This window comes from Callorhinchus milii, unplaced genomic scaffold, assembly GCF_018977255.1.
Source record: "Callorhinchus milii isolate IMCB2004 unplaced genomic scaffold, IMCB_Cmil_1.0 Scaffold20, whole genome shotgun sequence".
Lineage (NCBI taxonomy): Eukaryota > Metazoa > Chordata > Chondrichthyes > Chimaeriformes > Callorhinchidae > Callorhinchus > Callorhinchus milii.
This window is the reverse complement of record NW_024704761.1, coordinates 205007-349185: the sequence shown is the minus strand read 5'-3', so window position 1 is coordinate 349185 and position 144179 is coordinate 205007. Positions and strand designations below refer to the sequence as shown.

General features: G+C 43.1%; 2 protein-coding genes across 7 annotated transcripts in view; one reads left to right on the top strand and one right to left on the bottom strand.

Annotated features, from left to right (window-relative positions):
• LOC103175703 (dynein axonemal heavy chain 9) overlaps window positions 1–28171 on the top strand; it is an 89113-nt gene extending 60942 nt beyond the window's left edge. For all 5 annotated transcript variants that reach the window (XM_042342289.1, XM_042342285.1, XM_042342288.1 and 2 more), the window contains exons 56-69: window positions 1877–2041; window positions 2834–2974; window positions 3386–3556; window positions 6636–6758; window positions 11086–11279; window positions 11565–11713; window positions 13206–13333; window positions 16582–16809; window positions 17487–17678; window positions 19123–19314; window positions 21434–21604; window positions 23117–23299; window positions 24151–24540; window positions 27693–28171. In XM_042342289.1, the coding sequence (XP_042198223.1) occupies window positions 1877–2041; window positions 2834–2974; window positions 3386–3556; window positions 6636–6758; window positions 11086–11279; window positions 11565–11713; window positions 13206–13333; window positions 16582–16809; window positions 17487–17678; window positions 19123–19314; window positions 21434–21604; window positions 23117–23299; window positions 24151–24540; window positions 27693–27920 (2655 nt within the window). In that variant the 3' untranslated portion in view covers window positions 27921–28171. The remainder of the gene's footprint in view (window positions 1–1876; window positions 2042–2833; window positions 2975–3385; window positions 3557–6635; window positions 6759–11085; window positions 11280–11564; window positions 11714–13205; window positions 13334–16581; window positions 16810–17486; window positions 17679–19122; window positions 19315–21433; window positions 21605–23116; window positions 23300–24150; window positions 24541–27692) is intronic.
• A 12475-nt stretch (window positions 28172–40646) lies between these two features.
• LOC103175702 (protein shisa-6) lies at window positions 40647–133129 on the bottom strand. 2 transcript variants are annotated; one of them, XM_007888871.2, is made up of 6 exons: window positions 132382–133129; window positions 121271–121428; window positions 110423–110533; window positions 58907–59032; window positions 42703–42828; window positions 40647–41674 (listed from the first exon to the last, which is right to left on the bottom strand). In XM_007888871.2, exons 1-6 carry the CDS (start codon window positions 132945–132947, stop codon window positions 41079–41081), a joined length of 1683 nt encoding a protein of 560 aa, XP_007887062.1. In that variant the 5' UTR covers window positions 132948–133129; the 3' UTR covers window positions 40647–41078. The 2 variants fall into 2 exon arrangements, with proteins under 2 accessions (XP_007887062.1, XP_007887064.1); XM_007888873.2 differs by lacking the exon at window positions 58907–59032.
• Between the last annotated feature and the right edge of the window lie 11050 nt (window positions 133130–144179).

The following is a 144179-nucleotide window of genomic DNA, read 5'->3' as shown; positions in this document are numbered from 1 at the left end:
TTGAAAATGACCAATTTATTATTGTTCTGTTTTGGAGGGATTATTATTAGGAGTGTGTCTGACACATGTGGAAACCCATCACCAGGCTTGAGAGTATCCAAACCAAACTGAGAATTCCCTGCATCCCACCTCACATGGAATCCCAGAGATAGATTGTTGAAATGGCACGCGCTCTCTTGCTCTCTCTCTCTCTGGAGGGATGCCCCCTGCTTACCTCAGAGCCTTCTTCACCTAAACTTCTCTACACTCTATTCACTGGTGCAGCAGAGCTAATCTTCTGAGTTTTGGATTAAATAATTCTGTCAGAGGGATGTTAACACTGCTTCAAACTTGACATGGATGTGAATGATGCTTCCTTTGCTGCCAGAACATACCGTTCATCGAGCTTCATAAATTCCACTTTTTTATGTTAACGATGTTGAAAAAATTGTTTTTCTAATTCCCTTAATTATTGCAGTCAAACACAACTAATTACTGTCATATATCAATGTATTCTCCCTGCTGTTATAATGGTTCAAAATTCATGAATAAACAGCTTACCCTTTGCTGCAATACGTACATTTTAATTGATCCAGTTCCTACCAATACATTATTATCACGGGGAGGTGAGACACAGAGCGGGTGGGTGGAATGTGGAATTTTTTTGCTGCAGTGTCAGTGTTCCTCAGGCAGCGCCATCAATCGTTGCAAAAGGGAATTGGATAGATGCTTCCAAATGAGAAATATTAAAGGGTATGGAGTGTGGGCGGGTGACAAACTGAGATCATATGAGGTGGTCTACGTGAATAAAAACTCAAATTAGCTTCAGCCACTCTGGGTTAGTGAGGAGAACATCAGTCAAGTATCCTTTCCTCCAAGGGGCCCCATGGAACCATCAAAGAGAGAAAAAAATGAGCTAAACATCTTCAGGAAAAGAGAGGAGACATTTTGAGGAGACAATGTGCTAGTGGATGGACGTTGGGGGTGGGCAGGAGGAGGTAGGGAGATGAGTAAATAGAAACTAATTGCCATTTCACATTATTTGCTTCTGGGAATTGGGAACTCTTATTTCAAAAGAATTCTTGAAACTTTATCAAAGTTCTGATCTCTAGGCAACACTTCGCACATCCGAGTTCTGTAACCCAGTGCATGGGAGAGGAGAATAAAACCTATGTTGCTCTGCATTTGGCCTGTGTTCATTAAAAAGGAGGCGTAAAGCTGGTGTGAGCCGGTTGCCTTCATCTAAATCACTTAACTCCCTGCCCACTGGGTAGGTCGGAGTCTGAAGTGAAGAAGCTTCTAGATGTGCTTGATGTTTCCAACAATCCATTGCTTTAATGATCATTATTCCAAGCAATGTCACAACTGACCCAGTTCCCACTGAGGAAGCCAATCTTTAATCTTGTGTCTCAGCCCAGCGCCAATTCAGAGCTTAACGAGATTCCACGCCACCTTGTTTTGGGTTACTAGGAGCTGGCTTGTGGAAGCGGGTTACAGCAACGTGAGTTTAGATAAACAAGCAATGTCCAAATCCTCTCTTTCATCTCCCTCACTTAGAGCAACAACAACAACTGCCATCAACTTTCGCTTCTGTCTGATTTAATCTGCCCAATGTTGGTCGAGGTGTAAATCAATGCAAGTTCCCTCCCCCCCCCACCCCCAGTGCTCCTCCACTAGTGGATATGAATAATATATTATTGATCCCTCTCTAATTAACAAAGTCATCATAATTCCTCACTCTGTAATTGCTCTTATCTACTAATTAGGTCACAAGAGTGAGATGGCCCCCTGCTATCACCAAGTGGAGTGCATCAAGTAACCTGAATTATTTTCCCTTGCACTTGTCGCTAATGTTCTTGAACTATTATTGGAGTCTCTCTGTGGTATTCCTTCACAGTCCAACCTCACAAAGCAGCAGAATGGCTTCAAAATCACCTTGAAAACCTTGGAGGACAACCTGCTCTCCCGCCTCTCCTCTGCCTCTGGAAACTTCCTCGGAGACACGGCCTTGGTGGAGAACCTGGAGACCACCAAACGCACGGCGGCGGAGATCGAGGAGAAGGTGAGGTCCTCACACTGCGAGGGACGTAGCATTTCTCTACGAGCCCTGGCAGCAGAGTTGCTTCTCGGCTGATAGATTTATAAATGATTGATGAACAGAAAAGGGGAAATTATTAATTTTGGATCTGTTTGAAACAGTGGTAGAAGCACAATTTTAAAGGAGCTAAGATAACACCATTAGTTGGCTTTGTCTTCCTGGCAGTGTCGTATCTCTATTCCTCAGAGCTCAGCCTGGCAAGCTGCCCAGTTATGAGTCCGGATGAACACAGGGATTAGACTTGCTCAACTGTGGCCAAAAGGCCAAGCTTTGAATATGTATGACCTAGTTAACTCTGAGTTGCAAATGACCTTTCAAGTATTAACAGGACAGCTCTGTGTTGTTATAATCTCTCCGAGAGGAACATGGATGCAAATTGGAACAAGGAGCACTTTTGTCTTGTGGACGTGGAAAAACATTCATATAATTTACATTGAACAATTCTGTGCCCAATTTTGATGCAAGTTTCCTTCCCCTGCAAACCACAACAATACTGTCAGAGAAGCCAAGGCAACAAGACAATAGGCCACATAATCGAGGTTGTTTAGCACCAGATTGTTTGAAAGGGAATTGAGGAGGTGTTTGTGGAGGAATAATATTGAAGCCTTCGGGGAAAGAGAAGTGGAGGAAAGTAGAGCAAGGAATTAGGTTTGAGTTCCTCGTTCCAGTGACGACTCAATGCCCCTAGTGGCCTCCTTATTGTGATGGAATGTATATGATCTTATACTTTGATCGTCCAAATCCCTCTCGAAACAGGTGAAAGAAGCCAAAGTAACGGAGATTAAGATCAACGAGGCACGAGAGCATTATCGGGCGGCTGCTGGCAGAGGATCTTTATTGTACTTCATAATGAACGACCTGAGTAAAATCAACCCAATGTACCAGTTCTCTTTGAAGGTACGCAGATTTGCACCTGTTCCCTGTTAGCAGATGAATTGCTCCAATTGATAAACTTTTTAAAAAAACAAATGTCTTGGATTTCCCACTACCTGTCATTCCCAATACTGCCTCCAAATCGTTCCATCAAACGCCAAGGTTCAGATGTCAAAACCTTTGTGTTGAAAGAGCAATAAATATAAAACTCATACCTTCGGGGCGTGATCAAAGAATCTGTCCCAAAGGATTCCCAGCTTCTGCGCTTCATGTTTTCCCCCCAAAAAAGGCAACTTTTGAAATTAAATTACAAGGGATGGGAGGACGGAATCTAATTTGGGGTTTGACATGTTTATGGGGAAGGAAGTTCTAACTGTTGATGTATTGTCCAATAACATAATTTGCTGATAAATTCCTGTGCTGTTCCCCCTCCAGGCTTTCAGTGTTGTGTTCCAAATGTCTGTTTCAAAGGCAACAGCTGATGAGAACCTGAAGCAGCGAGTGGACAATTTGATCGACAGCCTCACCTTCTCTGTCTTCCAGTACACCATCAGGGGGCTGTTTGAATGTGATAAGCTCACCTACACTGCCCAGCTTGCCTTCCAGGTAAGTGAGGCTGCTCTGCCAGTCTTACACTTCAGGATAGACACTGACGAGGAAGTATGTCTTTAACCAGAGGGAACAGGTTGGTGAGAGTGTGAGATGGTGGAAGTGAGCGGGTGGTTGACAGATACATAACAGCAAAATAATAATCGTTACATTTGATACAGCGCCTATCACATTGGGAGGATGTCTCAAAGCCCTTCACAGGCTTTACCGTAAAGTGTAGTGATTATATTTTGTAGGTGGAGGTGGCAGCCAATTTGCACAAAGCAACTTCCCACAAACTTCCCACAAACAGCCATGGTGTGAGTGACCAATTTTATTTGAGGGATTGTTGGCCAGGACAGTGGGAGAGAGAAATTGCCTTCACTTTTCAAATGCTGTTGTGGGCTCTTTAAATTCCACCTGAGCAGGCAGATGGACCTGGGTTTAACGTCTCATCTGATGGATCTCACCCCCAACACCTGGTAGAGGGTTAGCACAGACTCTGTGTTGGTAGAGGGTTAGCATAGACTCTGTGTCTGGGATCTGTGTCTGGGCAGGCGAGGAGTGGGGAGGAGAGTCCGTAACCCGGGGTGGATGGGAGGATTTCCCGTTTTTTAATAGCAAAGGATGGCTGATGGTAAACAAAGAAATGAAACTGTTTTAGTTCAACCAACTTTGGCCCACTCATGAAAATAAACAGGATATAATAGGAGACATAAAACTGTTCCAAAAGTTGTCCTTCAATGACCATTCAGCTAATTTATATTCAGCATAAACAGCCCAGTTTATGCTGAATTTGCATCAATCATTCTTACCTTGGGAAACATGCAGAACCGTTGATCTATAAAACCACGTTCCACAACATCATCCGTTTGCCGCAATCTCCCTGGTGCTGACAGTCGCCCAGTGCCACCCAGATCTGAGGGCCAGTGGGTGAGATCAGTGTGAAGGCTCTGATTGCATCAGCCTGGCTCAGTTGTTAGAACTCTTGCCTGTGGGTTAGAAGGTTCTGTGTGCGAACTCTATAGGCTGACACTTCACTGTCGTGCTGGGAAGTTCTGTGTTGTTGGAGAGCCAGGCCTTCAGATGAGACATTAAACTGAGGTGATGGCTGCCTGTTCACATTAAAGATAAATATAATCCTTGCGTTTGATATCACGCGTATAATATTGAATGTCTTTAAGCATTTTGCAAAGATTCTGTGAAGTATGGTGACTGCGTATTTGAAGGCACAGAATCCAATGACATTACAGTGTTTGGATAGAGAAGAGATTGGCTCCTGATGTCCTAGCCCACAATCCTCCAGCTAACATGGTCTGCAATGTAGGATCATCTCAAAGAGCTTCAGTGCAGTGCTGGGGCTGACAGAATTGTTGGAGAGGTCATCCATCAGCTGAGACGTAAAACCAAGGTCATGTCTGCTTGTTCACATTAAAGATAAATAATAATAATTCTTGCATTTCAAGCACTTTGAGATATTTCAACATTATATCAAATAGAAGGATTAAGACGTGAAAGGTTATATAAATGTAAATTGGTATTATTGCAGACTTGTAAGGATTATTATTATGGCACTAGAGCGCTCTTATTGAATGTAGCTGAGAATATTTTATAAAATTGCTTGAAAAGTTTAGAGCTTATGTTCTACAAATAGAGCACTCCACCTATCAGACATCATCAAATGTTCAACGCTATTAAATCTTAAACTGCTCCTCTTCCACAGTTGATACTTTTGCCCAAGTTGACCTTCAGAAATATTAGAAGCCTTTAATTCAGCAAAGTTATAATACGTTTTGTACTCGGGGTGGGGGGCGGGGGGGAGGAAATCAGCTGCAAACTGGACTCATTTTAAGTGAAACAGTTTTGCACTACAATGGGAAGATGCTAGGGAGGGGATTGTGGAAGGATGAGATCAAATGAGTTGAAGGGCATTCTTCATCCGAACCTGCCTTGTGATGTTCACTGGCATTGTGCGGTTAGATACATGGAGACGTTTTTAAGCATTTTGGTTAAGTACGTTCTTGGAATGCACGAAAGGAAGCCTCGGCTTGTCTCAGCTTCTAAGCAAGTGGAACGCCTTGATGGCAGCGCTGAATAACATGGAGGCACAGACACCTTCTATTGTCCCGAGCACGTCCATCATTCCCTTTCAATATCACGACTACCCCTAAAAGGCTGTCCGCCTGCTTTTAACACAGAAATTCTTCCTGAATCAAAACGTGCCTCTTTAGCGCTACTTTGGTTGGGTTTTACAAGGCTTCCTTGAAAACAGATGCTCCCTTAGAACATCTACCCTCTATTTATTGTGCAGAGATTCTGAATTATTCGTTGCTTAAAACAGAAGCAGGCTGCAAGGAGACAAACGACAGAACAATTCCGGTAAAAGTGGAGTTTCCCATTGCACTGACCCACATACCTACCAGGTCTTTCTTGTCAGGTTTTGCCCAAACTCCCCAAGTATCATCAATCTACATTTTCGGTCTCTTTTTTATTTTAGCCAACGAGACTTGAAACCGTCTCTAACGCTCAGTAAGCGCTGACAAGGGTTTGAGGCGAGCTTTTTCTCTGCGATTGCATTGTTTATTCTGAATGCTCTGGTTTGGTTTCGGAGTGTTGGTGAAAGTAGGTAGTCACTGAGCCCAGTTGACCAGAGCACAAGCAGCTTATTCCACCATGGGCTTCACCGCTAAAATAAGCAAATGCCCGAAGCTGCCTTGAAAAAATCCTTAAAAGATTTTTGCAACATTAAAGCATAAGATGAATGTCATTTGTTTTGACATTCCTAATTGTATTATGTTTCTGTGACTCCATGGCCTAGCCCTCCAACTCCAACCCACTGCACCAGTGTGCTAGGAAGACGGGCTTGAATGACTGAAGGGGCGGAGAAGGTTAGGATGGGATCTAAGGGAAGTTTTCACTATTCTGAAAGGTTCTAGCGCTCCGGGATGCTACCCCATGTGAAGGGCTCTATATAAATGCAAGTTGTTGTTGTGTTGTAGTAGTGGGAGATTGGTTTCTGTTTTAATGGACATTTCATGGAGAAAGAGGCATGTGTGTACACTGATTCCTCTCTCTCTATCTCACTTCCACTTCACAGATTCTTCTGATCAACAAAGAAATTAACCTAAAGGAGTTAGACTTCCTCCTTCGCTACCCGGCCCAGCCTGGCTTCTGCAGTCCTGTCGACTTCCTCTCCAACCAGTCCTGGGGGGGTGTCAAGGTATATCTTTGCTATAATCAGTGAGAATCACCATTCTTGTCAGCCGATATCTGGCTCTCTCCTCTCCCCTCGTCCCTCTCACCCACTGCACTTTGCTCGTTTGTTGGAATTATTGTGGTGAAAATCAGGTTCCCTCACATGCTGAACAATTTCCTAATTCATCTCCTGTCTCTCATATTCTGATGGGAACTCCTTGGGTGGGGGGGGAAGAAAACAATCTTGAACATAATTGTTTGTAGTCGTGTGACTTTGTGGTATGACAACAATCAGGTGTTCTGCGTCGGTTCAACTAATGTAGTCGCTGGCTTCCTCCTGTAACTACAATGTGCATCATTCTATGCCACGATTTGAAATGAGTGGGAGTTCCTCTCTCGTGGTGTCTTGGTCAACAATCGCCTGATAGAATTGGTCATTCACTTCATAACTGTTTGTGGGATATTGCTGTGCGCAAATCATCCTCAGAATTTGCCAAGAAACTACACAATGGCTATACTTCACTGTAAATGCTGTGAAACACTTTGAGACATCTGAACGATGTGATAAGGCACTACCTCAAATGCAAAGATTATTATTTGTCCAACCTGTACGTTAGATACCTTGAGTTTTGCACTGATAGCACTGATAGTACTGGAGTACTGTAGCTGTGTGATGGAGCTGTGTGCTGGAGTACTGGAGCTGTGTGCTGGAGTACTGGAGCTGTGTGCTGGAGTACTGGAGCTGTGTGCTGGAGTACTGGAGCTGTGTGCTGGAGTACTGGAGCTGTGTGCTGGAGTACTGGAGCTGTGTGCTGGAGTATTGGAGCTGTGTGCTGGAGCTGTGTACTGGAGTACTGGAACTGTGTGATGGAGCTGTGTGCTGGAGTACTGGAGCTGTGTGCTGGAGTACTGGAGCTGTGTGCTGGAGTACTGGAGGACTAAGCTGACAGGGACTAGGTATTTTGACAATGATCTATATGAGCAACTGACAGGTGTTTAGTTTCCTAAGAGATAGAGCATTAGCACCAAACAGCTGCTCAGTGCCATCCCCGTGCCTTCCTGCACAAGAAAGTGATGCCAATAGCTATTTATCTTTGACCAATTTTTCCTTGTTTATTGGCTTCCTGTTATCCAAGTGGTGAAGAGTTATGGAAGCTGTCAGCTCAACACAAGCATAAGCAGCAATGTGAGGTCATGTTCTGAGCATCTTTGGTGAGTGTGTGTGGGTACGTGTGGGTGCGTGTGGGTGTGAGTGGGTCCGTGTGGGTGGGTGTGAGTGCGTGTGGATGGGTGTGAGTGAGTGTGGGTGGGTGGGGGTGGGTACATGTGAGTGCTTGTGGGTGGGCGTGAGTGCGTGTAGGTGCATGTGAGTGCGTGTGGTTGCATGTGGGCGGGTGTGCGTGTGGGTGCGTGTGAATGTGTGTGGGTGCATGTGAGTGCATGTGGGTGGGTGTGTGTGCGTGCGTGTGCTTTCTTCTATGAATGCTTGCCATTCCTTTGCCTCTTATCTCTACTCTAGTGTGTCTCACTCCTGGCTAAATGGGGCACAGCCTAAACCTCGTGATGTGTTTGGTCCCAAAATCTGTGCAAGATAACTGTGCTGACCTCTCAGTGGGTGCTCAGGCTTGGCCATGGGTTTTCATGTGTCAGATATTGCTTTGGGTTCCAATCCTGAATCATGCGTAAAGTTGGGTATTGGGCCAAAGTGTGTTATGTGCATTGGGAGGACTAATTGCCAGTGATCTATGGAGCACATCCTCAACACTTTGCTGATGCTCCTTTGCCGAATCCATCAGAGGTGCAGTGACAATGTACAGCCACAGCCATCGCCTCCCAGTAATTAATCTGTTAGTGCACATTTTCATATTTTTGAAGATCCTTTTAACTAAGGACATCAGTCACAGCCTTCTCATCTCCCAGAGACCATTAAAAGACCGTAACACGAAAGCTTTGCATCTGATATTCCAGCCCTGTCTCGCAGCGGGCGATAGCGCAAACTCTGTCATTTACATTAATTGAATTGCTTTCAATAGTTTGGTGGGGGGTGGGGGGGGGGGCGAGATTACTGTGCATGAAAGATATTAGTTATTTGGAAAGGGAATGTTGAATTCTCGGGGAGATGATTCACTTCTGCAATCCTAGGGAAATCAGACGTGGTTGCCTGGGACCCAAGTGGTGCAACTGTGCTGAGAAAGCAGTTGCTGAGGTCTCTGGGGTTCCATAGGTTTCTGGGATCCCTTTAATGTGAGTATAAAATGCAACTGAATTTTACTTTAGATGAATAAATGGAAAGGAGCCAATTAATATTTGCTGGTGACTGGGAAAAGTTTTGTTGCTGAATGTACAGGCGGAGACCACCTCTCCCCCCCACCCCCCCCCCCCCCACCTCCCGTCTGCACTATATATAAACCTGTGAAGCCCTGACTAGATTCTAACCATCACCTTCAACTCCAACGTGACCTAAGCTGCCTGACTGAGCTGCGCTGGATGGTTTTCAAGCAGCCAGGGGGGATAGCTCTCCAGTGTATCAGTGCTTGTTGTGAGGAAGAGATTAAGTCCCAAGCGAGGCTCCTGACTCCCCCTCCTCACCCGCTGTTTAACCTCAGGCAGTGAGGAATTCATTGCAATAATTCCCTCATTTATCTGGCTGTGTGAAATTATGCATCTGACGGCTAAATGGGCTGGACACCCACACCGCACATCAGTGATAGATAATAGAAACCTGTTCCCGTGCCCCTGATAAATCTTCAGTAATGGGCACATGGGTGGGAGTTACAAGACAATCCACTCTGTTTCGATGTTGTATGTATAACCCATTAACATTCCCAGAACGAACTCCATTTCTGGCTCTAATTCCTCCCTTTGATTTACGTTACCAGGAAGTTATAAATTCCTGGGTAGGGACTCGAGGCCTGCGAGGGAGGTTTACAGTGACAAACACGCAGGCAATCAACACACTTTCTGTTTTAATGTTGCACTTATCAGGAAGGTGAATTGATACTTATAGGGGATTATAATAATAATCATCCTTGCATTTAATATAGCGCCTCAACACATCATTGCGACGTCTCAAAGCACTTCACAGGATATATACTCTAAAGTGTAGTGGCTGTATATTTTGATCTCAACACCACTCAATCAAAAAAAAGTAGTTCAATTTTTGTAAAGTGGGGTATACACACACATAGAAGCATGTGCTGAGAAGTTTATCCTTTGTCATTATGTACATTTTTAACTGAATTGAAAGTCTCACCAAGGGTTGGTGTGGGGGTGGGGATGAGCAGAGGAGTAGAGTAGGAGAAGACAAAAAGTTTGCAGAATCCTAATACTCAGCAAAATGATTTGTCTTCATTTAACCACAAGCCTGGAGCACTTAGTCTTCTGAATAGTTTTTTTTCTGTACAATGATTTGTTTTGTAGAGCAGCTTCAGTAGGAAGGGGATTAACCTCAGTCACCATTCTTGCTGAGACGATGTAGATCAACACAGAAACACGGCTGGAACAGAAAGGAATATCTCAGCTATAGTTCATCGCGTGTATGTCGTTGATCTCCTTAAGTGGCTCTGAAAGACTTAATTCACAAGTGCGATTCCCAATTCAGCCATGGAAACAGGAACAACATTTCCATCTACCTCTCCGCCCTGCAATTCTGCCTTTCACAACACATTCCATTGTCTGGCTGTTTATTGTAATGGTTTCTGATAGCATTAAGTGCTTTTGTGAAATGCATTTGTGTTCTCCTGTATTTTTACCATCTGACGACTAATATCCCTACATGGTAGTGTTTTATATTTGTAGTCTCTATTTCAGCCTTGATTTTTTTGTTGAAAAGTGTACTGTCTACTCTGGTTGGTTTTAATCTGCCATCCCGCTGTGCTGGTGAGAGATGAACCCATTACACGTACTGTGGGGGTAAAAATGGTGAAATGGTGAAAGCACAGATTTGCAACCAGCGTGCAGTGAAGTGGAGTCCCTTAGTTTAGTGGTTAGAGCACTCGCCTCGCAAGCAAAAGGATCCGGATTCGATTCCCGAGCGGGATAAAACCTGAGATAAGTTTCCTTACTCCACGTGCCTCTGTTTACCTGGCAGTAAGAAGGAACCTGGTTGTTAGTCGATTCGCTGATCACTTTCCGGGAGGAATAATCCGTTTTTTTTAATTATAAATAATTTGGTCACTCAATCCACAACTGTTTGTGGGAGCCCGATGTCTACAACTGCCCACAAAATATTCAGTCAATTCACTTTACAGTATATTCTGTGAAGTGCTTTGAGATGGCCCATGGCAGGATAAGGCTCTGTATCAAGTGCAAGGATTATTATTATTATAATGTGATGTCTGACTCTTTGATAGGCGCTGGCATCCATGGAGGAGTTTCGTAACCTGGATCGTGACGTGGAGGGATCTGCCAAACGGTGGAAGAAATTTGTGGAATCAGAGTGTCCGGAGAAAGAGACATTTCCTCAGGAGTGGAAGAGCAAGTCTGCACTTCAGCAGCTGTGTATGATGAGAGCCCTTCGACCTGATCGCATGACCTACGCCATACGGTAAGAACAGCGAGAAGGGGCTGTAATTATTTAGAGTGTTGCAATATTACTTCTGTCTATAATAATATAAGTAGACTAATAACACTCTGCAGCCATAGTCTGTCAGTGAGAGATGGAGTCAATCTTGATTTGAGAGACAATATTTATTGTGTTGTATTTCCTTCGTGCCCTGAAAGACTGTCCATTACAATGTAATCACTGGGTTGCTGCCAAATGATCATGTTTAACTGACGCAGACCATCTGCACGATTTAAAGTGGTGACAAAACCCTCTGTCCTTTCGCAGAGATTTTGTCGAGGAGAAGCTGGGGAGCAAATACGTTGTGGGGCGGTCGTTGGACTTTGCGGTTTCCTTTGAGGAATCGGGACCCGCCACACCCATGTTCTTCATCCTTTCCCCTGGTGTCGATCCCCTGAAGGACGTGGAGAAACACGGTAACGTTTATCTTTATCTTCAATAACGTTCAAGTCGAACGGGAAAAATTTCCCTAATTGTCCATTAGAAATGCAATGCTCATCAGAGAGAGCGAGACTGAACATTGAGTGAGAATCCCAGTCCAGCCAAGTGCAACATTCCCATATATGGAAGCTGATAAACCCAAGGTAGTTAACCACAGCATCTCTGGTTTACAGGTGAAAGGCAACAAGTTTCTATAAGTGTTTCCAAATTGTACTTGATTACCTCTGTTGTGCTAAAGGATAATTAATGTTGTGCTCGCTCAACTGATCATGTTTTATACTCCACAAACCTGTGGGTTCGCAGTTCCATCAATTCTGCTGTGAAGCAAATTGCGTAGTTTTCACATGGAGCTAAATCCGGCCCAAGTGGAGACTAACAGTCACTGAGACTCGGTTAGTAAACTCGTGGCCAATAGCTGATAACATTTCTATTGGTTTTATACAGCCTCGGCTGTCTGCCATCTGAGGACTGTCATTGTTCTCTCCCTGACCTTTAGTGCAGATGAAACTGTGTGTCTGGTTGTGTGTGTGGGGGGGGGGGGGGGGGTTGTGTGTGTGTGTGGGGGGGTGGTTGTGTGTGTGTGTGTCTGGTTGTGTGTGTGGTGGGGGTGTGTGTGTGTGTGTGTGTCTGGTTGTGTGTAGGGGGTTGTGTGTGTGTGGAGGGTTGTGTGTGTGTGTGTGGGGAGGGGGGTGCGGATGGAGCGGTGAGGGTTTGGGGCAGAGATATGTGAAAAGATCAATTTGCATCTTGGCATCAGATCCTGATTTTACTAACGATGGGTTTGGGGGAGGCCATCTCTTCTCTGAACGTTCTAATTTGTAGCTTTAATCCATTCTCCTCCTACCCCACCCTCCCTGCCCTCCACCCCTCCTGATCCCAATTCCCAGCTCAGGTCCAAATCCCTCACTGCCGAGCGCCTTGGGACGTCCTCCCGACGTGAAAGGCGCTGTGCAATGTGATACGTTGCCAGAGGCACTGGAACCTCGCCTCTCCAATGGTTGTGCACAGACAGCATTGGACCCTTAAGACGATAAAATTCACAGAGTATCTTTCCACTTAATGGGTTGTGTGATTTTAGCTCAAAGTTCCAGCAAGACTGGCTTTCTGGATGTGTTCACGGATTAAGTCAGAAAGTAATGAATTTAAAAGACCAATTCAGTTCCATAAAGCCGAGTTTAGCGGCAGGTAACATGGCTAAAGGCAATGTGAAGATTAAACTCCTTGTCAGGGCTACGTGAGCAATAATATATTAATGTGGATTGAGCCTGATAATCTAATAAAAATATATTGCACATTTACCTTTTGTTGATTATTTCGGATCAAATTGAAAGAAAGGCCAACGTAGAATTTCATCTGATATTATTTGCAGCCATAAATGTTGATTCATCGCTTTTTGCGGAAGGGAATTGGACTATAATTCCGTTTGTCTTGATGTCGGATGCTCATGACTGTGTGCTTTCCCCTAAGGCAAAAAGCTGGGTTACACATTCGATCGAGGAAACTTCTACAATGTGTCTCTAGGGCAAGGCCAGGAGGTGGTCGCTGAACAAGCGCTCGATCTGGCTGCTAAAGAAGGTCATTGGGTGATTCTGCAGGTATGTACACGCCAGCAATCTGCTTCACTCAAAGCTTATTACTGGCCATGATACCAGTCAGCCTCTCGGCTGAGGTTTGGATGTAACATCAGTGAAGACTAATGACTGGACCGCGGGATTTCAACAACAATAAGAACAAATTGCATTTATCCAGTGCCTTTCACATCAGAAAAACATCTGAAGAATCCATGATTGCTTGTGGAACGCTGCTGTGCGCAATTGGCTCTCGCGTCTTGCCCACAAAATATACAGTCAATTCACTTTACAGTCTATCCTGTGAAGCGCTTTGAGATGTCTCAACCACATGATAAGGCGCTGTATCAAATGCAAGGATTATTATTATTATCTGTGCAGTTTATTGAGGCAAATGGACCTTGATCACTTTGAGCACAGCTCAACTGAGAGATACGCTTGACTCCACAGACCAATGGAAGTTAATCTCCTCTCTGTGAACGCCACAAGCTTGGTGCCAGTGTGTCACAGCAGAATTTCCAACCATTGGTGTTTCCATGACTTAATATTCCCATCCCAGAGCTTCAGGGTGAAGTAATAAAAATCTTGCAAGATTTTATCTTTGAATGAAGTACTGTCCTGGGGCTGGCCACCCAGCTGATTAGGTTGGGTTTGGTTTGTTCTCTCGGTCCCTCCGTCGCTGTTAAGGTATTAGAATTTGCGAAATCCTTGGGGCCACTCAGCGTTAAATGTATTTGCTCACCACAATATTAACTTAAACCTGAAAAACAACCGCTAAATTATTAATGTTCCAAACCACAAAAGATGACATTCCCTTTGAAGGTAGACTGTTCAGCCGTGACCAGCACAGCAGTGGCCATTATTCCGGCACATTGAAAGCCGATCGGAAGCTTTTAAAACTGAGATTAAGAACAAAAATCCTGTATGTTTCTCACCTAACCCAGTGTGAGTCCTTTCCAGTAGGAAGCTTTTCCATTCATCGCCTGAAAATGCCACTTCAATTATTTCACGATCAACTTAATTTATTCCATGAATGGATTTAATTTTCATGCATCACCGCATCACTGGCTTCCGTGGTTATAATAAATTAAATAACAACCAGCTTCCAGTTCAGCGATGGGTGTTAATCATCTTTTTTCAGTGCCGTTCAAGTAGCCTGTTCGGCATCACTGAGCCATTTAAATGATTTTTGCATCAGAAAAATAGGGCTATTCTCTACCCGCTCTGCACCTCGCCAACTATGGCCTGTCGCTTTCCCAAGACTGTGAAGGTCACAGAGCTGATTTTTTTTATTTCTTGCTCTGCGTCTCTCTCCTCAAGAGAAGGTTAAGCTGTTGTTTAACTGTAATGGGTCTCTCAGGCTTGTGCACTCGTCTATTCATTTTACCCTCAGCATTTTGTACAATCAATCGATGGGTGGTTTGAAAAATATTCTACAATTTGCTCAGAGTCTGTGATTTGTGTCAGCATCCAGTCATTGATTGGGTTCAGTGGGGCACTCGCTCCTGAGAGGAGAGATCTGACAGTTAGAAAGGAAGTGAAGCTGCAATGTTATGAATAGATAAACAGCTCGCAGATTGGCCTTGTGCACTTTGAATAAACCCGTTGACCGTGACAGGAAACGAAGACGAGAGATGGCGTATCTCTGCCTATCGACTGACTCCGCTTAAAATCTTAGGAAAATAGGGACAGAATAAGAGGTGATTTGAAACTGTTTAAGAAGATAAAGGAGTAAGCCGGGCCCCAGAGGAAGTATGTGGAGGAGGGCAATGAGGCTAATCCCTGGTGTTAGAGGGATGGCAGTTTTCCTGAGCAATGGCTTTCGGATTCGATATGCCAACAGGACGAGGTTATAATAAACATGTTATAATAATAATGATAATACTTGCATTTGATATAGCACCTCAGCACGTCATTGAGACGTATCAAAGCGCTTCACAAGAATATATTGTAAAGTGGAGTGACTGTGTATTTTGTGGGCGAAACGCGGCAGCCAATTGCACACAGCAGTGTCCCCACAAACAGTGGTGGAGTCAGTGACCAGATTTCTAGTTTACTTTTTTGGGGTTGCAAAAGTCACTTTTAAAGTGGAGGTTTTACTGTGCGGTCTGGCCAGACTCTCAGTAACAGTTCAATAGTCAGGTTTTATTGACTGATCTTCCACCCCTAAGAACTGATTTTCAGCAGTCGTTTGGTCCGTGATTCAATAGGAAAGGAAAACAGTGATGACGCCGGTTGTTGTAACATCAGGTGGGACTGCATCAATCATTCGTCTCCATCTTCATGCTTGGAAGAGTTAACTGGAATCATTAACGAGCAGAGCTGGCTGCTTGGTCAAGGCCCGGTAATTAGACACCAGTACTCAAAGGGTTAATCTCCTGCGTTAATGTCAAGCTGTTTCTGTAAAGGTATTGGTGCAAATATCACTTATTAGCTGGTAAATACCTTGTCCCATTTGTGTGAGGCAGCATCACTCATGGGGAAATTGACAATTCAAATGTTGATTGATGGAATAAGTGTAGAGTCATACACTAGTCTGTCGGGTCTCAGCGATGCCTGAAGGTATCATGTCTGTAGCTGTCATTTTATGATCCATCAATTGCAGAGAAACACTGGGTCACTTACATAAAGCTTCAACTTCATTCTGCACATTTGACCTGAACTAGAAGCATCGTTGCACATTTGTTCCCATTAGGTAGATCCAAGCACAAAGCATCCACCAATTATCCATAGCGTTTCTTAAAGTTGGGCTTTGTTGAAAACAATGGTCAAGTCACCTGCAGAAAGCTGTGTGAGTTTGGTCCCAGCACCAACACGGGAGCTCTCACTTGTCCATTTTACGTTCAGTATCTGGCATCACACGCCTGCGTTGAAGCTTCTCAGTTCCAATCACGATAATCCCTGTGTTTGATGACAACACTTACAACCTGGAGAATGTGTCTCACTCAGAGAGCTTCACAAAATGTTTCCATGAAGTGTAGCGATTGTCTACTTATTAAAAAATGTAAATAATAAATAATTTGGTCACTCAATCCACGCTTGTTTTTGGGAACGCTGGTGTGAGCAATTGGCTGCCACATTTCGCCCACAAAATATACAGTCAATTCACTTTACAGTGTATTCTGTGAGGCGCTTTCAGACGTCTTGAAGATGTGATAAGGTGCTGTGTCAAATGCAAGGATTATTATTGTTATTATTTAGCGTGAGTCAGAAAACCTTCCATGTTGCTAAGTACTGTGTTGATTTGTAATGTTGTTGATGTTTATTATGTGCAGAATATTCACCTAGTGGCCAAATGGCTGAGTACGTTGGAGAGGAAGTTGGAGCAGGACAGTGACGGGAGCCACCAGAACTTCCGGGTCTTCATCAGTGCGGAGCCGGCCAGCTCAGCTGAAAGCCACATCATCCCTCAGGGCATCTTGGAAAACTCCATCAAAATCACCAATGAACCTCCGACAGGAATGCACGCAAACCTACACAAGGCTCTGGATAACTTCAACCAGGTATTGGGTGGTGTCCTGCCAGCTCCCTAGTACGGTGTAGCACTGCAGGTACCCAAATGGGCACAGGTCTGCTTCATGTACCCCGCTCGTATCATTCTGTGAAGCGCTTTGAGACGTCCAGAAGATGTAAAAAATGCAATATCAAATTTGAGTATTATTATTATTGTTATTATTATTATTGGAATACTGGGAACCCATGATGACAACAGGGATTTGTTTCCATCAGAACCAATGACTAAGCTTGCGTTCTTCAGCCTTGAAAAGCCTGTCTTAGAAGGAACCTTATCAGTGTATATAAAATGCTAAAGGCAACAGTGAAAATAAATGGTTTCAGATACAGCAAACCAGGCAGGGTAGGAGGAGCACAGGTTCAGAACGTTAGGACAGACACCTAAGAGTATTTTACACAGAAAGTAATGAACACAGCAAAAAGGTTACCAGAAAGGGTTGTTCAGTCCAAGATATTTCAGAAACAACTTGATGCTGTAATGGGATTATGGTGAGGTCAGTACTGTTGAACGAAGAGATCGAAGGGGCCAAAGGTTCTTCTTCCTCTCTCTATACGGAACCTGAAGGATGTAAGTCACTGTGAGAAGTTAAAGCCTCAATGAAGAAGAAAGTTTTCTTGATGACTGATGGAAACCCTGTAAAATGCCTTACCCTTTGACACTCTGCAGGACACGTTGGAGATGTGTGCCCGGGAGAATGAATTCAAGAGCATCCTCTTCGCTCTCTGCTATTTTCACGCGGTTGTGGCTGAGAGACGCAAGTTTGGGCCTCAAGGTTGGAACCGATCCTACCCCTTCAACACTGGGGACCTGACCATCTCTGTCTACGTTCTCTATAACTACCTGGAGGCCAATGCAAAGGTAATTAAACCTGAAGGTTAATAAGTCAATCAGATTGAAGGTCTCTCTCTCTGCTCTCTGTCGCACGACCAAGAGAGGTTGAACTGATGAGCGGGACATTGCTGTGGAGGGGTGGAGCAGGTGGGACAACAACAAAACACAAATAACATTTGTATAGCACCTTTCACGTCAGGAGGACATCCCAAGGCCCTGAAACCCAAGGGATGACATGTATCCAGGTGAGGTGGCCTAAATGGTATGGATGGTATAAGAGCAACTCAGTTGTAATTTTCTCTGAAAAGTTTGGCAATAAAGAAGCACAATTTATGTCTCAACCATTACTGGAGTTCAGGAAAAACCTTTATTTTTATATAGAGTGAGGACATGAACCTTCCTCTATTGCCTTTTGTTCTGCAAATAGTGTCTGATTTTGGCTGTCGCTGACCCTAACATAGCCTCCAGACTACACTAGACTACGGTTACGCACAGCTCTTTTTCAATCGAGTGCATTAAATCAACTGCTCACTGCCGGAGGGAAAGGAATTGCAGCACTTTTCATATTGCATTTGTAGCCGAGTTCAGCAATAACGGCACATCGGATGAAATCTGCTGGAATGTTCACAATTCACAGAGAAATCAAGCCTGCTATGTTATGCTCCGAGGTAGAAACGTAACCCTGCAATTGAGAGATAAACACCATTCTGCATGAATGCATTAGAAGATTGAACAAATGGTTTCATTACGACTTAACCTGTTTCAATTTCCCACCACCACTCCCTCTCTTCCCTCCATGACTGAGGATCCCTGTTAAGACCTAAACCAGGAGTAAAGAGCTGCTTACAAAATAATAATCCCACAAACTTCCTTCTTAAACCAGAAATGGTGGATCATTTATTTGCCTTCATTCCTTGTCAGGCCTTTTCACGGGTTGAATTTGTATGAAATCCTATTTTAAATTGCCTGTGAGATTGTGTGAGAAGGAATGTTAAACAAAATTAGATCACTGCAGGGACTTTATCCTGTCTAAAGCGATATATAAATCCCAGAGTTACAACCGTGAATGAATGAACATGGACCATGTGCCTGCCTCATTCAGGGCTCCTAGTCGGCAAAAGCTGATCATCTGGTCACCTGAAAGTCTCTGGGAGATTGCAGAGTCATGTAGTGTGTTGGTTAGCGTGCTCGCCTCGCAAGTGAGAAGACGCTCAATTCACTTTACAGTAAAATTGTGTGAAGCGCTTTGAGATGTCTCAAAGACACGATAAGGCGTTGTATCAAATGCAAGGATTATTATTATATTATTGTTGGCCAGGCCATTAGGAGATATTGTATTCTCTTGTTCAATCGTGCCGTGGGATCTTTAACGCGCAGTCACTACACTTTATTGGGAGTGGCATTTCAATGCAACAAGGTGATATAAAATCACAAGTTTTTCTTTATTACCGACATACTGTTGTCATTTCAGGTCCCCTATGACGACTTGCGCTATCTGTTTGGCGAGATTATGTACGGAGGACACATCACAGACGACTGGGACAGAAGGCTCTGCAGAACCTACTTGGAGGAGTTCATTAAGTCAGAGATAATGGAAGGGGAACTGTTACTTGCGCCTGGATTTCCTCTTCCAACTAACTTAGACTACAATGCGTACCACCAGGTAAGCAGTGATGCCAGGACACTTGCTTGTTAATGTAGATTTGTTCTTCCCGAACACTACTTGGCAAATCGTTCAAGTAGATTAGGTGGAAAAATATGAAAAGTTTAGAAGGAAAAATCTATTGATGGATTCCACTTGGTGAGGCGAATGCTCTAACCACTAACCCTACAGGATTCCATATAATCCAGCTCTGAGTGAGAGTTTTATAATCCACGCGCTCTCCATTCAACAGAAATAGAATCTATGATTACGATTGTGTGATAATTGCAAATTTATGCAAATGCAGTGAAAATTGGAGTCCATCTTTTCTATGCATTTTTTTGTGGCTAGTTTTACAGTAAAAGTGATACAAGCTTCCTACACTGTGTAGCCACATCATCAACCTGTTGGGTGTTTAATCCGGGTGACATAAGATTTAGAAGAAGACAATGCATTAAGTGTTTTATTGTTTTAAAAGTCTGGTTTCCCCGTCTTCTCTCTGTTAAATTGCTTCAACTCCAAATGATTATCTCCGTCAGACGAATGATCTGGAGGATGGGCTTCAGTCACTGACCACTGCAATAACTGGCTGATGATGGAATCTCTTCCCCTCTCCCTCTCACTCCCCTGTCTCTTCTTCTATCACTCATTTCCCTGCCCCTCTATTGCTCTACACCTCCATCAGTCTCTCCTCTAACACTCTCTTCCCTCTACCCCTCTCTCCTGTACCCTTCTATCACTCTGTCTCCTCAACCCTGCTATCAGTTTCTCTCCAGCCCACTATCACGCTCTCTACTCTCTTTACTCTTCCCTCTCCCATCTCTCTCCTTTACCTCCTCTTCCTATTCCTCCGACTGTCCTGCTCACATCCTCCCCAGTGACCTGAGAGTTGCAAGATACCGAGATCCATCAAACTGATAACTAAACATCTTTCTTGTTATATGTTTCTAATGGGATCTTTACCGACCAGCAGTGGGAGTTTTGTGGTCCTCACTGGGGCCTCTCAGAACAGTGGGTTAACAGGAATGTTCAACAATCAGAGACCTCTCCAGGTGCTCCTTTATAATAATAATAATATAATAATATTATATAGGTGCTCCTTTGGCAGAACCTCACAAAACAAACTGGGAGTTAATAAGCACATATCTGCAAATCAAACTAATTTGTTTGCTCGTTCACCAGAGCATCTTAATTCTTTGTGTTGTATAAATTTGTTTAAAAATCATAAAGATTTGCTTTTTCATAGATATGTTAATGCAGCACTCAATATCTTAAATGAATTAAATGTTTGTGGCTGAACTGAATGGTTGCTGATTCGATGAGTCTCTATTTCCATAGACTTTCATTTGGTGCTTTTGTTGTTTAACCTCATCAGTTTATGGAAATATTAACTCGTCTCCTCTAGTCCACATAAAATCTCCTCAACAGATGGTTTCTCTCTGGAGGATTTGTCAATCACTAAATGTTGTCAAGAGGAAAACAAGCTTCACACACATTCTTCCCACTTTCAGAGATGTCAAGGCAACAGATCAAGAGGTTCAGGAATACAAAGGGCAATTTTGGGAAAGTGGATTCGGGTGGTTTGCCAGCTGATTGACTTCCTATGGGAATGGAACATGCATGAGTGCATCATCTGGCCCTAATAATAATATAATAATAATAATAATCCCTGCATTTGATGTAACATCTTATCATATCTTTGACACCTCTCAAAGCGCTTCACAGGATTTATTGTGAAGTTGATGTCCCTTCAGCGCCTGGGGCCATATTCCCAAAGTGAAAAGCGCTGTATAAATGCAGTTCATTTATGTTGTTGTTGTCGCTCTAACTTTATATGAAAGAAACATTATCATCCAGAGGGCTATAGGAATATGCAACGCTTCACCACAAGTGACTATTGAGACTGAGACCATAAGCACTTCAAAAGGAATTGTATAAACAATTGAGGACTAAAGTTAAAGGGAGCAGGGAATTGGGATTAGAGTAATCAGCTCTAAGGGAGGAGTTTACATCAGCCGAGGCTCAGTGACCTCTTTCTGTGCTGTAACTAACTTACTCATTGGGAATCACATGGCTCCCAGTGGAGCCTTGATTTGATTGATGGCATTGTTTACTGTATTTCCGTGTTGTCCTTTGTCAGTATATTGATGATGGGCTTCCCCCTGAGTCTCCGTACCTCTACGGTCTACATCCCAATGCTGAGATTGGCTTCCTGACCCTGACCTCGGAGAAGCTGTTCCGCACTGTGCTGGAGATGCAGCCCAGGGACAGCAGTGGCGGAGAGGGAGCAGGAAGCACCCGAGAGGAAAAGGTAACCAGGAAACATCGTTATAATACAATTGTGAAATTCAGACTCTACTCCATACTCATCATCCACGTTCATCTTTAGAGAATATCCCTCCTCCCATCTTTCCACCAAAGCATCACATGAGGAATGGCCACTTACGTGTTATCCTGCCTCAGATGGTCACAATGTTAGGGTTAGAAGGTTGTGGGTTTGAACCCCATGTCAGGGCTTTGGGCTCACAGCCGAGGCTGGTACTCAACTGCAACGCTGGGAACACTGCAGTGTCAGAGGGGCTATACTTTGGATGAAAGAGTAAACCAAGGTCCCATCTGGTTGTTTAGGTAGATGGTAAAGATCCCATGGCACTATTTGGAAAGAGAAGACTTTCTCCTGGCCAACAGTTTGTTGTAGAACCATTCCCCAAGGGAAGGAAACAGTCAGAACTTCAATGGAGTGTAGAAAATTGGCAGAAAAAGAAACCGAAAAATGATATTGCTCACACATGGTTGATAGAGTTAATCCTTAATATCTTCATGTCACTGTGTTCACGATGCCAGCCTTTGAAGATATATTGAGCCTAACAAAACGGGTTATGTTTCTCCTGGTGAAATTGCTATGCTCAATGAACTGCACTTTATCCCGCAAAGGACTTAATATTTATGTGCAAAGCTGGTGACCTCTGAACCTTTTCATTGAAGCAAACCAAGTCCCAGTGGGCATCTGTAATCCCACCAGGCGAAGGCTAATGTGTATAAATCACATTCACCTTCAGTAAATTCTAGAGGGACATGGTACCCACGGGGAGGGAGGGCAAATGTAGCCTCTTGTAAAGTATCAATAAAGCCAATGGTACAGTTGATCACCAGGCGGCACAAACACCACTGAGTGTCGCGCCTGGTACCTTTGGGGTTGGCGGCCATCATGGCAATGCTGCTGGGGGCCCACATACCAAAGGCTGAGCCCGTGTCACACTGGCCAGGAGGAACATTGAGAGATCTCTCTGCTGAGCTCACAGTCAAACCCCAATTTAGGAGGAATTCTCCGATCTGCCACAGTGAATCTTCTTTGAAGAAATGACAGCTGGAACTCTCTCTGACTGCAGTCCTACAAAGGGGATAGTTAGTGACATAGGGCCAACCCAAGTTATTCAGTTTAGTTCCCGCATAAACTGAATATTACTTCTGATGATGTGACATCAGGTAACCCAATAACCCAATTCCTGCCCATTTCCGTCTTCCTCTCCATACGCAGTTAGTGTGCGATGCTTTCCCATTTTATAGCCTGCCCTTCAAAAGCTGCAGCTAACGTTCATTGTTAAAGACACCTGACTTATAGCTTGCACTTGTTCTCGAACTTCCCATTAATACTGTTGTCACAGCTCATCACCAGAGGTAGAGTAGAAAGTGTATCAGCTTCAGAGCCGTAAATCTCTTCAGTCACAAAGGAGCCAGAGTTCTGTCCCATTTTTCAGGCAGCTGTCAGGGATCTGCAGTGTGGGCTCCTCACAGCTCAACTCTCTGTCCTTTTGGCCTCCAGGTGAAGGCTGTGTTGGACGAGATAATGGAGAAGTTGCCTGAGGAGTTTAACATCCCTGAGTTGATGAGCAAAGTGGAGGAGCGCACACCGTACATTGTGGTGGCTTTCCAAGAGTGCGAGCGAATGAATGCCCTGACTTTAGAGATTAACCGTTCGCTTAAGGAACTGGATTTGGGCTTGAAGGTATGGTTACATGGACTAAAATAAGCTGTTTGATGGTTGAGAACAATGATCCGTATCCGTAGGGACTGAGAATTGGATTGGCTGGAGGGCAACCACAGAGTATGGTTATATTGAGGTATTAATTACTGTTTGGATAATTAATTATAATTAATGGTTTTCTTACTGAAGAAGAACTAATGGGGAGGACTATATAGTGCAGAGGCTGACGTGAGGAATGAGGTTTGGCCATCTTAACTGGAATGTTGCCCAGAAGGCTGCCTTGTGATGTAAAGTGTGTCTCACTCAGTGAAGCACTCACAAAAACCCTGCTCTAACCAAATTTGACCTTGAACAGAATTCCCAAGGGCAGTGAGACTTGTCCTTATTTTCTCAAGCGCTTTTTCAACTCCAATATCTTTCATTCCACTAAGACCTAGTTCCGGGAAACCTGGAGTGTTTTGAAAACTGACACATATTCATCAATTAATGTTGTTGGTGTGACAGGGACAGAGGAATAAACCCTGTCACTGCTTTCTACTGTTTTTGGCACTCAACCTCAGTGTAAAGGAGCACATTGTTGTGACTCAGTAAAAGGGTGCCACAATCAAGGGAGCTCAGTGCTAATTGAGTACCAGTATAGAGCTGGGTGATAGAGAGAAGGAAGGGGAGTCTGGAGAAGATGGATGTGAAAAGGCAGAACTTCCTTACCCAAATAAAGCTTTCTTTTTATTGTTAAAACTGCTGTGCAAGTTTTATTTTCCAAGCACGACCCACGCCCTCCTACAGTTGGGTTTTGCTGTCCGAGTTCTAGTTCGACGATAATTGAATCAAACGCTAATGTGCGGCTAAATATCTGTTCACTTCTCCTCTAGGGGGAGCTGACGATGACTAGCGATATGGAGAGCCTACAGAACTCCATCTTCTTCGATCAAGTACCAGATTCTTGGACCAAACAGGCTTATCCCTCGATGGCCGGACTATCAGCCTGGTTTGTTGACCTCCTGTGTCGTATTAAAGAGCTGGAAGCCTGGACGGCTGACTTTGCCCTCCCCTCCGCAGTATGGCTGGCCGGCTTCTTCAACCCCCAGTCCTTCCTCACAGCCATCATGCAGGCCATGGCCAGGAAGAACGAATGGCCCTTAGACAAGATGTGCCTTCAGTGTGACGTTACAAAGAAAAACCGTGAGGATTTCAGTAGCCCACCGCGGGAAGGAGCCTATGTACATGGGCTGTACATGGAGGGGGCTCGCTGGGACACTCAGGTAACGGAGTCATGGATTGACTGACCAAATTGTTTTACTGGTTAGCCCGGGGTCTTGAAAGGGGCTGGTGCCCGCTGAGCAGAGGGAGCAGCCAGGCTTGTAGGGTTTGAGGACGTCACAGAGGTAGGATGGGGCAAGACCACAGAGAGACTTAAAAGGTTAGGACGAGGATCTTGAACTCGTTCCACTGGTGGAAGGGGAGCTGGGGAAGGATGGGTCTGATAGGGTTGCGGAGCCCATCACTGTTGGGGTATAATTTTGCAGTATTTCTTCATTGATTTATTTATTTATAGGAAACGTGTTTCTTTGTGACATTCTTGATGTTTTAGAAATTATCACAGAACCATAGAATCATAGAATTATGCAGCACAGAAGGAGCCATTCAGCCCATCATGTCTGTGTCGGCTCTTTGAAAAGAGCTTCCAAATCAATCCCACTCCCCCGCTCTCTCCACATAGCCCTGCAAACTTGTGCCCTCCCCAAATTAAATAACACAATAAACACTTTTTGGATAAATCTGTTAACCAACATTGCAAAATAGCCACCTCCCATCCCACCATTGTCTGATTGAAAGCAATCCTGGCCAAGTGTCCAATATTTTTTTGGTGAACCATTTCAGTTGTATTCTGCTCAGTATGGATTGACAGGGCTCTGGATGGGAATGCACTGCATATTCAGTTATTTAGCTGGATATTGATATAGCAATAAGTCTCCTTTAATCCACTGTCGCTTTGTGCCGGCAGTCAGGTTAAATATTCATGTGGTTTGATGTTAAATATTCATGTGATTTTTGCATTTTGTTTTAATATATAAATCAAAGTTAGCACGGTGAAACTTTTTTTCACAAAAAACGACTGCAAATTATTATAATAAGAATAAGAATCTTTACATTAGATACCAGTGTCTTTTACGTCAGGAGGACATCCCAAAGCGCTTCACAGGATGTATTGTAAAGTGTAGCAGTGACGGTGTGTTTTCTAGGGGAAACGCTTCCAAAATAAATATTCTTAACTCCCTAGAAAATCAATCATTCCACATCGAGTACTTACTACTTATGCACTTGGGTTGAATGTATAAACCAGGGTGGCTGGTAATTGGTTGACCAGGAGCTCTGTTGCCTTGTGTATTGGTGTGTCAATGTCCAGCCAATATCTTTCTTTTCTTTTGTTGTAGGATATAGATGCCGTCCGGCGTGGAGGGCGCTATATGAATCCAAGTTGTTGTTGTTGTATTTAGGAGCCTGGAATAGGAGCATCCTGTCTGCCTTTAAATGTGTGGGTTTTTTTCTCTGTGAAGAGCTGCTAACAGAGAGGGCAGACATCAGGTTAAGGTCTTGCTAGATGTTTGAGGATTGCCATCTATAATAATAATAATAATCCTTGCATTTGATATAGCGCTTTTCATATTGGAAGGACGTCCCAAAGCACTTCACAGAACACACTGTAAAGTGAATTGACTGTATATTTGTGGGCGAACGCGGCAGCCAATTACACATAGCAATGTCCCACAAACAGTCGTAGATTGAAAATGACCAATTTATTATTGTTTTTGGTTTTGAAGGGATTATTATTAGGCTCTGTGTGGAGTAAGGAAACTTGCCCGAGGTTTCGCCCTCTGCCTGGAATTGAACTCAGGTCTCTCGCTTGCAAAGCGTGTGCTCTAACCACTGAGCTACAGGACTGGTGTCACATATAGGATAGAGAAATGTCCCTCACTGTGCCAGTATTACTGATACACGACATGATGAAGAGTTCAGTTTCCCAGGATTGTAGGATATTGCTAGCTAATGCAGTACAACAGCGCTTTGTACCTTTTGACTTCGCAATCTCAAGCACTTCCACAAGGGATCAAAATCTCAACCTTGTATTTGTACTTTCCAGTTTCTGTTGTATAAATATTGTAGCTGTGATGGCTGCCTTTCTCCACTACCCACTCACAGCAGCTTACATTCCAACAAGTGGATCATCTGACTCGAGCACTCAAAGGATTTTATATAGCATTGTTTGCACAATCTTTTAGTGCTCAGATCCTTAGTGCTATAGGACAAGAAGCAGAAATGTCATTACTCTTGCTGACCTGACAAATTTTCCCGAGTTTGTTCTGCCCTTCGACCTTAATTCAGGTGCAAAGGCAGCCAGCAGTTGTTCAAATTTCCTTTCTTTACAGATTCTGCATTCCATCAAGTTTCCCCGGAAGAGTACTGTAATGTAATTAGACATAATCTAATCACCAGTCTGAAACGATTTCTGTACCTTTTTAATAGGATCTATTGATCTCACTGAGCTAAATTAAGTGCATGGATTTTTTTTTGATTGAAATTTTGGTTCCTAGTTGAATTGTTTCAAATTCAGAGGTGGAACATTATAAGCATTTGGATATTGGGGACAAATTGATCAATGCTGCTTGTGTGCTGTACACTTGTGGTGAGTGTACCGTGTAACCAGTTATAGATGTGCCATATATCTTTTAAACATGGTTATAAACTCTGCCTCTACAGCTTTCTGAGGCAGTGCAGTTCCATATTGTCTACGTATGAAGAAATGCTTCCTGACCTCAATTCCAACCGCCCTCGTGTCTCAGTTTAAATTCTCCATCCTGCCCTCAACCCTACCCGTGATCCTCTTTGCCTCTGCAGGTGGAAGGTGCCCTGACCATGTGTAATGGAGAATTGTATTGTTCACAGATTCTATTCAACCTCCCACGGCATTGAATGTTTAGGGTGGCTTTTGTGTTGGAAATGAGGAATAAGTATTAATCTTGACATTTGGTCTAGCGTCTTTCAAGTCTGGAGGATGTCCCAAAGTGCTTCACAGGAAATCCTGTGAGGCGCTTCACTGGAAATTTCATGTGCAGGTGGGAGGCATGGAATTCTCAGCTTGGTTTGGATATGATTAAGCAATAAAAGGGTTTCCGTATGTGTCAGACACTCGGCTGTCCAAATAAAAATAAAGTGGAGTGATTGTGTTTTGTGGGCGAACAAGGACTTGTCAATCGAGCATTTCATTATAAGAACCAGTGCAACATTCTATTCTACTGAAGGAATTGAGCCGCACATTTAGTTTATTTGTTGCTGAATTTCTAGTTCAGAGCATAAAACCTGCTGGCTTGGATAAGTCTCTTTATTGAGCTCTCGTCTTCTCTCCCTTCCCAAGGTCGGCATTATCACCGATTCTCGTCTGAAGGAACTGACTCCGGCGATGCCAGTCATCTTCATCAAAGCTATTCCCGTGGACAAGCAGGACACACGGAACATGTACCCCTGCCCTGTTTACAAGACACCTCAACGGGGCCCGACCTATGTCTGGACGTTCAATCTGAAGACCAAGGAGAGATCTGCCAAGTGGGTCCTAGCAGGAGTGGCGATGCTCCTGCAGATCTGAAGACTAACAAAAAAAAAAGCATTTTCACATTGTTAATGTACTAACTGGTGACATTATTGTTGACGTTGGGAACAAAACAAAGCACTTTATTTGCAAAGCAACATATTTTAAGGGCGATAGTGTTTTGCTATCTGAACAAACTTTTCAATAGGTGTAAAGGTTTGCAATTAAGTGAGGAAAAGAAATGCAAAACTTTTGTTGTATTGCATTTTGATCTTCTAACTTTTCTTAATAAAGAGCTACAAGTTCGACTTGTAATGAGCCTCGATACGATGCTGTACCTGCATATTTTAATCACTCAGCGAGTTTTGAGTTGGCTTAATGAGAGTCAGGGCACAGTCCTCCGAGGATTGCGAGCTCAAGGCTTCCTGCATGACATCAGGCTTGCTTGGTGGTTCTTTTCTGTCTCTTACCTCAGCCTGGCTGGCAGCATGTGTGTGAAGGGGAGGCATAAATGAAGCACATATAAAGTTTTTAATAAGTAAGCTGTAACTGGAAGGCTTGAGAATGTAGGGCCAGATTAAAAGCGTTACATAATTCTCTGATGAAGGATTGAGTGACCAAATTATTAATATTATTTTTTTAAGGGATTATTACCCTCAGAAAGCGATCCGCCAATCAACTATCAACCGGGCTCCTACTTACTCCGCGATAAACAGAGGCGTGTAGAGTAAGGAAACTTGCCCAACATTTCACCCTGCCCTGGAATCGGATTCCCAGGTCCGATCGCTTGCGAGGCGAATGCTGTAACCAATATGCCACAGAACTGTCAGGTGAGGGAAAAGTGCTGTATTGAGCTTTCTTATTGCTTTAGGAGGGTTATGAAAAGCATCCACAAGACTATTACCAACTCCTTCCCTCGGGGATTTGTTCCAAACACTTGAGCATTGGAGACTGAGATAAAAACCAGTCGGAAAACGAGAAAATTGGTTAGCTGAATTAAGAGATAAAAGGAATCTGAAGAGCTGGATTTTTCCCATCAGTGCACTAAAGCTGCACCACACGTGATTGGGCAGAAGATCTTTGTAAAGGTAGATTAGCAACCGAAAACCTTTGAATCGCAACTGCATCTGAAGTGGAGAATTACAATCTAACCCTTCAGAAACATTTTACCCACAAAATATACAGTCAATTGACTTTACCGTATATTCTGTGAAGCGCTTTGAGAAGTCTTGAAGATGTGGAAGGGCGCTATATCAAATGCAAGGATTATTATTATTAATAAAACAATTGGAAGCATGAGTTCACCCGTAGCCGCTCAGGAATCAAGTCTGTTTATATAAAAATTACTTATAATTTCACAAAGTGACATCAGTGATTTGGGGGATGAAAATGTGATATTTGGAACCGGGAATCACAAATGCAGCGTTAATTAAGGAGTTGGAGTTAGTGTGACACATTCCCAGTTACCAGTAGGAGTCACTGTTTGCCACTTCCTGTTGCAAATGTAGGGGAGGAATTCTAACTGGGTCTGGAGGTCAACGCTATTTTCTTAACATTTCAACGTGTGCGGAATTTGGCAAATTGTTGAATTCAGTCTTAACTTCGAAGCCGTCTTTCTTTAGTTATTATAGAAACCCAGAGGGCATCAAACTAAGATGGTCAGTAAATGAGCAAATGGGGAGGGAGGTTAGGAGAAATGTTTTGACATATGGAATAGTTAGGATATGCTTAAAGTAGAATCCATATTGGGAACTAGAAAATACCTTAAAAGGAGTCAACTTCAAGGGTCTGGGGTAAGGACAGGAAAATGGAACTGAAAGGATAGCTCTGAAAGGAGACGGCTCAGTCTCCTGAGATTTGTGAAGGCAGGTTTGATTGTAGCCCTTGAAATCTTTAACAAACTCTCGAAAAGCCAGGTGGAGCCTCGGTTTAACATCTCATGCCAAGGACGGCACTTCCAACCGTACAGCACAAGCTCAGCACTGGAGTGACAACATAGACTACACGAGTTCTGAGTCTGAATGAGTTCTGAGTCTCAACGTGTGGCTTGAACCCAGAATTGTATGACTCCGAGGTGAGAGCGCTACCAGCTGAGCCAGGCTGACACCCAATGATGAGTCGAACAGCTTTCTTCTTGTGCCGTAAGGTTGTAAAAGCAGGCTCAGAATTTTAAGAGTTTACTAAATCTACACACTTTGAAATGCTAACAAAATAGTCAATCTCAATGCAGGTGGATTTTCTACTCCACAGAGATTTGAGCCCCCGTTGTTCGTCTGAATGTCTGTGGACTGTGACAAGTGGTAGTCCGAGTGAGCCACCCCGAGACTGAAATGGATAATTATTCAGAACAAAATTGCATTCATTCAGCTGCAGCACTGACATTTCACTGCGCGGCTGCAGGCTTCCCTGCGGCACGAGTCAAGATGTGATTTATTCAATTTGCGATGACGCCTGGGACTTAATGCAAACACGGTATCAATGGGTCATGTGGCTGACACCGCTCAACATTGATCACACCGGCCCTCGCTGGGATTTGTGTACCGAGTAAATACTGATAACGGTAACATTTCACTCATTGGCGTATTCTGTAATTACATCTGGCTTTGTGACAGCCAGCAACTGCCCCAATACCTTGTTATCATTTCAACCATTTGTGTCTTAAGATAAATTTATAACGACTTGTTTCCCTTCTGCCCCGAGTGTTGAGAGGAAACATGTTACTAAGTTGGGTGCCGGAGCAATGAATGGCATTCTGCCAAATGCTCCCATCGTAATGCCTCTGCCTCTTCTCTCTTTCATAGGAATGCGAGGAGGCCATTCAGCTCCTTCAGCCTGTTCTGACATTCTATGTGATCATGGCTTATCTTTTTAAAGCGCTGGAGAGCTGGCCCATTAAAATTACACTTAAAATTAAACCTTGAAACAAGAATTCCACTATCTTGGCACGCTGAGCCACAGGAGTGCTGTATATAAATGATTGAATTTCTTCCAGGAGCTAATTTAATATGACATAAGCCTTGGTTTTGCTGTTGACAATAGAGCTATTTGTTCTGCATCAGAATTCGCAACCCAGCCTCGGAGTTACCTTCAGCCAATTATTCCCTTAATTACACTGGACTGGTGTGTCTGCACCTTCACAGTACACCACAGGCAGAAAGTGAACTCATTTCTACTCTGTTTATCACTTACACAAACTGACAGCTGAAGCTGTTCACCCTTTGTAGTTTTTTACCAATGTTTTTTCACCCTCGTTAATATATTAATATACCCCAGCGAGCGCATGATGCTCTTTACAAAATGTTAATTCAGATGTTGCTTGTTTCTTGTTGTGCCCCATCGTAACCTTTGAATCCCGTCATGTCAAGGCGAGGGAGGCAAATCAGGCACCTGACAGAGAGAGAGCCTAACATAAAAGGATCTGTGCTTCGTCTGATACAGACATGCTGTCATATCTCTTCAGCTATTCCCATTCCGATGTGGCTTGCAGGATGCTTGTCCTTATGAACCATGAGCGACTCAGAACAACAGGCTAATTAGTTGGTGTTGCTGCCTTCAGCGTCTCTTGAAGGCTTCCAGCTATCCCATATCAGAATGCGTCTGACAAACCAGCGTGTTGGAAGCAAATTACAGCCAAACCATAATCCTACTGATATTGCTGGGCCTTCTCCCCTTTAATTAGCCCTCTCCCATCCTGGGAGCACATGTCTCCTTGACCTGCTCTTGAGGTGGACAATACTATCAGGTAAATAAATAAATAGAAGTTATTTCTACTGATGAGGAGTCAGTAACTTGAGCCAATAAAAAAAGTGCGGCCACAATGTTTCCACTATAAACCACCTCAGTTACACACATGTCCACACACACACACACACACACAGTGACTGACACACTGAGCAATAATAATCCTTGCATTTGATATAGCACCTTATCGCGTCTTTGAGATGTCTCAAAGCGCTTCACAGACTAGAATATAAAATAAAAGGATTATTATTATAAAGTGAGATGGATGTGAAGCAATGTCCTTGCTTTGCAGGTTTGATGGACCGAAAGGCCTCCTTATGTGCTGTAGATTTCTATGTTTGTACCTTCCTCCTCCTGCACCCCAACACCCCCCCACCCTCCTCTCACCTGCCTCTACCCTGCAATATGTTTGTGTTATGGATCCCTAAGGGTATAGAGGGTGCTATAGCGCAGTATTGGAATGGATGGGCTTATGCTTACGCCTGCAGTATTTAAACAAAACTCATTTCTCTACAAGTCAGTGAATTGCTTTAAAGCTGAGATTTATGTGAGCAGACCCGCAGCCGGCCTCCTTTGGCAGCAGTAAATTATGGAGCTGCCCCTTTTCTTTCTTTCTCATTCTCTCGTTTTCCTTTCACCATCACAATAATAAACCTTTCTGTCAGGGCTGAGCCAAACCGACCCTCCGTTGGCAAGAGAAGAGATTACATAAACAAAACACAGTGGCAGCATTCTGCATGTCTAGTTTTATAAGATAAGCTTATTGATCCCGCCAACCCGGGAGTTAGTTATTGAGCTGGTGATCACCAATGCAATCTTTGTGCTGAGACCGGGCTGGCGTTCACCACCAGAGGCATCTTCTGGAGCTGCATAAAGTCAAGGCAAAGGGAATGTTGCTCACACAACAGATCACCGCTCGTTAAGCCACACCCAGTCCCCCGAGCACTTGAGTTTCACAAATCTAGGTCAGTGTTGATTCTGTGTCAGATCGCTGCAGTCTTTTTGAATTTCTGTTTTTTGTCAGCATTTTCTTCAGCCTCTTTAATCACAGCAGCTATTTTATCCCCTCGCACGTTGCCTTTTTTTTTAAAGTGTGTGTGTGCATGTTCCTCCCATTCTCTGCCAGAGGCTTGAGGGCCGAATGGCCTCCTTCTGCGCTGTAGATTCCGATGCTTGTCCTCATTGTATTAAAAATAATATTCCTTGTATTACATATAGCACCTTATCACGTCATTAAGACATCTCAAAGCGCTTCACGGAATATACTGTAAACTGAACTCATTGTATAGTTTATGGGGGAAATACGGCAGCCAATTGCACACAGCAGCGTCTCACAAACAGCCATGGATTGAGTGATCAGTTTTTTTTAAGGGTTTATTATCCCGGGAAAGCGATCCGCCAATCGACTAACAACCGGGTTCCTATTTACTGTTAGGTAAACAGAAGTGTGTGCAGTAAGGAAACTGGCCCAAGGCTTCGCCCTCTCCGTGAATCAAACCAGGGTCCTCTCACTTGTGAAGTGAATGCTCTAACCAATACGCCACAAGACTCCTGCCCTTTTCCTCCTCCTTGCAATATTTTTTAATGGATCCTCTTGCCCTGGTCCATCGGCACCCACCCACTCAGTTTTTGGCGAGAAAGCTGGGAGCAGAGTGAGTGAATGTCAAAAATATACAGTATATTCTGTGAAGCACTTTGAGATATCTCAAAGACATGATAAGGTACTAATCAAATGTAAGGATTATTATTATTATAGCAACCAGAAGTACCAGCCAGGGCAGTAAAATAAATAATACAGGGATAATTCAGTTGAAATGATTTCATTTTGCTGCATTATTGGAAGAGAGAGAGACGGTTGTTAAAGAGATGGCAATTATGTATTGTTCCCTAGTAATGATCCGAATGCAGTACTTAGAAAATATAATGTATACTAATCACATAATTACTCTTCAGAACCCCGAATAAAAATTAACCTTCTTATCTTCTCTTGTGAATTTTAATATTCTGCTTACGGTATTTCACAATTAACCCGGGTTGCTTTTTTTTTAAATGCTGAACCTATCTCTTTTCAACTCATCATGAACTTTAGTTGATGGGCTTCCATCTCATTAGTGATGCAGGTGGGATGTCATGAGCTACCAATAATTCTTACTTGGTTTCTCCTTTCTTTCTCTCTCGCTGCCGCCCCTCCTTTTTTTCCCCTTGACCTTCTAGAAGATATCTGCTTGGGCTGCATAAACTAACGGACGGAGTGAAGGAGATTAAAAGGCTGTAATTCAATCCCCTGCGAAATGCCATGGTTCGTAAACCATTCAGTTTGGTTTACGAGGCCGTCAGAGCCCAAGCTTAATTTCAGCTCAGCCAAATACATCCAGGCCATCATTTGTTATTCATTTCTAACATGCTGATGATCTCTAAGCCACAAACAAGACTCACAGAGGAAAATGGGAACCTCTTATTATCAACCGTTAATATCAACGCGAATTATGCTGTATTTTATTAATGCCAGCGCTTTGGTTAAGGGGTTAAAGGGTAGCCCACTCTTGGGACAGGCTTGCAATGCCAAGATGCAAGGATCATTGAGTCACAGTTTAAAGGACCACAAGGTCCCATCACTCCTGTGACTGACACTAGTGCTTTGATGTTAGCTGAAAATCTGCTTATGTTTGTCAGCTGTGGAACTCCAGTGTTAATGGATGACTTATCGCACCTGATCCACTCAGCTTTCTGATCACAGCTTGAAAAAAACTCAGCCAATCAATGACTCACCTTTCGTAAGTCATCCATTAACACTGGAACTGGCCATCTATTCATACGATTGACAGCCGGTAAACACACACACACACACGGGTCAGGACTTGAGCTAATAATATTGGCTGACTCTCTAGTGCAGTAATGAGTGAGGGTTGAATTATCGGAGGTATTATTCTTTGGAGAAAATATCTGCTTGTTCCACAATACTAGAAGCAGGATTTTAGAGGAGCAGGAAGTTTCTCCTGATATCCTCACCAATATTCCTCCCTCATTGAAATTCACAACCAAAACAAACTGAATTTCTCGTTCACCTGGTGACAATGTGTGGGATGTTGCTGGCGTAGATCCTTTGTTTGCCCATCTAACAAAATACACCACTCTTCGAAGCAACACGTTGTCTGTGAAGCGCTCTGAGATGTTTGAGTCTGTGATGAGTCACTGGGTAAAACACAAGTACTTAATTTCCTCAAACCTATTGGCACCTTGAGGTGAGGCACAGACCTGATGGGAAAGCATCACACGAGGCATTTACATTTTGTCAGCTCGTGTTCTCGTGCACTAAAGATTTACTGCCTCTGAGACAAGCCGGTAGTTCAGTTCTTTTTACTGTTTACCCCAGTAAACCCGATGTCAATTATTCACTTTAAACAGGTCGATTGAAGTATTGAGGACTTCAAAATGAAGACAAATATCTGTGTTCTGCTATTGCCTTGTTATTACACAATACAACTCACAAATTTAATAGATCTCATTCATCAATGGTGGAGAGTTCTGTATTGGTGGCAAATGCTGGGACAGGCAAGATCCCACTAGTAACTCCTGTATTGAGTGTAAGTTTCCTTACTCTACACGTCTCTGTTTACCCTGCAGTAAATAGAAACCCAGTTGTTAGTCGATTGGCAGATCACTTTTCCAGGGTTAATGATCCCTTCAAAAAAAATAATAATTTGTTCACTCAATCCATGACTGTTTGTGGGACACTGCTGTGTGCAATTGGCTGCCATGTTTTTCCTACAATATATACACTCAATTCAGTTTACAGTATATCCTGTGAAGCGGTTTGAGATGTCTTGAAGACCTGATGAGGCACTGTGTCAAATACAACGACTATTATTAGGAGACATCGCTGGAAATGACAGGGTAGGATTCATCGAGCTGAATGAAGCATTATTAATTATTAACCACCGCCAGTTTCATTTGTTTAAATTGGTTTAATTTTTTTTTCTGAATCCATAAGTAATTGTAACTGACAAAGTGAAAAAAACGTCCTTGGGGGACTGTTAAGTTTTTTTACTAAACTTGTTACAGTTTTGTATACAGTACATATAGGATGTGCTTTTACAGGGTAAGTAGTACGGCAATTAAATTACAGAGAAACAGTCAAATACTGCTTATCTTAAAGCTTATTCAACTTGAAACCAATATTCTGTGCAAAGTAACGGTTACAAAGATACATTGTCATGTATACTACCATAAACATTTAATCCATAAAGACCTAAGACACAAAATCATCACCTCTCTCTTAGCAAATACGTTCCCCCCCCACACCCCCACCCCCACACCCCCCCCCCACCCCATATACTAAAGTAAAAATGTTTATAGTAACAATACGTCTCATAGCCTGTTAAGTACTAGCTACAAAACGTCTCTAATCTGTAATCATTATTAATCAAGGTAATAAGCTATTACACTGCATCTAGTTTTGAAGCTTAGGTCAAAACTTTCTGGGATATAAAACTTCACCCAAGTTTATATATGGTGAAAGGCTGAATGGTTGCTACTCGTCCTACACTGAATGGCCTGCAGATAAATGAGATAAACTAGAGGAGCAGACCTCACAGGTAGTTGGATTCGTATTAATAATAAGTAGAATTAACATAAACTGATACAGGTTTCTGAGATGACAACAATCACAGTTTCCATCAAATGAAGCCACATAAAGGTCCAAGACTTGACAGAACACCTATGTGTGTGTGTCTTCTGTGTTTAAAGCTATACCCAGTGATGGCACCTGTCTTCAGCCCATTTCTTGTGTTGAAGTGAGATCACGCCCCCATTGCACCACAATGTATGATTCTCTATGAATAACCAACGTGTCCTGTTGATTCTCAAACTACATTGCAACACTATGCAACACGTACACTTGTTCTTTTACCTTGATCTGTGTCATTCCCATTGCTTTCCCCTCCTCCCCAAACCAGGGATCTTGACGATTTAATTCAACGAGCATTTTGTAAATTTTATCAACGAGCATTTTGTAAATGAAAAAGATTCATGGACAGTTTACGATTATGTTGCAGTTATGACTCCTACCGGCTTCATAATGCAACACTTAGCATCTGTTGCAAACCCCTCAGCAATGAATTGTCATGACTTGGCTGTTCAACATTGCTTCCCAGTCACTTACCATTCTATCCCTGTGAGCACTGTTGTCTTCCACGGTTAACCTGCAGCACTTTCTGTTGATATCTAGACTGTACATAGTAATGCCAGTGGAAAATTATGCTTAATCTAATTTCAAACTGTGTACATATATCCTCTGTATAACTCTACAACATTGCCAAATATCCCATTCTTCCCCTTCTCCTTCACCTCCTCCTCCTATTCCATAAATTATCACCATAGGGAGAGGGGGAAAAAATATTTAATAATGTTACTACATGGAGGGTACAATGTACATTTACTTTCCACACCTGACTGACTGTTAAAAGCAGAATTCACAGTGATGTTTGAAAGAGAATTGGATAAATACTTCAGGAAATGTATTGAAGGGTTTGGGGAAATAGCAGGGGACTGAGATTAGAGTAGATAGCTATGAGGGAGAGTGAGCAGTAGCACAGACACAATGGGGTGAATGGTCTTCCATACTGTACAGTTTCCGATTTCTGTAATGAATATAAATCTTTACAGTCAAGTCAAATGTTTCTTGCCGAGATGAGAAGCGTTTTCTAATTCCGGGTTTTTCAACTAGTGAATGTATTTCTGAATGCATTACAATCCACAGTCTCGGACAAAAAACTAGCTGTCTACCATGATGAGATACACATGTTCGTCTGCTGTATTTGGACTCAATCGGTGTTAGCACAGCTTCTAGTGGACTACACTTGGCAACTCGTACTCAAGGCTCAATTCATTTAACTTGGGGAGGCACCTTCACCACTTTACAAAAACAAACATAGATATCATGCCATTGGTTCCAGAGACATTTCTGGTCAATGAGCTGCCATCTGAGAACATGGTGAGAAACACTGGATAACTACAATTTTTTTTTAGCACTTTCAAATTAACGCTTGTATGTAAGCAGTCCATTATACTCAAACCACACCACAAATTGCTAAATCTCTATCTTACCTTCTTAAACGCAATCACTCACATCACCTCTCTACAACCCCTGCTCTGTCAACTCCATGTTCTGATAGCCCCCCCCCCCTCTAGGCTTTGAACCATTCTGTCCAGAGTTCCCACTACATCACTGTAACATTGTTAAATATACCATTCTTAAAGAGTTAAGTCAAACCTACTCTTGTGCTTCAATCAATAAAATACATTGGGTGCCAAGCATTACCTTTACTCAGTTAGTTACTATCCTATTTACATATCTAGAAAGAGCATTACCATGACATATCAATTTCAACTTTCCAAATTTTTTTTCCTCTCTGCCTTTCTCTCTTTCTCCACCAACTCCATTCTGGTTTCTTCTGCAAACATTCAATTCTAATTAATTCCAACAACATGGGTTAAGACTTTGACTTCTTAACTGACCTGATCTGAAGCAGACAGCAAAAGGACCATAAATTCATGCAACACAGGCACTGGCATTGGTTCAAAATCAATCGTATAAATTGCCCTGGGACTGACCAATTCTTTGGGGCGTTTTTTAAGATATTTTTTGTGTTTGGGTCTTCCAACTCAATGTAGTCATTAAAGCAAAGAGCTTAATTCAGTTTACTGTGAAGGGTGGGGAGGGGTGAGGGAAAATAGTAACTTCTCTGCAGATTTGCTTCACATGAAGAGGAAATGGGTCAAAGGAATTGACTTTTTTAATGAAATAAACCCATATTTTATTCTGCTCGCTTCCTCACTTAATTTTGTTTTAAAGCCTGGCCCACGGTTCTGTACACATTTGCCATCAAGACAATTTCTGCATTGGTTGATAAGAGGTTTACTTACCTCTTAAATTATTTGGCCTTGTTTTTTCCAAGGACATTACGGTGCATTGCTCTGCAGAGCTTTATCTCGCAACTTGCTGGAACTCATTTATTGAAGACCTGAGTTTAGTGTAAACTGGGATCGGAACCCACCTAATGGAATCCACAGGTGTAAGCATTTGGCTCTGATCATCCTTTGCTAATTTTACGTTCAACGATCGCAAGAGAAGCCATATCTGAAGAAAGCCCTTCAGCCCATTTGATCTCACTTTGCCGAATGCCCACCTTCCTGTCTTTCCATTGACATCATCAAGCTGTTTGTTGCTTCAATGAATCCAGTTTTTCTTTATGGTCCCAGATCCAATCGCAAGTCTCTGCTCCAAGCAAAATTGGCCTCAAATAGCTCAGCTGTGAGATCTGTTGCCCTCCAGACATGGCATTGAGAAGGAAGCATGAAATGATGAACGCAAACACTTGTTTCAGAGTCCGCTGACAAGAACAGCCTTCAACCAATCTGAAAACATAGACCTCTATAGCTTTGAAAAATGTATAGGCTTTAAAAATTACGAATGACTTCAAATAATATTAGGACAGGAAAAGGCCACTTCATGTCCATCTGACCAGTCCACAATTTCCAATCCTACCGCACCATGCCAATAACATACTGTCAGCACTGAAGAACTTGATAACTAACAGTATCAGTAACGGAGATAAATATATTGAATGGTTAGTTACCATTCAATAGACTGTTTAGCACAAAGGTTCCAATGTTACCAAATGCACTGAAACAATCCACCACAATTGCATTCCAGGAGTCCGCAATGTAACCTTGTGTAAAAGACTTCAGACTTCACTAGTCCCCGAGACACCGTGGCTCGAGTCTCTTCGACCTATGTATATCGTGCCCCACAAGCAACCATCTGAAGGATTATCTACAATTTGCACAATTAAACACATAATTTCCACTACTTCCACTTGGCGGGTCCAACAACTACATCTTGGTAAGGGTTAAGCTGCCTCATTACTGTTGATTGATCAAAACTTTCCACCTCCATAACCCTTGAACTCCCTTTCTATCCATACTGCCTGCCCAAAATTCAGTATTGGCTTTCGCCAGTGATGAAGTCACCTTCATTGACCAGCCTGACTTGGTGTAGTGGCAGCTCAGTAAATCCAGTGCTTTCGCCAGAGTCCACACTTCTATAAAAATCATTGCTAATGTGCTGAAGCAAGAAAAACATGAAGATTGGAGAAGAAATGGAATCTTGAGAGAAAGAATGAATGCACTGAGAAGAGATCAGGTTAAAAAGAAAAGTGTTAAAACCTCATTGGGAAATAATGGAATGAGACAAGAAAACATGCCAGAAATAAAAGAATCAAAAGGAAGATAAGAGAGATTTTTAAAAAATGCACAAAACTCACACTGAAATCAAACTTATCTTGCTTCTAGATCATTCCAGTATTTGTTATTCTTCTGAAAATGTAAGTGAGATGCCAGGCAAGCTTTCCAAAGTTTTTTTTAAATCTACCAAACTTAGATGAGTAGATTGTTTTGTTTGTCTTCTGTTTCATTCATTTCACTCCCCAAGTCTAGAAACTTGCTCAGTCTGTGGGTGGGGGTGACCAGTCATTTCATTCCTCACATGATCTGGCGCTTTGCACCATGTTAAAAGCAAACTGAGGATCAATGAATGCAAAGTAAAAATGAGCAGCCCTTTCGTGTTCCATAATCAATCTAGCCATCGTCCATTGGAACGGAACCGAGTTCCTACTGTTCTCTCCTTCACACCATCCGCCAAATGTCATTCTCTTGAGAATAATTCTCAAATATATTACCACTATTACGATGATATTACTCATCCCTCTCATGATGAGGACATCCCCAACCAAACGCCCTACCTCCTGAAGTGGTGACATCCCAGGTCAGGAATTCTGGAACATCATTAGTTACCGTCTTGTAACTCGCAGGACTAAAGGAATCTAGAGGTACCATGGAAATGCTTAAGCTGTAAATAGTTTATCCATGAACTCCTACACTTCCTATTAATATATTATTCAGGCCGTTGGAAAATGGAAATCCTCAACAGACTATGTTTTAAATATGTAAAGTAAAACGCAAGCATTTTGGTGAGTAAAACACCAAATTTGTCTATCTACAAAATTAATAACCAGGAATTTCCACTAAATATCTATCTACTCCAAAACGTGCTACGAGTTGGTTAGATCTTTGACCACTGACTTTATAATTTTTAAGCCCTTTAATACCATGTCAGGTCGCATGGCTTCCTTTGACAGAAACTGTCACGTCACTTGGATGAGATTGCTGGGGTCCATTGTTCTCATCCACCAACTAAAATGGGAACCTTTAGATGAGATGGGAAGTAACGCTGAATGTCTCTGAAGAGACTAAAGCCTGGTATGATACACCATTTTGCTTGGATGAACGAATGCGCTTTCGTTTTTTTTATAAGAAATTAGGGCACAAGTAATTAGTGCGGCTTCACAACGCCTCGCCTCTGGGCAAACCTTCCACACTCTCTCATCGTGAAATCGGCAATGCACACTATTAAGATCAAACAGTTACTTCTGTTTTGCTGGCTGTGCGGTAGTTATGGTGGTGTCCTGGGATATAGTGGAGCTGTTCAACTGTGTTGTGCCGTCTCGAAGCAAAGGCATGTCGCTTGGCAACGATGTGATTTGTTTGATTCGCCTGATTGGGATTCAAGGTATTGTACAAATTGTTTGAGGCACTGGGATGCGAGTGCATTTTTGTCATCTTATAACGGTCTAAGACTGGTGTGGATACAAAGACATCTGTGTGTGATTGGGACAAGGCTCTGGACATGGCCTTCTCTCGGAACAGGGTGCGTTTCAAGGACATGACCTTATCCGGGGAGAGGAGGGGATCTTGCGACTGAAGGCGTTCGGCTGACAAGAGCTGCTCTTCGGACAGATTTCTTTCGTAAGCCATGATGCACTGCTGAGCCACCTCTCTCTCCGGGGACAGGACTCTGTCCTGGGACATGGCCCTGACAGGCCGGCGAGGTCTGTCTCTGTAGTTACTTTGTTCTGGGTTCATTTTCATCACGTGCAGAGGCAGAGTTCCCCTGGCCGCCAAGTCTGGCAGGTGTCTCTTCTTCATGTAGTATTCATCAATCTCTTTCTCGCCTGTGAAAGCACAGAAAATACATTCGCAATGAGCTTCAGCTCCCAATTTTACACACGAGAGGGGGTTGGATCGTAGTGTTACTTGGGGTAATTTGACACCAGTGGAGTCGGATGTAGTGATACGCATAATGTGCATGACCTTACAACAACAACAAATAACAAAATGACTCTTGGATAGCGCCTTTTACGCTGGGAAGACTTTAGTTAGTTTAGAGACTTGCCTCAACTGCACACATCAGTCATTTATCTGCAATTTAAAATAGAATTATGCAAACAATATTCACATGGGTACATGTAGCGATGAGTGTGTTGGATTGCGGGGAGGATGGGCTGACGTTCCTGCTGATAAACACTGACAGAATTATCCCCTCAGAGACCAGGTATCAAGGAAACAGACAGCCGGAGCTGACTGGCATCAGTTGAATAACTGCCTGTCCCACACTGCATAAATCTTTCTTGCCCAGTTGTAGGTGTCTCTAGTGTCTCTTGACCTTGAGGCTACATACTGTTTGGTGCCACATTCTATGCTTTTGTGTGAAGCAGTTTTACTGGGGGCTGGTCTCGATTTACTGTATGTATCGTATCTGAGCTTCGCACCGCCCTCGCTCACAGTCTAGGGGTGGATTGGAATTCTCTCGTTTGTACTCCCACCTGACCTGGTTACTTCCCTGTTCTAAAGTTTCCTGATCAACTCCCATTCGCTCCGCCCCACGTTCACCCACCAAATTACCTTGGACGTCTAATCCCTTCTAAACACTTGTCCTGTGGACCTGCCATTGGTGGCCTCCCTACGTTCCACCTTTCTCACTGCTGACTCTGCAAATATGCTTTTAAATGTTGCCTTAAATGAAAGGCTGTATATGAGTGCATTGCATTGGGGTTCAAGCTGGCACTGTGTTAATCTATCAGTGCTTTGGGTGAGGGGATAACCTGTGGTAGCTAAGAGGTCCAGAATATGACGGGGGAACAATAACATTAATGGATTGCTGTAAGACACCTACTTAATCTTTTTAGTGAAGAATACTTGCTTAAGTCAGACTTGACTGCAGACTCGTACGATGGCGGGAGATGGGATAGGCTCTGGTAGGATCTTGAGAAAGAAAGATCGTAGGGCTCCGTCGCGGATGTAAGGATGCTGTTCATCCGTGGTTTTTCTGCGGGAATAGAATGGAATCAGATAAGAACGATCGAGGTTAGATTCCGATTTGTCGGCCGCTTTACAAAACCATTCCCGAGACATTAAACCCCAATAAACAAAAGCCGTGGGGCCTGTTTGCTGCACCTTTCACAGCTACGGAGTAATCCAGAATTTTGGAGAGCGGATTCAGTCATTAGGCAGAACAGTTTTCCATTATACAGACTTGGTTATCGATCCTTTCTTCATGGAAAGTGGTATTCCCTGTTACACTCATTTATCTTAAACAATTCACTGCTTGTGTAGCACAGCTAGTAAATTCTGTACCTGAAAGAGAAGCCTGATTTACACTGACTGCCCAGGGCTTTGGGACATCATCCTGACATGAAAGGACCTATACAAATGTAAGTTTGTGTGAGGCCATTTACATCAGGAGGATGTCCCACTTCATCTTTGTAAAGCGTTTTGAAATCTTTCATGTGAAAGGCTCCGGATAACTACAATTTGCTCTTGTTAATAATAATATTAATTTGATATAGCGCCTTATCAGGTCTCCTCAGAGGAGACGATTGTGAATCTTTGTTACTTTTCTCCACAACATCCAACATTCCACAACCCATCATTGAGTTCACAAGATCGCGTCAGATGAAGAGGACCTTTTGGCCCCATTGGCCCATTTTATCTCATCCTTCCATAATACTCACCCTCCCGTCTTGCCATCACAGCGTTGAGCTGTTTTTTTAAACAAGTCCAGTGTCCTGCCCTCAACCACCTTCCTGGCAAAGTTCAGAATGTTACATAATGTTCTTGTGTGAGCGTGTGAGCGAAGCCCTCGCTCACAATTACTCTGCTGTGTTCTTGGTACCTCAGGTAGTTGAGTTCATGAAGTGTGTACATGTACAAACCATTTTGAGTTCCTCAGTGAAAATCTAATCAACTCCAAAAACTGATTTGCGCAATATCGGTAAAACAGTTCTCCCAGATATAAATAACAAGTGAAATCTGAATTGAAAATTAAGTGATATAGCTTCTGTTTGGCAGGAGGGTTGAGGGAATTAATGGGGTGCCGGGATGATTAAATATTGAATTGTTTAATCAAAATGCTGAGGGTGTTCAGGTGTTCAGAATCCATCAATATAGAACTAGATTTCAGGAATGCAAATTCAGCTTTGTTTTTGCCCAAACCGAATGAACAAATTTAAATGCAAGATAAAAAGCATGCATGATAATACTAATATTAACATAACAAATGTGTGAATAGTGCTTAACCACTAGACTGTAAATGAGTACTGTACTGACGATGGTCAGTTTTCCCCCACGTCTAAGAGCAGAGAGCCCAGAGTGAACTACGTCCAAAGTGAGACAAGGCCAGAGTGAGAAGGAATTGGGTAAGAGTGGGAATTGCTGTGGGAACTGCTATTGTAAGTGTTCAAATGTGGTGCTACTAAAAACTGTTAAAACTGTTGATACCACTGGTAGATTGGTCTTGTGGTGAAACTCTACAGGGAGCAGCTGTAACTAATTAGAGTTAGACTTAACCAATAACAAGCAACATACTGATTAATCACTTGATTAGGTGTTAATTCTAAATTACTGCTGACCAATTGGAAACTGGTTGCATCCAGAGTGTATATAAAGGGGAAAGCTGCGAGCGCCTCACTTGAGCAGAGAGACCAGAGTGAGCTACGTCCGGAGTGAGGTGAGAATTGGGTGCAGAGGGGGAAGTATATCTTCTAAACAACTATAAGACAGGGATAAATAGAGTGAGAGGAGAGAATGACCTGGCAGGTGATGTGTGAGGAATGTGGTATGTGGGAGTTGATGGAGGGTGCCCTGAGACTGGGTAACTTCATCTGCAGCAAATGTCTGCAACTGAGGAAGATCCAGCTCAGAATAGCTGAGCTGGAGTCTCAGGTGGAGACACTGTGCAGCATTAGAGTTTCATCCTGCAGCCAGACACTCCCATGAGTCCCTGGGATCATTCTGTTGCCAGCCATGGACAGGACTGGGTGATGGTCAGACAGTTGTGTAAGAGGACCTGAAAGAGAGGGGCAGAGGAACCCCAGGCTTTAACCCTGTCCAACAGGTATGAATTACTTACAACCTGTGTGGAAAAGGAAGTCTGTGAGGAAGATGGGCAAACTTACCCCAACACCTCTATACAGGAGGCCACACTGGGAATAGTCAGAAAGAATATAGTGGTGATTGGGGATGAGAGAGTCAGGAAGACTGACACACTTTTCTGCAGCGGTAGCAAGGAGACAAGAAGACTCTATAATAATAATAATAATAATCCTTGCATTTGATATAGCGCTTTTCACGTCAGGAGGACGTCCCAAAGCGCTTCACAGAACACACTGTAAAGTGAATTGACTGTATATTTGTGGGTGAACGCGGCAGCCAATTGCGCACAGCAATGTCCCACAAACAGTCGTAGATTGAAAATGACCAATTTAATTATTGTTTTTTGGAGGGATTATTATTAGGCTCTGTGTGGAGTAAGGAAACTTGCCCAAGGTTTCGCCCTCTGCCTGGAATTGAACTCAGGTCTCTCACTTGCAAAGCGAGTGCTCTAACCACTGAGCTACAGGACTCCACAGGACTCTGTTGCCTTCCTGGGGCCAGGGTAAAGGACATCACTTCTGGGCTAGAGAAAAATTTGAAGCAGGAGGGAGTGATTCCAATAGTTAAGATTCACATAGGGACCAATGATGTAGGTAGGACAGGTAGGGATGAGTTGAGGAGCAAGTTCTGGGAATTGGGAGTTAAGATAAAGATTAGAAAATTGAAGGTGTTAATATTGGGATTATTACCTGAGCCGGGGGCAAATTGGTACAGGAAAAAAAATTAAAGAGCTGAATACCTGGCTAAAAGTATGGTGCGGAGGGCAGAGGTTTCACTTTATAGGCCACTGGCACCAGTATTGGGGAGCCAGGAGCTATTCCAAAGGAATGGACTCCACCTAAACAGGGCTGGAACAAATGTCCTGGCAACATGAATAAATAGGGAGGTAGAAAGGGCTTTAAACTACTAAGGGGGGGGTGTAAATTCAATCACATGTAATCCTTTACAATTAAAATTAGGACCGATGAAAGTGGGAGAGCAGATTAACCAGGGAGATGAGGAAAGGGTGTCAAACGGGGAAAGGAAGCCCAGGGATAGGGTACTGGTGAGTAGGACTAATAGCCTGAAGTCAGAATTAAAGGCGCTATATCTGAATGCACGAAGCATTCGAAACAAGATAAATGAGTTAAATGCACAAATAGAAACAAATGGGTATGATCTGGAAGCCGTCACTGAGACACGGTTACAGGGAGATCAAGGGTGAGAGCTAAATATTCCAGGGTACGTGGTGTATAGGAAAGATAGGCAATGTGGTAAACGAGGGGGTGGCCCTGCTAATAAAGGATGGGATAAAAACAGTAGAGAGGAAAGATTTTAAATCAGAAAAGCAGGAAGTAGTCAGTATGGGTAGAGGCATGTAACAAGAAGGGGCAGAAAACTCCAGTGGGAGTAGTTTATAGACCCCCAAACAGCAGTCACAGTATCTCTCAAGGTATAAATCAGGAAATTAGCAGAGCATGTAGCAAAGGAAAAACATTAATTGTGGGTGATTTTAATCTGCACATAGATTGGGACAACCAAATTGGGAAAAGTATGATAGAGAAAGTTTATAGAATGTATTTGGGATAATTATCTGGATCAGTTTGCTGAGGAGTCCAACCAGGGAACAGGCCATATTAGACCTTGTTTTGTGTAATGAAGCAGAGCTGATCAGGAAACTGGAAATTAAGGCTCCTCTTGGGCAAAGTGATCATAATATGATGGAATTTAGCATTAAGTTAGAGAGAGAAGTAGTTAAGTCTGAAGCAAAGGTTTTAAATTTAAGAAGAGCCAATTTTGCTGGTATGAGAGAGGATTTAGCCAAAATAAACCGGGAAATTAGACTTAAGGATTTGACAGTAGACCAGCAATGGCAGACGTTTAAGGAGTGCAAAATTCCCAGCGAGCACGTATTCCTTTAAGGAATAAGAATGCCACGGGAAAGGTGGCCCAACCGTGGCTAACTAGAGCAGTCAGGGACAGTATAAAGTTAAAGGAAGAAGCCTATAAAACAGCTAAGATGAGTAGTAAACCCGAGGATTGGGAGAACTTTAGGGATCAACAAAGGAGAACCAAAAAAGTGATTAAGAGGGAGAAAATGGAATATGAGGGCAAACTAGCGAAGAACATAAAGACAGACTGCAAGAGTTTTTATAAATATATGAAGAGGAAGAGGCTGTCAAAGGTAAATGTGGGTTCACTACAGGCAGAGACGGGGGAATTACAGTAGGGGACAAAGACATGGCAGAGTCATTAAACAAGTACTTTGCTACTGTCTTCACCTTAGAAGACACTGAAAACCTACCAAGAATAGAGGGGAACCAAGAAGACAATGTTAGTGAGCAACTTGGAGGAATTAATATTAGTAAAGAAATGGTTTTAGGTAAATTATCAGGTCTTAAAACTGATAAATCCCTGGACCTGATGGCCTACATCCTCGGGTTTTAAAAGAGGTGGCTACTGAGATAGTGGATGGCTTGTCTTTGATCTTCCAAAATTCTCTGGATTCTGGAACGGTTCCCATTGATTGGAAGATTGCAAACGTGACACCACTATTTAAGAGGGTGGGAGAGAAAAGATGGAGAACTACAGACCAGTTAGTCTGACTTCAGTGGTAGGGAAAATTCTTGAGTCCTTAATTAAGGATGTCGTTATGGGATTCCTGGAAGACCATAACAAGATTAGGCAGCCAACATGGCTTTACAAAAGGGAAGTCACGCTTAACTAATCTGTCAGTTTTTTGAAGATGTATCTGGCAGGTTAGATAGGGGGGAACCAGTAGATGTAGTATGTTTAGATTTTAAAAAGGCATTTGACAAAGTGCCACACAAAAGGCTATTGCACAAGGTTAAGGCCCACAGGATTAATGGGAACATATTAACATGGATTGAAGAGTGGCTAACGGGTAGAAAACAGAGTAGGGATAAACGGGTCATTCACGAATTGGCAGAATGTGACTAGTGGAGTGCCACAAGGATCAGTGTTTGGGCCTCAGCCATTTACATCAATGATCCGGACGAGGACATTGAATGTAACGTATCTAAATTCGCAGATGACACTAAACTCGGTGGGAGAGTAAGCTCTGAGGATAATGCAAAAAGATTGTAACGGGATATAGATAGGTGAGGGGAGTGGGTGAGTAGGTGGCAGATGGAATTTAATGTGGGGAAGTGTGAAGTTATTCACCTAGGCAGCAAAAATAGAAAAACAGATTATTTTCTAGAGGGTGTGAGATTAGATAGTGTTAGTGTGCAGAGGGATTTGGGTGTCCTTGTACACCAGTCTCAAAAAGTTAGTTTGCAGGTGCAGCAGCAACTAAGAAGGCGAACGGCATGTTAGCGTTCATTGCAAAAGGTTTAGAGCACAAGAGTAGGGAAGTCTTGCTGCAACTGTATAGGGCCTTAGTGAGACCACACCGAGAGTATTGTGTGCAGTTTTGGTTTCCTTATTTAAAAAAGGACATACTTGCCCTCGAGGGGGTGCAGCGTAGATTCACTCGGTTAGTTCCTGGGATGAGGGGACTGACCTATGAGGATAGGCTGAATAAACTGGGGCTGTATTCTCTAGAGTACAGAAGAATTAGGGGAGAACTTATTGAAACAAAATTCTTAAAGGGCTGATAAAGTAGACACTGAGGGTCTGTTTCCCCGGTAGGAGAATCTATAACCAGGGGTCACAGTCTTAAAATTAAGGGTCAGCCTTTTAGGACAGAGTTGAGGAAACATTTCTTCACTCATAGGGTAGTGAACTTATGGAATTCACTCCCCCACAAGGCTGTAGATGCTCAGTCCTTGAACATCTTCAAGGCTGAGACTGATAGATGTTTAAAAAAAGAGGGATATGGGGATAGGGCAGGTAATTAGAGTTGGGTCTGAAGATCAGCCATGATCTTATCGAATGGCGGGGCACAGGCTCGAGGGGCCGAATGGCCGACTCCTGCTCCTAATTCTTATGTTTTGCCTCGCTCCCACCACCTCTACCTTTATAAGCATTCTAAAAAAAAATCTGTGTGGCTTAGCCTTTGGTAACCCTTCCATATTTCTTTGTAAAGCGTTTTGAAATCTTCCTTATGAAAGGCTCCGGATAACTACAAATTGCTGTTAAAGTAATAATAATCCTTACATTTGATACAGCGCTTTATCAGGTCTTTGAGACATCTCAAAGCGCTTCACAGAATATACTGTAAAGTGAATTGACTGTATATTTTGTGACATGTATGTATACATTCTCTCTCACACTCACACACCAGACCACTCATTCCTTCCCCACATAAACAGACAGACATATCGGTGACGGGGACCTTTAGCATTCGGCTGATCTTTTGGGATAATCAAGAGATTGGGCAGCAGCCAGCAATACTGCTAGCAAACACCGAGATACTAACTCCGGGCTCTCGCAGGAGCTACTGTCTATAATTGGCTTAACTGTTCCGCTCTGTAAGGGGTTTTGTTTTTGCAATAAAAGTTACCGTCAGCATGGTGCGAGTCTGACCCACCAGCGAGTTATCCCACTGTCTGTCTGTCCTTGTCTGGAGAAACATGAACCTCCCATTGCTTGCAAACTGGACAGATTGTAAGTGTTTACCAAGCACACGGTTGCCCCAGCATGCACTAATTGGATACACTGCCACAACAGCATGTCAACTCGAATATAATCCCAGGATTTATTCAGCGCACCTGCGAAGTGCAAGCGTGAAAGAGTTTCGCAGAGAGTGGAAGCACAATATCTTCTCTCTCTTTCTCGCGCTCCCTTTCTCTGCCAATCCACCCCCATGCTGAGTGCACCGTACTAATGCGAAGTGCGGGAGTTGATGAAAGAGGGCAGAGAGATGGGCAAGAAGTCAGCAAAAGACTGGTGAGGGGACTCTTTGGTCTAGCCCTATCATGACATTCGCATTGTGAATAACTAGCAAATTCACAGACGTCTGGTTAAATTTCGGGCAGTGGGTAGATAGGGGCTGGCCTCAATCAGTGGTCTTGTATTGTCTGGCTTGAGAAAGGGAAGTGGGGAGATGATACAAAATAAAAACAACTAAAAGTGAAGGTGCAGGGAGCAATAAAAGTCTGTGCTGCAGATTCATGGGTTAACCAGTTGCTGTGTGCTGTCTCCCGTCTGATTTACACGCTAAAGCTAAGTAATTTTTCGAGAGAACAACCCTTTAGTAAAACTGACAATTAATTTAAATGGTAATCCTACCATTTGAGGCTTGAATTCCCTGTCCTATAAATTACCTTTGTTCTCCTTCCCCACACCTTAGGTTATTAACACCTCAGTTTTCACCTCCTTACACTCTGTGCTCCTGCTTTCCTCCCTATTCATGTCCTATTTCTCTATCTTTTTGATTGCGGTTTCAGTTATTTTTTTCTTCTCCCTCCCTCAAGCTTGGATACAATTAGGCAGCTGAGTGAAGTGCTTTGAGATGTCCTCCCGACTTTAAATAATAATAATAATCCTTGCATATCATATAGAGCCTTATCGTCCCTTTGTCTCAAAGCGCTTCACAGAATATAATGTAAAGTGAATTGATTGTATAGTTTGTGGGCGAAATGTTAATGTATAATGTAAACTGTTGCAGGCCTCTAGTTTCCTCTCAAGTGAAAAATTATTGAATTATAATATCCTTGAACTCTGTAATTACTTAATTGGCTGATTACATAATCGATAGAAACCTGTAATCTTTTTGCTACGTGCGTTTACACATGGTTAGCACAAGCTGGATCTAAAACCCAAATACTTTGCATTCTATTCCTGTCCCACATGTATTCTCTTTATCAACTGTGTCTTGCTGAGAACCAGTCAGCACTTTGTCAATCTCCACACAGTCTTTGCTGAAAGCATCATCTGATTCACAGCTCTGCATTAGCACATTTCAATTAAGTTAATTAATGCCCATTGCCCAATAACTATACATTTACATCACTTAAAACCTCACTGGTGCGTTTACAACTGATTGCAGTTCCACAGGAGAAATTATGCCTTTTAGTTGATTAAAAACTTTCTGAATAGAGTCGGGCAAATAAATAGAAAGTGGAGCGTTTGTGTGTGATTTTGAATCGGTCCCCATTAATTTAATTTGATATCTATCAAATACACGGGCACTGTTGTACCAGCATGTGTGAGCACTAAAATGATTAAGTTTGTGACTTGAATGAGAAAGAAGGAACTGTGTCTGATTAAGCGTAATTCTTTTGATGGTTTGTGACTTGCATAGCTCGCTCACTCAACCTTTTGTTGTTTGCTGTTAATTTCCCTGATCTCTATGTTGCGAACAGCCAGGGAAACTGGTCTGAATTTTCTGCACCATTTCATTCAAAGCGTCGGTTTGTCTCAGTTGGTGGCCCTTATGTCTCTGGGTCATGGACTTGAGCAGCTCAGCTGGAGAAGCGCTGTGGTCTCGAATCAGATTAGGTGTTAAACGCAGGTCCTGTCCACCTGTGCAGACGTACCCTGATGATCCCACTGCAACTCTTTCCCAATGACTGAGTTTCTGACCAAATTATCCTGCAGATCAATTGCTAAGTTCACGAATTGATAAATGAATCAATAAACTGATTTTAAATCTTTCAACGTTGGCTTCAAGGCTGTTTGTGGGACATTGCGGTAATTTTGCAAAACGCTGTTTGTCACATTTACCTAATAGTAACTTCATTTACTATTACTACAGTATTATTATTAATAGTATTATATTATTAGTTATTTATTATTACTATTTGTATATTTATTTATTATTACTACTATTATTAATCTTGTTCGACCCTCAGCTGTCCTTTCTCCTCCACATCCGTGCCATGACCCGCTCTGCCTTCCCCCACCTCCGCAACATCGCCTGACTCTGCCACTGCCTCACACCTCAGGCCGCCAAAACCCTTATCCATGCTTTCATTACAAGAAGGCTCGACTGTGCCAATGCCCTGCTCATCAACTTCCCAACTCTTCCCTCCACAAGCTGCAGATCATCCAGAAGTCTGCAGCTCGTGTCCTCTTTCACACCAAGCCTCACCGACTTGCTAACTCCTTATCGACCTGTCCACTCCCTCCGCTCAGCAGACTCCAGCCTGCTCCATGTCCCCCGCCATCGGTGGTTGGGCCTTCAGCCTCTCTGCCCCCACCCTCTGGAACTCCATCACGCATTCCCTTTACCTCGCTCCCCCACTTGCCTACTTCAAGGCATGCCTCAAGACCCTCTTCAACCGTGCCTTCGGCCACCCTCCTACCCCCACCCTCCCTGATCCCAAACACCCCTCCCCGGCTTGGGTCCTAATCCCTGACTGTTCAGAGCCTTGGGATGTCCTCCCGACGTGAAAGACACTTTACAAGTGTAATTTTGTATTGTATTTACTAATGATTAATAATGATCCTTACATTTGATGTAGAGCCTTTCACGTTAGGAGAACATCACAAGCGTTTCATAGGGAATGAAGTGGAGGTGACTGTATTTTGCGGGCAATCTTGACAATCAGTAGATTTTCTTCTATAAAGAGCCAACTCTGAGTTTAATGTCGGAGTTGTATTATGTACAGAGCTCTCCTTGGCATTTCCCAAGTGGGGAAAGTCAGTGACATGTTGCCGTTTGCTTTAAACCCAGGTTATTTTGTTGAAGCTTTTCGAAAAATTGAAAATTGATTTAAATTTCACTTTACCAAGTACTGGTGGAGCCAGTGAACATTTTCATTTCAAGCCAAAGGAAGGCATTTGCATGTAATCTGCATTTCAAAGAGTTTGTACAACCTCAGGAGAGTCAATCTGCTACTCATCAGATGGACTAAAAATCACTCTTTAATAAAAAAAAGATGACTTCTCCCAAATAATGGCATGAAAAATTTGATACGATGCATTCGGGCCCTGCTGTGGATTATGGGAGTCCCAGTTCACTATTGTGGGGACACTGCTGTGCGCAATTGGCTGCTGCGTTTCGCCCACAAATATACAGTCAATTCACTTCACAGTATATTTTGTGAAGCGCTTTGAGACGTCGAGAAGACGTGAAAAGCGCTATATCAAATGCAAGGATTATTATTTTAATTTTTACAGCATGAACCAAACTCTAGGACTGTTTAAAATTTGCACCTTAATGTTCCTCGCTCCTCAAATAATTTATAATTTAATAATCCATCTCATCTCGGGTCTGCTACATCAATTTTGGAAACACTTCTAGAAGCACTCACCACTGGTGGGAGTTTGAGTTGGACTGGCCAATCCCAAGTGATTGTAATTATGCTGGTTTCATGTTACATAGGTAAACCAAGAGTAAACAGATGTGAAGACCAATGAAGTTCCATTCTGCAGACAAATATGGAGTGGGGAGGCTTGCCTGGGGTTTCTCCATGCCGTGTCCTCTCACTTGCCAGGCGAGCACTCTAACCACTGAGTTACGGGACTCCAGAAAGAAACCAGTGAAAATTTGTACGTCCCAAGGTAATTGTTTAAAGGTACTAGCGGAAACCTTGCGGTGTTAACTAAAGCTAGTACCGCCTTATTTGTTTTTTCCACAGTTTCACACTGGTAAAGCACAATGCAGATCGTATTATGAAGATTTTATGACAGGTACCGACGGACCCTGGCTGACAATTGGGTAGAGTTTACTCATTGAAAGGCTGATGAATGCAACTCTCCCAGGATTTCTTACTGAAGAACCCTTGGCACCATATTGGCTCAGTCACATCAAACTGGGAATCTCACTGTGTGGGGGGTTAGGCCGTGCTTTAACTCAGTCAGTGTCTTTGTGGCAATTGATGTGAACCCGACTTGATCGGTCAACTCTTCAACATTATTGTAGTTACACTTAAACCATTTTCCAGACAAGTGACTTTGTAAATTATCAGAAACCAAGCATCTTAGAGAGCAGAAGCTACGGTTCTCTCACTAACTGGGAAGTTCTGTGAGCTGGCTTTATATTCAGAGCAGAGCGGCCATTCACAGCAAAGTACTCGAGAGATTTCTAGTTATATTACTTCTGTCTTGCCGCTGGTGTGAGACTTTTCTCTTTTAAAATATTATTGGAGCTAACTCGCATTATACTTTCGTCCTAGAGGAAAGCTGCTTTGCTTACAGCTTCATTACATTTGTAATCCCTTCCTGGGCCCATTCCACAGGGTCAGATTGTGCAATTTTTAGATAAGATTACATCAGTCGTCTGATTAGATTCAGTTTATATTCACAGGTGTAAAACTGGTGTTTTGGTACGACTCCCTCTTCAATTCACTTCATTGCTTCAAAACATGTCTACCAAAATACTCGGTCACTACACTTCTCAGTAAATCCTTTCAAGCCCTTTGAGGTGTTCTTCCAATGTGAAAGGCACTGTACCAAGAGTGAACACAAGCATTATTTTTAAGGTACCGTCAAAATGTTTGTTTGTTGTTTCTTTATCGGAAGCAATAAGCATGATTCTCGGGATTGTTTTATCCTTAAGAAAAACCCTTCGGGGTGACTTTGAGATCCTAGTGGAAGGTGAAGGGTTGGTGAACCAGAGCTGTCATTCAAGCACAAGTACTGAGCACCAGTGCAGGATTGAATTCCAAACCAGGGAGACGGTGTGGGGGAGATGACCAAGTGATAGGCTTTTAAGCGCAATGTAATAGAGTAAACCTAGACCCTGGGTGGACTTTCTACCCCATATGTTTAACTTGTCCTGAGAATTTTAGACATTTCAATCAAGCACAAGTACTGTGTAGAGGGAAGGAGATATCATGCCACTATGTCTGACAGCGGTTCATTGATTTCCCCAGTTAGAGAATGCAGCTTTTCCTTCCTTCATTCCAGAAATCAAAGACTCATTACAAAACAAATCAATAGTGACTAGTGGGGAGGGGTGATGGTGGGGAGAGACACACAGAGAGAAAGAGGGCTTCACCACAGTTCTCTTTGTTGTGTAATGTCAACAGAATCCATCCGATTGATTTCCTGATCAAAGTGTGCCTCCTCTGGGATTTCTGAAGGAGTCCTTCAATGGTTGATTTCTCAAGGAGGAGACAGGACAGAATAGGACAGGTTGACAAGTCAGGGGCTGTACACTTTACATAACAAAAACTCCAGACAAAGTTCCTTCTCTTTGTTCCCTTACAATCTGATTCTTACAATGCACTTCGTCACGAACAAGCAAGATCATGAATTACGAGCGAAAAGACATCATTGCAGATCCATTTCTGCATCCTCCACCCAACTCCCCCCCCCCCCCATCATAAATAATGGGGATTGTAGACCCTGGGGAATGGCTCGGTCAATTACTTAATTGGCTGATGGTTCCTGCTTGAGAGCACTTCAGATCTCCACGCCTATTCCTCCAGCTTTTCAAATAAAATAGGGGATATAATAAATGCCTGACACGCTTTCACAGACCATTATAATATTCTCGGTCATAAAGTGTAAGTTTCCATGAAGATGTATTTGAACCCTTTCCTGAACTAATTCCGTAATGCAGGTTCTTTGCTGTGAAATGATGCCCATCCAGCATCCATCCTCCAGCTGATTGTTGTCCCTCACCAATTGCTTGTCAGCAGCACTGTGACCAACTTGTTATCAACCTTGTTGTAATCTGCCTGTCAAGCTTGGGATAGTTTCTGCTTGGCCCTTGGAGGGACATTGAGGCACTGAAGAACTCGCTTTGTGCTGGTCTGTCCTTATTTTATGGAAAATTAAGCAAAAGGGAAATAATAACATAATAATAAAAATCCTTGCATTTGATGCAGCGCCTTACCACGTCGCTGAGACGTCTCAAAGTGCTTCACAGAAAATACTGTAAAGTAAAATTGACTGTATTTTGGGGGCGAAACGCAGTAACCAATTGCGTCCCCCAATCGACTAACAAGCAAGTTCCTATTTACTGCAAGGTAAACAGAGGCATGTGGAGTATGGAAACTTGCCTAAGCTATCGGCCTGCCTGGGGAATCAAACCTGGGCCCTCGTGCTTATGATGCGAGTGCTCTAACCACAAGACTACAGGATCCTCCAAGAAGTACCGAGAGTTACAGAGGAAACAAGAAAAATAGTCCCAGTGTAGACTCACACCCGAAATCCAGGTTATCTCTCCAACTCAGATGTCCATTCACCTGCTGTGTTTCCTTCTTAATGAGGAGCTTATTACAGAATTTTTTTCAGTTTTCCGACAGACAGGTTTCTCTCAGACTCCCAAACCCATCTCAGTATGAGCATCCAAACCTGACTGAGTGTTCCGTGTGTGGACTCCCTCCTTGTAAGAAAAAAAGGCCTCTGATTATCTAATTCCAGAGAGATTTAGGCGCAGCTTCTCAAGAGCCTAGAACTGTCTTGATAACACCCTGAGTACCCTTAACGTAACACATTGGAGTCCTATAGCTCAGTGGTTAGAGCACTCGCTTTGCAAGTGAGAGATCTGAGTTCAATTCCAGGCAGAGGGCGAAACCTTGGGCAAGTTTCCTTACTCCACACAGAGCCTAATAATAATCCCTCCAAAGCCAAAACAATAATAAATTGGTCATTTTCAATCTACGACTGTTTGTGGGACATTGCTGTGCACAATTGGCTGCCGCATTCGCCCACAAATATACAGTCAATTCACTTTACAGTGTGTTCTGTGAAGTGCTTTGGGACGTCCTCCCGACGTGAAAAGCGCTATATCAAATGCAAGGATTATTATTATTAGTAGTATTTATAAAATATCTAGTATTTTGGCAATTCTGAGCTATTTCTGACATTGGGCAAAGAATGAGTGAAAGAAACCAGAATCATTGAAAAAGTACCTGAGCCATAAAAGAAAGCAGTAAAATAAGTTGACTTCACTTATAAAATAAACAGTGGCATTGACACAGCCATGATGGGCTGAATGGCCTCCTTGCGTGCTTAAAACCCCCCTCTGTTTCTACACTTGCATTCTTTGAAAAGAGGCACTGTGACGTCAGTGGGGTAGTGAGTTGTATAACTGTCAGTCAACTGTTCTTCAGCAACATCAATTAAGTTTGTGGGTTTGTAGCTGGTAGTCATGATGTTGTGCAAGGCAAAGACCAGAGAACCACAGGTATGGAGTGAGAGAGGTACAGGGAAAGAAAACAATTAGATATCATGTGGACTCGCACCAGGAAGGTTCGTTATCTCTCTATTTCAGATGCTCACTGCATTTCCAGCATTTTTTAGGGGGCTTTCCGATTCTAATTGAGAAACAAACTAGTTGCATGGAGAAAATAACAGATTGAGAGAGTCAGAGAGGCTCATCACACCAACCACAAACATTCAGATAAGGCGATGATTCATGTGAATTTGAATGAGGGAGAAGTATTGATCAGGACACTGGAGAGGAAAGAATCCCTTGTACATACAGTACCATACAAACTATTGATGTCCTCTTAAAGTGGAAGAGGCAGTCATGACCTTGGTTAGTGTTTCTCTTGAAGGCAACAGTAGAGTGCGTTGTTGACATGGTTCTGTGATGTACGGAGTGAGAATTGAATAGCTCAATAAATTGACTGAGTGAAAGGAGAACCAGTGCATGTTGTTGTTTGGGGCTAGCTAGACAGATGCCACTGATCTTTGCCACAAGAACAACTTGATCACAAATCAAATACCAACCAGACCAGCAGTCCGACTTACCATTATTCCTCAGCCCACCTGCACCTCTAGGGCATTAACCAGGCTCATTATGATCACCACCAAGGGTCTGACACGTGTGAAACCCATCATAAGCTTACCCAAACCAGACTGCGGGTGCCACATATCTGTGCCACCTACACGTGGAGATTTCCCTGTGTCTGGAATGGAATGCGCACCCTCTTCACTCCCCCTCAGGGACATGCCCTTTTGAGGAGCAGTTAGATTCTAATGCACATAATCACAAAGCTTGCATGCGTCATAGCAAAAGCACATCGTAACACAAACAGAAACTGACGCAGGGATCATTCTCACAGGAAGCAGGGCACTGAAATCAGTGGCAAAAGGCAGAGTACCATTTTTTTGAACCCTTGTGCCAAAGCTCCTCTTTAATTGTCGAGCCTATTGTTCCAGTGTGCAAAAGTGTGCCGTTTCTATTGCCCACAATGCCCATCCTTGTGGCTTCTCCGAATGCGACTGAATGATGTCAATTTAGTGCTGATTGTTAGCTGAATCATGGCCACTTTGTTGCATGGATCCGGTCCCAGCAGGTGCTAAATTGAGACTGACACAAACTTTTTCTATACTGGGAACCTTAACAGCCAGGATAGAGAGAACTAACGTCACTGCATTGATCTGGACTTCAGTCCAATATGTCTCCCGGAAGCTTATGTAAAAGCAGAGCACTCAATAATATTCATTAACTCTTTTTTTAAAAAAATTGAGTGTTAATACATAACGATACTCATTTCAGTTAAAGTCGGCCACAGAACGATGGCTTTGGTGCTATCTTGCTCTGTACTAGTGAGTTTTGAGTTCTGCACGAAGTGTGATAGCGGATCAGCAGGAAAAGAGTGATCAATGAGTTGGTGCGTGGGCAGTTACGGTCCCGGGGAGACAGGTGGGAAGGACATGCCTGGCAGAAGGAATGAGCACATAGACCTGACAGAGAGGAAGCAGGAGAGAAAGAGTGAGGGCAAGAGGGGGAAACACCCAAAGGGACCAGAGTGTGGGAGAATACTGGGTATGAGAAATAAACACTTTCTTGTCAAATATGCGCACAAAGATGTCTTGGGCCCCTGTCCACAAACTTGGTCAGACTTGCTGAACTGCAGCCTACTTTTGTGAAACTCGTTCCCAGTAATTAAACAGTAGGCTTTTTTATTTTGGTTCTGGGGGGGGAAGGGAATCCCCTTTGTGCAGTTCAATTGCATTTTGTAGATCAGTGGAAATGGGTGATAATAGGGGATCCTGAGTGGTGAAGCTCAAGGAACTCCAGTTATTATTGGAGAACGGGTTCTCTCTGTCCACACCACACTGTTGGAATAAAACAATGGCACCCTTTTGCATCCTTTGAATGATGTGTTTGGGGGGGGGGGGGGGGGAGGGGACATTAGGGCAGGGACATGTTGTCATAGTTGATAAATTCGACATACCAAGAGATCCAAGTTCTCTGCATCTTTGGGGAAACCTCTGAACAGTATTGGCTTCCCAATCCAGATAGGCAGTGTGTTCCTTATGGCTTGTTGGTTTGGAATATTGGAAGGGATCTCTGAAAGTTTCTAGAAAAGAGGAAAAGGATCGGAGTCAATTTTGCCAGTCAAAGACTGGCACACACACCAACAAAAATGGGAACTGAAGTTTTGAATACAGGAACCCACAAGATTTGTTTTTTAAATGGATTTGGAACACGTCTCCTCCAAACACATCTTGGGGAGAAGACCCCAGTGACAATTGGATGGTTAGCTCGACTTTGGCTGGTACCCATCAGACCGCTTTCTTTCCTCTTTCCTCGGCTCTACTCCTGTCTGTGGGATTTATGCTTCCCTTTATATTTACTGCTGCTGTTGTAAATCAGCCTGAGAACTGCTAGCCGCTATTTCATTTCTCTTAAGATTTGCAGCTGGCTTGGCCCGAGAGGGAAGGGTGCGATTTATGTGGTCTGAAAGTGCTGTTTTATTCCTGGCCCATCATCTAATGTGGAAATGTTTGAATGTCTTAACACGTGCAAATATTTCTTCTAAGGAAAACTCCAGAACATTCTCTGTTATCATTGAACATATTCAGCTGAAGCAGCACTGTTTGGCTGTGGTACCAGCGGGGATTGAAACGGGAGGATCTTAAGGAACCACTTTTCTGTCAAATGGCTCATGTTTTCCCTCAATACCATCTCCTCTACCTTTTTCACAAGTTCAGCTCAGTTAAAATCTCTTCATTTGGACAGTTGAGTGTCTGACACACAAAGAAACCCACCATTGTGATTAAGGGTATCTGCACCAAATTGAGAGCTCCCCAAATGTGTCCACCTCCACATGGAAATGTTTCTGTGTCTGGAATGGAATATGCACTCTTTCCACACAGGCACACACCCTGATGGCCTATTTTCGGTGAATATTGGGTCCAAGTTGGTATGTGCCAAGGCTTGTCCAGCTTGGACCACCCTAACAGTTATGGCTTTGGTTCGCAGGGATAAACAGGAGCTGAGTGGGAAGAATCCCTGCTCCCAGTTTGCCCCTCCAAATCCTGCCAATGAGCCATCAGCTCATTGTCATCAGCAGTACACTGGAATATTGCGGACTTGCCTGGCTCAGGAAATGGACTACCTACATTAAAGTTGAGACTGAATTCAACAATTTGTCAAATTTTGGATGCTCTGAAAGCCCTGTGAGTGCTTCGCTGACATGAGAAGATGTTATATCAAATTCAAGGATTATTAAGGATTATTATCATTGAGCCTCAGTGTGCTCTGTTCTTCCCCCACATGCTGGCAAATGGAATTAGGTTGAAGACAGCGTTGCTTTGGGGAATTGAAGAAGCCTCGCTTTAAGACTTGGCTGCAATTATTTTATTCTCTTCATACTCTTCCCATCAACGTTGGGTTTTATTGCTTGAAGCCAGAGATCTCTCTCTATGTCTTTGTAATGACAGACGTTATCTGCTCACACCAAAAAAAGTCTTTAGAAAGACAGACTGCAAACTCTGATAGTGACACTCTCAAAAACCGAGCTGTAAGAATCACTGCTTTTTTATGATGTTGAAGAGATACTGTGCATGATAACACCCTATTTTTCCTTACTTTAAAATCCCCTTTAAGCCGGATATGCTGCAACATGCTTCTGAATGGATCTGACGTCAAGTGTTGTACTTTGGCGACACCTTATAAGGTGCCTCTGGATGGCTGGACATGACCATGTTATTGTTCATTTTATCAAATACTTAGATTCGACAATCTGCCATGATCTGGGCCCCTTAAAATCATTTGGATTAATTGGGGAATAGGGTGAAAGGCATGAATGCAACTTAACTGAAACCTCTAACAAAGGATGGATAGATTTCTTAATCAACAACCAGCACGGCTTTTTTTAGCAAATGTTACTATTAAATCTCTTAAGAGATTAATGTTCAGTGTAGGCATTTTACTGAAATAAAATGTTATCCTGCTGTTCTTTTATATTTACAAAAAAAACTTCTAATACAGTGCGGAGACAGTGTTTACCAGCATTAAAAGCATTTCTACATCTTTATCGAAAACATAGACTGAAAGAGGGGAAGAGGAGATGATTTGCTGATAAATTATATAATTATCACAAGGACAGAATTTGCTGTTGTTTGTAGCCGGTACCTAACATCTGGTTTGGGGGCAGGATCTCCAAAAACCAACACAACAATACAATACCAAGTTATATTTGTATAGCACTTTTCATGTCGGGAGGACGTCCCAAGGCACTGGACAGTCAGGGATTTGGACCCGAGCTGGGGAATCAGGGAGGGTGGAGGGAACGGAAGGTCTGTATCAAATGTAAGGATCATTATTATTATTATTCATTTTGAAATCATGCCTTTTTGTCTTCAAATCCTCAACCAGCAGAAAGAGTTTTTTCACAATTATTTCTCTCAAGCCTTTTCATTATAATATAAATAATAATACTCCTTACTTTTGATACAGTGCCTTATCACATCTTTGAGACGTCTCAAAGCGCTTCACAAAATATACTGTAAAGTGAATTGACTGTATAGTTGTGGGTGAAACGTGGCAGCCAATTGCACACAGCAGTGTCCCACAAACAATCGTGGATTGAAGTGACCAATTTATTGTTTTTTTTTGAGGGATTATTATCCCCGGAGAAGCAATTCGCCAATCGACTAACAACCAAGTTCCTATTTACTGCTGGATCAACAGAGGTATGTGGAGTAAGGAAACTTGACCAACCGTTCACCTTGCTGGGAATCGAATCCGGGTGTCTCACTTGCGAGGCGAGTGCTCTAACCACTGAGCTACAAGATCTTAGACGGTGACTAATGAACAACACTGGGAGATTGAGATTAAACATAATCAATCGCAAAGGTCGTTTGGCTTTCTGGTTCTCAGTAGAATCAGCAAATCGTTGACCAACCGTGATCATCAATTCTGGTTTGTGAACTTTGCATTTGCAACCCTCAGTCTCAGAATGTCCCAGTTCTGGGTATCAGTTCTGGAAGCATTACAGAGAAGCAAGCAGTGTGCAGCATATCTGGCACATGTCACAGCATGTAGAAAAATAAATCCTTGCAATATACTGGGTATCTGGGGAAAATTCCAAGACTGAATTCCGTTCAGAATTTTTTAATTACTGTATGTCAACTAAAGAATTGAAGTTGCAGCAATTAATAAGCATTGTCTCATGCCTGGGATCAGAAATGTCTGCTGGCTATTCATAGCACAGGCTGGATTGAGACTTGTGTTGAGAGCTGATTATTGTCTCTGGGAGACTTCTTCATTAAAGAGAAGCGTGCTCCGATAGAAGGAGATCAGAGTAGCCTGTTGCTCAGGCTTTGCTTTCTTCCCAGCACCAGAGAGATGTGCAGGCTGATTTCTACTCCCTACTCCACATTGCATTGGGGCTTGTTAGAGACTAACCCTGTGTTCATTGAAATTCTATCTGTGTGTGGTTTAATGTGAATATGTTGGTACAGGAATCAATGACCTTGATCGTCATCCTACATTTGATATATAATAATCGTAATCTTTGCATTGGGTTTTGCACCTTATCATGTCATTGAAACGTCTCAAAGTGCTTCACAGAATATAAAGTGAATTGACTGTCTCTTGAATCACAAAGGGGTTTCAATGTGAAAACCAGGACTGGAAGAAATCACCATGCTGCAAATGCATTGAACACTTCCCCTGTGTCCACCTGAGCATCCTTTCAATCTTTTCGATCTCAATGTGATGCTCTAACATTTCCTTAGATTACCCGTAATCTGGGAATTCAGATGGATTTTATTGGCTCCAATGAGCCTCAGAAAGTACGTTCCTCACAGGACCTGTTGTGCTTGCTGTTTGCCTATCAGCTATCTCAAGATGGGGGTTACCTACCTAGCAGAAGAATGCCGTGGTATGTCACTGTCCTTAATCCATGTGTAATAGATTTACGGGGATTCAGCTGAAGCTCACTGATCCCAAACTGAAAGACATCCATAGCTTCTCTCTGAGCCGCGGTATGTCAGAGGCACGGTTCCAGAATGCTCTTGGACTCTGAATATTATTATCTATTAAATCACAGAGTTGAACAATGACAAATACAGGAATGAATTATTTAGCAACAGAATTGCTCTGGTAATGGTGCTGCGGGACAAGCATCACAAATCCGCTAGTCTTTGAAAGCCTTACGGAGAAGACGGATATTCCTTGAAACGCAGCATCATTGAATTCTCTGTGCCAACGACCGTGATTTCTGTCGAACAGCGTTCAGGGTGAAATGGTTTCCTATAAATTTCAAATGAGGCTAAGGCCTAGGAATGAATAAATTCCATGTGCAGATAAGGAAAACAGAGCTGGGTAAAACATTCAGCTCGCACCTCACCATGCAATCGAATGATTACCTCCTTTATCCAAGCATAGAGCCGTGCCATTCCTAAGCAACTGCCATAGCTGAAGCTTAGCTGCTCTGAAGTTACTTTTTAACTAAAACTTACTTATAGAATCATGGGATCTTACAGTACAGAAGGAGGTGATTCGACCACGAGTGCCGACATTCCATCTGTAGCGCCAAGTGAGCCTGACAATATGGTAGGCGTTCGATTGAAATGTGAGATTTTGCTTCCTTAATAACTCAGTGCAAACTACAATAGAGCCAATTATCGACACTAATTGTGACCATCTCAAATGATGCATAAGCGAACAGTGCTGATAATTGCTCACCACACGAAACATAAAATTGGTTACATTGCTAAACCCAAACATTGCACATTTCTATCCTGGCTCTCGTCTCTCTTTTTCTCACCTCCCCAGCGAGGGCACAAAATATACAATCACTACACTTTACAGTTAAAACATAATCCATAAGTGCACATGCAGATATTTGGTGTATGGGTATTCCACACTGAAGACTAAAGACTTGACAAGTATAATTAAGTTTTGCATTGGAACTGGGAACTTTGCTCTTTATGACCATGTGCCACTCACTTATAAGTGGGTTTCCCACTTTAAGCACTGTGTCAAGAAATGACCTGCAGTGAACAGCATATGTTAGTCCTCTTGTGCATTACATGTGACCTCACCTTTGCCTTTCACTGTATAGATTGGTTATTCTGTGCATTATATGCAGAAATAAATAGAGGAAATCCCAACAAACCCTGTTATAGTGGATTTCCGCCCTCCCTATAATGTACATGTCTCTGTTCTTACATCCGTTGTTCCAAGTTATGAGACCAGAATTCTTCCTTCTTTCTTCCTCCTACTCCACTAACCTGCACCCCTGCCCCACCATAGGCCAGCATCAAATCCTAATACAATACAAAATTATATTTGTATAGGCTTTCACGGCGGGAGGATATCCCAAGGTGCTGGATAGTCAGAGATTTGGATCTGAGCTGGAGGGAGGGATCGGGAACGGGAGAGGGGAAGGTAGGGTGGCCGAAGGCTCGGTCGAAGAGAAGGGTTTTGAGATGCACCTTGAAGGGGGAAGAGAGGGAACGAGGTGGAGTTCCATAAGGTGGGGGCAGAAAGGCTGAAGGCTCAACCACCGATGGTTGGTCAGGCCCAGTGGGGGATGTGGAGCAGGCCAGAGCCTGCTGAGTGGAGGGAGCAGACAGGTTGTTATGGGGTCAGCAGGTCACAGAGGTAGGAAGGAGCAAGGCCGTGGAGGGCCTTGAACCAGAGGATGAGGATTTTGAACTCTATCCTCTGGGGGATGGGGAGCCAGTGGAGCTGGGTGGGGTGATGGGGTCACAGAGTCTGGTGCGGGAGAGGACACGGACTGCAGAGTTCTGGATGATCTGCAGCTTGTGGAGGAAGAGTTGGGAAGACTGACAAGCAGGGTGACAGTTAAGATGCTCCCAGGCAGTTGTGAAGTGCTTATTCATTTGATATTCCCTTTCCCATTCCTCCACAACACTGCTAGCGCAATAATAACTGTACCTTCAGCACCCTCATCACAATCCTTTTAAGAGCAGCGAGTGATTGAAGCCAAACATGGGTGTGTGCCTGAGATTCTGTGAAATGTGATTCCTTCTCTGTAATTTTTCACTTTCCGGTGACATTTCTGAGTTAATCAATGTTCAACTGTTCAGTGTAAATTTGGGACGTCTTGAGGAGTTATGGGCATGGAGTTGAAGCATCGATGTCTTCGGAACAATTTTGATGTTGCACCATTATCTTCTGCCGTAAGACTTTGATTTATGAACAATTGCACTTCTTCCTTGCCCCATTTTGTATCCTCCCCCCATTGGAGAAATCCAGTCTACAGATTGTACCCTTCAGTCACACCACAACTAACCCCTGGAACTGTCTGCCTCTGTCCCTCTGCTTCACCCCCACTTTGTATATCTTTAACTCCCACCTTTAAACCTTCTCGACCATTCCCTCCTTCTCCCTTGTTTGGTATCCAATCCCGCCTCCGTGAAGCACTCCGAGGCATTATCCTACATGAAGGGCACAATATAAATACAAGCTGTTGTTCTAGATATCTTATGGTCTGCAATCAACCAGCACTTCCCTCAGATCAAACCTTGCACTCAGCAAGACTATTTTGATCTTCCTGTAACAAACCTTCAAAACAAAACCAGACCCAAAGACACGAGCAACCAATAATATACTTAATGCCCAAATGCCACCGAAATCCTTTCCCTTTACGTTGACCGTTTGCTCTCTCGGAGGAATTGCAGATCCTGCCATGTTGTTCCCATGGGCCCAATGCTGGCTGCTGGCTGGTCCTTGCAGTTAGATTGTTACTGTAAAAGGGGAGTCATTGACATTCCCTGAGATGGTGTTGGGTGGGGGGGCTCCCACTGATGTGTAACCGTGCAACGCGATGACGTAATTCGCGTCGTGATGATGTAATTTGTGTCGAAAAACGTCATCGCGTCGCAAAAACATCATCACATCGCTCACGCGGGTGGCCGTCCATCACCGCAACTGGGCACCGTGGCTCCTTGATGCTTCTTCACAAGTGTGATCATCTCCTTCCTAAAGCCCATTGGTCCTGTGTCGCTGGGGGGGGGTGCAGCAGCTCTCCTTCCAATCAAACACAACACTTACCATCTGACCTGCCAATTGGTGGCCTGTGCTTCTTGACAACCTTCTTTGCACATTGGGTTTGCCATAATAAGTCTCCATTTCCACCTACAGACATATCTTTCCTTTTTAATTATTCTGTTTCGACTCTTTCTTAACTGTATATCACTGAAATTGTCCTCAATGTACAGATAGTTACACAACACCCCACCCCCCAAATCTCCCATTCCAACTTTGTAGAACATGTTGAGATGTTCTATGTGATGGGCACGATACAGGGCCACATAATTGCTTCTGATCAGTGTTCAAAGACTTAGTGTTGACTGGGTCCAATGACTGTGTTCAGGAGCACAGCAGATCAGAGTTCCTTGAAGGCTGCTGTCATGTCATCGTTCAAAAACATCTTTGTGGTGTTCAAGCAATGCTGAAATGGTGCATCTTAGAATGCAAGCCAAAGCCACCACAATGATGTTGCTTCCCACTTTCTGGATTGGCTTCTAACTAGGCAATGTGTGTGTAAACAACAGGAAGCATCTTCCACTAGGATTTCCTCTACTGCGTGTAAAGAAAATAAATTGGCCGGGTTTGCAAACGTTTGCACAACTAGCAAAGTAAACTAATGACAATGCTATGCATTGCAAATATCCATCAATACGCCCCAGCGCAAAGCCATTAAATCCAGCCCCATTTCTCTCGTGGCTGAGGCAGAAGATCAATGCGGTTCGGAGCCTGTCACGGCAAATGCTACACAGCTCCATAATTCTGCTCCACGTCCCAGCAAGGAGATCGATACCATAAGGTACTGTCTCTGCTTCCTGCTGTGGTCTCAGCTCCATTACCATTTAAATTGCTCAGAGACGCATTACATTCCGGCTTTAATATATATTAGAATAAAGCCAAATTGATTACACTCTTGTGTCTGAATATATTGGAACAGTAACATGTTGCCTGCCATATGGCGCAGGATTGCCTTTCATACAGAAAAGTCCTGCGTCTCGAGTGGGGTTAAAAATACTGCATTGACAAATCGGACGTCACAGCTTTAATTACGACTTATTTGTCCACGCCTTAAATTGTGCGACTCAGAAAAATACAATATCGATCTTTAACGTTCTCGGTTTAACATCTGACCTGCTCCTCCGATAACCAATATTCCTCACCATTGGACTGGACCGGCCTGGAGCGCCAGCTTAGCCTGCAAGCTTGTGTTTCAATATGGGGCTTGAACCCACAACCTTCTAACTAATGGAGGCGAGAGTGCTACAACACAGTCCATCTGATATCATCATTCCAGAATTGTCACAATATGAAGCTAATGTCAGTTAGGCATTGCTGGTAACTGCATCTTAAAGACATAACAGCGATAAGTTGATTTTATACAGTGCGGGGTTTCCTGCAGAGGAGAGTCTCGGAAGCTACAGCTGATTTCAGCGTTCCATTTTGTAAATCTGTTTATATCTTTTTGCATTCTGCCATGTGTGTGATCAATATCCCTGGCGGGCATCACGCATTTCACTGAGCTGTACAGCATTCCGACTCTCTTTCCCTCACGGGTAGTGGCTGTAGTTTGATTTTTTTTGTTTGTTCGCACTTTCTCTTCTGAAGGCGTTTGATTCTCTTTTTTGTAATTGCTTGAGCTCGGTTGCCTGTCTGCCCCCCCCGGTACCTCGTCCATTGTTGGTGTCGGAGCCTGGACAGTGAGTGTTGACCGGAGGTTTGACCTCGAGGAACGAGGCAGACATGATCCAGCTCTTTAAAATGATTAGTGCCCTGGATGATCCCATGTCAGTGTGCTGTTTGACTTGGCCTGTGAGAGCGGGCCTGGAGGATACAGGGTTTACAATGACCAAAGCCTCGAGTGAGTCAAGAGATTGGAAGGATTAGTTTTCTCTGCAGAGTAGATGGATGGAACAATCTCCCCTGATCTGCCAACTGTCGAAGGGTAGATATACGCAAGGTTTCATCGAAACTACCTCAAGCTCAGTTCACATTACTCGCTTCAATAAATGTCCTTTGTTGCAAAAGCCCCCGTTGTCTCTGTTTTGAAAGGCTGAAATGCATGGCCCATTAAAGGCAGATGCCCTCAACTCTCTCACAGCTAACACCCCGGCCAGAGACTAAAGAAAACATAGACATTGTATAACGTACAAAATACAGCTCCTGCTGCTCACTGTGAATATCCAGCACCCGGCTGTCTGTGAGAGCTGTTCTACACCCAGTCACCACCGTGCCCACAAATAGGTTAGCCAATAATTCCATCCTCTCCTGAGTTGACGTGACATTCGTAATTACTGATCACGGCTCATTCCTTGACATTTATAACAGCTCCTGATTCCCAAGTGGAATTGCTCCCTTGTCACCCACTCCCAGAGATCTCTTGTTCTGCATCTCTTGTTCTGTTTAGGCCCATTTACAGCAATGAATGCTCATCATCAGGACTGGTTCAGATCAGATGTATTGATGCACAAACTCTAAGGCATAGGTGCAGGAGGAGGCCATTCAGCCCACCTAGTCTGTTTCATTGGTTTGTTAATTCACGGTGAATCGTTTAAACCCATTTCACTGCCTTTTCTGTGCTTTTCCCCCATACCTCTCGATAGCAATACTGCTATGCACAATTAGCTGCCGCGTTTCACCCACAAAATACATAGTCAATCCACTTTGCAGTATATTCTGTGAAGCGCTTTGAGATGTCTGAATGATGTGATAAGGCCAATATCAAAGGATTATTATTCTCCTTTCTGATAGAAACTTGGGTTTACTGACTACTAATGGACCTCGGTTTAACATCTCATCTGAAGGACGGCACCTCCAACATTGCAATGCTTTCTCCCCCCACCCCACCAGTCTGACACTGGAGCAGTCGATGCTTTCTGCAAGGCTTTACTGACCCATACTGCCTGCTGCATGTTGATGACCCACTTATTCCCACAGTCAGCAATCAGATCAGTTTCTAAGGACCTTTCTTTGATGATATTGGCTTTTAGGTCAATGGGAAATTGGGGGTGGGGAGAAGAAAAGCATAAAAATGCAATGGCGTTTAAACAGCTGATCGTGATGTGAGCTGGGCCAGAGAAAAGCCTTGAATGTAACATTAAGGTTAATTCTCACAGGAACTTTGATCAAATCAAGCTGACCCATTTCATGTCCGCCTCGCTCTTGTCTCCCGCACCTATAATTAACATGTTACACCATGTCTTCTCTCTAGATGTGCGTCCATTCGAAGCAAAACGGGGTGAAGGGATAATTAAATTCTTTAATGAAGTAAAAGGCCTAGATTCCTGTGGATATTGTGCTGAAATCTTTGGGGGAGGGGAGGGACAGAGGTATGTTGGCTTAGAAGCATCTCCACTCTTCAATAATTGTGTTTAGTACTGAATATATCATGTTGAATATTTGTTCATCAGCGTGCCTCAGTTGGTAGCAATCTGGCCTCCGAGTTAGAAGGTTGCGGGTTGAAGCCCAACCAATCAGGAATTTAAATGCATATAGTCTCAGCTGATGCTCCAGTGTATTGCTGGGGGTTGCACCACATTGTAGGAGTTGTCATCTTTTGATGAGACATCAAACCAAACCTGCCTGTTCAGGTGGGTGTTAAAGATCCCGTGACACTGTTCGAAAAGAGAAGGAAGTTTTGCTCTCCTGGTGTTTTAGCCAACAATCCCTCAAATCGCTCACTCACTCCTTTGCTGTTTGTGGGACACTGCTGGGTCCAAATTGGCTGCCGTGTTTCGCACACAAAATGCACAGTCACTACACTTCACAGTAAAATCCTGTGAAGCGTTGTAGACATCCTCCTGATGTGATAGGCACTGTATCAAACACCAAGATTTTACTATTGTTACCATTCAGATACAATGCTCCATTTTGATGTACATACAGCAAGAGCAGAGTGTGTTACACAGTGTAGAGCAGGGAAACTGCGTGGAATGATGGAGAGGCACATGACTGTTATACTGATATCCATGGGACTTGGATTGGCAGCCCTCACTGACTGCACGGTTAATTCTGACTTGAACTAACTGTTCCCACCGGCTCCAGAGGCAAGATTTGCCTCACTGGCCCCAATTCAGCACACTGCACATTCAGGCGTCTCTCCCATAAAGAGTTTAGGTGTTTGCTAATCTTCCCGATGCTTCTTGCTTATGATTGTTAATGTAAATAACAGGTCACGTGTGGCCCTGAAACAGGAACTTGTTCTGCTCCAATTACTGTAGCACCTTGGCACCAACTCCCACTGTAACGAGCTTCAAACATCAGCAGCAAATGTGCCTTTCGTGGCTTTGGAAACCAAAGTTAATTGTGAAACTGGTGTTCTTTTGATTCAAATGTTGGCTTCAAGGTGTCCAACATGGCTGTTAGATACCAGTGACCCTTGTAGAGAGTTGATTATCCGCACTAGCTGCGACTGCTCCCCATTGTGGATAAGCAAAGATAATTGAAATACAAATTGACTGTAGTGCTAACCACAAATTGTTCCAGTTACACTGTTCATATAGTGATGCACTGTGCCAGCACGTTTTGTTCTCTCTCTGTATTGCATACTTTTTCTCTTTCTCGCCATCACACTGCCTCTGACCTTTACTCTTTCTCACCTTTTTCTCTCTCTCCCTGTATGTCTCTCTCTCGCTTTCTTTCCAGCCCTATACTGTATAAATGTATAAAGCCGACTAGGATAAGCTCCTGTTGTGTGCCTGCACCCAGATGTGGGTATGTTTGTGAGGTTACTGGAGTGTGCGTTGGGGTACCTGCTGGAGTCTGACCACATAGCTTGTTGCCATTGAGAGCTCTGTCTGGCAAGCTTTCCCGCTGTTTGTCCAGCCAGGCCCACCCTTGGAGGAGTAGAGGCTCATGTGGAATATAAACACTGACACGGACTAGTTGGGCTAAATATTTCCGTGCCGTAATGTTCAACGTAATAAGGAATGTAAGTTGTTTCTACCGAAGAGCTGCCATTATCAATCTGTCTTTGATAAGTGAGAGAATAGAGAGCACATCATCGGAAGCTTTCTACACTGTTATCTCATATTCTAATAGCAAATAAAGTCTCCAAGGTAACCAGAGACAAGTATGTAGGAAACATTTGCTCGGAGTTTGTTTTTGCTGTGTGGGTGAAATTATTACAAAAAAAGTAAATTGGTTATTTAATTTAATCAGAAAACCTACGCATTGAGGGTTCCTCAGATAGCACAATATGATGAGGTGAGGTGTGAAGGAGAGAATCCTACAGCACTGCTCACTGTATTATGCGTGGCTCATCACAGCGAATACATGAAGGAAATAATCATGAACATAATGCGCTGTTGCTGAGACTGAGTTCAGAAACTCGTTTAAAAGGCAATTAGATCGATGCTTGAAAAAGGAATATTAAACAGTGTGTGGGGAGCGAGCAGGAGAGTGGGACAACACACCAGTGCTGACTGAATGGGCCGAGTGGCCAGTTTCTGTTGCTAACTGAGAATGAGCCACTGGGGGGTGGGAGTTCGGTGATCAAGGACATAGCTGTAGCTTTGACTACTTGCAATCAAGACCAGTGCATCTTATTTCAGTTCCTGTGGAGGTGTTTTCCAATAAGAATACTTAAGCTCTTTGCTTGAGAGAGAAATTTTTATCACGCCTTTTCACTTTGAACATCTCACAGTATTACACATACGTACACTTGTACGCACATACCTACAGACATACATGCACACACGCCACATACTTCAAGGATTTTGAACTGTCTTCAGGAGGATGGGGAGCCAGGGGAGTCGGCGAGGGTGGGGGTGATGGGGTCACAGAGCCTGGTGCGGGAGAGGACACGCGCTGTAGAGTTCTGGATGATCTGCAGCTTATGGCGGGAGGAGTTGGGAAGGCCGACGAGCAGGCAGCTGGCAGTCAAGCCTAGATGTGATGAATGCGTGGACGAAGGTTTCAGGGGCCTGAGGGGTGAGGCACTGGCAGAGCCGGGCGATGTTGTGGAGGGGGGGGAAGGCAGAGCGGATCATGCTACGGATGTGGGGTAGAAATTATAGTTTAGGATCAAACAAGACGCCAAGGTTCCAGACTGGCTCAGTGAGGTGAAGTGTGCAAGTATGGATGGTGATGCTGTCAGTGCCTGAGGTGTGGAAGCGCTGACGGGAGCCAATCAGGAGAGCCTTGAGGAAGTGAGGACACACAATCATATACGTACAATTATATACCTATTAAAAGCACACACACAAACTAATTTACATTTATATAATGCTTTCATGTTGGAAAGATGTTTCAAAGAGATTCACTCACACAATAATAAATGGGCGGATGTGAAAGGCTATCTGTCTCTAAAGGTCATGTCTCCTTTCAGGACAGCTGACTGATTTCCAAGAGTGAACGGTTTTAAGCCTCGGTGTCAGGTGACAGAACAAACCTGCTCTAACATTTCTTTATCCTTTGTCCATTCTGCACCACCACATCCTGAGACAAGTTCCCCATTTAACCCCATACCTGACAAACGGGCACCAGAGGTAGCTGCTAAGATGCCAATCATTAATTACCTTCCCCCTGTTGTACTGTAATGGGAACACACTGAATTATTAGCATCAGAAGTAATCCAGGGAACACAAGTATGTGAAGAACCTGGTACTGTGCACCAGAGCTGTTAATATATGCTCTATCTGATATAGCTAGTGACATAATGGAAGACGCACATTGCTGTTCTGCTTTTACATATTCATGGCCCGTCTTCAAATGTCACATTAGCATCTGATGGGCATCGCACACTGAGGAGTGCTCACCATCAGTGTTACTTTACCCTGTGTTTATTTTCTCCTCAAACCTCCCTGTCATCTGCCTCTCCTGAAGGGCTTTGTCTTCTCCATCACTGGGCAATAATGCCTGTTCGAGCAGTATTACACCTTCTGGTATCTCAAAGTGGGCATTATTCACCTTTGAGAAGTTCACGTGTGTGTGTGTATATATATATATATTCACACATACACACGCACTCTATATATTTACACACACTATCTATACACACAGAGGGAACTTTATCCTGTTCCAGAACCATCTGACCTGGGGCTAATACCAGCTATCAATGTTCCTTTCTTAATAATAACAACAATAATCCTTGCATTTGATATAGCGCCTTATCATGTCTGTGAGATGTCTCAGAGCGCTTCACGCGATAAATATCCTGTAAAGTGAATTAAGTGCATATTGTGTGGGCGAAACGCGGCAGTCAATTGTGCACAGCAGTGTCCCATGCCACAAACAGTTGTGGATTGAGTGACCAAATTATTTTTTTTCTTCAGCGCTGATGCCTTGCTTCCCCTCAGCACATTTGTACCTCAGTCACGACCGAGGTACGACTAGTTTATTGGCACCTCCGGTTCATCCTCCATTACCCACTTGCCTCTGTCCCGTTCCCTGCTCCATTCGTCTGCGCACACTTTTCTGAATAGAACATTGAAGATTCAAGGCCAGGGGTAACAGCACCTTATCGCAAAACTTCCTCAAATTCAATTTATTGCTGCAAAGTGTAGCAATGATAGTGTTTCAGTCTCCACATCGCTTTGATTCAGTGCTTATCTGTGTGCTTTAAATGCCAGAAAATGACTCAAAACTATTTTTCTGCTTGTGTCAGTCATGCTTAAAGGCTTTTCGTGTGCTTTGTATTTGATGTTCGAAAACTGGCTGAATTCAGTGGTGATCCAACTTTCAAATTACGTATAGTAATAATAATCCTTGCATTTGATATAGTGCCCTATCACATGGTCGAGATGTCACAAGGCGCTTCACAAGATTCATTGTGAAGTGCAGTGATTGTGTATTTTGTAGATGAATACGACAGCTAATTTGTGCACAGCAATGTCCCAAAAGCAACTATGCCCAATTTTACTTAGGGGATTGTTGGCTGGGACACCGGGGGAATTGCCCTTCTCTTTTAGGAAAGTGCTTTAATGGCCACCTGGACACATAGATGGATCCTTGTTTTGTTGCATTGAATAGGGAAGGGAAGAACATCTTCCTGGCTAATGTACCCATGAACATCAGCTACGTATAGTCTTAGGTATATGTACCAAGACATGGTGTGAGTGCTTTGGTACATTGTACTATTAATCCTATTTTTTAAAAAGTTAAGAAAAGATAGGAAGCCTGGCAGCTCATTCCAGATTGAGGAATGCACTGTGAGCAAGAATCAGACAAGCTAGAGCTCTTCAGTCTTGAGAGAAGATGGTACAAGGGGAATCTCATAGAGGTGGATAACATTTTAAATGGAATCCAAAAAGTAAACCAATACTTTAGGGTGACAGTAAAAGAGAATGTAAGTTTAGAGTTATAAAGGGCAATTTCAGGACAGATACCAGGATAGCGAACTTTTACTTTACCCATAAGGTAATTAATGACTGGAATAGATTGCCAGGAAGGGTGGTTGAGGCCAGGACATGGTCAAGTGGGTATTCGGGAGGGGGCTAAGCCGAGGGGGGAGCAGGGTCTTATGTCTCGCAAGATATTGGGATACAGGATAAATTATGTGTCATATGGCCCCTGGTGATGGATACCATTTTGCAATTGTCTGCTCATGGCAAAGACGTTTCTCACTATTATTTTCAATGATACAGCAAGCTGCATTCTCCGTGGCAGGCTACAGTGCTGGTGTAATATAGCCTTCACCCTTGAGATGTGCTGTCACACTTGGACTGACATTGGCTAAACAACTTAAGGAGCCCATTATCAGGAGCGCAATGTGCAGTCAATAACTGAAGACTGCCAATGTGAATGAGGAGTCAGACCCTCAGGACCTTGGGACTCAGCAATATCGCCTGAAACTTTCAGCACGGTTTAGCATTTGCTTCCTGGCTCCCGTACAGTAAGAGTCAGTATAGACGGCTCTGAAAAAATCTGCCTTCACTTGCACGAATTCACAGACACCACACTTTACAGTGAATCCCACGAAGCAGTTTGAGATATCCTCTGGACATGAAAGGCCCTCTCTCAAATGCAAGGACTAATATTATTATTATTTGCGATAACGAGTTTAAAATGCAGGCAGCAGTTTCAAGTGGGATTTGTTTTTTCTCTGCAAATTTAAGGTGACTGTGGCGTCTCTTCCAAAACTCTGAAGTGTGTCATGTCAACTTGAGAGAACTCTTCTCCATGTCACAGGTCGTTGCTCCCAGTCCACATGATGTACATCCTTCATTAAGGAATCCTGTATTTCAGACCCCACTGTGTTCCTGTTCACTGTAACACCAAGACTTGAGCTCACAGTTGAGGTTAACACTCTTGTATCTCACTGGGGATCTGATGCCTTCCTGTGCCTCAGTTAAACTGAGACTCTCAGGTGCATGTTAGAGATGCCTATGACACTATTTTGAGAAGAGTTTCTCTCAGAGTCCTCCAGATAAATTGGTCATTTGCCTCGTGCCTTGTGGTGGGACCCGACTCTGCAAATAAATGGCTATCCCGTTCGCCTACAAAAAACTCTCTTGACATTAATTGCTATGATATGTTTTGAGCCATTTTAACATAAGGTGCTATAAAATATTCAAATTCGATCTTCCTAATGCAGGAGCCAGTGTGGGTGTTAGTCAAACGTCTTTCCAACAGGCAACTCACTGCTTCTCCCACTCACTGAGATCTCTCTCTTCGTCTTCATGTTGAGAGTACAACGGTTTGCAAGGCGGAGATTGTTTTGTACGATAGAATGAATCACTGCATGTGCGGGCTGTAAAACAATGGGTTGCGTGTGGGGCTTGTGATCTCCGACAGCAAAACGACTGCGACTGTGGTGATGGAAGAGGCAGAATTCATTTATCTGCATCTCAGATTGGTGCAGCAAGTGTACAAACCCAGTACATCTCCCTGTTTTAAAGGCTCATTCCCCCTCTTCGTACAAATGGCTCAACAGCTGCTGTGTGACCTGCATACCAGTGTTGGGTTTTACACTGTGTTGCGTATCTCAGCTGCAATGCAACACTGAAGAGCAGCTCGTACGTGAGTCCTTAGCAATTTCCAGCACCTGCTCCATGAAAATTACTTAACTTCAGCTTTTATCGTGACTCGGAAATTACAGGCGTGTGGAACGCAGAGACAACAATGAGGATTTCAAAAACTGCGGATCTCTTGGGCACTTGTTTGAACAGACACAGATATACAGATACACATGTAGATTATATATAGAGAGAAATGAGCAATCTCTTAAAGAGATGAAACCACCAACCCCCCAAAACACAATGTGTTTAACATTCAGAGCATGTGTGTTCTGTTCTCCTAATAACATTCAATCTCACCCAAGCAGCACATTGATGGAATGAATATTGTGCTGTGCAGCAATGTAGCAGAATCACCAAAGCTCCACTTTTCCCTCGATGGTCACCGGCTTTGGGTGATAATGATTTTGGAGTGTTGATGAATCCCAATTTTTTTCATTAGCAGGAATTGGAAACATTCTCTTGAGGAGTTAGAGAGCGTGAACAAGGGAATGAGATGACAATCACACATTAAACCCAGCGGACTTAGGCATTTGCCTGCAAATAGAGTTACTACACTTTATAGTACATCAAATGGCAAGTGCTTTCAGACATCTGATCTGCATGATAAGCCACATTACCGAATGCCAGCATTATTGTCATTATATTTAAATAATACTGGAAACTGTGACTAGTACAAATACAAGGAATCTTCGAGTGTCACATGGGACTGTAGATGAATAAATGTGACAACAATAACAACAGCTCACTTTGTTGGGTTTTATAATACCCCTCGCCCCCGCCCTACCTGCTGCATTATCGGGGTTTGGGCTCTCAGCCTTTCTGCCCCCACCCTCTGGAATTCCATCCCAGAACCCCTCTGCCTCACCCCCTCACTTGCCTCTGTTTCAAGACCTTCCTTATTGACCGTGCCATCGGTCTACCCTCTATCCTCCTCTAGCCCTCCACCCCTCTCTGAACCTAACCAGCAGCTCAGGTGAAAACACTTCATTGTCCAGCATCTTTGGAATGCCCTCCTGACATGAAAGGTACTATATATATAACATAATATGTATAATATTAATCTTTGCCTTTGATAAATATACGGTATAAAGCAGATCTACCCCACAGTTACACTGCAGTGACATGAGTTCAAGTCCTGACATTGTGTATTTAGTGATGAATTTGTTCTGACAAGTGGAAGAACTCAAAACACAGGCAATCAAGTCACAACAGCATACTTTTTGTTTTATTATCTGTCTTGCTAATGTTGCTCCTCATGCTCATTATCTGCATTTACTCCAGTTCCCTGTCCAGACAACATTATACGGTGATGTTTGCAACAAATTCAAGCCATTCATATGATCCCTCCATGAGGATCTGTTAGCGTAGCTTTAAGCACTTATTGAGTAATTGGATCAGGCCTTCCGATGTGATGGGCTCTGGTCAGTTTGAACTGGAGCTGACACGTGAAGCCAATTAATCCACCCGTAAAAATGACCCATGTATAACTTCCGAAGCGTTTTGTGTTAATCTGAAGCTAAAAAAATGTGGCTGAATATTTATGCCAGGAGATTGGAGTTTGATACTTGCCCGACAAGGGGATTTTGTCTTCAAATCAGAGCCAAGATACAACTGATGTCAGGAAGCATCTCTTCACACGGAGGGCTATGAAGATGTGAAATGCTCAGCCCCAGAAAGCTGTAGAGGTTGGATCAATAGGGATGTTTACAAGTGTGAGAGGCAGATGTTTGGGTTGTAGATGTATGAAGCACTGAGGTGAAAGGGGCAGGGCATTCGGATTAGACCTGACAAGATCTAATAACCAAGTGGAACAGCCTTATCAACCTCAATGACCTCCTCCTATTCCTCTCTCTCTATGAGTGTCAGAACACTATGATCATTTAAGATCAATCTATACATACATGTCAGGGGGACTGCTTTGTAAAGAAGCTCTGAAAATGAGGTTAAAGCCTAAATTGCTGATATTTTGAGACAGTTGAAGGACACAATCTTTAAGGACGATCCTGAAATATACAGTCAAGTAGGTCAGCTGTTTCAGGTTTAACCTGGTTAATCCATTGGATAGCTGTATGAGCAAGTGAAGCAGATTCTATCTCTTGTCTGGTGCAGCACTATCCTAAAGTCAACCTCACTTTTGGTGAATGTTCCATATCAATGAATGGCAACAGTGAGTGGTGTTATGTTATTTTTGCCAATCTTTACACTCGGTGTCAACTGATGTGATAAAGGTGCTATACCAATTGCAAAGATTGTTATTGTAAGCTATATATTTGGGATAGGTGTTGTATGGGGTATGGTGCCTCCAATGGCCTAACTTCGAAGCAGGAGCAGCCACCTTTGAGAACTCTGAAAGATGAGCCAAACAAACAAACCAGTGTAACAATTTCTTACTGTGAATCTCTGCTCAATCGTCTTGTCCTTTTTGCACTTCAGTGAAAACCAGAGGTGAGAGTGCTACCACTGAGCCAGCCTGACAAGAGAGTCAAAGGTTAATTTCCACTTGTGGGATGGGTGGGTGGGAAGGAAAGAGGTTCGAGGAACCGTATCACTCTGATGGTGCAGAATTCATTACCATATCGTTTATTAAAAAAATGCAATTCTCTGAGATTATAACGCATTAGGTACAGCATCTAATATTTCCTTAATCGTGCCAAGTGATCTCACACATTGTGCTATTAACTCTGAGCCGGTAGATGCTTATCTGTTCCTTAAGTTGCTCTGTTGCAAATTTACAGACAGGCCCTTGACACCTGAATGTGCTGACTCTCCTGTTTGTGCTATTAACCTGGCACAGTTTGGCCTCAGTACGTGAGTTTCGCTAGATGCCCCTCTGATGGGCATATGTTTAATTTAGAAACCATTTAAGTAGGTCAGTCGTGCTGACAAGCCTGCCGTGTGTGCGGTTACTGGGCACCATGAGCTTCTACACACAGAAATGTCAGGTGGTATTAACTGATCACTGGTCTAAGCTCCCAAGACACTTATTAATAATAATCCCGGCATTTGAATCAGCGTCTCATCACGTCATTGAGACCTTTCAAAGCGCTTCACAGGATACACTGTAAATTGGATGGATTGTATATTTTGTGGACGAACTGCGACAGCCAGTTTGCCCACAACAGTGTCCTGCAAACCATGCAGTGAATGACCAATTTTATTTGTGGGGGAGGGGATTGTTGGCCAGGATATTAAGAGAGAGAAACTCCATCTGTTTTTGAGAAGCGCCATGGGATCTTTAACAACAACAACTCATATTTATACAGCGCCCTTCACACGCGGGAAACCGTCCTGGAGAGCTTGTAAAGATATGTACTTAATCCACTCAACGTCCACCCGAATAGGCAGACGGGACCTCAGTTTAACGTCTCACCTGAAGGGCAATGCAACACCTCCCAGCACTGCCCTAGAGTCAAACACACAGATACCAGACAAATGGAAATGCTGGTCACTTTGTGATCGATTTCTCACAAGAAACAGTTTCCTTTCACATGTATGGACTCCCTCGTTTCTACTTAGGGAACTGCTGGCACCCAGTAGGTGAGTGAAGTGAGTCAGAGACACGTACAGACACTCAATTAGCCAGTTTGACCCCGTTAGCAGATTGACCATTTTACTCCAATGTTCTGACCCCAGGGCAAGGTGGCACAGCTTGGCTAAAGGATAATTTTAGACTACAATCTGGGTACATATTTTTACTGAGCAAAAAAGAAATTAAGGGCATCTTGTGCCAGTGACAGCTGTCAGGCAAACTGACCTGTGAGAGTATAAGCACAGTGGATGTCAATGTGGTAATAATTTAGGATTGATTCAATATCCCGAGGTCTGACATCAACACGGTCTTTCTTTTTATAAAAAAAAGGATTTGTCAGACTTTGATGTGGATGAGGTGTGCACTGCCCAGATTATGGTCTGTCCAAACTGTCAAACGAATATGCTTCAAGAGGAAAAGACAGGTAAATAGGAGTGAATAAATTGCTCTTTCAAACATCCAAACACAGACATGATAAGCCAAATGGCCTTCTAGGATTTCCAAAGAATGTACAGCATGGAAACAATTCTCCAGATAAAATTGGTCATGGCTGTTTCTGAGACATTGCTGTGTAGATTGCCTCTGTGTGCCCGCAATTACACATTACTACAGTAAAAATCCTGTGAAGTGCTTTGCGACATCACAATGATGTAATAAAGCGCTATATTCAATGATCAAATTATAATATACATATATTTATGAATCATTGATTTGGGATTTGCTGACACTTTTTTTAAAAACAGTCCCTTTGAAAGGCCAAACCATAAAAGCACCAAACGCTGTTTTAAAGTTCAGTGACTCTCCAATGTAGGTTTCACGTTCACTTCTGGCCACGAGCCACAGAACGACAATACCACGTTTCAAATGATACCATTCAACGGGATTAACCCGCGTGATAGCATATAAAATAATCAACCCTTGAAACCACAGAGATTTCTTGCTGCTTACCTTATTATGCAGAAATCTGGCATCGAAGACAGCCGGCCAAGCAGAACATTGCCTGGCAGACCTCGCCGTGTTTGTTGGATTGTTTTACAGGTGGAGATAGGGGAGAAGATCCAACTCTTCCCATCCTGATTACTTGGGCAGAGCTGTATCAATGTCACCTCTGAGGCAGTGATTTCTAATGTAACTCTCTTTGTTAAGTTATCCAAGCAGGGATCCCTTCTGATGAGCAGCACTGTGTAGGGCACACTGTGCCAACCCCTCTTCGAGCTCACAGTCCAGACTAATGTCCCAGTGCAGTATTGGGGAGCACCACATTATCAAAGGTGCTGTCCTTTCGATGGGAATATTAAACTGGGGTCCCATCTGCCTGTTCATGTTAAACATTAAAGATCCTTTGGGGCTTCTCGGAAAGGCAGTGATGGCAGTGTAGATTGAGGTGTATAACTTTAATGCAAGGAAATGACAGGTTAGATAGTGGATAGCTCTTCCCATCAATGAAAGTGGAGGGGGGGAATTCTGTTACGAGGGGCCACTACATTAAAATCATAGCCAAGTTGTTTAGAACTGAGGTCAGGAAGCCAATTCTACACCCAGAGGGTTGTGAAGATGCAGAATACTACCTCAAAGCTGGTACGGGGTTAATTTTCACTGGGCAAAAGACTTAAATATTCAAAGACAGGTAATATTTAATGAGAAGCTTTCGCTCCACCAATTGCCAGACCTTGTTATCAATGCAAACCTCAGCCCAACAGTGGAAGCTGATCCAAGGGGTTAGAACAGAGAAAAGGTTACTCACAACCAAGTGGTCCTGATGCGAATTCATTATCAGATTGTGCGTTCAATTATTCAGCTCCAGAGCTGGGAGATTTCCAGTTCTGTCAGAATCCTCTCTGGGATTCACATGGTAACAGAGAACTTCCTATTTCAATATGCTGGTGTCAAGGAAATTAATTTCATCTGGGTCTGTGGAGACTGCAGAGATACAGTGGGACTTTGTTCACTTCACACACTGAACAGCTGACTGCAGCTCCTGCTTCAAACCTGGCGAAGGACGAACAGCAGTGGGGCCGGAAGATCAGACTCCCAAAAATTAGGGAATAACCGACAGTGTTTTGTTTTGATGCACACACAGAGGCTCAGCTGTCTCCTCTGTGTCCCGATTCCCCTCCGCAGGTTCGCGCTCCTGTACTTTAGCATTCCCTGTTGTCTGCACTTCCTTCACCAAACGTCTCTTTACCAAACGTGTGCCGATATCTTCCAACTCGCCTTTTTCCAATGCAAATCCATGAGCTTGAGAAACTAAATATTTGCCTCTCTCTCTGTAGAACCAACCACATTTAATGTCTCTCAACAATGAGGCTGTAACTTTCCCTCCCACAGTATCATTTCAGCAAAATTTGTCTTTTGAGTAACTAGCAGGTAAGGGATAGATTATAGATAATAATTGGGGTTTGTGAGATAATAAGAGTGAGCTTTGCAGGATTTTAAATAATAATCCTTATAATAATATTCCTTGTAATTGATATAGCTTCTTTTACATGTCTCAAATTACTTCACAAAATACACGTAAAATGGAATGACTGTATATTTTTGTGGACAAAATGTGGCAGCCAATTTACATACAGCAAGATCCCACCAACAGCCAAGAAGTGAATGACAATTTATCTTTTATTTGGGGGTTTGTTTGCCAGGCAGGATATCGGGAAAACTCCCTTGCCTTTTTTAAATTAGAATTTATATGTCCATTTGCACAGCAAAACATAGTTTGCGCAGACTGAAAGACTGTATTTCTGGCAGCATTCCCTGGAACTGTATTGAAATGTCAGCCTAGACCATGAATTCAAATTCCTGACCGGACCCGTGAACCCATAGCTTTCTGACTCTGAGGCGAGTTGGTTGTGCTATCAACTGAGCCAGGATGAAATGCTCTATTACTAAATTCCACGTACAAACTAAATTCACTCCTTCACAAGCCTGAACCTGCCTTGAGGGGTATCTTGAATCTAACGTTACTGTTTAGATTTGCCTTTAAACACTAATGCAGTGCTTTTTACTTTGGGAATTAATTAGATGCGCTGTGAGAAGGATTCAGCAAAATAAAACAAAGCAGAAATAATTCTGTGTAACGGACAAACTGAAGTCGCTCTGAGAGATAACTGAACCAGATGTAATAAAAGGCCAGACCATCAATCGTCCAGCCTTATCCGTACTGGAATTTCTCTCTTCAAAATACTAATACTATTAATGGTATATTGTTCAAATCTTACAAATCCACACCTTCAACTTGCAGCAGAGAGCTGATCGTCTGCACAAATATTGTTTAGTCCCATTGCGGAGAAACACAACCATGTTTTTACATTTCTGCATCAGAACATAGTGCAGAGAAGACGGGGGGGGGGGGGGATTGGACAGTTGATGTGCAGATTGTAACGTTTATCTGTAATTGTGACATCGATGCTACTATCCTACCACGTGAAGCATTTATTAAAAAATGCCTTATGTGGATTAAATCAAAGCAATCTTCTTTATATTGCTTGTTCAACCTGTACTGTTCTGAATGAGGTTCATATTTCAAGTAATTTGGGTAATGAAATTTAAATTGTAGATGTGAATTTTTTGACTCTTGAACACTGGGTTTCAATAATGCAGACGTCAGATTTCAAAGTACACTTTTTAAGGTCAATGAATTCTCTCCCACAGTGTTTTTAATAACCGCAAATCTGACTTTAATGTGTGGAAATTGTAAATTTCATGAATCCCATCACTACTCTGAATAAGCCTTTGATCATTGCAGCCAGAGCCTATTACACGTCTTTGTGTCAAACCCACAATATTAACACTGTCTTTGTGATAGGAGAAGGAGCATTAGATGGCTAATTTATTTTGTGCTGTGATACTTACCTGATATTATTCGCTTGCTATTGTGCTTCACTAGCGAAACATTGGGCAGGTTTCCTTACCCCACACACCTCTGTTTATCAGCAGTAAGTAGGAACCCGGTTGTTAATTAATTGGCGGATCACTTTTCCGGAGAAAATAATCCCTTAAAAATAATAATTTGGTCACTCAATTCACGACTGTTTGTGGGAGGCTGCTGTGTGCAATTGGCTGCTGCATTTCGCCCACAAAATATAGGCATTTCACTTCATATTCTGTGAAGCACTTTGAGACGTCTTGACACGATAAGGCGCTATATCAACTGCAAGGATTGTTATTATTATATTGACTGTTGTCACTACCCAGAACTGTTTACACTGACCTTTGCTGCCGTCACTCTGACCTGGATCGACTCTTGGTGACAGGAGATCCTGCAGTTTAGCCGATAGCCGATCAGCATCGCAATGTGAAACTCTTGTTGTATTAAGTCCCAATGACACTCAGCATTGATGCCGGCTGCTGTTTGTTTAATCTGAGTGTGTCTGGTGTCCTGGCCTCCACCACCTTCCTGCCCATGGCTAGACAGACCCCTGAATGGACCATATTTTCACATTATTAAGGGGTTTCCTTGCTCCCTGCAGCGTGAGCTCAGGTTTGCATTGCGCAAGCCTCGTCTCAGCTCAGCCATGTTATGTCACTGTGGCTTTTCTCTGGTGCGTTGGGTCTTTCGAGCAGACTATGATACCGATGTGCTCTGTGCCGTGAATGTATGCAGTGTGAGGATGCCTCCTGTACAAACTTCCATCAACTCGGGAGTCAGGGGAGGCTTTGTCTGAATGTGGGAACAACCCTTAATGTCAAAGCAAACTGAGGTGACATCTGGTGGTTTGGGCAAAGGGATCTCACTCCCTCCCTCAGTCAATGCTTCCAACTGTGCCTGATGTGATGTATTGTAGATAAGAGCTCAACTCGCTCCCTGCATTCATTGATGCTCACTTCTACTGAATTACATCTTTTAAATTTTTACTAAAAAAAAAACCTAGAAATGAGACCAGATACATACTGAGCTGACATCACAAACAGCACAACACACCTGGTGCTCATGCTCACGTACCCCAGAGGGGCCGGTCCTGTGGAATGTACACTCGCCAGCTCCCTTTGCCTTAATTACTACGAGCTTTGCCTTGTGCTAAACATCCTAAAAATGGCACTGTTGGGAGAAAAGCTGTTGTTTTATTTCAGCCAGCATCAGGCATCTGCAGGTGCCAATTTTTTTTGTTAGCAATGTACATGAATCTTCTGCTTCAATACTGAAAATTTCCAAGTCTGGGCAGATAAGAACAGGTGGACCAGAAGCGAGCGACAGATACCGTGAATATCATTGTAAAGTACCTGGATTGTCTGGGGACCTGCTTATCACTGCACCTCACATTGTTTTGAAGATCTCTCCCTTGTTCCGTGGCATTGTGTGGTTTTGTTATATAACTGAGTTGTTGCCCTGCAGTGGAGTTACCAGCTAGGCTACTTATTCTTTTTCCAAGATTAAATTCACAAATCTAGGCATTGCTCCAAAGATACTCCGTGCCTTTCTACCTCCAGTGTTTTAGAGAAGGATACTTTGGGGACACAAGTGGCAGAGAGATAAAGAAATGAGACACATTACAAATCAGTGGAAACCATTGTTCTTCTCCTCTTGCGTAGGTGAACTGATAATGGATGTTGGATCTCGGAGCGTTGTGTGTGTTAAATAGGATTGGTCCCTCGGAGGTTGAGGTTTTTCTTTTAACTTGAGACTTAAATGAAAATGACATTTTGGGATTGTAAGTACGAGTTACAAATCAAATGCTTTAGAGCATCCATATAATTTCTCTTTGATTGAACCTCCTTATCTGATTAACCTCACTCTCTATTCCTCCTCTTTTTGAACGGTTCCCAAATTGCCCTGATTGGCAGGGCAGCTGTACGTAGCTGGTTCCAGAAATTCCGAGGCATTGGATATTTGTGGATTGCAATTGCTGTTCATTCAAATCTGATTTGCTGTGAATTAAACTGAGAACTTAGCATGGGGGAAGACCACAATTCCTAAAACCACTTAATTGAATAAGATGCTCTGAAGTTGTGGCCAAATGTGACTGCTAACCTGTACCCAAGATAATCCACAAGCAACAATGAGATAAAAGACTGATTGACATTTTAAAGTTCCTGCACTTCTACCAAATAGATGCGAGTTCTTTAACATTTTCCTCAACCACCAGACAGGACCAAGGTTTAATGTCTTGTCTGAAGTATGGAGCTCCCCTCCATACTGCACTGGAAGATCATTTTAGAAAATGAAGGGCTCGAACTCACAACCATCTGACTCGGAGCGAGAGCACTACCAACTGAGCCGGACTGACACCTGACCAGATTTCCCCTCCTTCTTCATGAGAACATTATGACTTCCCTTCCCTCCTTAGGTTCAGCTTCACAGAACCTTCTGGTGTTGATCGGCCATTATTTAAGCCTACGTTTCTAACCTAAAACAATTATTAAACAACCTAAGCTTCGGTGGAAACCCATGTATTAAGGTGCAGTTATTTAGCAGTTATTCACTTATTAGCATAAATTGTTCTGAATTATTCTGATTGATAGTTATACCCAGCACTGTGTCGTTTTGGTTAATGGTGCTTTTTTCCTGATACTGTCAAGGGCAAATAAATGTCTGACTCCAAAGAATCCCTCCATTTTGCCATGACTGTTAAATGAACAATGACTTCATCGTCTGTCAATCTGTGCACTAAAAGCTTTGTGATTAAAGCTCCAGTGATACCTCTGGGAGATCCAGATTGCTCCCGGCATTAGCGGTTACATTATATACTGATGCACTGCGGCTCTCCATTCATTACTTATGACAGTTTCTTCATTTGTTCAACGTTGCTGTTGCATTTTGCACAGGTTGGTGACTACAACAAACACAGCAATGTGTGGGCCATGGGCCAGAGTGATGCCAGTCTGTGATCTGATGCTGCCATGGGAAGTATTTTCTGATGTCTAACCTAAAATTGATGGAAATTGGCATTTATCTACAAAGAAAAGCCAGTGGATTGGCAGGTAACTGGTTTACTGCGAGAAGGTACTAATAACAATAACAAATTATTTTGTACTCTATTATGCATTACGTTTTATGGCCTCACATCTCTTCTTTCCATTTGTAATCTGGGTCTTGTTTGACCTTGTGGTACTTTTGTATTCTGCTTACTGTCTCTAAGGAGGCCGGATTCTAACTTATCAGCCTGTGGTTTGAGGAGCTGAGAGATTTGGGGAACTTGTTATTTCAGGGACTGACTGAAAATTGAGGCTTTTATAGCGACGGCTGATCCACAAGGTGCCCACAAAGTGAATAGACAACAGCTATGTTCCTACGCACGGTGCTGTTCACAAACCCTGAGTCAAGCTAATGAACAGAAATGTCTCAGTCCCAGGACCATGCTGGTGACTGGCTCATCCATGTTCTTCATTTTCACAACACCACAGTTAGGAAGACCAGATGTATTCTTGACATTGATTTATGCCTTGTCTTCGAGCGGAATTGTTTCTTAAATCTTTCAGTGGCACCGAGTTCTGAAGGTCTTGAGCTGACAGATTCCCCAGTAGTTCAGAGCCTATATTACGCTCCTTCATTCTTTCTCTATCTTCTGCCTCTTCATTACTTCCTCCTCTACCGCCTCCTCTCTTCTTGGGTAATCAATACGTGGGATCACTAATCTCTGTGTTGGGAAACAGCCAACTCCTCATTAGTCACATCTTCTGCATGGTCCTAGTGTCTTTTCAACGTCATTGGGGAACAGCTCTTCAAAAGTGAGAGATGCAGAGTTTTTGCTCTCATTATATTCTGTATCTCCTCTTCCTGTTGTGAATAGCTGTAGACTGGAATGGCGAGTGGAACTCATTCAATAGAGGACACTGTTGTATGTTGATCTGCAACTAACATTAGTTATCAGTGTTATGGCGTGTCCTAACCTTTAATAAATAAATAAATAAATAATCCTTGTGTTTAATACGGTACCTATCACGTCAGAGTACTTCACACGATTTGTTGTGAAGTGTATTGACTACAACAGTGATTTTTGTACGTGAACACGGACAGCTAATTTGCCCACAGCAAGTCCAACAAATAGCCATGAACTGAATGACCAATTTGATCTGGAGAATTGTTGGCCAGGACACCAGGAGAAAATCCCACCTCTGGCCTTGGGATCTTTAATGTCCATCCAAACAGGCAAACGTGACGTTGCTCAGCAGTGATGTGGTAAAGTGAACCAGAGGACAAATGGAGTTGGTGAACAAGACGGATGGATTGTTCTGAACGGAAGCTTGGGGAACCATCAAAACATTAATACTTACAACAACAACCACTTGCAATTATATAGCACCCTTCATGCGAGAACTGTCTTGGAACTACTTAAAGCACACAAAGAAGAGGTGCTGGAAACCTCTTGAATGGGAGGATCAAAAAGCTTAATGGATCAGGAAGTGAAAGCTCAATTTAAGAGCTTCAGTAACATATGGACAATTCAGAATATAAGTTTGAAATCGGCAGTTTCATGGTGTAACAGCAGTGGATTGTCAATGATGGTATTCGGCAGGAAGACTTGGAATAGGACCAAAGTACTAGGGAAAAGACTGCATGGTTGCAACAGCAGATGCTTGAGAAAGATTCACTGGGCTTGACAAACTAAACAGTAATAAGAACAAGCTTCTGCTGAGCAGTTTGATCTCCAAGGAAAAGACTCGAGATGAGTTGAGCATTTGTTAGAAATGTGAGGGGCTTCACAGCTCAAACAAGCAGCTGGGTTGACACCAAATCTTTTGAGGGAAAACCAATAAATATTTAACAATGGTCTTGGTGTGATGAGGAGTGGGGGGGAGGCGGACAAGGAAAGATCTGCTCATTGAAACTGAGAAAAGATAAGAGTGGGACACCGATCAGTGATTTCTCTTAACTTTACGGGGCTATGAGCTGCATAAATCAGGAGAGAGCAGTTTCTGGAGATCTCAGAAAATGAGATGATAATAATAATAATCCTTGCGTTTGATATAGCGCCGTATCGTGTCTTTGAGACGTCTCAGAGCGCTTCATAGAATATGTGTAGTTACTGTGTATTTTGTGGGTGAAACAGATTGTTTCCAAACAAATATTAGAATCCACAGCACTATTTTGTGCTTGGGCAAATGGTGTGCGTATGTCTGTGTTAGGGGCGGGGGAGATGGGAAGAAAGAGGGAGAAGGGATCTCAGTGGATGATGTGACTGGCTGGATATCTAGGTAGCATTTCTGGAAGCAAAGCTGAAATAATGTGTAGATTTACTGACTGATTACTGTATGCCTGTCAAGCAATCTATTAACAATTGGACTGAAAATGTAAGAAGAGATAAAGAGGCGGAAATCTGCTATGTGGGGGAGGGGAGTGTGGGGCGATTCAATGATGTGAGTTTCGGGGGGGTTCAAAGTGAGGAAATTTCAGTGCAATACAAATACCCTCAAAATACTCTCTATTCATAATCACTATGAATATGACGATCCTTGTGCTCAAACTCACTTTAATTCAGTTACCCCAAGAACCAAATTGTGACGTTTTCCTGAAATGTAATTTGATATGACGCCTCTAATAATTCATAATCCTTGCATTTGATATAATGCCTTACTACGTTGTTGAGACGTCTCAAAGATTAAAATTAATAACGTTCAGAATGCCTCAAAGTGGTTCAGAATTCACTGTAAAGTGTGGTGACTGCATCTTGTGGCTGAACACGGCAGCCAATTTGCGCACAGCGATGTCCCACAAACAGCCGTGAAGCGAATGACCAAAAACAGCAGCAATTTGCAGTGATGTAGCGTCCTTCACATGGGGTAGTGTGGGAGTGTTGGAAATTTTTTTCAGTGGGGGGGGGAATTGTTGGCCAGCACACCAGGAGAAACTTTAGAATCTTTCATTAAGCAATCCTGTTTGAAATTAACAAATTTTCTCTGTTTTAACTAACTTTCCTTAGTTTAATTGTTTTTGTGGGGCAGGGGGGGAAGGAAAGGTCTATTAATATAGTAACATGGTTTATCCGGTCACTCAGCTTTCCACAAGATTCACACAACACAGAAAATAGAATTGTTGCTAAATTTTCAAAAACCTTCATAAATGTAAGTACCTTTGAAGTTCACCTGTTTGGGTTGTGTTGCATTGAGAGGGTGACAGGTCGCTGGCAGTGAATTAGAAAACTGCAATTTGCTCATTGACTTCAGACGGCATTTTCTTGAAGTCTGAGATGAAATTACAGCTTTGAAACCATTGTCTGCGCTCTTCATAATCTCTACGGGATAACACTTTCTCAGATGCAATGAGGTTCAGAATTCCTACTGTTTCAGCGATCAGACTACACTTCTACACATTCCAGGCATGAATAGGGAAAGCTGAACAGCCCACTCCTGGGCTGTTTGATAATGGAATTTAACTGTTTAGTTTCATTGTTGTTGCTGGTTTATTGACCACAAATGACCTGCTGACTCTCTGTCCATTTTATAATAATAATAATCCTTGAATTTGATATAGCGCCTTATCATGCCATTATTCCAAAGTGCTTCACAGAATATACTGTAAAGTGGAGCTGACTGTGTATTTGGGGCTTTTTAGTTGTGGACTGCATATCAAGTGATGTTTGGACATTTTTGCACTTTTTTTAAAAAAACCTTCGGAGGCAGCAGAGCAAGAGGCCATGGGTTTCCGGTTGCAAAGGACAATTCCAGGACAGACACCAGGAAGTATTTCTTTACCCAGAGAGTGATTAGCGATGGAAATGGGTTACCAGGTAGAGTGGATAAGTCCAGGACACCGGATTTGTTTAAACAACAACTTGATGCTGTGATGGGAAGATGGTAGGCTGGGTATTTTGGAAGGATGAGATCAACCAGGAAGAGACGAGCAATATTCACTCTGTCGCTCACGGCTGAAATAGTGTAAGGTTATTCAGCCTCGAAGTTTTGGGGAAGTGGGGAAGATTTCTCCTTCATTTATATTGTTCTGTTGATAATGAGGCACCCTTAGGTAATTCTACACCCCACCTCTCTTATAAGTTCAAGACTTAGTCACGCCTTTGAGGCACTTGCCCTCATTATGTCATCGTCTCTCAGTGTTTGAACAACTGACTTAGGAAAAAAACATGTTGAAGATTCATCACAACAAGAATCACCGAGCAGTTAAGAAGGGAATGTGAATACGTGAATGTCTATCAAAGAGATGTTGTTTTGAAGATGGGGGAAAGAGAGGTAAAGGGATTTGGGGGGGAACAGAGTGGGGGCTTGGTGGCTGAAGCTTAGCCTCAAATGGTGAGAGAGAGTTATGAGCCGCGGATGCTTCAGTTAGTTCAGGCTCCCTGGTGTGGTGAGTCGGTTGTGAGAAATCAAGCGAGGGAAATCCTGTGAGTGAGGCTGAACAGCTCAGTAGGAAATATGGGGTAAACAAATCCTCGTCTGCCTTTAAATTGGGATTTGTTCCTTTTCTGACTGGTGACATAATCCCCTGTAAATGGAGATTAGTGAGTGAGCAGTTTAATTACATAATTCAAAATTGTAAAAATTTTGCATTTTATTATGATGTTCTAATTGTATTCAAAGTTTTTTTTAAAAACAAATACTCCTTAAACAATATATTCCGTTTCCCGAGCGACGGAATAATTTTTTTTATAATTCATGTGTTGAGTTTCATTTAAGATAACTGGGAAAGTGAATATGGATATTAACACTGTACACAGCTTTGTGTCGCTGAATGCCCTCTGGTCTCCATTAACCTACATTTCTCTTTTCACTCCCAGTCATTCTCTCCTTGTTCCAATAATTACGATTGTGCAAACATTCTGTAAATAAAATCAATGCCGTTCAACTAGGACCGATAATTAACAGATAAATAACAGCCTGAGATAACCTTGCCACAAATAGACTTTAGTGGCATTCAGAAAGCAACTGAGTTTAGAGCAGCAGTTGAAAGGGAATTGGCTAATTCCCTTTCAGTTAATTGGGACAGAGCAGGAGAATGGGATTAGAATATGTTATGCCAGTGTTAGAGCTGGTACCACCTCAACACAATGGGGTAAGAGAAGGGGAATGCGATTTCATTGGTGTGCAGTGGCCTGAGGCCCATTTTTGGGGGTGTCAAGAGATGGCTGACCAAACCCCTGCACCAGTCCAGGCCAGTCTGTGCCAACCAACACCTTGTTTCCAGCAGCTCCTGAGCTGTGATACCCACGGCGCAGCCTTAAATGAGGAAAAATTCAATGAAGAAAAATGTATTTAGTTGGCCAACCAAAAAGGTTGAGCCACCACTGGTGTAGATATTTAGTGATACGGTGTAGAGATGTACATTTGTTGTAGATAGTTCCATTGGGGGAAACAGCACCATTCTAACACAACTTCCATTTGTGTTTTAAGACTGAATAAAGAAAGTTAGTCCACGCCAATAAGATAGTGGTTTAAAGTTTGAATTCTCTAAATTATTCAATGGTTTTGTGGAGTTGATGATGTGGGTGTTTTTTGGCTGTGGTGATGCAGGAATGTTGAAGTGTGGCTCTTGTTCCAGCTGGGTATTGGGAATGAGTATTAATGAAAGGGTGTCATTTTTTAATTGCATGCTGCTCGGAGACTTTGTCTAATTGAACAGTTGGGAATCTGCAGGCACTAGAGGAACACTGATGGCTGTTAATTGAGAGCAAGCCATGAAAAAAAACTGATTCACAGACTTTCCAAAGTATTTGTGAATCATTCAGGCAGAGGATCTCCCATGTGGAGGGGTTCCCACAGGGGGAGCCACAAATAGCCAAATACTGTGGTTGAACATCTGGTATTTTTAAGCATCTGAACCTTGCCATCACTGCACGTTAGGAACAAGGCCATTCAGCCCCTTGAGCCTGTTCCACCATTCTGTTGGAACAGACAGACTGATCTGTGCCTTGACTCCATTTTCTTGCCCTCGCCCCATATTCCTTGATACCCTGACTTAACAAACATCTGTCCACCTCAGTCTTGAAAATTTTAATTGATCCAGCATCCACACAGCCTTTTGTGGGAGAGAGAGAGAGAGTTCCAGATTTCCTTTTTGTGTGAGGATCCTTGGTTACCATTTGCTACATCAGATCCCATTGTCCGTGTCCAGCAAGTGCTGCCACGTCATTGGGTCAAATTGCATGGGAAGTGTAGGTACCTTGTGCTTCACTGGTCGTGTTGTGTTAGACCGAGCACCTGGGCATGGGTAGAAAGGCATCTCATTTACATTAAAATGTTTCCTAAAACAATGCAGTTGGACTTCACTGATGCTAGGACAGACACAGTTCCATGTATTTCCAATGATTTTGCACTATAACTAGTCATTACGATCCTTGCTGGGAAAATTGGGATACACACTTATCCCACTAAAGTCTTTACACGACACATGACTGGATGGATGAACTGCAACAGTATTGTTACTGGGAGGCAAACACAATTCACTGGCCATCAACACTGGGACAAACAAATCCTGTTTTCTCCAGTATTGAGCCTGATAGTCTTGTTACCACTGCCGTACAGACACTTCACTCTCTGTTTGCGAATCCCGCCTGAAAATGTAACTCTTTAGCTGCGTTTTTTGGCACCTTTTACCCCCCATCCCCAGCACCCCTCCCAGCTCAAGCTCCCGCTCAGACCCTGCACAGGTAGACGGACCTTGGTTTAACGTATCATCTGAAGGACGGAAGCTCGGGTTAGTCAATTTTGAGAATTAAGAATATTTTTACCCCCAGGAAAAGTTTCCTGAAAATACAGCTGCTTTTAACCTTTTGGGTTATCCCCAGTGAATACAATGTCATTTCATATTAATCTAATTTCCTGTCTATTATTGAAGGCAGACGGCATTTAGCCATGCTGTCGGTTTCCAATTGAACTGTTTGGTCAGGATGGATGAATCATTTTCCTTTCAGCTTTGATAGGGCCTTTCAGCAATAACTGGGACAATGTTAAGGATATTCCAACCACTGTATACATAACGTGGTCTTTCATTTGTGAGGTGGGAATGCAAATTATTGACCTAAACATTAAACGCATGCTCCTTATAGATATCCAACTGAAAATTATACCCTGAAGAGAATTATCAACACATTACTGCATCAGATTCATTTTGGATGCTTGTTCTCTCAAACAAATAAGATAATCTTGTAATCTACTGGAATGTTTGGTTACGATATCATCTGAATCAGAAGTAGTGACTACATTACATTAGTGTAGCTGTTTAATCATTGTGTGGAATTGGTGTTGGGTGATTCATTAGAGACCGGCAATACACAGTGTACCTGATTAGCTGCTGGTCAGCAATTGATTCGTTTTTTAATGGAGAAGAACGGTGGGGAAACCTGATGGGAGTTTGCTGTAATTCTGATGGGTTTTGATACAGCAACAAAAACTTGCATTTATATAGCACCCCTCACATACGATAGCGTCCCAGAGTGCTTAATTTTGGCGGAGAGGTTATATCCACTGGTCGGTGAATCGTGACTAGAGGGCGTCAATAAAGCAATTTACGAAAGGAGCAGATAGGATTTAATTTTACACAGACAGATGTTGGGATATGGTATGCCCTGTGGGAGCAGTGGTCGAGATGGGGTCAATATTAGTTTCAAAGAGGGAACCAGAATATCTTAAATACGGAGTAATTTGCAAGTTTATGGGGTGAAAAGCCAGGTTTTAAAAAACACTGACTGAATGGATCACTCTGTCAAAGAACCAATATAGACACAACGGGCTAAATAATAATCCTTGCATTTGATATAGTGCCTTATCACGTTGTTGAGACGTCTCAAAGGGCTTCACAGAATATACTGTAAAGTACTTTTTTATTGTAAAGTTCGATGGCTCTAAGTGAACATGTGAGCAAGACATGACACAGAAACTCGTTCATGAGTTAGACGCTCTCTTAGCTCCTCTCCCTTCACTCCATTTGATCTGATCCTTCCCTTTACCATCTTCCCATTCCTGGTGACTTTTTAACATAATGATTCCTTCTGGAAGTCAAATTGCTACAACACTTAACCAACACTTTAAAAACACATGAGATGCTTCCATCGGCAAAAATACAATCTGAATTGCATCTTAAACCCTTGATTTAATTGTAGGCACATCATAATGAGGAATGGAATAGTGTCCTTGAGAACCATTGGATGTGCTCTGAAACCTAGAGTACCCAATTAACACTCTGAGAACAAGCCCTCGATCCAGGCTAGACTTGACCTGTTTCCTGGCAGCTCAGTCCTCTTACTTTGTCGTATTAAACGTAGATTGCTCGGTGGCTGTTCATTAATCAAGCTGGTTCTTCAAGATAACTGGTCATTTAGCCACTTGCAATATTGATGGCTTAATTTTGGAGCACTTTTATTTTCTCTGACTTGAACTAGCCGTGCACCTTTTAAAGGAGCCGCAATTTATTGCTTGTCCCAGCCTTTCTCCACCAACGACATGTGTAATTACTCAGTAACTGTATTGGAATCCCAGGCTCTGTCTTTGCAAGTACAACTGGAGCCAAGCTCAGCTACTTCATTGCAGAATACGCTTATTATTAAACACCGCAATCTGAACAGAGTTACCAACGGGTCAAAGCAATTACCACAGATCACAATAAATATTGAGTACGGGAAGTGCTTGCTGTGATTCAAAATAAAATTTAACATGATGCTGTCATTATCCTGCTTAATGCAATAAAACTCTCTCTATTGGTGTCTCGCATTGCCAATATAAATGACTTCAACATGACTGATTTGATGGAAGCCCAATTGTTTTCTTCCCCTCCTACCCAACTCCAGCCCTCAGATCATAGAAAAGAATCATAAATGGTTACAGCACAGAAGGAGGCCATTTGGCCCATCGAGTCCGCACTAATTCTGAGAGAAAGATGTTTATTCAACAGCTGGAGCCAAGCTCAGCTACATCTTTGCAGAATACGCTTAATATTAAACACCGCAATCTTAACAGAGTCAAAGCCTCTAACCTTTACCCCTTCAAGCCACTCTCCTTTAGAACTTTTAAAGTCAAAACTATATCTTTCAATCCATCTGGCTGTTATCTGCAATCTGCCTTTTAAGCAATGGCAAGACATTACCAAGACATCTTTTGTGCAATGTGTGTGTATGTGTAAAAAAAAAAGCTGACATTTCTCAGCTTTTTTTTGTATAAATAGTGTAACCCATGGTTACCATCATAACCTGGTACTGAGACAGCTCGTGGAATCTGACTGGGTTTCGTTGCTCATGTTCTTCAATCGGGCTGCTCATAAATGCTGTAGGGCCCTGTAGGGCAGGTATCCTGGTTGTCATCAATACATTGATGTGTTTTATATTCCATATTGTCCACTGTTTGGGACTGACGCATTGATCTGCTCCTAATTGCCACACAGTTGAGCTACATAGACAGCGAGCAGTTGATATCTATGTTACAATCTAATCTGAAAGCAAAGCCCAGGAACACTGCAATTAAATGGGTTCTACACTTGTACTCCATCTCGTGCTATCAGAAAAAAATCCATAGAGTGAGTCATCCCATAGATATATCCCAGGTGGTTAAGAGAAGATTCTGCTGCTGAAAGAACAAGCTTGCTTTTTTATCGCACTTTATCATGTTGAAACATCTTGCAGTGTTTTGCAAGTAATTGCTGTCCAGTGTAGTGACTGTTTCTCTAGGCAAACCCTGCAGCCATTTACACCAGTGAGGCTGCCAGGGTTAGCGAACATTCATTCAATACTGAGTTAATTGCATTTATTTTGATCAGTTCAAAAATTGCACAGTAAATCTTCTCACTAAATCAATTGCCATGTCTTTCTTGCACCTCACAAAATCACAAGATTGGTTCGGATAAAGAAGCCTCTTCCTTCGGCCAATTTGATCTCATCCTCCACCCACTCTACCATCTGTCTTGCCAACTAAATATGCAGTCACCATACTTTACAGTATAATTTTACAGGATAGCCAAGGTGTTCAGTAAAGATCGCTAGTTGGTGATTACTGCTGGAAAGTGAGGACATGATTTGGGTGAGGACAGGATCAGGTATTGTCTAGAGTATTGTTTACAGTCAAATAGCCTGCTGACAAATAGTCTACACTCCACCAAGAGCCATGATCTTGTAATCAATCTTCTCTGCCACGTAAGAATAACCAATTCTAATCCATGAAGATATTGTCAACACAGAAGTTGCTGCCGTCTGAAGGCCTGGTCTACCTGACTAACAATGTCCATCGTCTTGCAGAAGAAACACAGGAAAAGTAATTAGCTCTGAGGCTAGAGGTGCTGTGTGCTAGTTCATCCGTTCTCTTTTCATGTCGATACTCTACACTGTCTTTCTTGGCTTCCCACTGTGAATAAATCTCAGCCCGTTGTGTTCTGGCCTGAAATAGATTACCACGAACCGCCCTCATAACTGTGGCAGCCCTCTGTCCCTGAATTTTGCTCAACATCTTAAACTGTTCTCAACTATGATGAGGAGGTGCGCATAGAATTATTTTTATTTATTTTTTTGGTCAGCCGGGTGTCTGACACATGCACAAATCCATCGCCATGCTTAAGAGCATCCAAACCAAAATGAGATTTCCATGCATCCCACCTGCACATTGAAATCCCAGAGTTAAGATTGTTGGAATGGAACTTGCACTCTCTCTCACTCTGAAGGGACATTCCTGCTTACCTAATTCTGGACAGAATTGAGTATAGAATCAACATGATGCACCAGCTTCTCAGTACATTTACTCTGCTCCCAAACTCTCCAATGCCCAATGCAACTTAAGAGCTGAATTAAGAACCTGGGAAACCTAAACGACTCTGGTTGGCTAACCTGTCAGTCATCGCAGTGTAGAAGGACTGCAGTCAGTGAATTGGCTATCTAGAGGCATTAATGACAATTGCTTGTGCTTTACCGCAAGCACCCACAGAAGCCATCTATTGTCCCAGCTTAAGTCCTAGGCTGGCAGTCGAGCAATTACAAACTCTGAGAATATAAATGGGTTGAATCTCTTTCAGTGCCGTATAGTGATAGCTCTACTTGATTATCGGGTTGAAAATTGAACACAGAGCGAAGCTAAGCCGTAAATGAATGTGGCTGCTTAGTAGTAAGGCTCTTTCTACCATGAAATCTTATTGACTGCGACAAATTTCATTAAAGTTGGATGAGGTGAAGGTTATTGAGCAGCGCAGCAGTTCAGCACAATGAAACGATGGGATAGAGATTCCAGGACACAAATGTTGAAAGAGTTAATGGCAGTTTAACTTCTTTCTGCCCCGTCTCGAATTCGCTCCAATATTCTGTGGAAGACGCACATCACTGGGACACTGGGAGGGGAGAGAAACTGACACCCCTCTTCTTTTGAACAGAACCATGGGATCTTTTAACGTCCACCTAAATCAGGGCAGGAGAGTGAGCAGGATCGCCACCAAGTGACTCCTCATATTGTGAAGGACGTTTTTTTGATCGCGCTCATAAAAACCCAATCATCCTTTCTGAAGTATCTGACAATAAGGCCCCCTGCACCCACCAATGCGAGTTGGGAAGTTGCTCAGTTTTGTGTTTATCTCTAAGCAGACGAGCTGGTCTTGTCTCAGAGGAGCTTTCCTTAAAAGTGTCTCCTTCCGGAAGCGGTGGAGTTTGAAGAAAGTGCAACGTTGCCCTAAGATTGTGGCGAGCTAGCAAATCTGAACTGGTGACCCGCAGTGCAACAAATTAAAATTTCTCGAGTATGGAAACTTTCTTATCACTAGTTGCCAGGCCTGTGAGCGAAACCTCCTCCAGGACTCTCCCTTCTTAAGGCTGGTAAAGAAAATGTGGTGCACTGCCTGGGCAGAGGCAGATCTGATAAGAAGCAGTGAAGTGTCTGCAGTGAACCGACATGTGTCTGAGAGAGGAAACGTTCGCCAGTACAAACAGAAATAGCGGAAAAAGCCAGGAACTAAAGTAGCCAGCGTGCATAACATATCCCCAAACGTTTGAATCTTTTGCTCATTAAGATGTAAGATGTTAGCACTTAACATGCTTCTAATTTGGGCACCAGTAATGAAGTATCCAAAACTCCCAGTTCTGGTGTGGTATGGTTTTAGAATAATGTTCCCTCTGGTCTGTGAGTAAAACTCCACAAAATACACAATCACTATACTTTACTGCGTATCTGTGAAGTGCTTTGGAATGTCCTCCCAATGCGAAAGGCACTATATCAAACACAAGGATTACTGTGTTACTATTACTCTGCTCCCAATGATGGGCACCAGTTACTATACCATTCTGACATTCTTTAACAGGGAACTCAATCCATCCCGTAGCCTCGCTGAGGGAGATCGCATTGTTCTGAGTATGCTTTACCTTTCCCATTTAATCCTGCATTACCTTTATAAGATCCCCTCAAACATATCTACTCGGGACTGAAGAACCCTAGTTCATCTCCTTGTTCCTCCCAGTTCTTCCCTCTAACACTGGAAATCAGCCCGAGTGTTCACCTCCACACAACCTCTGGGGTGCCCTTGAGCCCCTGGCCTTGTGGTGGCCAAAACCAACAACAACAATTTGCATTTTTACAGTGCCCCTCACACAGGGGAGAGTCCCAGAGCTAGTGAAACCAGATGGGTGTAATCTGACTAGAACAGCCCTGCACAGTTGGAGTGTAACTCTTGGAGATCTGTACTCCACTACCGTGTCAGTGTAACCCAGCATTGTGTTGGCCTTGTTAATCGCGGCCTCGCGATGTCTGAACACGGTGAGCGACGATGCTGAATGCTTCACTCCGAGCTGCAGAATTGGCAGGTAGCTCTGAGCACCGAGTTTAACTCTCTCACCTTCTCCCACCCAGCGGCTCAGTCAGTGGCCACACTTGCTGATTATTTTCAATTCCGTTCACATCCTACTTGCATAACTGTGCGCTACAGCTGTATTGATCGGCACGCTCACACGCACGCTCTCACGCGCACACACGCGCATGCTCACACTCATTCACACACACGCTCGCACACACACACTCACACAAACTCACGCACGCACGTGCACACTCACACAAACTCACGCACGCACGCATACACTCACACAAACTCACACACATGTGTGCGCATATACTCACACATGCTCATACACACACTCAAAATTTATGTAATCTGCAATGTGAAGTATTGTTCCTTGCACAGAGACTGCAAATTCAGGTAACTAATCCAAGGAAGGAATGCGAGGGGTGGGGGGAAGATTTAACACAGTCCCCCGAGGCAACCTTCCCCTCATCCCCCCACCACCATCACCACTACTGTCTGTTTATAATCTTTGCATTTGATATGGTGCCTATATCAGGTTTGCGAGGCAAGTGCTCTAACTCCTTAGCTACAGGACTCCACATTTCAATCTAGATGGTGTTCCAGGAATAAAGCGTCAGAAGTTCTCCTGAATCAGGAGAGAATAAGTACCCATTTTTAGTCTTGAGATAACAAAGTGTATTTGCTGTATTTTAGAAGCAAATCTCACAATACAGGGGTCATGAGAAGTGATGCATTACACCTGCGGAAATTGTTTCCATGCTTTTCTCCAACGTTGGCCAATTATTTGTTTTATGACCGTACAAAAATAAATAATAAGTTATCAGCAACATATCTGCACAGCCCCAGTAGTCATTGTTCTCAGAAATAAACCAGGGAAACATGATGGTCTTGGGAGAGATGTATCAGTGGAAAGTACCAGCTCACTCACATTCCCAAGATCCTACAACCTCAGACACTTTACACTGGGTACATTAGTTAATGGCTCCCTCACTAATAGAGAAACAATACAAAGCCCACACAGCTCTGGTTTATCTCACCTCCTCACTTGAGCATTCTTTAAAGTACCTGGGCTTTCATAGAGCAGACATCAATCACAACTTCCGCTCACTGATGGAGGCAAACCATATTAAGTATCATCTCTCTATCTCGCCCCCTCAGTCTAACACTAATATTCTACACCCTCTTTATATAACGCGCATTGTTGTCAGCTCCCTTACCAATAGAGAAACTGTATAAAACCCTCTCTTTAAATTGCCCACTCAGGTTACCACTGTCTGATGTACTGTACACAGGCTCTCAAACAGCACAGCATTGTCCGTGCCTCGCTCACGAACAGAGAAATGACAAAATAAACTGAAATGCTGCAGTATTTTAAGTCTTTCATATTCCAAACCCTCTGTACGGTGCATATTGGAGTCCTGTAGCTCAGTGGTTAGACCGCTCGCCTCACAAGCGAGAGGTTTGATTCCCGGGCAGACATCTCGAAGACGTGATAAAGCGCTACATCGAATGCAAGATTATTATTATTATTGCTTTTGCTGCAACTGGAAAAGTTCACAGAAGGATGCCTTTCCATGGACGGAAAGGCTACGCGGTAGGTTCACATAAAGGATACTGTGGTTGAGGGCTTATACGTTGGGGGAGGGAGGAGGTAGAGAAGGACCTCATCTGGTCCTAGTCTTCCAATTCATTCAACAAATTAACCTTTCGAAAACACTTCACCTCCAGTTCCATTCCGTCTCCCTGACGACGTATAAAATTCCCAGAGGGCACAATATGTCTTCTTTATTCACCATCTCAATTTCTTTCATTCACCATCTCAAAAAGCCTCTCACCTACTGTGACTGTGACACAGAGCAGAATGGATTTTTTTCATCGAACACATAGCGCTTGCTTTAAAGTGATTTGTTTTTATCATGGGCCAGAGAGGAACGTACTGCACTCCGCACGGTTACTGTTTAATTATTCCCAGCTATTTACCTCTGCGCACAATTCTTCTTCACTTTCATTACATTAGAAGATAAAAGTTCCCGCAGACGGTTGTGGGCAAACAATAACAATTTGCACTTATATAGTGCCTTCCACGCAGGCCGGTGTCTCAGCGCTTCACAGTGGCGGAGCCTGTCTCCGAGCCAGGGGGAAGGGGGGGAGGTGACTGTAACCCAATCAGCCAGCTACGTTTACTCCCCAGGCCATCTACACTGCAAGGCGGTCTGACAGAAAGAAAGCCTCTTAAATTGGAAGCAAGGGAAATTAACGAATAAATGTTTGCATTGAATTGCAGCACCACTGGTTGGCATTGCATTCCCCACCTCCTGAACTAGTCACCCCCACACCTCCCTCCGCCCAACCCCCACCCCCACAAACATACACACACACACACACAACAAATTTGAAAATTTAAGAACTACAGAGACCCAGCTTCCAAATTCAGATCAAATGCATCTTGGTGCGAGACTTCCACTTCAAGGCTAAATAGACTTCACCAGGTAGGACTGGGCAGAATCTCGGGCTGTCAGTACTTCCACCTCAGTGCTCTGAAACTTCAGTGAGCAACGCTGAAATATACCACATATCACCTTTTTAAATTACAAGGCACTGCATAATTTTGTCAGCCACTTTCTTTCTGTCAACTTATCGCAGCCTGGCTGTGGAGCTGAAATCAATATGGAGCCTGCTACAGCTGGGATTTGTCTGGAGTTATTTGGGGCCAATGCATGTGGATTCGGTGGAATACTAATTCTTTACAAGGGCCTGCTTTATATTCTAGCGGAGAGTTATCACAATTACATGGTAACAAGGGAGGCTTGGATAAAGAGGACCTTTTGTCCAATTTAATCTCATCTTTTCAGGATACCTGGCTCACTGCCCACCTCGGTAACCTGTCCCAACTGCTGCCTGCCCCCATCTAAAGAAACAATTCCTAATATTTCCTATACTCTGATTCCATAGCTTCCTATCTGAAAGCTTTGTTCTAGGTTTATTATCTCAGTTCCACTTGGTATCTCCTATACCTCTAGGCAGCCATCTGATTGAGGGAAACCCGAGCAATTCAGAGTAAATAGTTAGCTCGCTCATTCATAAATTCATGAGAAACTCAAACCTTTGACTTTCAACGTTTCTGTTGTTGTTTCGAGTCACCATTGAGCACCTAATTTCTTCACAACCCGTTTCTCTCCCTGGCAACAGAGCCCCAGTCGTAGGAGTTTTACTGTAACCGGTCTCTCGGTGACAAAGTTTTCATTAACAGAAACGGTTGGGAGCTGCTGCTTTATATCAGTGGATTGAGCTCTTGACTGACAAATTACAGCAATATTTAAAAGCATGGTCGCAGTCACGGCTGCCAGATGCTAACATGATGTCTGGACGCATCACATCAGTGTCGCGCTGGAGGCCGAGAGCTCAGCACACACTGAACGATGATCTGCACAACATCTGTTACTGCAGAGCTTACAATACGGGGAGGAATCGGGGGAAGCAGCTACCTACCTACATGATATGTGCTGGCAGGAGGAACTGGCGCTAACCTGCCCCGCTGTACACAGCAGAACATCAGCCTCTGGGCCTTTCAGTGAGGCTAGTCCATACATTATCCAGGCCACTATTACAGTACCCGCCCCCCACCACCACCCCATTTAATACTGATGATCAAAACTCCAATCTCGCTAATAAGAGCAAAGTAAACCACTTCAATTATTGCCTTTAATAGTGAGTTTTCCCTGTGCATAGTTTCATGTTTTGGACAGGACGTCCAAATCACCTACAAATGTACAATCACTACACTTTACAGTATATCCTGCAAAGCGCTTTGAGACTTCCTCCCAGGTTAAAGGCACTACAGCAAATGTTAGAAATTATTATTATTATCCAAAGGTTGTTATCACTCTTTTGAGGTTCATGCAATGTATTTGAGAGGATTGGAGAACAATCTTTGATACAATACAGAAACACTGCAATCTCTCGACGGGATTGCTATCGTCCAGTTACTCTCCCTGGGCTCTGTTATTGCCTTTATAAAATGGATGGTATTGGCTTCGTAACAAAGCTTTGGTTAATTCACCAGTCCTAATATTGCTCTACCTCATGTTAGTGTCAGGGTTGGTTGCTTCTCTGCCATTGCACTTCCAGTAGTATGACTAATTCATATCCCACACAAGGTCATTGACCTCATTCTAACTAGACTGTTGAGTATTGGATCATTTCTAGTGCTGTTGCCTCTCATTAATGCTGCTAAGAACGACAAGGTTCTAGTGCCCTGACCTGATTGACAGATTTTTCTTTATTCTTTTACCTTTGATCGCATTCCTTGTATCTCTCACTTAGAATCACTTTAAAGAGCGAACTCTTCCTCAGTCATCCCTTGTCATCCAACTTGACCCTGTTGCCCAACTTCCTCTGTGCTCCCACATTGCCTAATACACTCTTCCTTCTCTGCAACTTCACTAGACTTAATGCACAGTTTCCTACTCTAACTATGGAACTCCTGCCTTCTCTCAATCAGTAGAAAAGTTATTTGTCCTCCTGACGTGAAAGCTGCTATACAAATGTAATTTTGTATTGTATTGTATTTGGAAATTGGGAAATTAGAGTGTGAAGCAGCATGGGGACAGTGCAGGGAAGTCAGAAGGAAAGTACAGCTTCCTCTGAGAGCCTGAGTAGACTCAATGGGCAGAATGGCTTCCTTCTGTGCAATAAATTCCTATGATTCTGTGATTCTCTTTCTCTTCCAATCTACACGTTTAGCATCATCTAACCCCTTTCTCTCTCTCTCTCTGTTTTGAACCTTGGTAATGTTCCCCACTGTTCAGCCCTCAATCTGACAGCGCTCACGTCAATAGTTTTTCATGCAGAGTTATTGGCCTGTGGAATGCGCTGCCAAGGAAAGTGGTAGAGGCGGAGCTCTTGAACCCCTACTGTGGGTTTCAAGAGGTATATGAAAGATAGAAGCTTGAAGGGTTATGGAGTTAGGTGATTGAACAGAGAGCTTATTCTGAGAGCCAGTGCAGAATCGATGGGCCAAATAGTTTGTCTGCACTACACATGTTCATGATTCTATAATTCCTGCCCCAATCCGCCAAATAAAATTGCTCATTTGTTTCATGACTGGTTGTGGAACAATTCTTGCGGTAGTTACTCCACTTTACAGTAAATCCTATGGTACACTTTGAAATGTCCGCCTGACGTGAAAAGCGCTCTAGCAAATGCATGGGTTTATTTAATAGTGATTGTGTGTGTGTATGTACGTGTGTGCGCGCGCTAGGCCAAAGTCTTACAATCTTTTTGTGCTCCTGTGTGTTGTGGTGTGAATCCCAATTATGAATCACAAAGATTAAAACCTGTAGCTGTTTAGCGGGGAGATTGTGTGTGGAAAAAAATGATTACATTCTGAAATGAGGTTTGCATCACCACACAGCCGCTTTAAACCCAGTGTATAAGTGAAACAGCTCCTCCACTCCCCCACAAAAAAATGTATTTGTATGCTTTTAGTTCGAAAAACAATGTAGAGAATATGAGAGTAATTAATTATTAATGACATGAAATAATGAATATTATAGTATATTATAATGTAAATGAAAAACAAGCCTTAGGAAAGTTTATATTTTTTTCCTTGTGTTTTGACAGCCCGATCTCAGACAATGTATATTGGTACAAATCGCTGGAAGCTACATTTTGTGTCAGGCAATGATATGCCACTTCATATTTTTATTATACTCGCAAGATCACAAGAGAGGTGCAGATGGAAACAAATGCAGCCCTTTGGCCTATTTGATATCATCCTTCCAGAATACCCACCCATAATATAATGCTGTCTGTTGGATGAGATGTTGAACCCAGGCTCCATTTGCCTGTTTTTCCTGTAGACATTAATATGAATAATAATAAGCCTTTAATATAGTGCCTTATCACGTTGTGTGAGACGTCTCAAAGCCCTTCGCAGAATACATTGCAAAGTGGATTGATTGTATTTTGTGGAGGAAACGTGGCGGCTAATTGGGCACAGCGACGTCCCACAAACAGTCTTGGGATGAGATTTTACTGATACCATTTAAAAAGAGAAGGGAGATTCTTAAATGAGTCTCACTGCCCACTGCACTGCCTCAATCACACTGCCTGGTAACCTATTGCAGCAACTAATTGGATTCTGTCTGAAGATATACTTCCTGGTTTCTGTCTCTAAACGTATCCATTCCGACATGTTCAGACTTTGACAGAGCTCAGAAGAAAGAATTTACATTTGCCCAACACCTTATTGTGTTGAAATGTCTCTAAATGCTTTACAATAATTTCTGTCAAATGTAGTGACTTTTTGTAGCAATGAGTGTCAAGTATGTTGTGTACGGTTAAGTCCCACAAAGAGCCCTGGGGTGAAAGACAAAATAATCTGCAGTTTTGTTGGCCCAAACACTGTGAGAAACTCCCATCTTTTTTCAGGGATCTTTAATTTGCCCCAGAAATACAGGCAGATGGGACCTGGGTTCAACATCTCATCCAAAAGATAGCGCCTATGTTCTTAACACAGTACTGACTCCCTGTTTGCACAGACTGATGAGGCCTGTGGGTCAATAGTGTGGCAGACTCATTTCAGTGAATTACAAGACACTAATCCAATTGAGGAAACCATAAACACTCAGCGAATCCTGCTCCTAGTGACAATCCTCAAGAGGATTACAGCTTCCAAATCGCTGACTGACTTTCCTTTGGAAAATAAGAGTAATGTGATAGTTCACAATACGATTGTGACAAACTGGCTGCCACGTTTGCCCACAAAATACACAGTCACCACACTTTACAGAAACTTTGGAAGCCAAGTATTATCTAAGTTCAATTTTACCTCGTGGCTTTTGAATTCTACGACTCTAGATATGAAAGGAAGGTTCCACTTGCTTTTGTTAGAGAACCTGCACATTTCCTCACCCAGGTATCACGAGCCGTTAAATTGCAAGAGGAAAATCTTAAGCGAGGCCGTTTGAATAAATTAAGAAAATGAAGCAGAAAAGAAACCCCATCCTCCAAGATCTTTTGTGTGTTATCCTTAATCACACAGTGTAATTAGCCCAACATCCACATGCACAGCACATGATTATTTAATTAGTAAACTTCTAAGTGGGACCAAGACAGCCATGGTTTTGTACCAGCACTGAATTAAATTATTTATGACCACAGAATTACTCTGTTAATCTGAGATCGAACTCGACCTCTTGCTGAACACGGCTTCCTTCACTGTTAGCCTGAAGCGTACATTTTATTTCTCATTTCACCTCCAGTTTCTGCTCGTCAGGAGAATTACATAGAACGACACAACACAGAAACAGGCCATTTGGCACAACTAGTGTTTATATTCCACACAAACCTCCACCCCTTCTATTCCCCTTCTCCTATATTCCTCTTGTCCCTTCTCCCTCATGCATTCTGAAACTGAGAAACTGAAATTCCCTCCTGCTGATGGCAAACTATTCTGCTCCTTCATTTAACATCCGAACATCAACAGAGAGGTTACTGAATGAGGACCAAGACCCTTCACTGATTTACTTTAGTCAACAACAACAACTTGCATTTACACAGCGCCCTTCCCCCGCCCCTCTCCCCCCCACCACCACTGGCTGTGATCACCCAACTCAACTCCTGCTTTGAGATATGTACGGCTTAGTACCTTCACCCACAAAATCATCGAGGAATAATTCACAAGATCATTTGAATCTTTCACTTTTAGCAACCCATGATTTTAAGTTGATTACGGCACCAAATTTTAAATGTGTTCACAATGGAAATATATCATAAGGAACTAAATACAGAAATCAAACTTGTTCTTTTGCTGAAATTAATCCTGCCTCATGATCTACTGCAGGTTTACATAGATACCCATCACTTCAATATCACATTAATAGGTCCTCCAATGAATAGAGTATTAATGGAAAGACAGTGCAGCTGATTAGCTCAGTGCAATTTCCTTTGGGTTTTTTTTGGCGATGTAGGTTAAGTCCAGAGGAATGAATCACAAAAGTAGGGAAGTTAGAGCACATTTAGAGTCCTTTGTGCAGTTCTGATCATCATTTTACAGGAGGAATATCACAGCATTGGTCGTTCATTTCATGGACATTTGTAGGATGTTGCTACGGGAGGGGTGAGAGAAGGGCGCTGTGTAAATGCGGGCAAATGAGGTGAGGCGTTTGTCTGCAAGTCATACATTCTCACTGCACTTTCCAGTGTATTCTCCCGGCCGCAGCCAGTATTGTCAAGCTCTTTGCGACGTCCTCCACTGTGAAAGGGGCTAATTAGGCCATCAAATGCAATTATTATTATTATCAGTGGTTCAGGAAAGCCACAAGTCTGGATGTGCAATTAGATCAAAAGTGATACTGGAACATGGGGCATGTGATAATAAAGTCCCCGAGGAAGAATCACTGATGTGCCCTTTAATACGTACACATTTTGTTCAATGGATTTGGAGAAATATCACTTCTTTCGAACTGTCTGATTTACTGGCAGAAATGCCTCAATACTTAATGGGTATTTTGGGGGAGTCTGGTTTGAATATTATTATGGATTTATTATAATCATATAATGGGTGTTTCACAATGAAAGGCCAGCCTTTTGCGATGCTTGGAGGTTAGCAAGTCCGGCTCCATTCATTCTTCTACATTACTTCAGGGAGTTTCCCTACTTTTTGCTGTAACCTAAATAAGAATTCCACCTTATCCAGGGCAACAGAGAGAGAGCGAGAAGGCATAACTGCCTGAACCAGATCTGAAAGCTACACCATCACGTGCTTATTAATAGCTCACGTTGCAAAGTAAGAACCTGTGCTTCTTCAGCACCTCATCACGTCAAAACATCACGAAGATCTTCCCGGGTAATTACTCTCCAGTGTAGTGAATAGATATCTGCAGGTAAACCACACAGCCTCTTGATCCAGCGAGGTCCAGAAACAGCCATTGGGTAAATGATCGATTTATCTGGAGGATTTGAGGGCCAAGACCTGGGGAGAAACTCTTCTCTTTTCTAATTGTCTCACGGGATTAATAGGTGTTTGTAGGAGATTGCTGTGCGCAGATTGGCTGCTTGTGTACGTATACCACAGTCATTACATTTCACAGTAAAAATCCTGGGAAGCATTGAGCTATTTCAATGATGTGATAAGGCACTACAAAAAATTGCAAAGATGATTATTATTTTTTTATTTAGACGACATAAATTTAAGAAGTTTTCTGTCCACTTTCTCTAATTCCAACGGACTGTATTTAGCGAAAACAGTGTACGTAAAACTTGTGATGTATTGAATAAGAAATACACAATTTTTAAAAGCTGCAGCGCAGGATATTGAGGATGAAACCACTGGAGCTAATTCATACAGCTGAGACTTGAGGGAGTTACTGTTATGAGCCTGTTTAATAAATCATTACGTCCCACATTGTGGCTGCATAACGCAGAGATTGCTAGCTGGAGATATGCCTGCGGAAATCTGCTAACGACCTCGATATGAAAGCAGAGCAACAAAGTTTAGGAGACTCCGGTTCCCATTCATTCCAATGAACATTAGCAGTGTTTCTGTGTAATGGTGTAACAAGGCTGACGCTGGCTTCTCATCACAGGGCACACAGCAATGCAGGAGATGCACATAAAATCCGATTGCTCCATTTGTGACCAAACTCAAACCCAGAAGCCGTTGGTACAATCCTAGCTGTGAGGCTGAGAGGAGATGAGGGACATGCCTATCACCTATGTCCATCACCTGCCATTTCTATTGATTTCTTTCGATCAGTTTAGACTCTTCCTTCCAGGTGTGAAATCCACCCATAAATTACAACCACTCCAGTTCTCGCAGACTGTAACTGATCGATTTTAGAATTCCATATTTGCCTTCAACACCAATTAGGTTTTATTGCCTTTTCTGTAACTCTGCTCTCGGGCAGTGCAGGAGTCAAGTGTCGCTTTCTCTGGGGACTGGTGTGGTGTTCCAAGGTCAATGAACTGCACAGAGCTGACCACTGGCTGATCAGATCAGAACCCAGCACATGCCAACCCCTGCCCAGCTCCGCCTGATTTCACAGTGGCTCAGTAGAAACCTAGGCTTCGACTTGCAAGGTTAACAGGAACTGAACATGAAGAACCTCTGCCCCTCCTAGTCCTGCCAAGCTGGCTCACTCGAACAGAAACACCATCATCTTCCCATTACAACATCAAATAACTTATCGTAGCACAGCAACACTGCAGTCAGCTATTCATTTGTAGTATTTGATGACTTAGTTGTCACACTTGTCTGAAACAGACAGACTTTGTTACCAGTATCAGCACGAATGTAACTAAGTCCCCATTAATAGCTCTCACGTGCTCTCCTATTAACACACATTAGGAGGACACATCTGAGAGGTACTTCTGACTGAGACACAATCTGCTCCCTTTTTTGCAGGAGGATTGTTTTTCTCTGGGAAAAGAATCTGCAGTGAATCAATCATCCAGAATTGCTAGGATCTATTTGTTAGAGGGGAAGTGTGGGGAGTGGGGGGAGGCAGTTATTTGAACAGAAATGGGAAAGCAATCTTTTAATATTTCCGACATTTACTAAAATTATGTGCAAAATGGGACGACTAAATGGTACAGTTGAGATGTGGGTATGTTTGCCTCACATCATCCCTGCAAATCAAGCTTTTCTTTATTAATGAGATTAAGCCACCACCACTGGAATGCTCTCTGACGTGAGATGCCTTGCAATGCTTCCGAGCAGTGAAAGAGGAACACTGTAAAAATGATTTCCTTCAGTGCGAGAGACAAGCTTTAATATATCTCACCCGGAAACTTGCTGAGTAGAGCTGGGGAAAAGCTCAGAATACACAATTACTGTGAATGCAATCTCACTGTCCTTTCCCACTGCTGCCGCCGACCCAACACTGGTATAAACAATGCCACTGTTTTCAGTGAGTGCTTTTGGAATCTGTTGCAGTCCAATCAATGGTGACAAGCACCTGCTATGCTAATGGACACTTCTCATCCGACAAAATCAAATCAACACAAACAAAAAAGCCCTGTGTGAATTTACTATTGGCCGTGTTCCTCTCTGATTTTATAGGCAGGTGCTGGAACTCTAAATCTGTAATTAAACCTTACTTATTGCCTTCCATTTTCTGGTGAAACCCTGTCATTGTAAGATGAGAAGCTGAATAAAAATCATTGCCAATTGTCACAAAGTGATGGTTTGACTTGCTTGATGCCTGTTACTAAGCTGACTCCAACACTCATTGCTTTCAGGGGGGAGAGATTATGTTGTGATAAAACTAGCCAGCAGATTAGGAGCGCCAAGTGCGTTCTTTGTAAGGAGAGAAAGATTTTCTTTTACTGTACCCTTAAGGTGCCCTCGTCCCAGCGTCACAAATCCTGAAGAGATGAAGTCATGCAAATCTGGCGCTCCCCTGCTGTAGCCGTGACCAGAGCTCGTGTCTTTCCCGTAAAGTCCTGTGGGCGAGAAGAAGTGTGTTAGGATTTGCCACTGACAGAGAGGGTGGCATTCACGTTGCTAATCCCCTCCCCCCACCCCATTGGTGAGCGAGCTTTCAGCTGGTTGTTAGTCAATTGTTTTCCAATGGTAATAATCCCTAAAAAAAAGGTCACTGACTCCACGACTGTTTGTGGGACGCTGCTGTGTGCAATTGGCTGCCGCGTTTCGCCCACAAAATACACAGTCAATTCACTTTACAACATGTTATCTGAGGCGCTTTGAGATGTCTAAATGACATGGTGAGGCACTATATCAAATGCAAGGATTATTATTGTTATTATTATTACAGAATTGAGGCATCGGTGGCAACAATGCATTCAATTGAGTAGAAGAAGCTTGTGGTACCCAAATTCACCCAAGTGTAACCGGCCCCATCAGTGACAGACCCATAAATACACCACATTTCTCATTTAAAGAGAAAAATCTGCGGCTGAGATAATGTAGCTTCCCTTTCTTGCCACAACAGACGTTGAACTTTGTTTCCTTATTTTGCACTTACAATTCCTGGTTTGATTCAGTCAGCATTCACAATGTTCACTCATCAGTTTACAGAGCAGGCAGCTCATTAACCAGCACGTCTCTTTAGCCTTGCTGTTTCATAATGCCTCCCTTTTGTACATGACAGCTAACAAACAATACAGTATTATAAAAATAACTGACACAAAGCCGCAAAAAACAGGGTGTCTGGCTTGTGTTTATTAGGTAAATAATAAATACAGATCATACTGAGATTAAAAGCCTGGAGTTAGGGTTAGGATTATTTCTCACAGCGCATTGCATAACAGTGATCTTCTGACTGTGATTGAATGTGTCAACACAACGGACTTTCACTCCAACTCCGGTTAGTCCCAATGTGTCCAGTTGACACTACCAGGAACTCCCAGAGCTGCGAACCTCTCACACAATTCTCTCAAAACACAAAGCAACTTAGTCTCAGCATTCGACTATATTAGGGTTCTATTAAGTAGTTGCACCAGAAGATGGAAAGCAGAGTTTTGACCTTCCAGAAGGATATGAAGGCGTATCATCAAATATCTATTTGTGTCTAGAAGGCACAGCGCAAAGGCAAACACATTCACACACAGTTAATGTCCTCCTAAAAGGAGGAGAGCAACTTATTTGTGGGTCCAATTTCACTCTGGCTACTGGAATAGTGACTGTGAAGGGACTGGTGGTGTGATTCCGATCATGGGTTTAAGAGTTTATAGTAATCTTGCAAAGTAAATCTACATAAGCTATAGCTCCTTCGATGGCGCAGTGGTGAAGCACCACCTAGGGTAGCTCTTGGCTGTGCAGTGGCTGTCCAGTGGTTGGGACCACAATTGGCCTTGGCATCCTCTGGATCAGGGTGATGAATGCCAGCCAGAGTTTCTGATCACTGTGCAATGCAGCCCTGATGAATGTCAGAGAAAAGAAGTGAACTTGACTTGAAATAAAATCCTAACATTCTCCATTTGGTTCTCTCTTTCTCCTGGCTATTTGTCACTTTAATGGTCAGTGAGTAAATAACAATAATCTTGTACTTGGTATTAACGCTTTTCACATCAGGAGGACGTCTCAAAGCGCTTCACAGGAGCGAAGTGACTGTGTAATTGTAGGAGATCACTGCGGCCCATTTGTGCACAGCAATGTCCCTCACAAACAGCCATGAAAATCTTTACAAACAAATCACAGCTTCAATCAGATACACAAAAATAAAACCTTTTACAGTGGTCAGATAGATTGAAAGCGACACAAAATGTATTCTTTTTGTTAAAATAGAAAAGGTTGTCAATGAGAATCTACAGATCTTCATCATGGCTGGAGCGTCCGTGTGTTAATATTGTTACTGCTATCGGACCAGTTCCTGGCTGTCTCTCCTACCTCCAAATACGTCAACGAGTCAGGCAGGGAGCCAGTCACACCGGCCGCTGTGCTGTGGGGTGACTGGGGTCAGGCTGTGTTTGGGCGACGACTTTGGACGTCAGTTTGACGTTGCTCAGCCGCCCCGCCACCTGCCCCCCTCCACCCACGCCCCACCCCCCTCCATGTTACTTTTCATTGCAAACCTTTTTGAACAAAAAAACAAAACCTGTGACGTAAATAACGGCAAACCAGAAGTCACAGGAAGATGAGAACAGGAGAAAGCCATTCAGCCCGTCAAGCCAAATCCATCAATTTATTAGCTCAAGGCAGATCTTCTAATCCTGCCCTTACTCCATCGCCCTCAACAACACCTTCCCATTATAATATAATAATAATCCTTGCATTTGATACAGCACCTCATCACATCTTCGAGATGTCTCAAAGTGGTTCACAGGATATACCGTAAAGTGTAGTGACTGTATACTTTGTGGGCGAAACGTGGCAGCCAATTGCACACAGCAGTGTCCCAAGTGGTACAGTCTCCTCTATCCAATACGAGGAGTGTGCTTTATACAAGTGGGCAGTGCCAGCCATCTGTGCCCATCATTCCCCTATGACGCTCTGCAAAGAATGTAACAGAAGATGGAACCGAGCCAGTCCCTTCCTGCTTATTCCTGGTTTCCCTGCTGCTGTTCATTTCCAATCCAACGAAGAGACGCAATAATAATCCTTGCATTTGATACAGCAACTTAGCCTGTCGGCAAAACACCTCAAACAACTTCACAGGAATTTTACTGTAAACTATAGTGACTGTATCACAGGTAAGTGCGACAGACATGTTGTGCAAAGCAACGTCCCACAAACAGCCATGAAGTGATGGCCAACCTCTTCTCCGGGAGATTATTGGCCAGAACTACGGGGAAAAACTCCCTTCTCCTTTTCGGATATTGCCGTTAGCATCCACCTGGACAGACAGACAGCTCCCTGGTTTAACGTGTCAACCGAAGAACGGCACCTCCGACAATACAGCACACCCCTAGCACTGCACTGGCCGTCAGTAAAACAGCAGCCTTTGGAATATTTGTTTCAGTGTTTTGGAAGCTCAGGGATAAGCGGTCTTCCGCTCCCAGCCTGAACAATCGCCTGAACAATGGCTCAAAGAGTAGAGGGTCTGACATTGATCTCTAGGTATCACGAAACACCAGGGTATGATCCTTGCTCTGTGCTGTGAGATTCCAGTCATCAAAGCACAATATTCAACAACAACCATTTGCATTGATATAGTGGAGCAACGCCTCGGAATGTGTTCAGCGCTTTGGGACGTCCTCCCGAAGTGAAAGGCGCTCTATAAATGGAATCTTGTTGTTGTTGTTGTTGTGTTCAACTCAATAGCTAACGTGCTATGATTGATCTCTGTTCCCTGAGTTGGGAAGGGGAGATATTGGCAAAGCTCCTCACTGAATGTTCTGGGGCGGGGAGAGAAGAGAAAGGTTTTGGTCAGGCTTGGATTTGATCCACTTCAGCATCAAATAACCTGCCAACGTTTGTGGCCAGAACCCAAGCATGAAGAATGGGTAAAGATACTGGAGATGTCTTTTGGCATCGTGGTGATCTAGTGCGAGCTGTTTCCTAGCTCAAGAATGTTTGATGTTGCAAACAAAATGGCCACGTTGGTGCAGAAAGGAACAGTGCTTTGGTTGCAGCCTCTCCCGCTCCCCCCTTGTTATCCTACATCCAACCAGGGCTACATCTAACCTCACTGAGCAAAGTAGGACAACACGTTTCACAACCAGCGCTGACACCCCTCATCTCAATTTTAATTCACAGCAAACAGATGACTACAGTTGAGTTTCACTTTTCTGTTCCTCTCATAGATTTCCTCCTCTAGAGAGACGGAGGCTTAATCTGCCCTTGTCTGACAACACCAATGTGGTCAAGTGAATCAGAGGTGATCAAAAATGTAGCTCTAGCTTGGAATTTCAAGACACTGCGTATCAGGCAAACCAGGCCACACAAGTGTGAAGCTGATCATAATTGGCATGTGATGGTGATAATCAGGATGGTGCTGTTTGCCTCTGACAGGGTGAAATATTAATAATAATGTATCTGATATAGCGCTTTATCAGAGCATCAAGATGTCTCAAAGCACTTTGCAATTATACACTGAAGTGATGTGACTTTGTATTTTGTAGGTGAAAGAGGTATGTAGCCAATTTGCACAGAGCAATGTTCCACAAATTAGTTTTATCTGAAGGATTGTTGGCCAGGACACCGAGAGACAGAGTGAAACTCCCTTCTCTTTGCAAATAGCACCATGGGATCTTTAACATCCACCTGAACAGACACGGGCAGACAGGGCCTCGGTTTAACATTTCATAAGAAGGATGGCACCTCCGACAATGAAGTGCTCCCCCAACACTGCACAGGAGTATCAGTGCGGACTATATCAGAGCAGAGTGCCGGCAGGGAATTCGCACTTTCTCCCCACCAGGATTCAATGTTTCCCAATCCAGATTTCAAGTCCCTCATTTCAGTCCACGGTATCTTATCTTACACTGTCACGTACAATGTGGTAATTAACACATCACGTGATGAGTATCATCTGGTAAATGTGAATGTTAATTAAGTGTTTTGTTTGCATCACATTTTGTTCATTTAAAAGCCCCCTTTGAAGTTCATTCTTGTCTCAGTTCCTCCCGATCTCACAATCCGCCCACCTGGAAGATTTGAGTAGCATCACTCCTCCTCTCTGTATATCCCTTAATTTCTGTCCCTCCCACATGTACTGTGTAGCCCAGTGTGAACCGCACCATAGAAACAAGGCAATCCAGGCTTTATATCCACGATTCAGGAATCACACATTGTGATTTTAGCAGCTAAATATGAGAACAATTTGGCTCAGTGAGTGGACTCCTGTCTGAATCAGAGGGTTGTGTGTTCAACCTCGCACCACCCCCCCCACACACACACATCTCCAGGTCTCCATGCTAATGTATTACACCACCCAGTCTTAGGTTTATTTACTCTGTTTTCTTGGGGGGAAAAAAGATGGCGTTTTAAAGTTTGTAACCAACATATCTATTTACGATAATAATAATCCTTGCATTTGCTAGAGCTCCTTATCACGTCTTTGAGACATCTCAAAGTGCTTCACAGAATATATTATAAAGTGAATTGACTGTATAATTTGTGGGTGATAAGATGACGTGTGTTTTTTCGGGTTGGCCGTTACAATCAAAAAGTAGATATTGTAAGAGGTGGAAACTTGCTGTGTGTTTAGTTGTCTTTTTATCTTCTGCGCGTGACAGGTTTCACATACGTAGAAAAATCTGCTCTGTACGTACAGCGCACTCTCCCACAGTGCTTCCCGGTGATACACTGACAAGCAGTCCATTTAATACTCTCGCTGGTTGCCACCAGCTGCTCTCATTTCTGTAGCTGAGAAACACTGCCCTATTTACACAGTTTGTGTGTGAGGTTCATCAGCTGGTCTGTTGTCTGTTGATTATGGACCCCAGTCGAAGCCCTGAAATCGTATCACATCTCTTACTGGGAGTCAACATAGAAACCAGGATTGGCCAGAGTGGGCAAACACACCAGCGAAGGAGTAATGCCAGCCGAGTGTTGGGCTGCCAACAATCACTCCCGTCTTTGACGTACGTGGCACCTCGCTGTGTGCAAAACAGCTGCTGCATTTTGCCTCCCAAAATCAGTCACTACACTTCACAGCAATTCACTCTCTCACACTTCCGGTGTTGTGAGAACTATTCTTAGTTGAGTTATTTGCTCCTGACCCTTTCCCAATCCCAGGGCTGTTGAGGGTGAATGGAACATCCCTGCCAACCTCTCCTCCTCACTGAGATCAGCTAACCATGAGATCAAACTAAGATCCTTCCAAACCTGGGTTAGCAAGAAGCAGTGCACTGTGGGGAGAGCTTGTCATGTGCATTTGTTGTTGCGCAAATCATCCGGCTGTTGATAAATGAGAGTTGAAAAGTGGATGGTTTCAATTGATGAACGAAGCCTCGTCTCCATTGAAGCCAAATTTGTTTTTAAACCAGCTGTCACCTTCGAGCCAGTGCAATCCCTTTCGCATTTCGGTATCAAACGCCAAGCTAACAATACATTGTTCAACGAAGGATAATGAACGAGCTGGCAGTGCCATTAGTGTGAGTGTACAGATAAACAGTCATCAGTTAATTACAGGGAGATTGTTATCTTGTATGAGATCCGTATCGTATGCTTTTCCATTTAGGATTCTGTGTTGTCGCGAGTTTGTGATTAATGTTTGTGAAATACGCAGATAGATTCATGTGAAATATGTAATTAGTGCCCATAGAATTTTTTCAGTAATGAACAGCGAGGTATTTGTCAGATATCTGGGGTAATGGTGTCATTTGCGTGCTTGTCATCACACATGAATTACACCAGTTTGTTTTACTCTGCCAACAACACAAAGCAGACCAAACCAAGCACCCAGAACATTAAGACTGCAGATTATCCAAATAGCCAAACACCTACTGCCCCCAACAACCTCATGGGTTCATCCCCAGACTGGTCAGTCGGTCAGGCTTCTATCCTGTGGTTTTATGATGTCTCTCCTGCTTGTTGAGATTGTTGTCCTGAAATCCCTCCAGGAACCCACACTCCTGGATTAAGTTCCATCCCCAGCTCAGTTTCTACACAAATGCCAAACATTGCTTGGCACGTTCTGTAGTTCAGGTTATTTTGTAATTCTTTCATCTTAATTCTTTGAGACATCTGATAAGATGCTATATCAAATGTAAGAATTATTATTATTATTATCTGCTTTGTGATCACTTCTCATCTTGCTCTGAATTCTGTATTTAATATTTCAGATCTCTTCCATTCGCACCCCTCACCACTGGGTTCCCATTTGGCCTGTGAACCTACCCGCTACGTTCAAGTGTTGTGGGGTGGGGGATTGGCAGGGGGGACAGTGATAGCACGGGACAAATTAGATAGAGAACCTTGTTTAAAAAAATCCCCCAAAATTAAATCGATTGAAAACTCAATTGACGAATGCCTCAAATTATGGGAACTGCATAAAACTGTAGCGTTGAGCGCAGCAAAGTCTATTAGGATTGTGGTTCAAGTGCCGTAATAACCCATGTCTGATTTGCTCCTAATTCCCTTGTCGATATTCGACTCAAATTGTTCCCTACAGGTAGAGTGCTCTCATGGCAAGCGCCGGTATAAATTGTCACTGTCGGTGTCTGATTACATTCTACAGCCTTATTAATGCTATGTGTAAATGAGAAAGAACCATCACACATGCACCACTGATCAGATCTGTGATGCACCTCGGCAATTATTTTAGTTTATTTGGGATGAATCCCTGGTTTACTGGTGGTTGCGAGAGACTAATGAACTTTGCGCTACTCGTAACTGTGTTAAGGCTGTATTTATACTGCTGTAAGTGACAGCTGAATTCCACTGCCCACTCCACATCCCATTGGGTGCAATTGGAAACTGCAGCCTTTTTTTGGAGAGCGATATGTATAACTCTGCTACTCTTATTATTTCATGATATTAAAGAGTTTGTGATTCAATCTGCTCTTTAATGACAATCCTTCCGTTAGATATTGCACCTTTCATGTCGGAAAAATTTCACAAAGCGCTTCTCAGGATTTACTGTCAAGTGCAGTGACTGTATTTTGCAGGCGAATGTGACTGTCAATTTACACACAGCGATATCCCACAAAGAGCCTTGAAATGAATGATCCATTTTATTTGGGGTTTGTTAGCGAGGCACTGGCAGAGAGAAACTCCCTTGTCTTTTTGAATAGGCACATGCGATCTTTAACGTCCACCTGAACAGGCACAGATGGGACCTTGGTTTAATGTCCCATTCACCCCTGACAATGCAGCACATTCCCCAGGACTGAGCGCTACCAATGGAACCAAGTTTAAGAGAGGATTATATTTTGTTCAATCTTTTATAACCTTGTGCAGCTTCCTCACCAAATAAGCTGCATTTCATTGCATTTCACCAGTGAAAGGTATATTTATTGTTTGCAGAATAATTTTTCATCTACACTAGGCTACAAAGGAGTTGCAATTATATCAATGAATCAGATAGTGAGAAAGTACATTTTACTGACATTTAATTTGCTTTATCAGCCAAACAGTTTTACTGATCTCAGTACTGTATTTGCTCTTGTGCTGTTTCTCACAGATCACATCAAGGATGTATGATTTCAGCTGACGGTTTAAGGAGCTGCAATTCTGCTTTTAAAAGAAATTAACTACTTCTTTTAATTAACCTCATCAGAAAGAGGACCTTGTCATTTAGTTCTTTAATGTTCACTTCACTGTAAGCCCACAGAATGTTTTTGCGCACTGCTGTCTTCAGCCTTTTTTTGTACACAATCGGTTGTTGCAATGTATTAGATGCTGCGTATAGCTGAGTTACAAGCCTGTCCTTATTTTGTCTAATTAATGCAATTACTGTCACACATATTTATATAGGTGCGATATGAGGTGGCACTTCAGTGATTTGTGAAAACTTTGTCTCTCAAATGATGTAAAGTGTCATTTTTCACAATTTCCCCAATGGTATAGATGCAGCCACACTGCACCACATAACAAGTTTCATTTGCGTAGCTTCTTTCCCATAAACTAATCTCTTCACGTCATTAACAATGGGAGCACAGGATTCTGAATGAGAAGTGAGACGGATTTCAATAAGTAATAAATTCAAAATAATCCTTGTTTACTATGTAGCAACTCTTTCAAGGAAGGAGGACATCTCCTCACAGCCTAACCTTCAGTATGTCCAGCACAAAACCTCTGCTGAAACCCAGGATTACAATCTTCCAGTTTATAACTAACAATTGAGGGCCATTGCAATTGACACCATGTGTTATTTCAAGAATTCAGTGGTGCGTTTTCTCTCGCTGCCCCCGTTACTTTAGATTTGGCCTATTTTGGATTATTCCTACAATTCTGAATGGGAACCTCCCTGCTGATAATCGTGTTGCCATTAACAACCAGAGCAATTTAATATCAGAGAGAAGGCCCACCACTTTCGTTATTGTTTTGTTAGTGAGCTCTTTACATTGCATTTGGCCTGGGGGGATATTGGAGTGGCTGCACATTGGAGCAGGAGGATGCCATTCAGCCCATCAAACTTCTTCTGCTGTTTTTTTAGACTTTAGCAGATCTTTTAATTCCATTTCACCATCTCTCATGGTTCAGCGCGAATTAGCCTTAAACAGTGGACAAAGTTAGCCTATGTTTTCCAGGAATATTCCAAGATTCATCCAATGATTCCAGGAAAAGGCGGAAGGATTCCTGGCAGATGTACTGAACAAAGATCCCTACAACAATGATTTGGTTGCAAGGGATCCTCATCTGCCCATAGAGCTCAGATTGTAAATTCTCTTTTGTGTCTGGTTCTCGGCAAATGTCAAGGATTATTATACACTCAGAAGACGTCTCCACATATAGAGCTCAGGGAGTTACGGATGGATGGATAGATAGAGAGATGCTCCGCGTATCGACCTTCAGAAGGTTACAGTCAGAAATCGATACAACAAGCTTCGGACTCCAATACTGAAATGTTTTACAACGCACGACACAGAACACCAGAGATTTAAAAATGAATGAGAGCTTAATTAACAGGAAATATCTATTGTCCAGAGCTCAGTCTGATTGCAACCCTGGCTGTATAAACCCTGATCTTTAATGTAACCTCCACATTATAAGTGATTGGCAAGAGTTTTGAGTTTCCTTACAGATACAGAAGACATTAAGACTCCAGTGTGGCTCAACACAGCGCAAAACCCCTGATGTCAAGTGCTCCCAACCTTGCATGGCATGTAATTGTCACAGTGTGCCTCTAACTTTCAAACAGATACCAAAGTCACTCAACCTCGACAGTCCTTGTAAAATAGTGTCACCTATTCAGCGAGCAGAAAGGAGTTTAAGATCCACTTGAGCAGAAATTGTGTCAGGAACTGGATTTACTGGGCTGCGATTCTTCGAGGTTCCTAGGTACACACGCCAGGGTTACTCTGTCCTATTTTCTCTTCTCTTCAAAGGCACGAAGGGCCGGGCAGCCGTTGGTGTTACCTATGTGCGGTGTCCCAGAAACTGCACCAACTGGGACTGAGTGTCCCACTTTTTTTATTTTAGAAAGACGGTGTATTTTTACTCGCCGTTCATTTTCATATGATTTGCTCTTAATGTGCGTGTGGACAGCGCGATTGGAATGCGAGTTAAAACAAAGCCCTCGTTTGTGCCGAGGATGAAGAAACTGCTCTCTCAGCACCAATCAGAGTTTTGAAAGAGGTGTAACTTATCATTCAGGTGGCCTGTCATTTGGCCGCTCACTGAGTCACATGCTGTCTATTGAAACCGATTGGCCTGGTTTTACACTCGGACCCCATTGCAACACCTGCTGTGCATCATTGGCTGCCGCGTTTCGCCCACAAAATATATACAGTCAATTCATTTTACAGTCTATCCTGTGAAGCGCTTTGAGAAGTCTCGAAGACATAATAAGACGCTGTATCAAATGCAAGGATTATTATTATTATATCATTCACGAAAGCTAGATTTCACCTCGTTTTGCTAAAAGCCCCATTGAAAACAAAAAAGTCCTTTCATTCACAAATACCAAAGTGAACCACACTGCACAGACTGGCTCTCCTGAAATTATACAATAATAATAATCCTTGCATTTGATACAGCGCCTTATCACATCGTTGAGACGCTTCAAAGATTAGAGAACCCTGTTAGCACAGACAAGAGGGTCGAATGGCCTCCTTCTGTGCCGTAGTTACTGTGGTTTTGTATGAATATTTTGATAAAGTTGCACTTACCATGACTACCCTTAGTTGTACGGATGGGGGTGAAGTGGTTTTTGGAGGTTCTCACAGGGGAATTTCCCTTGGGGATCCCGTCGATGGCGGTGACGTTCTCTCTCTCGCAGTGCGGGACTGGGATTGGACCCTGGTTCCTCAGAATGTCTGCCAGAGCCCTGGAACAGTGCACGGAAAACACACTTATAACGTACAATAGTAACCTTTGCTTTGATCAGAGTGCATTACACGTCAGAGAGTAGTCTCAAAGAGCTTCACAGAAATTTACTGTAAAATAGAGTGATTGTGTATTCGTTAGTGAGTGTGGCAGTCAATATGCACACAGCAATAATAGTAATAGAAATCTTTGCATTTGTTATAGTGCCTTATCACATCATTGACACATCTCAAAGAGCTTCATTATTGTAAAGTGGATTGAGTGACTGCGTATTTTGTGGGCGAAACGCCCATATTATTTAAAATAAATATTTTTTTTGAAGGGATTATTACCCCCGAAAAATATGGAGTTATATTTCCTAGAGTTGAAGAGGTAAGGGGTGTTCTACTTGAGGTACCAGAGGTATTTCGAATAATTAGGGCAATTGACAAACCTGATAGGGAACAACTCTTCCCTCTCGTAGAGAAATCCAAAACAAAGGCATAATCTTCAAATCGGAGCTACCACAGTGAGAACTGAGATCAGAAAACATTGCTTCACACAAAGGTTGGTGAGTATGTGGAGTGCACTGCCATAGCAGGCTGTGGAGGAGAAATCGGGATTTTTAGAAGCAAAATGGAGACATAGATACAGTCCTTGAGAAGTGAAGGTATTATGGGATATTAAGAAAAGGTTTCAGGACAAACGATTAAGAGATGTGTGATGACGATGTAATACAATGATGGGATATACTTGGCAATTTGCAATACACTTTCTGCTGTTCCAGGGTTCCTTTGCCAACGGAGAAAGGTGCATATTACATCCAGAATGGTTATGGGAATGGCTGGGATTTCATGCCCAATACAAAGCAGACTTGAAGTGTGTAAGTGTGAATGTAACCCTGCAGTTGTAGCAATTCTGGTTCTCTTCAGTTCAGTTCTTCTGGTATTTGTGACCGATTGGTTGGTTTTGAGGGAGCAGCTTACAATGCAATTCAAGAGATTGGCAATGCACACTACATATGTTCTGTACTAATCATGGACCATGTTTATAAGTAGTGGTTTAAGCCTCTGACCTGCCACCAGCCGGATTGTTCTCGCCACAAATAGCAGAACGAGATTTTTTTCTTGCCTGACCTTTCCTTCCTCCAACTTCCATTTTCTCCTCTCTTTAACAATGTTATTGTTCGGAGAAACTAAATGTCACCAATTTTATTTCCTGTCACTGGATGTGACGTCGTCACGTGTGTCACGGCACAGCCTATCGATCCATGTTTTGTTTCTGACCAGAGTGGGTGGAATTTAATTTTCTTCTCATTTCAAACTCAATGTGTAACAATGTCGTGCAAGTCAAATACCCACCAGGCACTAGTAGGTTATGGGGATCAAACCACTTAATTGTGATCAAATATGGACCATTTGCACTTGCAATACTGCATTCATACAGGGCCTTCACACAGGAAAGCACCTCGGAGTGCCACACAGTCGTGGCCTGATCGTGAGCAAGGGAGAGAGAAGAGGAGGAGGTTATCATAGGTGCAGTCAAACAAGATGTGTGATGGGTCAGATCTCAATTAAGTGTCAGTGTGGCTCAGTTGGTATTGTTCTTGCCTTTGGGTCAGAACATTGTGGGTTCAGACTTCACGTTCAGCTCCTGGACTAGGTTGACTAGGTTCCAGTATTGGAACAGTGCTGCTCTGTCTTTTGAATAAGACATTAAACTGAGATGGACTTTAAAGACATTATTTAAAAGGATAAAATAATTTCTGGAGCCCTGTAGCTCAGAGGTTAGAACACTTGCCTCGCAAGCGAGAGGACCGAGGCAGGGTGGAACGTTGGGCAAGTTTCTTTACTCCACACACCCGCCTCTGTTACCAGCAGTAAGTAGGAACCCAGTTGTTAGTCGATTGGTGGATCGCTTTTCTGGGGTAATAATCCATCCAAAAAAAATAATAATGATAATTTGGTCACTCAATCCACAACTGTTTGTGGGACACTGCCTGTGTGCAATTGGCTCCTGCGTTTCGCCCAGAAAATATACAGTCAATACACTTAACAGCATATTCTGTGAAGCTCCTTGAGTCGTCTCGAATTGCTGTTGCAATTTGTGGTTTAAGATATTTTAATGTAATGAGGTGCTCAAAAAAAGTTCTTTCAATCTATACTTGTGCTACGTCATGGCACTTTGACGATTACTATTCTAAGCAAGTCAGACTGCAGACATTGGGAGAACTAACCCTCTTAGGGGAGGGAGCTTTCGCGTACGCTTCATCTTAGAAAGTACTTGAAAGAGTGGATTGAATCTTGAATTAAACCTTGGAGGATTTCGTAACACTGCCAATAACTCTCGGTTTAGTTAACATGGAACAACAAGCCCGCAGTGATCCATACATCTTAACCATACATAAGATTCCTTCACTCTTTTTAAAAAAATACTGATAAGCTTCCCTTTCACATCAATCTTCAAAGCACATTTTTTTTGTTTAAAAAAAACCCCCTGACAAGTGCTGTGACGAGGGATTGGAAACATAATGTGCAGAACCATTCTTAATAGATTGGAACGTGACATTATGCGATGATGAAGCAACCTGATAGCATTCAGCTTCTCAGACAGAGCTCCGACTCCATTAACCCTTTGCCGTTCGTATGTGAATGAGCCGAGATGGTGAGTGTAAGCAGCTCTTCCCTCACAGGGACTTCCTAGTGGAGCTCGAACCTTTACTTGCCAGAAATTCACCTCCGCGCACTTAACATTTGGGGATTCTGCCCCAGAACTGTACTCCAGCACAAGTGTAGAGAGCAGCAGAGGGGAAAATCAGCCTAAGATCTCAAGGTTTCTTTAAATTTGTGCAATTGACCAACCCACGATTATGCAGTATAATTTTATACAATTTACGTTTATACAGCGCCTTTCACATCAGGAGGACCTCTCAAAGCGCTTCACACAACTGACTGGGCACCTAAACGGGGGTAGGGGGGAGCTGAGGAGGGGAGGAAAGATGATTGAGTTATAATAATCCTTCCTTGCATTTGATATAGTGCCTTGCATGTCGTCAGGTCTTCTCAAAGCACATCCCAGGATTTTACTGTGAAGCACAGTGACTGTATTTGTAGGCAAATGGGGCAGCCGGTTTGATCACCAGCCAAATCCCACAAACAGCCATGACGTGAATGATTAATCTGCAACTTCTCTGTAAGGTTCCAAACAGCTTTATTCTGCCTGTGGCTGAGAAAGCTTCAGGTCGATGTATCTATCTTCGGTGATAACATAACGGGCAGCATTGGAAACGGTGTTTAGGGAGAGTGGTTTGGCGTTGTGTCGTGGTTTTATTTCACTTGGAGCAAAATGTAAACGTTTGTGTCATGTTTTCCCTGCGTAACGTTGGGAATTGGCCTAAATTATATGGATGGTCCCTGTTTAAATGTGCCGGGAATTGGGATGGAGTGGGAGGGAGGAGGTGGGAGGGGGGGTAGCACTAGCGTATATTCAATGGACCAAAGGATCTCCTGATATGCTGTACTTTGTGTGATTCTATGAATCAACTCACTCCTTTTTTACACAGTGTAATTCAATTTGAAACACCTCAATATCCATCATAAATCTGACGTAATAACTAATAGCACCCGAAGCAGGACGGTAGCTACTGAAAAAAACAGCGCTTCATAAATCGTCAGTTAAAACCACCCATCGTTTCACATCCCCAAAATCTGATTGTTTCAGCTATTTTTAAAAAGAATGTTTTGCTCAGTTAAATAAGAAAAAATCAAGCTGCATTGATTTTTTTTAATTGCTTTTTTCATGCACATAACACGCACGCACACTCTCACCCACATATAAAGCAGATTGGCTTTATAGCCTGATTGTCTGATACAGCGCCAGCCCTAACTGGAAACTTGAGAAAAACAGGAATGGTAAAGGATATGGGGGAAGAGCAAGTCATGGGATTAGAGTTGTGATCGAACACCAGCACAGATACATGGGGAGAAATCATCATCATCCTCGCATTTGATATAGCGCCTTATCACGTCATCGAGGCAACTCAAAGTGCAATACCGGATACACTGTAAATGGTTTTGACTGTGCATTTTGTGGACGAAACGCAGCTGCCAATTGCACACAGCAAATGACCCGTTTTTCTGCTGTAAACTTGTATGATTCTGAATGTCGCCTTGTGAAGTGTTAGTTTCACTCCAAACACCCGCTGTGGGTGGGTGAAGTCCATGATAGGGTGGGTTTTGCCCTGGTTGTGGAAGCAGTGACACACCAGGCCGTATGGAACTTTCCTTGGCCGAGCGGTGTTGGATTATTGTGTGTTGGCAACAGTAAACGAAGCATCTGCCGGTGACAGGATCGACATGCCATGAATGAATAGGCATAAGCTGCTGCAGATAGATAGAATGCACCAACTTCCAGGCTTGTTATCATGTCTGTATGGTCTAAGCAGACTTGGTTGATTTTTCTCCTCCGTAACCCAGGGGCAATGAAGCAAATTTTCGCTGAACTGTTGCCTTGCCTGAGATCAGATAACTCAGCCCAGATCTGAGATTTGTGAGTCTGTGTGACTCAGGGACACACTGGAAACATTTATCAAATCCTCCACATTTAGATCAGTTTTATCTGAATTTGCCCACAAACAATTCATTTTACAGGACATTCTGTGAAGTGTTTTGAGACGTCTCAAAGACGTGATAAGGCGCTTTATCAAATGCAAGGAATATTATTATAAACTGCTTTATTTTTAACAGATTCCAATCTCCAATGGAAAGAACCAGGACATATTAATGCACACTCTAACCTTGTCTGTGCTCCGCAGTGGGAATGCATCTCAGAACTGAGTGAGGCGAAACATTCCTAATTGTGTCGCTAAGTGAGAGAGACTCAGCCGTTGAATAAAAAATCAGGAGAGTGATATTGGGTCAGTAAGAACATTAGAGAGAAAATTTGAGAACCGGGGAAAGCATAGTAAAAACACAGCAATAACAACTTGTATTTATGTACTGTAGTACCTTTCAGATAAAACACATCTCACAGCAGAGAGAGAGGGAAAGAAATGAACAAGGCAGTAATGAAAGAATTGGAAACAGGCAGAAGAGAGAGAATATGACCATAGTAAAGAAATTAAAGAGAGAGATTGAAAAAAACAGGAAAGGGAAAATGAGGTTGTGGGAGATAAAACCACAAAGCATAATGTGTCAGAACAGATTTTAGAAGCAAAATGACAGAGGGAAGATATTGAAGAAGAACAATTGCTGGGAATAGATGTTTAGAAGGTCGGAGGGATGACTGAGAATAAATAGGTTCACAACAAGGTGAAGAAATCTTGCCTGAATTTTCAGTTATGTTTAAAGCTGGAATGCATCTGATTTTATATTATTATTATTACTACCTTCAGATATCTAGCTACAGTGCAATCAGGATTCTGACATTCTCTGCAGACACTACGCTTCATTGCTGCCCAAGAAGCTCATTGCCACAAGGGTTTGCTCTGAATCTTTTCACAATCTACAGCAAAAGTAAATTCCTGCACAATGGGACCAACATCCCAAAGGCAGACAATATTCTGCCGTGAATACCACTCTTCCCTGGACTGAAATAATCCCACAGTCAAATAGCCCCCAACGGGATCTAAATATCAACACGTTTCAATGCCAAAAGTGTTTAAACATCACATTTGAGGTCCAGATCAAGACGTACATTTTGGACAGTGCTTTCAGTCATCTATCCCCTCTCCCCAATCCCCCGAGAACCCCCACCCCCCAGCTCGGGTTTCGTCTCCCCACCCCCCACCCAGCTCGGGTGCACAACCAGGACTAGTAAACACTAGTAATCTCCTGTTGTGAAAGGTTCTACATAAATCTAGATGTTTGTAGGTCAGGATATCAAGGGATATGGGGTAAGGGAGGGTAATTGGAATTGAGGTACAGATCAGCCGTGATCTTAAAGAATGGTGGAACAGGCTCGAGGGGCTGAATGGCCTCCTCCTGTTTCTTTGTTTCTAATTCTAAATGTAAACTGCGTTGTGTTGTTGGGAAGTAAGACCCGACTGCAACACAATCTTGAGATGATGTTATTAAACCCTCGTAAGGCTCATTCCCATTGTTTGACGTGGCCTGAAACGAGGCTGGTGCCTTGGCTAACTCCAACATCCATTATCTGAGAACTTTTTATGATTTTCACAAAGCATTGAGCCAAGCCAGCAACCTAACTGCTACACTGCTATCTGCTGATAATGACATTATCCTGGTTGTTGGGTTGTGTGGGATTATGAGAGTTGTGGGTGGGTGGGGGCAGAGTAGCTGGAAACCAAGGTTACAAACCCAGTCCAGCTTAATACGATTTAGGATATTGCAATCTGAGTCTCGAGGTAAGGTGTTTAGGTCGCGTGAGATTTCTAACCTCCTGAAGCCCAGGCTTTGTGGCTGTGTGGGAGAAAGTTTGAAAGCAATCAATCTAAGAGGATATTGATTGACTTTGAACTCTATTCTCTGCAACGGATGTGTGCTTGGGGGATGTGTTTAATTTAGAGCCTGTTTGTAAAGCTTGATTAATTCTCCAAATTAGTCTGCACAGTAAACTGCAACAGCCCAGCACACACACAAGTCTCCTGTGCCTTCAGTGTTCCTCCTCCTGTCATCCTAGGGAACCTGTTCCCCATAACTGGAATTGCAGAGAATCATACAAATTTATACCACAGCTGGTTCTCTAAAAGACTCCCATTTGGTCACCTTCTCTTGTTGCTCCCCCACCACCATACACACCCTTTTAGATTTCGCTCTGATATTTATCTGACATTCCAGACGAGGGAATTTTCACTTTGTAGATGGCATGCACGGAACTCTGGGTCCTGCTCGGATTCTCTTTAAGTAATATGACAGGTTCCCACGTGTGTCAGACACACACTATGGGCGACCAAAAGAATAGAAATGCATCTAATTTGCTCTTAAAAACTAAGTATGGATTCCACCTCAGCCACGGTCCCGGTCGGGACATTGTTTGATCAGTTGGAAGGCAATGCTGCAATCATTGAAATAATACATTATCATGATTGTGCCCAATGAGCATATGATGGGGATTAAGGGAGAAGGACTTGGTGACGTTCAATTGAAAGGTTGAGCAATGTTAATACTGTAATTGTGCTGTCTACAGCTGTCAAAGAACGTCTGACTCCCCCCACACCCATTTAATGATTTAACCGCAGATTAGTGTGCCTACTATCCTAGCACAGCGGGCAACCTAAGCAAAGTGTTTCCTCAGGCTGTCACTGCCTGTCTTTAGTGACGGGTGCATTAGGCTAACTGTTGCTTCTGTGACCCAGCTGAACTGGAGAGAGAGAGAGAGAGAAAGACGTTTTGGGGTTATCAGTTCACAAAGTAATGAAAGAAACTTTGAAATCCCCCCAAAAATCCTCCTTTGATCCTTTCCGCTAGGAAATCCTCACTTATTTATTATCCTTTAATTTACTTTTAATTTCTCCTAATAAAAAGACTCATTTTCAAGAAAAAGTTTTGTGTAAAACAATGTAAGAATTGAACGTTTGTGACCTGACTTCAGCGTCTTGAGAAAGTAAACTGCAGTCCAACACATGTGGTTAGACATTCTTTGAATCCATGTTAAATTTATGAGGTCTGTATATTGTTATTGATCCTCCTAACAATAAACTCTCAGCAACGTTAGTGTAGAAAGCCCCATATTATATCCGACCATCTTGTATTATAAAGCTGCTTCAAATTTTATCAACCACCGAAATCGCATTGTTTTAATATGGTCCAAAAAACTAGAACATGGGGTTACTGATTGGAGCTCAGGAGAGGAAAGGTGAGCAGACAGTTCGGATTTAATTACCTTAAGCAAAGAACAGTGAATGTTTGTAATAGAATATCCAGGGAGATGGTGAAGGTAGATTATCTCAGTAAATTCAAGGGAGAATTAGTTAGCTACTTGATGAAGAGATTGATTGAGAGGCTTGAGAGATGGAGTAGTACAGGGTTAAATATTAGTTTTTTGTCACTAATGATGAGACCAGTCATATAGTTCTTTCCTACAGTATTTCCTCCCTGTCCCCCACCGATCCTAGGCTGCTGTGATTTGCATCACACTATGTATAATGGTCGTGAGTGACTGTGATGAAATACGCAGTCACTACACTTAAAAGTATATCCTGTGAAGTACCTTGAGGTGTCCTTCCGATGTGAAATATTCTATATCAAGCGCAAGGATTATTACTTATTATCTGGTCAAATACGCGAGTTAATCAATGAATGGGAGAAAGGTGTGAGAAACTGAAATAATTTGATTGCAATTGAATGTAAGCAAAGGCTCAATGAACTGTCATCAGAACCCTGGAGTTTACTGCTTCCTATTATTTAACAGAATAAACGACCATCCTGTACGTTCCTGCAGAAAATACAATACAGACGATCATGTGAGCCATCGAAACCCATCTGTGCTGGTGTTAGCTTCTCCACTCAGCAGCCTTCTCTACTCTCAGTGCCTTGCACGCTCCCCACAACCTTTCCTATTGTTCTTTGCGGATACTTATAATAATCCTTTCATATGATAAAGTGCCTGATCACGTCATCGAGACGTCTCAAAGGGTTTCACAGGATATACTGCAAAGTGAACCGACTGAGTATTTTGTGGGCAAAACACGGCAGCCAGTTTGCGTACAACCCTGTCCCACAAACAGACAATAGAGTGAGTGGCCAGTTTTATTTGGGGGATTGTTGGCCAGGAAACCAGCAAAAACTCCCTTTTCTTTTTGAATAGTGTTAAAAGATATCTTCAACATCCACCTGGACAGGCAGCCGGGAATTCGGTTTAACGCGTCATCCGAAGCACGGCAGCTCCAACACAGCACATCCCCAGCACTGCATTGGTGCGTCAGCTTGGACTACATCATTCCAAGTCGTGACGTGGAGGCTTGAACACAAACCTTGTGACTCAGAGGCGAGAGTGTTTCCACACTGCGCCAGACTGATGCACAACTCACTTCCAAATGCTGTTGGGGTCTTAGCTTCAATCAGTGCCCGTAGCAAAGCCTTCCGTGTTCCAGAACCTCCGGCAAGAAAAAAAAATGTTCAACCTCTTGCTATCTTTACAAACTCAACGTCATTTATATAAGAACCTACAACAGGAGGCGTTTTCTCTTTGACCGAGCCTTCAGCTCCCCTCTCGACTCTCTTCCTCCTCCTTGCTCCCTCCCTTCCCTCACCCTGACCATTTCCCCCCTCCTCGCTCCCTCCCTTCCCTCCCCTCACCCTGACCATTTCCCCCCTGCTCGGGTCATGACCCAACTGTGCAGCGCCTTGGGACGTCCTCCTGACGTGAAAGGCGCTTTATAAATGGAATCTTGTTGTTGTTGTTGTTGTTTCTGCATTTACCTGGTTTCATTTAATCCTTGACCCTCATTCCATCGGCTGACGTTAGGGTATGAAATTCCTGAACCAAATAGGTAATCGGGTATTCAAAATTAGCCTGACCTGTGAGCTGCTGGGTTATGTGCACGGAATGGCGAGGTGGGTTTTGTGGTGGAGGCACGATCGTGGTTTGTACATTAATTGATGTGTTCTCTTTCTAATCTGACGTTAATCCAATATAATATAATTTGCCAACAAAGTGGGAGACAAAGGGACTGTCATTTCACTTTGGAAATTGTAGTGTGTTCTTTCTTTCCCCGACACAACAAAAGCCATTCACTCACTGCAGATCATGCTGCTTAATGTTTTGATAAAGGTGATTTAATAGGTCAGTGACCCTCTGGCAATGTAATTATTGTTACTCCAGTGTCTACATATCTGCTTGACTTTAGGGAAGCGGCTTGTTATAACATGAGGTTTCAGGATTGATTGATTGGGGAGATGAATCTCTTTTGTTTAGCAGGTAAAACCCGCGAGAGACCAGTAATAAAAGGGGCTTATGGTCAATGTTCTCAGTTCCATCCGCACACTGTATCATCTACAGATTCCAGACAAGCCTTTCTGCGGTTTTACTGATATCTCCTGCCATACCGTCTCCAGCCAACACCAGAGTGTTTCAGTTCCTGCCTGAGCTCATTAGATCAATGGATCTGCATTGCTTTGCTCTGCTCTGTGCCTAGGGTGAGAGAGATTGGTTACCAAGTTCAATTTAACCATCGGAAGGACAGGTCCGTGCAGAACGACTCCTATTCAGTGCCAGGTTTATTATTTATATTGCATTGTACACATGTACATTTATTTTTGTTTAAATGTGGCCTCTGAGCTCTCAGATTTTTTCTGGGTGGGGGGGGGGAGGGTTGAGGGTGAGGGTAAATGTTTTTTAAAAAAAAAGAGCTTTGGGCTTCACAAAAACAATAACAATTTGGTCACTCAAAATCCACGACTGTTTGTGGGACGCTGCTGTGTGCCATTGGCTGCCACATTTCACCCACAACTATACAGACAATTTGCTTTACAGTCTATTCGTGAAGCGCTTTGAGACGTCGAGAAGACGTGATGAGGTGCTGTGTCAAATGCAAGGGTTATTATTATTTTTCCAGCCTTCCATCCCTTGTCCAAAAGCGAACCTTGTCCATTTCAGAACAGATGCTTTGCTCTATGTCTACTATTGATGTGACAACCAGATAGAGAAGTGTCACACTGCGCCTCAGAGGAACATTAAAATTGGGGCATTAAATAAACACAAAAAAAGGATATATTTTACGAGTGCCCCCAGAGAGAGAGAGAAATCTGGTGGATTGGCAGATCACTTTCAGGGGGTAATAATCCCTCCAAAAAAATAATAAACATGTGGTCACTCAATCCACGGCTGTTTGTGGGGACGTCGCTGGGCGCAATTGGCTGCCGTGTTTCGCCCACAAGACACACAATCACTACACTTTCCAGTATATCCCGTGAAGCGCTTTGAGACATCTCGACGGCGTGATCAGGCGCTGGGGGTCACGCGCCAGGATTATTATTCTCTATAGTATTATTAATATGAAACACAGCCGCCTTACCTGGACACGTTCATTTCCCGAGGAGGTCTGGTGGCTTTGTCGTAGGTGATTTTGGCGAAGACTCCGGCCACGATGACAAAGGCGATGACCCCACAGGAGATGTAGACAGTGGTGTTGGTCTGGTCTTTGGACGGATCGTATTCATCCTTGAACTTGTCGGGGTCGGGCTCTGTGGTCACTTGCGAAGGCTCGCGTTTGGGGGTCACGTAGTTGTTGCAGGTGTTCTGGTCCAGTTTGTAGTTCTTGTCCTGACAGCAGTAACGCATGAAGCAGGTGCCACAGCAGTAATTGTAGGAGGTTTTGTTACACTCAAAGTCCGGGTCCCACTGTCCCGCCACGTCGTAGTGACCCCGACACTTCTCCGAGTTCTGCAGGACCAGGGGCTTCATTCTGCTGATCTGCAGCACAGGGACCACCGCCGTGGAGTTGACCCGCTGCTCCCTGGGGTGAGACAAGTCCTGGCGCCTGGGGGAGCCCAGGGTCTTGTTGCTGCTGCGAGTCCTCTCGGCCCAGATCAGCAGGTTCAGGGGGTCCAGGTAGATGAGGAATATCAGGAGGTGCTGCATGTCTTTGGAGTCGTGGGTTGGGAGTGAGCGACGCGGTTCCCTTCCGATGATCTTCCTTTCCAAAGACGCACAGACGCGCTGCTCCTTCCCTACTGCTCCCTCCTCCTGCCCTGGTCCAAGGCGCCTCCAACACAGACCACCTCCCGCATTGCTCTCTCACTCTCTCTCTCTCTCTCCCCCTTCCCTCTCTCTGTGTCTCTGTCTCTCTCTCTGTCTGTGTCTGTGCTCAACACACGCCCCCCCCCCCCCCCCCCAGTGCTGTGTGAGGCAGCAATGTGATATATATATATATCTACACGTGTGTGAGATGTTCCCTGTCACTGCGGCAGGCCGATTCGATGATGCTTCTTTTTCTTCTCGATTCTCTCCTCATTCAAAGCCCCCACACCCCCCCCCCCAAAAAAAAAATAATCTTGGGATCTCTCTCCCTCTCTCCCCCCCCTTTCTCTCATGCAACGGATTCCATTTCAGGTGGATTTAATTCCTCTCTCTCTCTCCTCCTCCTCCCTCCTTCCCTCTCTCCTTGTCCTTTCTCCTCCCTGCTCTGGATCAGGAAGTTTCAAAGAGGTTTTTCTTCCATATTTCGGGAGATTTTTTTTTTGACACCCACTCCCACTCCCACACGGTGGCTTTTCCTCTCTGGTTCACCGCTGCTCCGTTCAGCTCTGCTGGAAAAGGGGAACAAGAGAGAGAATAGGAGAGAGAATAAGAGACAGAGAGAGCAGCTCCTGATGAAAAGCCCCACACACTGAACACCAACTCACAGCCTCAGCCCCAACCCAAACACTGTACTGGGGAGAAAGGGTGGGGTGGGGGGGGGGGGGTGGGGGGGAGAGTGTGTGAGAGAGAGAGAGAGAGAGGGGGGGAAGGGGGGCGCAGAGAGACGATAGCGCTGGTCACACACTGAATACTAACTCACAGCCTCAGCCCCGAGAGGAAAGATTGTCAGTAAAAACAAACCCAAATCTCCGGATTCTTGAACGCTGCGGTTCAGAGCTGTTCCACTGAGCGCTGTTCCCCTCTCACTGCTCTGTCCCGATGGGCAGCGCTGGTCCAACGCCTTCAGATTGGGGCTAAATCGCCCCTTTTCTGTGGGCGTTTGAAATCCGCGGTCGCAAAAACAATGGATGTTTTTTGGGGGGAACGCAATATATTAAAATAGGGACCAAGACACCGTGACTAGTGCAGGACTGTGTCAGTGAGGGAGGGTCTGTCAGCGGTCTGTGTCCCTTGGGTTTATCGGGGGGGGGGTGGGGGGGGATTGGTACTCACCCCCCGCGGCGGCTGCCTCCGGACTCGCCTTAGCACAGAGAGAGGGAGAGACAGACAGAGGGAGAGACAGACAGAGGGAGAGACAGACAGAGGGAGAGACAGACAGAGGGAGAGACAGACAGAGGGAGAGACAGACAGAGGGAGAGACAGACAGAGGGAGAGACAGACAGAGGGAGAGACAGACAGAGGGAGAGACGGAGACGGAGGGAGAGACACAGAGAGAGGGAGAGAAGGAGATGGAGAGACAGAGAGACACAGAGATGGAGAGACGGAGAGGGAGAGATGGAGAGACCGAAGACACACAGAGAGGGAGAGGGAGTGCTGAAAGCCCTCAGTTTGGGTACTCCTCACTCACTCACCAACCAGTTCACGTCACCGTCTGGCAACACCCCGGCTTCTAATTAAGAAACATTAACCAACACACACACACGGAGCTTTTTTTAAAAATATATAATTATAAACCTCTCTGTGAGATCAGACACTGAGTATTTATTCCATCTGCAAATAGCCGGAGAGATGCAATTGGCTGCTTCCACTTTGGAGAGACTGATCCACTGACTGTCCACACAGCACCTCAGCCATTCCCCACATCAAACTCACAGCTCAGGGAGAAGTCTTCATGGAAAGCAAATGGAGCTGATCTCAGTTGATGTCGAAGAAGGAGTGGGGGGGGGGGGGGGGGGTTGATGGATGGAGTGCGGAGGGAAGGGGTTGGGGGGAGAGGGGGGAGGGAGAGTGGGGAGTGGGAGGGGGGAGGAAGGAAGGGGAGAGGGCTTTGGGAGCTAGAGGGGTGAAGAGGGGGGTTGGGGGATGGAGGGGGAAGAGGGGGGAGGGAGAGTGAGGAGTGGGGGGAGGAAGGAAGGGGAGGGGTTTGGGAGCTAGAGGGGGTTGGGGGATGGAGGGGGAAGAGGGGGAGGGAGAGTGAGGAGTGGGGGGGGGAGGAAGGAAGGGGAGGGGTTTGGGAGCTAGAGGGGGGTTGGGGGATGGAGGGGGAAGAGGGGGGAGGGAGAGTGAGGAGTGGGGGGGGAGGAAGGAAGGGGAGACGGGTTTGGGAGCAAGAGGGGTGAAGAGGGGTTGGGGGAAGAGGGGGAGGGACAGTGGGGAGGGGGAGGAAGGAAGGGGAGAGAGGGGTTTGAGAGCTAGAGGGGTGAAGAGAGGGGATTGGGTGTGGGCGAGAGAGGAATTATCTATTTTGATTTAGTTGTGTCCTCTGTTGCTCGAGCAGATACTGATATTAATAAATGATGAATACGAAGGGACTGTGTGGGGAACCGGTGGGAATTCTCCTAACTGAGAGGCTTAATAAATCTGGCGGTAGAGTTTGCATGTGGGGCTGCGAGGCAGCAACATCCCATGTTTAGGGCTTAACCATTCCCAGGCACCAAGGGCATTGTGAATTTAACAAATAATAATAATAATAATGCTGCCATTTGGCACAGCGCCTTCTCACATGTTCGAGACGTCTCAAAGCGCTTCACAGAATATACTGTAAAGCAGATTGACTGTACTTTGTGGGCATAACAGGAAATTCTATCCAGAAATGGTAACTAGTGCGTTGTTCCAATCGTTAGATACTGCGTGATATTTTTATCATGCTTACAGAAAATAAAAACACTTTTTTTTAATCTTATTTTTATAATTTTGAGGGCAAGTTAAACAGATCGGGAGCTAATAGAGGTTGCTTAGCAACGTGGCGCAGCACAGTTAACACCGGATTATTTTGTACTTCTTTTTCTCTCATTTACTGTGTGTCTTGACTTTTCACTTGTGGGGAGAGGACACGGAGAGTCTGACACGGAGTTTACCTGATTGTTGCTGCTTCCCCTCGGGATGGAGAGTGAGAGGAACTGATTGAAAGCTACACGGTGTAAGTGAAAGGTTACAACAGGTACATTTCACACCACACTTTCTCCACAACTTTCTCAGCAAGTGTCGGTGGATTGTGAGACGCGATTCCCCATCCAGGTCTGACCAGATATGGTGGAATTCGTGCATAACTTTCTTTTTAAAAAAAACATTTATCCTCAACCAGTGAAGGAATAGTCCAGGAAATGAGTTGTTATTGGTCTGGAACGTGCTGTCTGAAAGGGTGGTGGAGACAGATTCAGTAATAACTTTCAAAAAGGAATTGGATATATACAGTACTTGAAAAAATTGCTCTATGGTGTGAGCGCGAGAGTGGGACTAGTTGGTAGCTCTTCCGTAGGCACGATGGGCCAAATGGCCTCCTTCTGTACTACGTATGGTTTTCTTTTTAAGGTGCCTTGTGTTTCCAATAGACAACGATGTGTGGTCAATAAAGCTCAAAATACAGAGACTTTTTTTTGCATTGCATTTTCATCTGTTAATAAATGATCTGTTTGGGAGCTCAGTAATACTCGGTGACCAAAGGAAAAGAGACAGGAATGCCTTCATCCTGATTAATAATGGCCAAGGACCTTTTGGTTTGCACTGAGAGGGTTAATTGTTCCCAATAAGACCAGACATTATCATTAAAAGAGCCTGTGAATAATATGCGATATCGTTGGGCGCAAATTGGTTGTCTGTTTGCCTACAAAACAGTCACTACACTGTATAATAATAATATAATAATATATTATATAATAAATCCTGTGAAACGCTTTGAGATATCCTCCGGGCATGAAAGGCCCTCTGTCAAATACAGGGATTATTATTATTATATTTCTGGCAATCCTGTGCTCTAATTTCTATCTTCCTGTCAGTTTTATAGCTTTCAGGCTAATTACTTAACGGTGGCGTTGATAAACAGATTGGAACAGATTAAACTATCTGGTAACTTCATCAGAAACTCTTTGTTCTGCCAACTCATGTCTACTGTTTGTTCTCCGCTCGCTCTGTCTCACCATTAGTGGCTGAGGGTTCAGTCAGTCAAACGAAGGAGCAAGTTGCTCATTCGTTTCCCTGTTTCCGTGGGACTTGTGCATCAATTGGCTGCAAGATACACAGTCACTTCACAAAAACTTGATGAACCATTTTGAGACATTCTCAATATTATAAACGCAATATCAAATGCAAGATTCGTTATTATAATAATAATAATAATCCTTGCATTTAATAGAGCGCCTTATCGCGCTGTTGAGACGTCTCAAAGCGCTTCACAGAATATACTGTCAAGTGACTATGTATTGTGTGGGCATAATATACCCATATTATACAGTCAATTCAGCTACAAAGGCACTATCTAATTGGAAGTTTTTGCTGTGAGCGAGTACAGAACAGACTTATTCACACTGAAGCACCTCATTAACCTACAAGAGCCACTTCTGCATTTGGATCTTGTGTTTGGAATATTGCTGGTTTACTGACACTCTGTCAACCCCGTGTGGAGGATATTCATTTCCCATCTTGTTCCACGCACCCTGTAGTGCCCTAGTTTTCATATTACCACAACTTGTTAATATGCTATTAATAGGACACAAGAACACAGACACTCATTCTCTCTTTCATGTGTTCCTGTAGATGGTCCATGTTTCTCATACCTGTGATGCAGGTGAATCCTTGTGGATTTATATTCTAACTTACACAGGATCGATGTTTCTCGGATGCGACATAATATCTGTCTTAGGATGTATAATCTTCGATCCCACGGTGTCATTACAAACATGAGGGGTTTTGTGGGGGCTGGGGGTTAAATTAGACGATGAATTCGGTTGGAGCCTGGTTGCTGAGAGCTTCCTTGTAAGAATAAAGAGACAAAATTCCACTTAAAGTCAAATTAGCAGGATTATTTTTATTCCTCATGCTGAAGTGATATCAGAATCTAATCAGGATTCATGTTTATCAGAGAGAGTCACGTCTACCATTGTTTTGCTACTGAAACTAACGGCAAGTTACCAAACATTACCTACAAACTTCCCTCCATTTTGGTGAATCTGATAAGACAACCAGGTTACGCTTTCCTTTGACAGAAGAACTCAACTCGGTTGATAACTCTTGCCTCTGGGTCAGAAGTCAGTGGGTTCAAGAACCACGTCAAAACGTTGAGTTTCTACTCGCTCCAGTGTAATGTTGGGGGAGTGCTGCATTGTCAGCGGTGCTGTCCTTCAGAAGAGATGCTAAACCGAGGTTCCTGTCCGACTATTCAGGTGGATGTTAAATGATTCCATGACACCATTTTGAAAGAGAAAGAAGTTTTTACTGGTTTCATAACCAACAATCTGTCAGATAAATTGGGCATTCACTCAATGGCTGTTTGTGGACAGCGACGTGGAAAAATGATCTGCTATGTTTGCTTACAAAACAATCACTAACTAAACAGCAGTTGCTTGTGAAGCACTTTGATAAGACTCAGCATGTTGTGCTGTATGATCGGATGCAGGCACCATATACTTATCCAGTCAGTGAACATAAACCTTCTGTTGCATTAGTGACTTTGTATTTGTAGGCAAATACAGCGGCCAATTTTGGCCCACAAACAACCGTGAAGTGAGTAACCAATTTTATTTGGGGGATTGTTTGGCCAAGACATGGGGAGAACATCCCTTGTCTTTTCTGACAGTGCCATGGGAACTTTAACATTACAATGGCGGGACTAGGCAGGTGTTTGGATTACATGTGGAGCTTCTGAGCTTTTCACTCATAAAACTCAATACAAAAAAAATTAAATTGGTGTTTAGCCAACAAACACCGGAAAAGGTTCCTCAACTCTGTGGTGAGGTTTTCTCTGTCATTACAGTAAGAAAGTCCTGAACATTACCCACAAACCGGCTCCACCCCCCCGCCACCCCCGCCTCTGATTTATAAACTATCTACAGTTGCCAAAAAAAATTGCTAAAAATAAACCCGAAAAATTAAATTAATGAAGCCCGAAAATCAGAGGCCCAAATGATATATTGTATATTAATGTGCTCGGAGTTACAGAGATTAAGAGGAGTTGGAAGCAGACAGATCAACACAGAGATGAACAGCCTGTGATACAGAGAGACGTCAAATATAGTTGATTTGTATCTCTGGTGTAATGTCATCCAAGCTACTAGTTTGAAACATGCTGATTGAAACCGATTTACAAGAAAACACTAACATAGAAGCATAACTCCTCTCCTGAAAAGCGAACCCTTTTGCGTTGGGACAGCAGAACCCTTTGCCTTTTCTGCTGAATCAAAGTGTTATGCGAGTTTTTGTGCTTTATTGTCATTCACTGGAGCAGCCACGAGCATCACACCATTACTGAACATTGTCTGCATTCGATGAAAAATACATTAGGCTTGTCGCTTTCATTATTCTGAGTTTCCACTCCAGAATCTGAGAAGAATTGCGATTTAAATATTTCCTGCTGCTTTTGTGTGTGTGTACTTATTGTGTTCATGACTTTGCAAATCTACCTCTCGCTTTCGCTAATTGAATCCAATTGTTCATAAAGTTAATGGTAGGCTGGTAATTAAGACATTTGCTGAGTTGCGTAGTAGATAGCAGAGGTTAAATTCCATAATAACCAATTGTAAGGCTGGTTGCTGGTGATGGGTTTGATGCGTACTGAGGAACACAAAGCTTTTGTTGAGGATTACTCACTGTCTTTGTATTCTTCGGGGCTGACGTATAATCACTTAATTAACAAGCAATTGCAGTGGCAAGAATCCATTCAGATTTTCTTCAATTCACTCACTGTACACGGTTTTGCTCCTCAAAGTGAGAGTGCAGTATTGTTCAGTGCATCCCTGACAAGACATAAACCTAGTTCCCTCCGCACCAGGATTGCTCCCTGAATAAGATTTTTAATTTTTTGCGTGATGGTTTTTCGTGGAAGTTATTTTTTTCCCTCCTACGATTTCTTTCTCTCCTGATGGCATTTTTTGTTCTCAGTACGGTTCTGCACTTTCCTTACATTGAGCTCCATCTGCCATAATTCCACCCACTCATTTAATCTGTCTGTGTCCTTTTGCAATTTTCTGCTCTCTTCACAATTTATTACGCCTCCTAGCTTTGTGTCATCGGCAGGCGTGGATGTACTCCCCTCTGTTCCTATATCCAGGTCACATCAGAAAATATCTCCTCACAGACAGGGGTGAGAGAATGTGGAACAGAAGGCTGGCGAGGCAAAATTGATTATGATGATGTGCCACAGCCAACCCACCTTCCCTCCAGCATAACAATAATAATAATAATCCTTGCATTTGATACAGCGCCTTATCACATCATTGAGACGTCTCAACGCCCCTCACAGAATATACTGTAAAGTGAATTCATTGTGTATTTTGTGAGCGAAACACGGCAGCCAATTGCACACAGTGGTGAACGTCCCACAAACATTCGTGGATTGAACGACCACATTTTTTTTCATCCCCAGAAAGTGACAGGCCAATCAACCAACAAACGGGTTCCTACTTACCGCTAGGTAAACAGAGGGGTGTGGATGGAGTAAGGAAACTTGCCTAAGTTTTTGCCCCATCTGGGAATCGAACCTGGATTCTCTCGCTTGCAAAGCAAGCGCATTAACAACTACAAAAACACTTGAATTTCTATAGCGCCTCTCACGCAGAGTAGTATCTACGAGTGCTTACTGTAATCACTACTGTACAGATCTCCACTCTAATAGCCTCCCTCCTCCCCCATTTTTCATTTGCAGAAGGACTGCACAACATTTACCCTTATAACTCCTGGTAACGACCATTTGAGTTGGCTTAGATATAGCATCATAAATTGGATTCTGTATTATGCAAATCTAATCATTCAGCATGGCGTAAACAAAGGACTGTGTGTAAATATTTAATGTGCACGGCTTTGTGCACTCCTTATAGCTCGACCTATTCATTTTTAAACATAATATCTTGCATTTGGCCCTGTTTTCTGTGTCCCAGCAACCCTTGATAATTATATTTTGTAATGCGTTGAGGTTAGAATCACAATGTACATGTGCATAACATACTGCAGCTTGGTTAAAATAAATGACCATCTCCTGCTTGTCGGAACACTTGTGATAAATCACACTGCCTGCTCTTTATTTTGTTTTGCAAATGCCATTTGGAATAGTGTGATAAATTAATGGATGTGATTAATTTTGCAGATTCCAAACCCCGGGAAGATATTATTGTGTTTGGTAAGAGATATTGCTAAACATTATATGAAGCCGACTGTTTCTTAATTAATCACAATTTCTTCCTTAACTCTATTATTTCTGCAAGCGCCTGTTTTTTCATAAAATGTAATAATAATAATAATCCTTGCATTTGATATAGCGCTTTTCACATCGGGAGGATGCCCCAAAGCGCTTCACAGAACACACTGTAAAGTGAATTGACTGTATATTTGTGGGCGAACGCGGCAGCCAATTGCGCACAGCAATGTCCCACAAACAGTCGTAGATTGAAAAATGACCAATTTATTATTGTTTTTGGTTTTGAAGGGATTATTATTAGGCTCTGTGTGGAGTAAGGAAACTTGCCCAAGGTTTCACCCTCTGCCTGGAATTGAACTCAGGTCTCTCACTTGCAAAGCGAGTGCTCTAACCACTGAGCTACAGGACTCCACAATGTAATGTTGAAAACCCAGGTCCATTGTGTTTACCGTATCTGAGGCTTTGGCTGGTGGACTGGCAGCCCGGTTGTGGGGAGGGAAGTGAGATCTCCTTGAAGCTGAACTGGTTCCACGTTGATGTGCTTGGGAATCAAACGTTGGAATCCAGTTAACCCTCTGTGGCCGATCTCAGGGTCTAGTTCCTGAGCCTAGCTTTAAGCAGGGACATCCTCCCGACGTGAATGGCGCTCTATAAATGGAATCTTGTTGTTGTTGTAAGCAGCAGGAAGATTGTCGGTCAGCAATCTCAAATGACAAGCTATGTGGTTTTGGCTGGTTAGACTCCAGCAGTTTCCCCCAACACACACTCTGGGGTCTCTAAGCCTTGGTTTTCGGTAATCTTTTATGAATAATCTCCGTAATGAGGTAAACAAGGAGATAGTGCACATTCCATCCCAGACCCAGAAAAATGTCCATGTTTGGACGGCTTGCATACATAGAACTCTCAGTCTTAAGCATGGCGATAGGTTTCTGCATGTGTCAGACAGGCAACAGACCAAAAAGATACACGGTATGAATTCTGCATGCGATGTTGTACTAGTTATGGACTAACAAAGAATACAGTCAATTAGATGTTGTACTAAAAGCTGCAAACCTGGTCTCTGCATGCTTTGTTGTTCTTTTGGTTTTAGCTAATGATGTCTCTTCGCCGTTGGACATGATAGAAATGCAGAGAGTTTGTGTTGTGCTAATTCACTTTGGTTGAGAAGGAGAATTATTATTCCCCCTTTTCTGTAATTGCCACTCTCTAAAGTAGCAACGACAACTTCGAAGGCTTCTAGAATGGTGGGCTTTACTCGTTACTCTGGCCAATTAAGTGTCTGTGCGAAATTCAAAACTCAACCATTAAACAGTGCCTACAAGGAACATGGGTGTCCAGACCCCAGAGGCAATGCAGAGGGAAAAGCAAGGCTGATCATCAGGTTTAGAGGGATGAGACACAAGGACTTAGCTTGTCAAGTTAGGGCTGCTTATAATAATTTAATAATTAATAATCATTTTTGCATTGGACATAACGCCTTATCCCATTGTCATAATGTCTCAAAGTGCTTCATAGGATTTTACTTAGTGGTGCAATGACTGAGATACGTTTGTGTACAAACCCAGCAGCTAATTTAGCCTTGAAAGGAAATATCCTTCTAAAGGTTCTCTATAGAGCTAGGTATCTAGAGAGAGCCTTTGCGAGGGTATGGATTATGCGAGGGTATGATATTGAAAATCCAATTACACCAAGGCAGCAGATTCAGGGTTTAGAGAAGATTCCAGGAACCATCTCTTTACACAGTGTAATCAACAGCTGGAACAGATTATTATTAATATTAATAATAATCCTTGCATTTCATATTAGCACCTTTCACGTCACGGGAACATTCCAAAGCACTTCAGGGGAATTACTGTAAAATGTAATGACTGTTTTGTAAGCAAAACCAGCAGCCAATTTGCACACAACAGAGTCCTGCAAATGGCCATGAAGTCAATGAGCAATCCATTGATTAAATTGGGTTACCAGGAAGGGTGAAGGAGCTAGGATTCATTGATTCATTGAAGAAATGGCATTGATGCTGCAATGGGAGACCAATAGGATGACATTCTGGAAGGATGAGATCCAATGAGTTGTGCTTGTTTTGTAACTTCTGATCACAAACATGTGTAATATCTTTGACTGATGACCTTGCACTATTTGAAGTTCTAATCCCATTCCAGTATTCCTTTATTGAATGTTGACCTTGAGTGTATGAGCATGCTGCTTGTGCTGAAGGCTGCCAGGATTTAGTGAGAGAGTGGGCAACGACAGATGTGTGAAATGATTACAAGTATATAAACAAAATCATCTCTGAACTGGGTCAGTGTGTTGACACTGGCAATTTCAAATATCTCATTTGCGAGAGAGAGAAAAAGCATTGTTTACCCTTACAAGTTGCCATAGAGCTCCAAAACTGAAAATGACTTACCTATTAAAAAGTACTGGATCTGATTCAATAAGTGCCAGCCTTCAGAGAGAATGTATCGTTAAAAAAACTGCTTTCGTTTTATCCCTGGAATTCAAGAAATAGCAAACTTGTGCTGTTCACCTTTACATCACAATCCGTAGTTTCTGGGATTAAAGATGGGATGATTGTTTTGTGTTGTACATACAAGACATCAAGAAAACGCAGAAAAACAAAAGGAAATAATGCAAAACATTACTGTTGGAGAGAGTTGGTGTATAACCCTGCTTTCCCCCAACTAAACAACAGTAAGTTCTGTGTGTGTGTGTATATCAAGAGTGGTTTTCAAAGCATTATTTTGAAAGTGATCAGAGAAAGGAAAACTGCTGTGTGCTTTCATTAGATGTGCTCAGCGCAACATGAGAGTGAAGAAATGCAAATAAGCTTCTCCATAAAATGATCTGGGTGACCTGCTCAGAATCTGAACAGCTTAGCCAATTTA

Bases quoted from the DNA above. Each gene is read 5' to 3' on its own strand.
- LOC103175702 (XM_007888871.2), bottom strand. From the start codon at position 132,947: ATGCAGCACCTCCTGATATTCCTCATCTACCTGGACCCCCTGAACCTG. The intron at 59,033-110,422 runs GTACAGTAAAAG...CCTCTTTTCTAG, and splicing joins GGGACGAGGGCACCTTAAGG to AAACTTTCAGAGATCCCTTC. The intron at 42,829-58,906 runs GTATGTCGAATT...CTATTCCCGCAG, and splicing joins CAGAGAACTTGGATCTCTTG to AAAAACCACGGATGAACAGC.